This window comes from Aotus nancymaae, unplaced genomic scaffold (genome assembly GCF_030222135.1).
Source record: "Aotus nancymaae isolate 86718 unplaced genomic scaffold, 86718_ANA_hifiasm-v0.15.2.pri h1tg000053l, whole genome shotgun sequence".
NCBI lineage: Eukaryota > Metazoa > Chordata > Mammalia > Primates > Aotidae > Aotus > Aotus nancymaae.
This window is the reverse complement of record NW_026988467.1, coordinates 31,441,956-31,563,851: the sequence shown is the minus strand read 5'-3', so window position 1 is coordinate 31,563,851 and position 121,896 is coordinate 31,441,956. Positions and strand designations below refer to the sequence as shown.

Sequence of the window (121,896 nt, the reverse complement as noted above, 5' to 3'; positions counted from 1 at the left end):
TCCCTGACTGTCTACTCTGTTACTTGAATCTGTATGTCTATCTCTTTGTAAATACCACAATTTCTTCTTCTTCCTCTTCCTCTTCTTCTTCTTTTATTTTTCTTGAGACAGAGTCTCACTCTGTTGCCCAGGCTGGAGTGCAACGGTATGATCTTGGCTCACTGCAACCTCCGTCTCCTAGGTTCAAGCAATTCTTGTGTCTCAGCCTCCTGAGTAGCTGGGACTACAGGTGTCCGCTACCATACCTGGATAGTTTTTGCATTGTTAGTAGAGATGGGGTTTTGCCATGTTTGCCAGGCTGGTCTCAAACTCCTGGCCTCAAATGATCCTCTCATCTTGGTCTCTCAAAGTGCTGGGATTACAGGCATGAGTCACCACACCTGGCCAACACAATTTCTTGATTACAGTAGTTATATAGTAAGTCTTAAAAATTTTACGCTGAGTACTGTGGTTCATGCCTGTAATCCCAACACTTTGGGAGGCCATGGAGGGAGGATCAGTTGAGGCCATGAGTTCAAGACTAGCCTGAGGAAAATAGCGAGACCCTGTCTCTACATTTAAAAGAATGTTTTTTATTTTTCCAAAGGTTATTGGGGTACAGGTAGTGTTTGGTTACATAAGTTCTATAGTGATGATTTGTGAGATTTTGGTGCACTCATCACCTGAGTAGTATACACTGCACCCTATTTATAGTCTTTTATCCCTCGCCCCTACTTTCAATCTCCCCCCCAGGTCCCCTCTACAAAATTAAAAAGAAAAATTAGCTAGGCATGGTGGTGCACGCCTATAGTTCCAGCTACTTGGAAGGCTGCGGCAGAAGGATCACTTGAGCACACAAGTTAGAGGTTGCAGTGAGCTGTGATCACACCACTGCACTTCAGCCTGGGCAACAGAAGGAGACCTTGAGTTTTAGTTTTACTTCAATCAGAATATTTAGGCCGGGCATGGTGGCTCACACCTGTAATCCCAGAACTTCGGGAAGCCAATGTAGACAGATCACTTGAGGTCAGGAGTTCAAGACCAACTTGGTCAACATGGTGAAACCTCATCTCTACTAAAAATACAAAATTTAGCTAGGCATGGTGGCACATGCCTGTAATCCCGGCTACTTTGGAGGCTGAGGCAGGAGAATCGCTTGAACCCGGGAGGCAGAGGTTGCAGCAAGCTGAGATTGCACCATTACATTCCAGCCTGGGTGACAGAGTGAGACCCTGTTTATAAATAAATACATACAGATATTTAAAGACTTTGATTTGTTTCAAAATTTTTTTGGCTATTTTAGTTCCCTTGCTTTTCCATAAAATTTTAGAATCAGCTTGTCTATATTTACAAAAGTACTGCTGAGATTTTTTTGAGGCAGGGTCTTGCTATGTTGCCCAGGCTGGCCTTGAACCCCTGGGCTCCAGCGATCTTCCTACCTTAGCTTCTTCAGTAGTTGGAACTACAGGGGCAACAGGTGCAATTACTACCTTTGCTGAGATTTGGACTGTGTGAAATCTATAGATCAATTTGGGAAGAATCTGTGTCTTTTTTACATTAAGTCTTTTAATCATGAACACCTATAGTAAAAGCCTGAATGCTTTTCCCCTAATGTCAACAAGCCAAGATTGTCTACTCTCACTACTTCAATTCAACATTGTACTGCAAATCCTAGCCAAGATAAAAAGCATACAGGTTGGAAAGAAATAAATACAACTTTTCTTTTTCTTTTTTTTTTTTGAGATGGAGTCTTGCTCTGTTGCTCAGGCTGGAGTGCAGTGGTGCGGTCTTGGCTCACTGCAACCATTTATTTAAATCTTTTTTTTATATTGGAATAATATATTTTATTAAGGATAATTTTCTTTAATATTTTCTTTTTTTTAAAATTTATTTATTTAACTTTAAGTGCATACTATATCTGGCATTTCTCCCCATGTTATCTCTCCCCACCCTCCCCTCCCTCCCCTCCCCCTGCTGTCTCTTCCCTACCCCTCCCAGCTGCCCCCAGTGTGTGATGCTCCTCTCCCTGAGTCCATGTTTTTAATTTCTTTCATTATTGTTTTCAGCATACAACACAGAACACGTTTTATTAGATTTATATCTAAGTATTTCCTATTTTGAGACATTGTAAATCCTATTTAAAAATTTTTATTTTTGGCCAGGCACAGTGGCTCACACCTGTAATCCCAGCACTTTGGGAGGCCGGGGCAGGTGGATCACCTGAGGTCAGGAGTTCCATACCAGCATGGCCAACGTAGTGAAACCACATCTCTTCTAAAATACAAAAACTAGCCAGGCATGGTGGCAGGTGCCTGTAATCCCAGCTACTTGGGAGGCTGAGGCAGGAGAATTGCTTGAACCCAGGAGGCGGAGGTTGCAGTGAGCTAAGATTGGGCCACTGCACTCCAGCCTGGGTGACAAGAGAGATACTCCATCTCAAAAATTAAAAAAAAAAAAAAAAAAAAAAGAAATTCTAATTGTTCATTGCTAGTATATAAAAATACAATTGGTTTTTGTGTGTTGACCTTGCAACCTTACTAAAGACATTTATTAGTTGTAGGAGTTTTTTTAATAGATTCCTTGGGATTATGTGTATATAAAATCATGTTATGTGGGAGTCTCTTGGAGCCTGTTCTGGCTTGGGAGGCTGCTTGATTTGAAAACAAAAAACAAAAAAAGGAAAGAAAAGTTGTGGCCAGGTGTGGTGGCTCACGCCTGTAATCCCAGCACTTTGGGAGGCCCAGGTGGGTGGATCACAAGATCAGGAATTCAAGACCAGCCTGGCCAACATGGTGAAACCCCATTTCTACTAAAAATGCAAAAAATTGGTCGGGCGTGGTGACAGGTGCCTGTAATCACAGCTACTTGGGAGGCTGAGGCAGGAGAATTGCTTGAACCCGGGAGGTGGAGGTTGCGGTGAGCTGAGACTGTGCCACTGCACTCCAGCCTGGGCAACAGAGCGAGACTCCATCTCAAAAAAAAAAAAAAGAAAAAGAAAAATTGTATTTTTTCTTTCCAATTTGTATACCTTTTATCTTGGCTAGGACTTGCAGTACAATGTTGAAGTGGTGAGAGTAGACAATCTTGGCATATTGACATTAGGGAAAAAGCATTCAGCCTTTTGCCACTAGGAATCATGTTAGCTACAGGTTTTTGCAGATGCCCATTATCAGGCTGAGGAGGTTCTTCTCTATTCTACTATTCTGAGAGTTATTTTTCTTTTTTAAAATTATGAACGGGGGCCAGGCGCAGTGGCTCACGCCTGTAATCCCAGCACTTTGGGAGGCCGAGGCGGGTGGATCACGAGGTCAAGAGATCGAGACCATCCTGGTCAACATGGTGAAACCCGTCTCTACTAAAAATACAAAAGATTAGCTGGGCATGGTGGCGCATGCCTGTAATCCCAGCTACTCAGGAGGCTGAGGCAGGAAAATTGCCTGAACCCAGGAGGCGGAGGTTGCGGTGAGCCGAGATCGCACCATTGCACTCCAGCCTGGGTAACAAGAGCGAAACTCCATCTCAAAAAAATAAAAATAAATAAAATAAAATAAAACTATGAACGGACATTGAATTTTGTCAAATACCTTTTTTTCGGTATATAAACTATTTATTAACATACAAGACCCACAGACTTATTTCTTTGTGGACATACCCACAGCGCGGCCATGGTGGCCAGTGGTCTTGGTGTGCTGGCCTTTGACACGAAGGCCCCAGAAGTGGTGCAGCCCTCCATGGGCCTGAATCTTCTTCAGTCTCTCCAAGTCTTCATGGAGCTTGTTGTTCAGACCATTGGCTAGGACCTGGCTATATTTCCCATCCTTTACATCCTTCTGTCTGTCCAAGAACCAGTCTGGGATCTTGTACTGGCGTGGATTCTGCATAATGGTGATCACACGTTCTACTTCATCCTCAGTGAGTTCTCCCACCTTCTTGGTGAGGTCAGTGTCTGCTTTCCTCAACACCACATGAGCGTATCTTCAGCCCACACCCTTAATGGCAGTGATGGCAAAGGCTATTTTCTGTCGCCCATCGATGTTGGTGTTGCGTACTCACAAAATATGCTGGAACTTTTCAGGGATCACTAGAGACACGGCAGCAGCACAAGTGGTGGTGTGTAGGCCTCCTGTGGAAGAGACTGTCAAATACCTTTCTGCATCAACTGTGGAAATGGATATGATCATGTGGTTTGTCTTTAGATTATTAATATGTGATTATACTGATTGATTTTCAAATACTGAACCAGGTCAGGCACGGTGGCTCACACCTATAATCCTGAGGCTGATGTGGGAGGACGGTTTGAGCACAGGAGTTCAAAGGTGCAGTGAGCTAGCTATGATCGCACCACTTCACTCCAGTCTGGGTGACAGAGTGAGATCCTCTCTCTTTAAAAAAAAAAAATTAAGGCCGGGTGTGGTGGCTCATGCCTGTAATCCTAGCACTTTGGGAGGCTGAGGTGGGTGGATCACCTGAGGTCAGAAGTTCAAGACCAGCCTGGCCATCAGGGTGAAATCCCAACTTAAAGAAAAAAAAATTTTTTTAATTAAAAAAAAAATTAAAAAACATATGTGTGTGTGTGTGTGTACACACACACACATTTATATATAAATATATAATGAAATGAAATGAAAATATATTATTTAATATAATTATTTTATAAATTATATAAAATTATATAAAACCAGACTTCCTGGAGGAAACCCCATTTGGTGTTTTTTTGAGACAGAGTCTCGGTGTGTTGCCAGGCGCCAGGCTGGGGTGCAGTGGCGCGATCTCGGCTCACTGCAAACTCCTCCTCCTGGGTTCAAGCGATTCTCCTGCCTCAGCATCCCGAGTAGCTGGGACTACAGACGCGTGCCACCATGCCCAGCTAATTTTTGTATTTTTTAGTAGAGACGGGGTTTCAATATGGTCTCAATCTCTTGACCTCGTGATCCGCCCGCCTCAGCTTCCCAAAGTGCTGGGATTACAGGCGTGAGCCACCGCGCCTGGCCTAGGTGTATTATTCTCTTTATATATTCTCTTTAATAATATTTTAAAGATTTACTAATATTATATTATTAGTAAATCTTATATTTTTGTTGAGGATTTGTGTGTTTATATTGATGAAAGACATTAACTTGTAGTTTCCATCTTTGCCTTGCTTCAGAATCAGGTTAATTCTGGCTATATAAAATGAGATGAGAACGGTTTCCTTTTCTTCTATCTTCTGGAGGCTACTGTAAAGATTTAGTGTCATTTTTTTTCTTTAAATGCTTGGTAAGATTTACCAGTGAAATCATCTGGGCCTGGAAATCTCTATTTTAGAAAATTTTAAACTATAAATTCAATTTATTTAACTTGTATAGGACAGGTTATTTAGTTTATCTTGAATGGGTTTTGCTAGTTTTTGTTTTCTGAGCTCTTGGTCCATTTCACCTAAATTATTGATTTTTTTTTGTTTATTGTGAATATATATATATATATATATATTTTTTTTTTTTTTTGAGACAGAGTTTCGCTCTTGTTACCCAGGCTGGAGTGCAATGGTGCAATTTCGGCTCACTGCAACCTCCATCTCCTGGGTTCAAGCAATTCTCCTGCCTAGCTGGGACTACAGGCGTGCGCCACCATGCCCTGCTAATTTTTGTATTTTTAGTAGATATGGGGTTTCACCATGTTGACCAGGATGGTCTCGATCTCTTGACCTCGTGATGCACCCGTCTCGGCCTCCCAAAGTGCTGGGATTTTAGGCGTAAGCCACCATGCCCGGTGTGAATATATATTTTATTTAGTCATTTTGTTTACAATTGAAACTCTGGGAATTCAAAATTAACATCCTTGACCATGAGCTTTTTATAGACACCAAAAAAGTTTCAACCTTTTGTTTCACATTGTCCTGCTGTGCTTTGTCCAGATGAACCTTTATGAGCTGCCTGCCATCCAGTTTCACGTGGATTCTCCTGCCCACAGTTGTGCTTGGGAAGACCAAGTCCTCAGGGATTACATTTGTGCACAGCTGTCAGAGTACGGCTCCTGCGACGCTTTTGCTTATCTTTTGTATGGCTTTTTCAAGTTGCCTTAGGCAGAATTCTCCTCTGAGTGATAAAGACAATGTGCTTTCCACTGAACATTTTCTCCAATTCCCATACTAGCCAGACTTGGATTTTTCTGGAAATATTTCAGTTGAGGTACAGGAACAAAGATTACGATAGCTTTCCGACCGCCATCAACTTTAATTTCCTTGGCTGCTGTAATATTCAGCTCCCTGAGCTGGGCCCTGAGGTCTGAGTTCATCTCCAGCTCCAGAAGAGCCTGGGAGATGCCAGACTCGAATTCGTCTGGCTTCTGGCCATTGGGCTTCACAGTCTTGGCGCTTGAACTTAACATGGGTTTCTCCTTGCTGAGCTCCAGCTTAGGAAGAGCAATTATTGAATTTTTATGTGTAGAGTTGTTTTTGGTATTTTTGTCCTTTTAATGTTTGTATGCCCTGTAGCAATATCCCTGCTTACATTCCTGATATTAATAAGTTGTGGCCACTCTAATTTTTCTTCATCAGTCTTGCTAGAGGTTTATTCATCTTATTAATCTTTACAAAGAATCAAGTTTTGGTTTTATCAATTTTCCCTATTTCAATTTCATTGATTTCTGCTCTTTATTTCCTTCCTTCTGCTTGCTTTGGGTTTATTTTCCTTTTCTTTTTCTAATTTCTTAAAATGTAAGCTTAGATTATTCATTTAAGATCATTCTTCTTTTCTAATATGACTTAATGCTGTAAATTTCCCTTTAAATATAGTTGATTCTTGGCCAACCACCCTGCACAGTCGAAAATCCATGTGTAACTTTTGAATCCCACAAAAACTTAATTACTAACAGCCTGCCGTTGACCAGAAGCCTTAACAATAACATAAATGCCAATTAACTATATTTTGTATATGTATCGTGTACTGTATTCTTACAATAAAGTACGCTAGAGAAAAGAAGACGCTATTAAGAAAATAAAAAGGAAGGGAAAAGATATTATTCATTATGCATAAGTGGATCATAAAGGTCATTTTTTTTTTTTTGGTGCCAAAAGCCAGGAATGAACCAGTCATAAATGTCTTCGTCCTCATCGTCTTCAGGCAGAGCAGGCTGAGGAGGAGGAGGAAGGCAAGGGGATGATCTAGCTATCTCAAGGGTAGCAGGAGGAAAAAAACCCACTTATAAAAGTGGATCCATGGGTGCAAAGGTCAGGGACAAGATGGTGCCGCCGGTGCAGGTCTCTCCGCTCATCAAGCTCGGCCGCTACTCCATCTTGTTCCTCGGCATGGCCTACGGAGCCACGAGCTACAGTTACCTAAAACCTCAGGCAGAAGAGGAAAGGAGGATAACGGCAGAGGAGAAGCAGCAGGATGAACTGAAACGGATTGCCAAATAATTGGCAGAAGCCCAAGAGGACAGCATATTGAAGTGAGTGACCCTCCCAGCCTCTCTTTGGAGTAGCAGCGGATGAATAAAGCTTCCTGTGTTGTGCGAGTAAAAAAAAAAAAGTGGATCCATAAAGTTCAAACTATGTTGTTGACGGGTCAACTGTACTGCTTTAGTTGTATCTCACAAATTCCAATAAATTGTATTTTTTTGTTCTATTAAAATATTCTAATTTTACTTGAGTTTTCATTTATCCGTGGTCAGTGTGTTGTTTAGAAGTTTTAGAAATACGTTGTTTAATTTCCATGTTTGGAGATTTCCTGTTATCTTTCTGTTATCAATTTCTAATTTAATTTCTTTACTACCAGAGAAAATGTTTATTATCTTAATGATTTTAAATTTGTTATGGTTTATTTTATAACCCAGGGTATTGTCTATTTCAGTAAATGTTCCTCATGTACTTGAAAGAATGTGTGTTCTACGGTTGTTGGGAGGAGTGTCCTATAAATGTAAATTAGATCCAATTGTTTGATGGTGTTATTCAATTTTTCTATTTCCTTTCTCATTTTCTGTCTACTATTTCTATCAACTACTTTGAGAGGAGTGTTGAAGTTTCCAACTATAATTGTGGATTTGTCTATTTCTCCTTTCAGTTGTTTTTTCTTTTTGAGACAGTAACTTGCCGTGTTGCCCAGGATGGTCTTGAACTCCTGGGCTCAAGCAATCCTCCTGCCTCAGCCTCCCAAAGTGCTGGGATTACAGGCTCCAGTCACCGTGCCCAGCCAGTTCTGTCCCTTTTCCCTTCATATTTTTGAAGTTCAGTTAGTTGTTAGGTGCATATATATTTAGGATTATTATGTCTTCTTGGTAAATTGACCCTTTTATTATTATGTAAGGCCCCCTTTTATCTCTGGTAATTTTCTTTGCTCTGAAATTCTACTTTGTTTGGTATTAATATAATTACTCCTGTTATAGTTTGGTTAATGTTTGCATGGTATATCTTTTTTGTTTGTTTCTGTTTGAGATGGAGTCTTGCTCTGTTGCCCAGGCTGGAGTGCGGTGGCACGATCTCGGCTCACTGGAACCTCCACCTCCCGGGTTCAAGCGATTCTCCTGCCTCAGCCTCCCTAGCAGCTGGGATTACAGGCGTGTGCCACCATGCCCTGCTAATTTTTGTATTTTTAGTAGAGACAGGGTTTCACCATGTTGGCCAGGCTGGTCTCAAACTCCTGACCTTGTGATCCACCTGCCTCGGCCTCTCAAAGTGCTGGGATTACAGGTGTAAACCACTGTACCTGTCTGGTATATCTTTTTCATCCTTTTACTTTGAACTTTTGTATAACATTTTATTTGAAGCCTGTTTCTTGTAGGCAGTATATAGTTGGGTGATTTTTTTTGTTCTTCTAGGAAGTTTGTTTTGAGGTATTTGGCATACAAAAAGCCATAAAGAACGTCATGCACAGCTTGCCAGGAGCAAAACAAAAACAAAAACAAAAACAAAAAAACATGTTACAGTGAACATCCACGCACACACTGCCCAACTGGAGAAATAAACGTGCCCAGTGGATTAAAGCTCCTGGTGCACCCTCCCTGCCTGCCTCCTCTGAGTTAAGCATGATCCTGAATGTGATGTTTCTTGTGTTAGTCTAGTCTTTTTTTGTTTTTAAAGAAAAATCTTTCTGCCAATGGGGATAATGGCTCCATGTGGCTGAGATAAGACTACTTAAGAATCTGGAGAAACAACCTCAGTCTGATGTCGGTTTTATTGAGTAAAGGAAAAGGGAATTGAGCCGCATGATACAGAGGTTCCAGTTGATCAGAGTGCACAGACACCTTTCCCGTCTGTGTGATGGGAATGGCACCAGCACAGGAGGCAAACGGAGGCCCCTGCTGTGAGGATGAGGTTCCCACGCCCATGCATATGAACAGCTCCTGGTCAGTCCCAAGAGGCAAGGGCAGAGGGCACAGCGGCTCTCACAGAGCTACTTTACAAATAAACTGTGTCTTCCTTAGAAGTCGCTTACAACACTTTTTAAAAAAAAATCTGAACAGAAAATAGGGCAAAGGGCCATGTGGGCATGTCATGAGGCACATGGAATGTCCTGGTCTGTGGAATCGTGCAGGGTGACAGAAGCAGCATGATTAGGCATTGTTTGATGAGGATGACACACTGCCACCATGGCCTGTCCAATTGGTGTGGAAAAACTGCCCTGGTTTGGCCAAGAGTTCATAGGTGTGAGCCCTGAATTAATTCTGCTGAGCCTGAATGAGGTTGGCTGGAAGCATCTCGTGTCTGTACCTGTCAAAGAAGGAGAGGGCAGTGGTAAAATAGGGTATGGAAATGCCAGCCTGGACCCCAGTGCTGACTGCTGGCCGCCAGGAGTCCTGGCAGTTTTCAACAGCTGCCTTAAAGAAGTCATCCAGTAGGAGGTTCTGGAGTTCCTGGTTTCGATCAAATACATCCTTTATCTTCCCTAGGAATACACTTCTGATGATGCAGCCCCCTCTCCACATCAGGGTGATGCCACCAGAATTGAGGGTCCAGTCAAACTTGATGGCTGCCTGCCTTAGCAGCATAAAGCCTTGAGCATAAGAGATGATCTCAGAAGCATAGAGGGCCTTCCAAATGTCCTCCAGGAATGCTTTCTTATCATCATCAAACTGGAACTTTTGGGGACCTTTCAGCTTTTTGCTAGCTTGAATTCTGTCATTCTTCAGAGATGATAAGCACCGAGCAAAGACAGCTTCTCCAATGAGGGTGACAGGTATGCCATACTCCAGGGCGGAGATGGCAGTCCACTTCCCCGTGCCTTTCTGCCCCACACTGTCCCTGATCTTTGGCAGCAGATGTCTGCTATACGCATCTTGGAACTTGAGAATATTGGCTGCGATTTCAATCAGGAATAAGTCTAGCTCTGTCTTGTTCCAATCCTCAAAGGCCTGCACCATCTTGTCCTGTGCCATGCCCAGCACGTCTTTCATCAGGTGGGATGCCTTGCAGATCGGCTGCATGTCCCCATACTCTATCCTGCTGTGCACCATCTTCATGAAGTAGCCTGCTCCCTCATCTCCCACCCAGTCACATCAGGGTTCTCCAGTTCCTACTTTTGCAGCAATGCCTTGGAAGATGGTCTTGATGTGGGGCCATGCTTCTTTGTTCCCTCCTGGCATGAGTGATGGACCATACCAGGCCCCTTCCTCTCTGCCACTGACTCCGCTCCCCACAAATAAAATTCCCCTGGCCTTGAGGTCTCGGCACTGTCTTGTGGTGTCCCTATATTCAGAATTTCCTCCATCAATGATGATGTCACCAGTGTCCAACAATGGTACCAGTTTTTTGATGAAATCAACTGCTTGCCCAGCCTTCACCAGGAGGATGATCCACTGGGGTGTCTTCAGCTCGGAGACCATCTCCTTCAGGGACTGAGCACCTACCACTTTGGTTCCCTTTGCCTCACTGGCCAAGAAATCATCAACTTTGGAGATGGTCCTATTAAAAGCACAGACCACAAAGTCATGGTCATTCATGTTCAGAATTAAGTTCTGGCCCATGACGGCCAATCCAATCAGGGCAATGTCAGCTTGGGCCATGGTGGCAGACAGAGCAGAAGAACCCAAGAGTGGTGAGGCATGGAGGGCAAGTCTAGTTAGGTGATTTAAAAAATTTCATTATGGCCAGGTGCGGTGGCTCACGCCTGTAATCCCAGCACTTTGGGAGGCCGAGGCGGGTGGATCACGAGGTCAAGAGATCGAGACCATCCTGGTCAACATGATGAAACCCCGTCTCTACTAAAAATACAAAAAATTAGCTGGGCATGGTGGCGCGTGCCTGTAATCCCAGCTACTCAGGAGGCTGAGGCAGGAGAATTGCCTGAACCCAGGAGGTGGAGGTTGCGGTGAGCCGAGATCACACCATTGCACGCCAGCCTGGGTAACAAGAGCGAAACTCTGTCTCAAAAAAAAAAAAAAAAAATTTCATTATGATAGGCTGGGCGCTGTGGCTAATGCCTGTAATCCCAGTGCTTTGGGAGGCTGAGGTAGGCAGATCACCTGAGGTGGGAGTTTGAGACCAGCCTGGCCAACACGGCGAAACCTCATTTCTACTAAAAATACATAAATTAGTAGGGTATGGTGGCTTACACCTGTAGTCCCAGCTACCTGGGAGGCTGAGGCAGGAGAATTGCTTGAACTCGTGAGGCGGAGGTTGTAGTGAGCTGAGATCGTGCCATTGCACTCTAGCTTGGACAATAGAGGGAGACTCTGTCTTTAAAAAATTAAATAAATAAATAAGTAAATAATTCCATTACGATACTTTCTTTCACTTACTTGGTATTCGTAGATCAGTAAAATTTAATGTAATTATTGATATGGTCAGATTTAGATGTACAATTTATTTGTGCTCTATTCCCTTTCCTTGCCTTTTTTTTTTTTTTTGCTAATTGAACATTTGTAGGTATTTCATTCTAATTGATCCATTGTTTCTCCTTCCTTCCTTCTTTTCTTCCTTCCTTTTTCTCTCTTTTTTCTTTTCTTTTCTCTTTTCTTTTCTTTCTCTCACTGTGTTGCCCAGGCTGGTCTGAAACTCCTGGGTTCAAGCAATCCTTCTGCTTCAGCCTCCCCAATATCTTGGATTATATGAATACATGGGTGCACCATCGTGCCTGGCTTATCTATTATGTTTTTTCACATATCTGTGTATCATTTTTTTTAGTGTTTGTTCTGGGGATTACAATAAACATATTTACTTTTTGTAGTCCACTTAAGAACCAGTATTTTACCACTTTTGGGGGAGTACAGAAATGTTATCACTATGTAAGTTCCTTTATCTACTTCCCCATCCTTTATGTTATAGTTATCTTATATAGTAGAATTGCAAGCCGCATCAGACAGTGTTATAATTTTTGTTATAATTTTGTGTGTGTAGATATACAAACACACACACATATATATACACAGACACACACATACACATATACTTTTACATATGTATTTTTGTGTGTGTATATATATATACTTTTACATATATATATAAACTAAAAAGAGGAATGTTTACCCAGATATTTACCATTTCTGTTCTTCTTCCTTATTCTTGACATTCCAGGTTCCCTTCATTGGAGGAATTCCATTATCCTCTGATAACTTTTTATAATCCAATTAAGAATCAATATTTTACCACTTTAGAGGAATCTGACATCCTCTAATAATGGATTTTCATTATCCTCTGATAATGTCCTTATTTTACTTCCATTTTTGAAGGATATTTTCACTGGATAAATAGTCTATGTCCTAATAGTTTAGGGGCAAAAAATCTCAGCAAGCAAGGTGTTGATACCATCTAATGACTACCACTTACCTAATCACAATACCTGGGAGATGGAGTATTCGGATTCACCAGTCTAGATCATATAATGACTTTTTTTTTTTTGATATGGAGTTTTGCTCTTATTGCCCAGGTTGGAGTGCAATGGTGCGATCTCGGCTTATGACAACCTCTGCCTCCCGGGTTCAAGCAATTCCTGCCTCAGCCTCCCAAGTAGCTGGGATTACAGGCATGCACCACCACACCAGGCTAATTTTCTATTTTTAGTAGACACAGGGTTTCTCCATGTTGGTCAGGCTGGTCTCGAACTCCTTACCTCAGGTGATCTGCCCACCTTGGCCTCCCGAAGTTCTGGGATTACAGGCGTGAGCCACTGTGCCAGGCCATAATGACACTTTTGATCCCTACCTTGTATCTCCTTGATCTAGCCATTTGTGAAGTCCAACTTTTTTTTTTTTTTTTTTTTGAGATGGAGTTTCACTCTGTCACCCAGTCTGGAGTGCAGGGCGTGATCTCAGCTCACTGCAACCTCTGCCTTCTGAGTTCAAGTGATTCTCCTGCCTCATCCTGCCAAGTAGCTGGGACTACAGGTGCACACCACCATGCCCAGCTAATTTTTGTATTTTTAGTAGGGACGGGGTTTCACCATGTTGGCCAGGCTGGTCTCAAACTCCTTACCTCAGGTAATCTGTCCACCTTGGCATCCCAAAGTGCTGGGATTACAGGCATAAGCCACTGTGCCCAACTGAGTCCAATTTTTGAAATTCCAAATTCTGTGAGCCAATAGATTTTCTCTTGTACTTAACCTACTTTCACTTAGTTTTCTGTCATTTGAAGCTAGATATCCTAACAGTCATGTGCTGTATAATGACATTTTTGTCAAGGACAGATCACATATACAATGGTGGTCCCATAAGATTTTAATATTGTATTTTTACTGTAACTTTTCTATGTTTAGATATGCAAAAACTTACCATTGTGTTAGAATTGTCATAATATTAATTATAATATCATGCTGTATAGGTTTGTAGAATACAAGGAATAGTCTATACCATATAGCCTAGGTGTGTAGTAGGCTATACCATCTAAGTTTATGTAAGCACCCTCTAAGATGTTCATGCAATAACAAAATCACCTAACAACACATTTCTCAGAACATATTTCCATCATTAAGCCATGCCTGACTGTGTATGCATATATATGTATGTGTATATATATTCATGAGTGGTGATTCCTGATAACAAGCATGCTTTAGTTTGTAGATTAATAGAGTTTGTTTCACTAAGCAAGATAAAGTAGTTGACCCTATAAGACATGTAGGGTCCTGTTTCCAATAAATGAATAGTTCTTGCAAGTAAAAAATATCAATGAGAGATAAGTCCTAGCACTTTTGTGTAACACCTTAAAACAGGAGAACTAGAGGAGTGAGTATACATCCCTGCTTTTGATGATAGGAGTGACCAGGAAAAAATGCTATAAAAAAGATAGAATCCTGGTTCCAGGTAAGGACTTCCATTGCGTATAAACTGCTTGTTCATGAGGCAGGGTAAGTTTTGGGGTTTTGTTGTTATTGTTGTTTATTTTATTTTGTTTTTTGTTTTTTTTGAGACGGAGTCTTGCTCTGTCACCCAGGCTGGAGTGCAGTGGTGTGATATCGGTTCAATGCAACCTCCGCCTCCTGGGTTCAAGTGATTCTCCTGCCTCAGTCTCCCAAGTTGCTGGGATTACAGGCACATGCCACCATACCTGGCTGATTTTTGTATTTTTTTGTTGAGGGAATGGAGTCTCGCTCTGTCTCCTAGGCTGGAGTGCAGCAGCATGATCTCCGCTCACTGCAACTTCCTCCTCCTGGGTTCAAGCGATTCTCCTACCTCAGCCTCCAGATTAGCTGGGATTATAGGCTCGCACCACCACACCCAGCTAATTTTTGTATTTTTAGTAGAGATGGGGTTTTGCCATGTTGACCAGGCTGGTCTTGAACTCCTGACCTCAGGTGATCCGCCTGCCTCGTCCCCGCAAAGTGCTGGGATTACAGGTGTGAGCCACCACGCCCAGCCTAATTTTTGTAGTTTTAGTAGAGACAAGGTTTCAACCATGTTGGCCAGGCTGGTCTTGAACTCCTGACCTCAAGTGATCCTCTCACCTAGGTCTCCCAAAGTGCTGGGATTACAGGTGTGAGCCACTGTGCCTGACCATAAGTTTTGAAATTTGAACTTTTGTTGTTTGCTGTGTACCGTTCCTCCCTTAGATCCTTGTCTTAGGGGTTTTGGTAGGACCACAAGCAGAAGCTGTTGGAAGTCAAGAGCTGGTCCTAAATTTTGCAAACATTTCAGCTGACTGAAAACATTATGAAAGTATCCAAGGAATTGCTTCTCGGCCTTTTGGCTAAGATCAAGTGTATTATCCAAGGAGGGACGGAGGTGTGTGGGGTGTGTGTGTGTGTGTGTGTGTGTGTGTGTTTGTGTGTGTTGGCTGAGGAGATAGGCAAGTGCTTTTAAGAAAACTAAGGGAGAAAATATTTCAGAAGGGTAGGAGAAGGGGTAAGTTCTATTGGTTGTGCTATTTGAGGGTACCTGTGCCATGTTCTTTACCAGCATGGTGAGGAGAGGGTTGAACCCTGAGCACAAGGAGTCCTGTCCTTGATGAAGACGCTGATGCCCCAGGCCATTGGCCCTGATAAGAACTTGCAGGCTGGAGCAATGGCCATCTTTGATGTAACCAGGCTAGAGTCTAGACTATTGAATCAATGGCTACAGAGCCTCCAGGATGCTTTGGTGGTGAGACTCACTGTGGGACCTGTACATAACTCTAGTGGTAGTCTTCTTAGGAACTCCAATAACAACTGAGGTTAAATTTTCTGCCAGTATACCAGCACAAGGTCTCATATTTTAATTTTAATATGAGCAAAGCAAGAAATATGTTCATTCTCCCATACCTGAGTATGCCCCCAAATTTATATTTTACTTTAGAATGAAGCATAGGAACCCAACTTGGTTCCTTGAATTATCTCTTTTGAATAACTATCTGAAGAAGAGGTCAAGTAGCAGCCAAACCATAATCCAAGAAGAGTCCTCAGGATCTCATGCATCATCAGTGACATTCATACCCTTAAGAGAACACACAGACATTAAGACTCTTTTGAGGCCAGGAACAGTGGCTCACGCCTGTAATCCCAGAACTTTGGGAGGCCGAGTTGGGAGGATCACTTGAGGTCAGGAGTTTGAGACCATCCTGGGCAACATGGCAAAGACTCATCTTTACTAAAAATACAAAAATTAGCTGGGCCTGGTGGCAAGCGCTTGTAGCCCCAGTTACTCCCGGCTATTCAGGAGGCTGAGGCAGGAGAATTGCTTGAACCCGGGAGGCGGAGGTTGCAGTGAGCAGAGATAGAATCATCGCACTCCAGCCTGGGTGACAGAGTGAGACTCCATCTAAGAAAAACAAAAAAAAAAAAAAAAAAAAAAGGGAAAGAGTATACTCTTTTGAGTTCACAACTAGTAAAGAACTAATGGAAGTTAAGACTACCATTTTATCCTTTGTAGTCTATATCCACAAAAACAGGCTTCATTTATTTTTTAAGAGCCTAGTGCTTAAAATTGCTTCATTTGATTATCCCATGTGGATGGTGCATCTGTTTAGCATGCTTGATTGCCAGTAATATATCATTCAATGTTAATAGATTTAAACAGTAAAGGGAATACACTGACCCATAAAATTGAAAAGCAGAAAAAGAGGACAAGCTCCAAACTTGGCTGAACCTGAGCTGGGCTGCATTTTTCTGTAATTCTCTCAGCTCTGCCCTCTTGGATTGTCTTTATTCTCAAGTTGGCTTCTTTGTGGTAGTAAGGTGGTTACCATGCAATATATATCTCCTCATTCACAACCAGGAAGAAGGAGGTTATTTCTTTCCACAACAGTTTGACTAGCTGGCCTATCTGGGGTCTTGTGCTGCTTCTGAATCAATTAAGTGTGATAAGGAGGTTGAGACACTATTATTGAATTGACTAATCAGGTCCCACCAATCAGGTCCCAACAGTGGACTTGTGAAGTCCCATTCAAAACACATGGCTGTCACAGAGTGAGGAGTGTTAGAAAGGAGGATTGTACAAGTAGCATAATTTCAAATACATTTTATTTATTTTGTTTTTTGTTTTTTGAGATGGAGTCTCGCTCTGTCACCAGGCTCACTTCAACCTCCATCTCCTAGGTTCAAGAGATTCTCCTGCCTCAGCCTCCTGAGTAGCTGGATTGCAGGCACACCCCACCATGCCCAGCTAATTTTTGTATTTTTAGTAGAGATGAGATTTCTCCATGTTGGCCAGGTCAATCTCAAACTTCTGACCTCAGTTAATCCACCCACCTTAGCCTCCCAAAGTGTCAAATACATTTTAAAAAACAATTCATGAAAGAAGATGGGAAGGGGGGCAGGCATAGTGGCTCACATCTGTAATCTCAGCATGTTGGGAGCCAAGGTGGGTGGATTACCTGAGGTCAGGAGTTCGAGACCAGCCTGGCCAACATGGTGAAACCCTGTCTTTACTAAAAATATAAAAATTAGCCAGGCATGGTGGCACGTGCCTGTAATCCCAGCTATTTGGGAGGCTGAGGCAGGAGAATCTCTTGAACCTGGGAGGCAGAGGTTGCAGTGAGCTGAGATCGCACCACTGTACTCCAGCCTGGGCAACAGAGTGAGATCCGTCTTAAAAAACAAAACAAACAAAACAAACTAACAAAAACAAACAAACAAAAAAAAAGAAATAAGATGGAGGGAAATATATTAAATCTAAAATGTCTTTGAGACAATGAAACTGAGGGTGGATTTCTCTCTTCTTATGTTTTAGCTTACAAATCTATATATCTATACCTATATAGCTATAGATAGATATCCCTGACCATAATAATGTACCACTTTTATAATGGAAAAAAACCACCCCACACATTTATTGAGGGGAAAAAAACAAAAGCTGGAGAATAATGCAAAACAGAGATATGAGATTTCACCAGATAGCACACAGCTAATTGCCAGTAAGTGGAACAATCTGCAATAGAGAGAGGAAGAATGAGTCATAATTCAGCCTATCTCCTTGAAGAGCCCTTCTCTCTCTTCAAGGCTCTTTATGCTAAAGAAAAAATTAAAAAGTACTGTAATTATGTGTAACATCCCGTCTCAAGACAGGTATTTGAAATATGTTTTGAGTTTTATTTGTTGGTTAACAAACAAACCCAAATGAAACTTTCCATGTAGGTCATGCTCTGTACCTCTGCCTGACATACACTTTCTGTTTTATGTTTTGTTTTTTTTTTTTTGAGACAGAGTTTTGCTCTTGTTGCCCAGGCTGGAGTACAATGGTGTGATCTTGACTTACTGTAACCTCCGCCTCCTGGGTTCAAGCGATTTTTCTCCTGCCTCAGCCTCCCAAGTAGCTGGGATTACAGGCATGTGCCACCATGCCCTGCTAATTCTGTAATTTTAGTAGAGACGGGTTTCTCCATGTTGGTCAGCTGGTCTCGAACTCCTGACGTCAGGTGATTCACCAACTTTGGCCTTCCAAAGTGCTGGGATTACAGGCGTGAGCCACCGTGCCTGGCCACACTTTCTGTTTTTAAAAGCGTGTGTTTGTCTCTAATGGCCTCTGTCCCGTAGTACTCAGACACATTTCTGGGAATGTAGTTGTCACTCAATAAATGTTTGTTTAATGAGTGGATGGGTGAATCTATCCTTTTTGCCTCAGGATGTCTTTATTTCTCTCTCTCATTGTCACTGTCTCTGAGCTATGCATTCAAATGACCAAGTGCTGAATACATTCATCTTGAAACTGCCTTGTTTTTCCAGTGGTTATCAAATCTTGTGGGGACACAGCATTTTGACCCTATTCCCCAATGTTTCCATCATGACCTCCAAAGAAGGCTTGGGGTCACTTAATCTGGTGTGAGCCACTTGCTAACATCCGAAATAAAAACTTTCTCTCTTTTTTTTTTTTTTCTTTTTAGACGGATTTTCGCTCTTGTTACCCAGGCTGGAGTGCAATGGCGCGATCTCGGCTCACCGCAACCTGCGCCTCCTGGGTTCAGGCAATTCTCCTGCCTCAGCCTCCTGAGTAGCTGGGATTACAGGCACGTGCCACCATGCCCAGCTAATTTTTTGTATTTTTAGTAGAGACGGGGTTTCACCATGTTGACCAGGATGGTCTCGATCTCTTGACCTCGTGATCCACCCGCCTCGGCCTCCCAAAGTTCTGGGATTACAGGCGTGAGCCACAGCGCCCGGTCCACCCATTTTTTTTTTTTTTTGAGACAGAGTCTCGCTCCATCACCAGGCTGGAGTGCAGTGGCGTGATCTTGGCTCACTGCAACCTCTGCCTTCCAGGTTCAAGCAATTCTCCTACCTCAGCCTTCCAAGTAGCTGGGACTACAGGCGCCTGCCACCACGTCCAGCTAATTTTTTTTTTTTTTTTTTTTTAGTAGAGACGGGGTTTCACCATGTTAGCCGGGATGGTCTCGATCTCTTGACCTTGTGATCTGCCCGCCTCGGCCTCCCAAAGTGCTGGGATTACAGGCATGAGCCACCATGCCCGGCCAAAAAACTTTCCCACTTTTAAGACTGAGAGTCAATCCGTGGAGTATTCTTTTCCTGTTAGTCCATCTTCCCATTTTAAAGATTGACATACAGCTATATGTAAATCTGGCTCCATCATTTACTAGCTGAACAACCTTAGGCATTAACCTGACCGAACCTCAGTTTCCTCCTGTGTGAAATGGTGAGAGTCATACTTTCTTTTTTGGGGTTGCTGAGAAGATCAAATGGAATAATATATGGAAAGCATATCTGCCCTATGATGAAAAAATGTCAGTAATTACTATTATTTAACATACATCTGTTGAGTGTTGTCTCTGTTCTAGATAGTGGGGATTTTTAAATCCCTGCTGCTATACTAGATGGTGGGGATTTCTTTAAAAAAGCACCAAGATGGATATATTTCATGCCTTCATGGAGCTGGTTCAGAGGGGTATTTGGACATGTAAATAGGTATTGCCAACATGAGACTATGACAGTAGAAGCACAGGATGTCAGGAAGCCCATTCAAGGACCACTTATTCTGAGTTTGGAGGTTAAGGAAGGCTTCCAGAAGAAAGTTACATAAAAAGTGATACAAGAAGGCTGAGCAGGACTTAGCCAAGTGAAGAGAAGGAGTAGGAGCAGCATGTTCAAAGGCTCAGAAGCCAGAAAGAGCTTGAAGTATTTGAGGAATTAAATTCAGCATATTGAAACCTATCATGCAAGGTGGAAGTAGTTGCAAGAATTGAGGCTGGGCCAGGTGTGGTGGCTCATACCTGTAATCCCAGCACTTTGGGAAGCCGAGGTGGGAGGATCATTTGAGGTCAGGAGTTAAGAGATCAGCCTGAGCAATATAGTGAAACCCCAAAATATCTCTACCAAAAATACAAAAATTAGCCAGGTGTGATGGCACATGCCTGTAATATCAGCTACCTGGGAGGCTGAGACATAAGAATCACTTGAACCCAGGAGGTGGAGGTTGCAGTGAGCCGAGATAGCACCACTATACTCCAGCCTGGGCGACAGAGCAAGACTCTGTCTAAAAAAAAAAGAATTGAGGCTGGAGGTAGATGGGGCCACAGCATGCTGAAACTTATAAGTCACATTAGAAAGTAGGAAGAGTAGTGGGAAGACTAAGAGAGCTCTAACCGAGAAAGTGACTTGATCAGATTTGCATTTTAGAAAGACTGCTCTGGCTGTTGCTATTAGGGGTTAGGGTGGGGAGGGCAGAAAAACTGCTGGTACAGAGAACACTTCTGAAGATGAGTTCAGAGACTGTTGTCTAAATCAGAGATGATGATGGCCTGAACATAGAGGGTAGAAGTGGGGATGGAGAAATACAGATGGATCAAAGAGACATTGCACAGAAAGAGTCACTGTGGATGAATGTGGAGCTGAGGAGGTTTTCTATCATGATCAGAAAACTTGGTGGATGGCAGTATTATTCCACGAGATAGGAAACAAGGAGGAGGAACAATTGAAGGGGTAGGGCCTTGGGGCAAATAATAGGTTCAATTTTAGATCTATTGAGATGAGGTGCTGTGGAATACTCAAAGAGAAATATTTAATAGGCAGTTGGAGAAATAATTCAGAAGAAATGCCAGGGAAGGAGTTATAGCTTTGTGAGTCATCCCATAGCATTGATTACAGCCACAGAAGGGCACCCCTATTATGGGCACAGTGAGGTGAAAAGAGGGCCAAAGAGAGAAATCTTGAGGAACACTGATGTATAAAAAAAATTAGTATAGATATGGAAACACAAAAAGAGATTACGAAGAAATAGCCAAGGGACATGAGGAAAACTTGGAGAATATGGTATCACAAAGCCAAGCGAGGAGGGAGATTAAAAAAGGGTAAGGTCAATCCAGGTGCAGTAGCTCACACCTGTAATCCCAGCACTTTGGGAAGCTGAGGTGGGTGGATTACTTGAGGTCAGAAGTTAGAGACCAGTCTGGCCAACATGGTAGAACCCTGTCTCAAAAAAAAAAAAAGGAAGAAGAAAAAATAAGCTGACTGAGAGACCACAATGTTAGAAGTATCCATGAGAATGGTGAAATTATTTGCTTGGAGAGGAAACAGGAAGCAGCAACATTTTTGAATGAGTGTTGGAGAACAATGAGAAGATGAGTAGAAGCCAAGTAATAAGGAGAGGTGGAGTCTGATAAAGCCTGAGAGAATAACCTTTAATTTTTTTGAGACGAGGTCTTGCTCTGTCTTGTAGTTCAGTGGCATGAACCTGGCTCACTGTAGCCTCAACCTCCTGGGATCAAGCAATCCTCTCACCTCAGCCTCCTGAGTAGCTGGGACTCCAGGTTTGTGCGACCATGCTTGGCCAATTTTTTTATTTTTTGTAGAGATGGGATCTCACCATGTTGCCCAGGCTGGTCTCGAACCCTAGGCTCAAACAATTTTCCCACCTCAGCCTCCCAAAGTGCTGGGATTACAGGCATGAGCTGCTGCACCTGACAGAATAAACTTTAAATGAACATGAATTTTTGCATAAGGGCAACTATGGGGAGCAGAGAGGACATAGATTCAACTTCAGAGAATAAGCAGGTGGTATAGGAGACTGAGTATCTTCCACTTGAGAGAGATGCAGGTAAAGTAGTTATCATTAGAAATAAACACAGTCAAGGGACCACAGAAGAGCATGTCTAAATGAAAAAAGAACAGGAACTGGATGCATACAGTATTGGGGTCCACATTCTATGTCTATTGCTTATAACCTACAGAACCTGGGGAAGCTGCTTACTATCTCTAAGCCTGTGTCCTAATTTGCCTGTAATCAGCATTTCTCTGGCTCTCTGCCTGCTAATGTGGATCTTTGGATATCTAGAATAAACTGACGAGGCCAGGTGTGGTGGCTCAAACCTGTAATCTTAGCACTTTGGGAGGCCAAGGTGGGAGGATCACTTGATTCCAGGAGTTGGAGATCAGCCTTAACCACACAGAGAGACCCTGTATCTACAAGTAATTTAAGAATCAGCCAGGTGTGGTGGTGTGCACCTGTGGTCTTAGCTACTTGGGAGGCTGAGGCAGAAGGATCACCTGAGCCCAAGAATTTGAGACTGCAGTGAGCTGTGACTGCACCACTGCACTCCAGCTTGGGGAAAGAGTGAGACTCAGTCTCTAAATAAATAAATCAAAAGTGAAGAGATGATCTCTTCCAAATTTGGTGTCACACTCTAGGTAATGTTAATACCTGTCAGAAGTTTTAGGAAAACTTCTATTTCAAATTTTGATTCTTGCTTTTTCTTGCCTTCTCTCCTCATTCTTCTTCTGTTTTCTTCCTTTCTGTAGATCTAGATGTGACTCCATTTGAGCTGAGGCTAAATTAGATCCAAGTGACAGACACTGTATTCTATTCATTCTCCTCTCCTCTGTCCCTGTGTCTCTGTTACTGACCAGGTTTAACTTGCCACCTTATTTTTTTCCCTCTGTTAGGGAAGCAGGAGCCTAGGAAATCATAGTAATGCCATTTTAAGGTCAGCTCCATCTTGAGAGTAACAAGGCACATTCCTTGCTGGTCACAACCCATAGTCATAAAATATTTGCAACTGGGGAAATAGCCTAAAGATACCTTCAAGGACACACTTTTACAACAATGAAAAGTCCAGATGTCCCTATATTAATCACAGCAATATGTTTTCAAGATAATTATAGTTATGCTTTGATGTATTCACACACGCTAAAATGTCAAGGATAGCTTTCTTTAAATCAATAGAATAATAAACTTTGTCATGCTGTCAGCCCACCCACATGTAGGCACAGCTTGCTTTAGTCTTTACATAGACAAGACCCCTATATAAGAAAAACTTAAAGATGATGCGTTCCTCCACTTGCTTTCTGAGAACACTTCACTCTGCAATGGAGTAGCTTTCAATAAACACACTTTTCACTGCACTCTGCAACTCATCTTGAATTCCTTCCTGTTTGAGATCTAAGAACCTCTCGGGGTCTAGATCAGATTCCTTTTCCCATAACACCTTCACATCAGTTTTCTCCCGGAAATCCCTCAGCAAACAGATTTCTTGGCTGTTCTAACAGTTAGTTAGGGCTTGGGGATATGTCTAAATCCTAGCCATGGGGACATGGCTAATCTGGTTTCTTTTCATTGTGAAAAATGCTTCTCATTAGAACTGATGTGAGGTTTTCATGACATTTGGTTATAAACATCTAGTCAATTACATAGTATTTTATAATGTACTATGTCTGGTTCATAAAAGGTACATAGTGGCCGGGTGCAGTGGCTCAGGCCTGTAATCCCAGCACTTTGGGAGGCCGAGGTGGGTGGATCATCAGGTCAGGAGATGGAGACCATCCTGGCTAACACAGTGAAACTCCGTCTCTACTAAAAATACATAAAATTAGCCGGGTGTGGTGGCGCGCACCTGTAGTTCCAGCTACTCGCGAGACTGAGGCAGGACAATCGCTTGAACTCAGGAAGCGGAGGTTGCAGTGAGCTGAGATTGCACCACTGCACTCTAGCCTGGACGACAGAGTGAGACTCTGTCTCAAAAAAAAAAAAAAAAAAGTACATAGAAAGGTTGTTTCTCTCTTTTCCTAACCATCTCAGGCTGGGTTAACTCCTCCTCCCTCTGTGCTTTTAGAGCATCCCTGCTGTAATATTCAGCATAGACTAATTATCCGTTTGGCCGTCTTGTCAGAAATTATATGTGCCAGAGTATCCCAGATTCTTTCAACCAACCCCTCATTCCAGTTCCCTTAAGTGATAAACTTCCTGACTCATCACTTCTTCCTAAGGAGTGGTAAAAGCAAGTTATCTACTTGGTGCCTTGTGACTCAGTATTTTTGATGGATTTTTTTTTTTCATGTCCAAGGGGCTTTTGTGCACGAACATGAATACTAACAGCTATTTTATTGTTTAATACCCAATTTACTAAAGTCATATTTCTAATACACGAAACATTGAAACCTTTTTTCCTTTACTATTAAACATGTAATAAATGTAATTTAATTCTCTTAAACAATTTAAACTGCAATTACAAAATTATTAGGTCTGATACATTTGAATATTTCAAATGCCTTAAACATTAGTAAAGCATGCACAAATGCAAAGATTATAAAATGACTACACATTTTTAAGTCAATGCCATAGGTTAAATATTCCTGCATTATTTTTGCACTGTTTTTATACCTATATTTACTTTGATATCTTCTTAAAGTTCCAGTAATATTATTTTGGTTATTTTCTGGGATTTCAGAAATCTTACCAAATCTAATAGAAAAATAAATATAATTTTATACTAGTTGAGATTACAGAATCTGTGATAATAACTAATTTTTTCATGGTTGGCTATGAGACATAGCTTTGCTGTCCAAGGTAATTTAGACTGGGCTGGGTGCAGTGGCTCACCATGTAATCTAAGGCGGGAAGATCTGTTGAGGTCAGGAGTTTGAGAACAGGCTGGGCAACATAGTGAGACCCCTGTCTCTAAAAAAAAAAATAGCTTAGCTGGGCATAGTGGCATCCACCTGCACTACTAGCTACCCGGGAGGCAGAGGTGGGAGGACCAACTGAGCCCAGGAGTTTGAGGTTACAGTGAGCTATATAGCCTGGGTGACAGAGGGAGATCCTACCTCTTAAAAAAAAGATAATTAAAAAGATAATATTTTTTTGGAGATGCAGTCTCGCTCTGTTGCCCAGACTGGAGTGCAGTGGTGTGATCTTGGCTCACTGCAACCTCCGCCTCCCAAGTTCAAGTTATTCTCCTGCCTGTCTCCCAAGTAGCTGGGACCACAGGCGTGCGCAACCACGCCCGACTAATTTTTGTATTTTTAGTAGAGACAGGGTTTCACCATTTTGGCCAGGCTGATCTTGAACTCCTGACCTCAAGTGATCCACCCGCCTCAGCCTCCCAAAGTGCTGGGATTATAGGCGTGAGTCACTGCACCTGGCCTAAAAAGATAATTTTAAAAATTAAAGATAATCTTTTTTTTTTTGAGACAGAGTCTCACTGCCATCTCCCAGGCTGCAGTGCAGTGGCACAATTACAGCTCACTACAGGCTTGAACTTCCAAGAGATCCTCCCAACTTAGTCTCCTGAGTAGCTGGGACTACAGGTGTGTGCTACCATGCCCAGCTAATGTTTTTGTATTTTTTGTAGAGACAGAGTTTTACCATGTTGCCCAGGCTGGTCTCAAATTCCTAGGCTCCCAAAGTAGTCTGCCGCCTCAGACTTCTGAGCTCCAGTGGTTCTTCAGTTTCAGCCTCTAGAGTAGTTGGGACTAGGGGAACATGCCACCACATTCAGCTAAGTTTTTTTGTATATTGTTTTGTTTTAAGAGACAGGGTCTTGCTCGGTCACCCAGGCTGGAGTGCAGTGGCATGATCCTGGCTCACCATAGCCTCAGACTCCCGGGTTCAAGTGATCCTCCCACTTCAGCCTCCTGAGTATCTGGGACCACAGGCACAAACCAATGACTAATTTTTAGATTTTTTTTTAAGAGATGGGGTCTACTTTTTTAGAGATGAGGTCTATTTTTTTTTAGAGATGGGGTCTCTCTTCAGTAATGTTTTGTTACTCAGTCACACTTTTCTTATGTGTGGTTTTACATGGTTTTATTGGCCATTAATGCTTTCCCATACATTGACAAATATTATCCTCTTCTGTTAATTATTTGCTCTTCTGAAAGTGTGGGAGGCCCTGAGAACTCAGGGAGGGCTGTTGCCCCTCAGTAGAACTCTCTGGACACCTATATTTAAAAAAATTCTTGCATCTGAATCATAAACTACTACAGTTGGAAAAACTCTTAGAAACTTTCTCTTTTTTTTTTGAGCTACAGTTTCACTCTGTTGCCCAGGCTGGAGTGCAGTGATGCCATCTGGACTCACTGCAACCTCCAGCTTCTGAGATCAAGCAATTCTCGTGACTCAGCCTCCCGAGTAGCTGGAATTACAGGTGTGCGTCACCACGCCCAACTAATTTTTGTATTTTTAGTAGAAACGGGGTTTCACCATGTTGGCCAGGCTGGTCTTGAACTCCTGGCTTGAGTGATTCGCCCGCCTTGGCCTCCCAAAGTGCGAGATTATACCACACCTGGCCGGAAACTTCGTTTTTTTTTTTAAATATATGCAGATTATAGATGTACTGAATATTTTTCATTTTGAGCTGTCTAGCTGTCTAGCATTTATATCTCCACCTATCTCTAAACACCCTAATCTCCCTTTTAGGGACATTCTCCATAATGAGTGAGAGCAATTCTTCTGCCTTCCCTCTTAACTGCTGCCTGTCACAGTGGAAGTAAAGAGGAACAGATCCCTCCTATATTTCTTTCCTGATACAACTAGTAGGTTAGCATGTGACCTAAACTTGTCCAATCAGATGATCCTTCTCAGAACTTTGAACCTTGTTCATGTAATATTGTGACAGAGACCGTCAAATGTTCAGCAAACCCTATTTCCTTATCTTCTTGGGCATACAGATGGACTACTTTTTTTTTTTTTTTAAGTTAGCTGTGGCCTTGTGTCCTGAGTTCTGGACAATAGAATGTAGATAGACGCCAGATGCAGTGGCTTGTGCCTGTAATCCCAACTACTCAGGAGGCTGTGGTGGAAGGACTGCTTGAGCCCAAGAATGCTAGACCAGCCTGGGCAACATGGTGAGACACCATCTCTAAAAAATATTTAAAAATTAGCCATTGGTTTGTGCCTGTGGTCCTAGATACACAGGAGGCTAAAGTGGGAGGATCACTTGAACCCAGGAATCTGAGGCTGTGGTGAGCCAGGATCATGCCACTGCCCTCCAGCCTGGGTGACCGAGCAAGACCCTGTCTCTTAAAACAAAACAATATACAACAAAACTTTGCTGAATGTGGTGGCACGTTCCTGTAGTTCCAGCTACTCCAGAGGCTAAGGTTGAAGAACCACAGGATCTCAGGAGTCTGAGGCAGCAGTGAGCTATGATGGCACCCCTGCACTCTAGCCGGGGTGATAAAGTGAGGCCCTGTCTCTTAAAAAAAAAAAGCCCTGACCTGTTAAAATCTCCCACATTTGATCTTTGCCCTCTCTTTTCCCAACCATTGACTGAATGGAGAGGATGCCACATACAGAGAAACCTGTACCCATAAGATAGAGGGAGTCTGGGTCCCTGAGACACTGCCTGGAGGAGAGCTTCCAAGAAAGCCACTAGAGCAGATGCACCCATGTTGGACTGTTGTGTGAGACAGAAATAAACTTCCGTTGTGTGAAACCTCTGTGATTTGGAAGGTTATTCTACCATTTATTCTTACCCAGATTAAAAGACAGGATGTTTGGCATAAGGTTTATTTTAGCATTAGCAGTGATGTGGATCAAGCTCTCCTTGCTGACAGATCTTGGGGGTCTCTGGTTCTGTCTATTGTCTAAACCTTTTATTTTAGTTTCTCCTTATTTGACAACCCATCAGTATCCTTGTCACACATTTCCCCTTTTTGGCTTAAAATAACCACACCTGGTTCTGTTGCTATAACCAAGAATTTAGATTTATTTATGAGATAAGAATTTGAGGCCTTAAATGGCAAGTGATTTGCCCAAGGGCACAACTGGTTAAGTGGTAGATTTAGGATTACAAACCTGTCCTGGTATCTCCTGCTTCAGTGTACTTTCTACTGTACTACTGGGAGTTCAAAGGGAGCCCAATAATTAACACTCCTCTTCCCCACTCACTTCCAAACCAACTGAGAAATAAGAGTCAATAGAAATGGCAAATAAAAGGTAGTATCACCTTCATTACTAGAAAAAGCTAGGCTGGAGGGTAGAGCCTCCTTACATGACAGGTCTGCCCCTGTGAGATTTAAGGCAGAAAAGAGCAAAGAACAACTAATGTTCCCTGTTGACAACTTGCTTCTAAGTAGAAAGAAACGGGGAAGAGGCTGGACTGCACACAATGTTTCTCCTTCCAAACTTTCCATTTAGAGAAGTTGCTACCTCAACTGACTAAGAATGAGAGGGTGTACAGACATCAGGACCAGAATGCTAATAATTGACCCTTTACATAAAGATGGGAAATAAGGCTGGGTGCGGTGGTTCATGCCTGTAATCCCAGCACTTTGGGAGGAGGAGGTGGGCGGATCATGAGGTCAAGAGTTCCAGATGAGCCCAGTCAACATAGTGAAATCCCCATCTCTACTAAAAATACAAAAAAATTAGCTGGGCATGGTGGTGCATGCTTGTAGTCCCAGCTACTTGGGAGGCTGATGCAGGAGGATAGCTTGAACCTGGGAGACAGGGCTTGCAGTGAGCCGAGATCGTGCCACTGCACTCCAGCCTGGGTGACACAGTGAGACTCTGTCTCAAAAAAAAAAAAAATTAGAAATAAGATGTGTATATCTCTATATCTATCTATCATCTATCTATCTATCTTGATTGACAGACAATGTTTTGGCTGCTAGAAATACTTTATTTTTGGTGACACATGATTGGGTTAAACATTGAAACAAAATCCCCTAATAGTCTTCCTATCACATTTAAATGTTGTTAACAGTTTAGTAGTGTGTGTCCTTCTTTTGAACATGCTGAAGTTGAGTTGCTGTGAGGATTAAAAGATTAATCTGTGTGAAGCACCCAGTGTGATGCCTGGTACAGTAGGAACTTGCTTGCTTCCTTCTTTTCTTCCTTCCTAGTGTCCCAGAGACTTTTCTAGTCTAAGAATCCATGACTAGTGTTGGACTAGGCTGTTGTGACCATAGAGTCCAAGGTGTGCCCTGGCTTCTGAGGGTGCTGACAGACTTAGGCCTGCCAGGACTGCCAGAGAACAGTAGTTAGGAGCTCAAGGTTATGGCAGGTGTCCACTGGGCAGGAGCTGTTCATCCCAGCCAGGTCCATGGCCTTTCCTACCCTCCGTTCCAGGTGGGTCCAGAGCTTGGGACTGCCTGCTGGGTTAGCACACTGTCCCATAAGCTATCTGGGTGAGCTAGGACAGGAGCTTCAAGCACCAGGGCTGGTCTGGGCCTCTCTCATAGGACAGTCAGGCATAGGGCTGGGCCCTATGAGGCCCCACAAAGGCTGGCTGGTTGGCTGACTGCTGGGTTCATGTGGTGCCACCTCCCATCCTTCAGCTCAGTCTGAAACTCTGCCTGACCTTGCCTCAGCCTCAGGGATATCCAAGCCCCTCCTTTGTGGATTTCTGGACTTAGCAGGAGAAAAGAGATTTGGGAGCTGAGGGCACAGCAGGAGAGGAGGTGCGAGGAGGCAGCACAGATTGGGAGCTCCTTCTTTTTTTTTTTTTTTTTTTTTTTTGAGACGGAGTTTCGCTCTTGTTACCCAGGCTGGAGTGCAATGGCGCGATCTCAGCTCACCGCAACCTCCGCCTCCTGGGTTCAGGCAATTCTCCTACCTCAGCCTCCTGAGTAGCTGGGATTACAGGCACGTGCCACCATGCCCAGCTAATTTTTTGTATTTTTAGTAGAGACGGGGTTTCACCATGTTAACCAGGATGGTCTCGATCTCTTGACCTCATGATCCACCGCCTCGGCCTCCCAAAGTGCTGGGATTACAGGCGTGAGCCACTGCGCCCGGCAACTGGGAGCTCCTTCTGCCTGCCTTAGTGCAGCGGTCTTCCTTCCTCCAGGAATTTTTCCTGAAAGCCACCTCTCTTTCCCCTAGGCCAAGTTAATCAATCCCTCCTCTATTCCTGTTAATAGTCTTTTCCCCCATGTTTGTCTCTCTACTAGGGTGTGAACTTTAAAGGCCAACATTTATTTCATTCATCTATATGTATCCAGTGCTCAGCACCAGCTCTGGCTCAACAATACTCAATGACTTGAGACTCAATGATCTAGAAAAGGAAGGGTGGCACCCTAGAGCTGAATTACGTAAGTAAGGGTGAGGGCAAGAGAGAGAGAAAGGAAATACCTTTTTGTGGCTGGGCCAGGTTTTATCATCAGGACCTCCCTGACAGCTAAGTTGTTCTCTGCAAGGAAGAAGTTAACTTCCTGTATTGAAAACTGTGCTAAGGGCTGGGCACGATGGCTCACGCCTGTAATCCCAGCACTTTGGGAGGCCGAGGCGGGTGGATCACGAGGTCAAGAGATCGAGACCATCCTGGTCAACATGGTGAAACCCCATCTCTACTAAAAATACAAAAAATTAGCTGGGCATGGTGGCGCGTGCCTGTAATCCCAGCTACTCAGGAGGTTGAGGCAGGAGAATTGCCTGAACCCAGGAGGCGGAGGTTGCGGTGAGCCAAGATCGCGCCATTGCACCACTCCAGCCTGGGTAACAAGAGAGAAACTCCGTCTCGAAAAAAAAAAAAAGAAAACTGTGCAAAGAGAGGCTGGAGACTCCTTTAAGAATGCTGCAGTGGGGATTCAAGCACTACACAAGCCCCAGATCATGTAACCACCAAGGTGCACTGCAACTCTGAAATCTAAGAGTTTGGAAGAATATAGGACTGGTACCAGAGATGCAAAGACTCAGATTACGTATCTGTCTTGTTGAGGTTAAGGCTGCCCAGAGGACACTCAAGATAATGTCACAGGCTAATCAGCCTCTATTCCTTCTATCCCTTGCATGCAAATACATATTCACAACAATTTAAATAACAAAAAACTGGCTGGGTATAGCGGCTCATGCCTGTAATTCCAGTACTTTGGGAGGCCAAAGGTGAGAGGTGAGAGGATTGCTTGAGGCCAGGAGTTCAAGACCAGCCTGGGCAACATAGTAAGACTCTAAAGTCTCTAAAGTCTTTAAGTCTCTAGAAAAATAAAAAATCACATAAAACTTACATAATCACCCACCTGTATATACATGTTGCAATAATTTTTTTGGCGCTGTCAAATGGTCTTTTTTTTTTTTTTTTTTTTTTGAGATTGAGTCTTGCTCTGTATCCCAGGCTGGAGTGCAATGGCGTGATCTCTGCTCACTGCAACCTCCGCCTCCTGGGTTTAAGTGATTCTCCTGCCTCAGCCTCCTGAGTAGCTGGGATTACAGGTGTGTGCCGCCATGCCCAGCTGATTTTTTTTGTATTTTTAGTAGAGACGGGATTTCACCATGTTGGCCAGGCTGGTCTCAAACTCCTGACCTTGTGATCTGCCCACCTGGGCCTCCCAAAGTACTGGGATTATAGGCATGAGCCACCGCACCTGGCCCAAATGATCTTTCATTGAAATTTTTTTTTGTACATTTTAACTAGTGGAACATTCTCCTGCACCATTGTGGATGTCATCTATGATGTCCTGAGGGTGGCTGACAATCAATATTGCAACCCACAGACTGGGCAATCCCAAGATCTCTTTAATGGTTCTGTCCAAAGAGTGGTGCCACACCTGTTGGGCAATGTTGATTATCTCATCAAAAGTGACATTTCCACTGTGTTTAATATTTTTCTGTTTCTTTCTATGTCTTGGAGGTTCCTTGAGGGCTTAGAAGATCAGTGTTACTGGTGGCAGGTATCCAAGTTACCCCAGCAGCAAATCCATACAGGTCTGTAGCAACTTCAGTCCTTGCCTCCTTAGAAGAAAGAATTCAACTGAGGGGCATAAGGCAGAAGGAGAGACCGAGGCAAGTTTCAGAGCAGGAGTGAAACTTTATTAAAAAGCTTTAGGACAGTAAGGAAAGGAAGAAAAGAAAAGGAAGAAAGTACAACTTGGAATAGGGCGAATGAGTGACTTGAGAAATCAAGCGTGCAGCTTGACCTCTTGACTTGGGGTTTTATACATTGGCATACTTCTGGAATCTTGCCTTATTGCTCCCCAACCATGATATTGTACTGGGAAGCTGCTGATCAATTTCAGGGGTTTCTACCTACTAGGAGGCTGCCTTTCCCTGGCGCTGGCTGTGACCAATTATCACTTTAGAGAAACAGTTAACAACTGCCTGACCATCACCTGCTGGTCCCCCAGCACTCTGGGTGTGTGTGGGAGCCCTCTCCTGCTCTGCTCATACCAGACTAGCTACCTACTATAACGTCAGAACAGAGGCAAAAGGTCCCACTTCAACCTGGGTCTGTCTGTTCTGAAGGGTCAATGTCACTGTAATCCTCAAACCCTTCTAGTCACCCATTAGCTTGGTGATGTTATTGCCAACCTTTTTTGAAGATGGATCCAGGGGCTTGATCTTGGGGGCCAAGGCAGACATGGCACTGACTTCCCCACTGGTGTACCTCAGGTTTGCAACATTAATCTTGTTGGGGTTGAACTTAGGCAGTACGGTGGAGGTGGCTGGTGTCAGATGTACCTGGATGTGAGATGACGGAAGAAAGTTGCACCTTGGCCTCCTCTGACCTGAAAACCAAAAGGCTTAAATGTCGTCACAGACAAACATGTTAAAACCTATACTCAACACTAAACAAACACTCACTTGTCTAAATTGATACACACCCCTTCACCCTAACTAAAACTTCATCCATTGCCCCCAGACCCAGAGAGCCATGGAGTTCCTTCCCCTTGGGATTGGCTAGGTAGCCCTGAGAGAGGAACAAGAGAAGGCCTGGCCTGCCTGTGATGGATAGGATTAATCTTCTAAGACGAAGAAACAAAATAATTAAATTCTTAATCACCCCTAAGCCAGCAAGGCTAATATAGCTGAGGGAGGGAGGGGGCTCTGAGGCCCAGACCAATATCCTAGAAATTGAGAGGGACTTGGGAAGTGAGGCACAGAGAGAAGCTTTTAGGCCAAAAGGAAAACCAGTAGGCAGACAGGCAGGAAGGCAGACACACCTCACCAGTGCCACAGAATCTTGCTTTCCAAGAGGAAATGGAGAAGCCTTGGAAAGAAAGCCTCCCATCATCCACTAAAACAGGGTGTTAGGAGAATCTGGGCCCTTTTCAACCCTCCCCAGAGTCCTTCCTGCCCCTCCATGGGATGTATCCTGGGAGTGTGTAGGAATAGTGTACAGGACTCATAAACTACCTGGAACCTTGAATTTCATCAGGCATAGGATCAACATTCCTCCTGGGATCCACAACTTTCAGTAATGACAGGCCTATTTTCTGGTTTGGCACAATGGCAGGAGATGATGTCTTCCACACAGATTCCTTGGCTCCCTTCAGAAAGTAAAATCAGCTGGGTGTGATGGCTTACACCTATAATCCTAGCACTTTAGGAGACTGAAACAAAAGGATTGTTTGAGCCCAGGAGTTCAAGACCAGCCTGGGTAGCATAGTGAGACCCTATGAAACAGAAAAATTAGCTGGATATGGTGGCATATGCCTGTAGTCCCAGATATTTGGAGGAGTGAGGTGGGAGGATCATTTGAGCCAGGAATGTTGAGCATGCAGTGAGCTGTGATAGCGCCACTGTACCCCAGCTTGAGTGAAGGAGTGGGACTTTGTTTCAAAAAAAAAAAAAAGGAAGTAAAATAACAATAGTGACAAGTATTTGAAAGTAGAATTGACAAGATCCAAATTCTGATTTAAAATGTCTTCCTGGATGGGTGCGGTGGCTCATGCCTGTAATCCCAGCATTTTGGGAGGCCAAGGCAGGTGGATCACCTGAGGTCAGGAGTTTGAGGCCAGCCTGCAAAACAGGGTAAAACCCCATCTCTACTAAAAATACAAAGATTAGGCAGACATGGTGGCATGTGTCTATAGTACCTGCTACTCAGGAGACTGAGGCAAGAGAATCACTTGAACCCAGGAAGTGGAGGCTGCAGTGAGCTGAGATCATGCCACTGCACTCCAGCCTGGACGACAAAGCAAAACTTGATCTAAAAAAACAAAACAAAACAAAAACAAAATGTCTTCCTTCTGAAACCTGACTAAAATGACATTAAAGGAATTAAAAAAAAAAAAAAATATATATATATATATATAAGAGCAAGAAGAATGGGAAAGGAGATACCAAAGAAAGAAAGAGTTCAACACATTTTTGAAGACTGAAAACTTACACAAGGTGAAAACTACTTGGTACCTGCAGAGATGGGGTATCCTTAGAAGGAAGTCAATCCATTCCATAGAACTCCAGAAAGGCTCAAGGTGCAGAGGCATTAGGCATCTCAGAGGATGAGTGGTGACACTGGGATGAAAACAAAGGAATTGGTAGAAACTCTAAATGTGGAACAGCTAGATCCCTCAGTAATCTCCCCAGCATCCATTACAGCCAGACAACAACCCATGCCAGACTCCTTCATTTTGGAGAAACAACCAGAGAAACTTCATGTTTGGGGATATCTGGCATGATGGAGAGTAGAGATAGTGAGTAGGGATGAAAATAGGGGGACTAGGGAATGAAAAGAGTGAAAGTCTACAGAGCGATAGGGATTTCAGCCCTCTTCCCCCATGTTGTTCTCAGATCCGTGGTCATAAGGCAAGAACTTGAAGGATTTTTTTTTTTTTTTTTTTTTTTTTTGTGTGTGTGTGTGTGCTTTCATCCAGGCTCACAAGCAACATTGAAAGATTCTTCTCTGGAGAAACTGAATGACTCTAGAGAAAAGCCATTTAGATGGGTCATTTGGAGATCCCTCAATGATAAAGCCAGTGGCGCTCACTTCTCCATGTGCTTTACTAAAAAATGAATAAAGCAGCAAGGATCATACATATTTGAGGAAACTTTAAAGGTGAAAGAGAGACTAAAACTATTAATAAGAAGCAGGAAAAAGAAACCTGGAGTAAGCAAGGAGAATATACGAAACAGAAAATTATTTAAGAAAATTACTTAAAAAGCTCACCAACATTAATTAATATACCTAAAGAATTAAGATAAGTTTTATGTATAAAACAAGAAGCGCCAGGCGCGGTGGCTCACGCTTGTAATCCCAGCACTTTGGGAGGCCGAGGCGGGTGGATCACGAGGTCAAGAGATAGAGACCATCCTGGTCAACATGGTGAAACCCTGTCTCTACTAAAAATACAAAAAATTAGCTGGGCATGGTGGCGTGTGCCTGTAATCCCAGCTACTCAGGAGGTTGAGGCAGGAGAATTGCCTGAACCCAGGAGACGGAGGTTGCGGTGAGCCGAGATCGCGCCATTGCACTCCAGCCTGGGTATCAAGAACGAAATTCCGTCTCAAAAAATAAAAATAAAAATAAATTAAACAAGAAGCAATGCTATGAAAAATAAAACAGAATAAGGGAGTAAGAAAGAGCTCTTGGAAATTAAAAATACAGTAGCTGACATTAGAAATTTAATAGAATAGGCTGGGTGCAGTGGCTCACACTTGTAATCCTAGCACTTTAGGAGGCCAAGGAGGGGGGATTGCTTGAGCCCAGGAGTTTGAGACCATCCTGGGCAACATGATGAAACCCTGTCTCTATTAAAAATACAAAAAAATTAGTTGGGCATGGTAGCATGTGCCTGTAGTCCCCTCTACTTGGGAGGCTAAGATGGAAGGATTGCTTGAGCCTGGGAAATTAAGGCTGCAGTGAGCTGAGATTGCACCACTGTACTCTAGCCTGGGCAGTGGGAGTGAAATCTTGTCTCAAAAAAAAGGAAAAAAGAAAGAAAGAAAAGAGAAATTTAATAAAAGTGTTGAGAAATCACTGGGAAAGTAGAACAAAAAGACACACTATGGCAGCAGAGTCTTCTCTTCTAGAGGACAGAAGTGAGGAATGCTGAATTAAGAAAAAAAAATCCTGACCAAAACCACAGTTAGCTTCTTTGCAGAAAGGGACAAGCTGATCCTAAAATTCGTGTGGAAATGCATGGGACCCAGAATAGCGAAAGTCATCTTGAATAAAAAGAACAAAGTTAGAAGACTCACATTTTCTTATTTCAAAACTTTCTACAAAACTACTGTAATCAAGACAACATGGTACTGGCATAAAGAAAGACAGATAGACAAATAGGATAGAATTGAGAGTCTATAAATAAACCCTCACATTTACAGTCAATTCATTTTTACAAGGATGCCAAGACAATTCAGTTAGGGAAAGAGCTTTTTCAACAAGTGGTGATGGTACAACTGGATATCCATATGCAAAAGAATGGGCCAAGCGTGGTGGCTCATGCCTGTAATCCCAGCACTCTGGGAAGCCAAGGTGGGCGGATCACCTGAGGTCAGGAGTTTGAGACCAGCTTGATCAATATGGAGAAACCCTGTCTCTACTAAAAATACAAAATTAGCCAGGAATGGTGGTGCATGCCTGTATTCCCAGCTACTAGGGAGGCTGAGGCAGGAAAATTGCTTGAACCTGGGAGGCAGAAGTTGTGGTGAGCCGAGATTGCACCATTGCGCTCCAGCCTGGGCAAGAAGAGCAAAACTTTGTCTCAAAGAAAACAAAAGAAACAAACAAAAAAACCAAACCCCTACCTCACATCATACAGAAAACTAAATCAAAATGGATCACAGGCTTAACTGTAAGAGATAAAACTATACAAATCTTAGAAGAAAATAGAGGCATAAATCTCTATAATCTTGGATTGGAAAGTGGTTTCTTAGATATTACACCAAAATCACAATCAGCAAAAGAAAAAGTAGATAAATTGCGCATCATTAGAATTAAAGACTTTTGTGCTTTTTTTTTTTTTGAGATAAAAGTCTCATTCTGTCACCCAGGCTGGAGTGCAGTGGTGCCATCTCGGCTCACTGCAATCTCCAGTTCTCAGGTTCAAGTGATTCTCCTGCCTCAGCCTCCCAAGTAGCTGGTATTACAGACGTGTGCCACCAGGCCCGAATAATTTTTGTATTTTTAGTAGAGACAGGGTTTTGCCAGGTTGGTCAGGCTGGTCTTGAACTCCTAACCTCAGGTGATCCACCTGCCTTGGCCTCCCAAAGTGCTGGAAATACAGGCATGAGCCACTCTGCACCTGGCCAACTTTTGTGCTTTAAAGGACACCATTAACAAAGTGAAAAGAAAACCTAAAGAATGGAATAAAAGTTTTGCAAATTCTTTATCTGATAAGGGACTTGTATACAGAATATATAAAGAATTCTTATATCTCAGCTGGGCATGGCGGCTCATACCTGTAATCTCAGCACTTTGGGAGGTCAAGGTGGGAGGATCACTTGAGGTCAGGAGTTTGTGACCAGCCTGGCCAACATGATGAAACCCCATCTCCATGAAAAATACAGAAATTAGCTGGGCTTGTAGTGCATGCCTGTAATCCCAGCTACTTGGGAGGCTGAGGCACCAGAATGGCTTGAACCTGGGAGGCGGAAGTTGCATTTAGCCGAGATGGCACCTCTGCACTCTAGCCTGGGCGACAGAGTGAGACTCAAAAAAAAAAAAAAAAAAAAAAAAAAAAGAACTCTAACAGCTCAATAATAGAAGGACAAATAAACCAATAAAAAATGGGCAAAGAATATGAATAGAAGTTTCTCCAAAGAACATACACAGTTGGGCAAAGAGCACATGAAAAGATGCTCAACATCATTAGTCACAGAGAAATGCAAATTGAAACCACAGAGAGAGAGAGCTACCTCTCTGTGCCAAGATAGCTATAATAAAAAATAGAGATGATAGCAAATGTTTTTGAGGGCAAAGAGAAAATGGAACTCTCATACACTGCTAGAGGGAATGTCAAATGGGTACATTCACCTTGGAAAACAGTATGGCAGTTTCTCAAATGGTTGAACATAGAGTTACCATATAACCCCGCAATGTCACTCATACGTATGTAGCTAAGAGAAATGAAAACATGTCCACACAAAAGCTTGTACATGACAGTTCATAGCAGCATTTTTCATAAAAGCCAGAAGGTAGACACAACCCAAATGCCCATCAATTGGTGAATGGATAAATAAAATGTGGTATATCCATACAACTGATAAATAAAATATGGTAATCCATCCATATTATTTGGCAATAAAAAGAGGCTGGGTACCTGTAATCCCAGCACTTTGGGAGGCTGAGGCGGGTGGATCACTGGAAGTCAGGAGTTCTAGACCAGCCTAGCCACCATGGTGAAACCGCATCTCTACTAAAAATAGAAAAATTAGCTGGGCACAGTGGTATGCCCTGTAATCTTAGCTACTTGAGAGGCTGAGGCAGGAGAATTGCTTGAACCTGGGAGGCGGAGGTTGCAGTGAGCCAAGATTGCACCACTGCACTCCAGCCTGGGTGGCAGAGCAAGACTCCATTTCAAAAACAAAACAAAACAAAACAAAACAAAACAGAAAAAAAAAAAACCCAAAATGGAATACTAATACTTCTACAACATGGATGAATCTTGAAAACATGATGCTAAGTGAGAAAAGCTAGTCACAAAGGAGCACATATTGTATGATTTCACTCATACAAAATGTTCGGAACAAACAAATCCATATAGACAGAAAGTAGATTGGTAGTTGCCTAGGGGTCAGTGGGAAATGGGGAGTGACTGCTAATTTTTTTTTTTTTTTTTAAGCAATGAAAATGTTCTAATATCAATTATGGTAATAGTTGCACAATTCTGTGAATATAAAAAAGCTATTGAATTGTACCCTTTAAATGGGTGAATTGTATGGCATGTGAAATGTATCTCAATAAAGCTGTTATAAGTTTATTTTTTAAAGAAGAAACCCATTCCATTTATAGGACATGCTCAATTTAGAGGCAAGTAAAGCACCAGAGGACCAGAAGGGGAAGTCCCAGAGAAAGCCTCCTGAGACCCTTTCTGGCCAGCAGAGTTACAAAAAAGAAGTTCTATTCCTAGAGGTCAGATAACAGGGGCAATCTGGTGGTTTCTGAGTCACATAAGGACAATTTAATCCCACAAAGGAATTCTGGGACCCATGGGGGAAATCGTCTTCCTCCTCCTAGAACCAGAGAAAAAGGAAATGCCAAGGGCAGAGAAGCCCAGCAGACAAATGCGTCAAGGACTGATGTCAAGGAAGAAAAATGAAAGTGACCTCACTTCTGAGGCCTGTGGAGCAACAGCTGGAGGTGAGGGTGAGAATCAAGGCCAGAGCAGGTCCAGTCTGAGTATGCAGGGCCAGTGTGTGCAGATGTGTGCAGAGCTGAGGAGCTGGGTCAGGTCTGGCCATGGGTGGGAGACCTATGATCAAGGCTGAGAGAGAGTGAGTGAGTGAGGATATCTCTATGGTCTCTGGGAATCAGCAGTTTCTGGATTAGACTCTGAACCAGTTCTGGCCCCACAGAATTAGGGCATGACCAGAGTGTTTGTGGGTGGGGGCAGTGATTGGATATTGCTCTCTCTGCTGGAGAGAGGGAGAGCCTAAGGCAGTCAGATGGCAGCTATTGAGAAAGTGTAGCAAGAAAGTTTTTCTCAGGTCTGATACCAGCATGTGGTCAAGGCCCAACCAGGACTTCAGTCCATGTAATTCCATGGATGCCTTTGTCCTTATTCTGGGTTGAGGAAGGGACTCTGCATCAAATCTCTGAAGGTTGAAATGAGCCTAGAGTGGAGGCATGCTGAGAATATTGACTTAACTCTTTCCTGTGTGGGCTCACATTCCTGGGACAGTTCATATTCACTGTCTGAGTCTTCTCCAGATGCCTCTGGGTACAGCCCTCGCACTGACCTGTTTTTCTGTCCTGAACCCAGAAGTTTGGTGTTGGAGCTGGTTTTGCCACGATGCAAAGCTGGACACTTTTGCCTCTATTTTCAGGTTCCTGTCTGGTCTTGCTATGGGTCATGTGACTTCATGTTGGCACCATTGTTCCCCCAGTTTTCCCCTAAGTCCACCCCCTCATCTGGTTGACAGAAGACTATTTATCTTCCCAATTTAAAATTTATCATTACTAGCCTGGGAGAGATCATGAAACCCCATCTCTACAAAAGTTTTTTTAAAAAATTAGCTGGGCATGGTAGGGCATCCTTATAGTCCCAGCTGCTCAGGAGGCTGGAAGATCACTTGAGCTCAGGAGCTTAAGGATTCAGTGAGCTATGACTGCACCACTGTACTCCAGCCTGGGTGACAGAGCGAGATCCTGTCTCAATAACATAACAAACATAACATAACATAACATAACATAACATAACATAACATAACATAACATGACATGTAGCACTCATAGAAGGAATCCAAAGTTCATTTCCTCAGAAGTAGGCATTATGGAGGGCTAGTAATGTCCTATATCTTGGTCTGGTTAATAGTTAAAACACTGTATTTGCTTTGTAATAATTCACAGAGCTGGCCAGGTGTGGCGGCTCACACCTGTAATCCCAGCACTTTGGGAGGCCGAGGCAGATGGATCGCTTGAGCTCAGAAGTTCAAGACTAGCGTGAGCAACATAGTGAGACCCTGTTTCTACAAAAATACAAAAATTAGCTGAGCATGGTGGTGCATGCCTGTAGTCCCAGCTACTCAGGAGGCTGAGGCAGGAGGATCACTTGAGCCTGGGAGGCAGAGGTTGCAGTGAGCTGAGATTGTGCCACTGCACTCCAGCCTGGGTGACAGAGCCAGACTTTGTCTCAATTATAATAATAACAATTATAATAATTCATGGAGTTTTACACATATAATTTGTACTTTTCTGATATCTATGGATCTGCCATACCAACAACCTGTGAACTTCTATGTAAGAGAGAAATAAATTTCCACCTTGTTTAAGCCACATATGCAGACTCAAGGTGGTGCTCCCAAATTGCCAGAAAAGGGGTGATGCAAAGTACATATTAACAAAACCTTTTCCTTGATTCTTAACATCATAAACAGAAACTTCACTAGAAAGTAGGAAAAGTTTAAACCTAAATTTACAGATCCACAGTCTCTTACTTAACAATCCTGAAATTTGAAAGGCACTAAAAAGGAAAGTTTTTCGTAATTCAGTTGGTGGCATAATACGACTAGATCTGGACCCTGATAGCAGCAAAGCCTGATCAGAACTGATGTGAGGCTACTTTTAGTTTTTATTTACTCTATTTAGGAGAAATAATCACTAAGTTTTGCTGAAAAAAAAAATAACATATTGGGTTATGAAGTGCTTTTAAAAAGTTGCTGGAGGCTAAGTGTGGTGGCTCACACCTGTAATCCCAGCACTTTGGGAGGCTGAGGTGGGTGGCTCATTTGAGGTCAGGAGTTCGAAACCAGCCTGACCAACTTGGTGAAACCCCGTCTCTACTAAAAATACAAAAAATTAGCTGGGTGTAGTGGTGGGCACCTGTAATCCCAGCTACTCTGGAGGCTGAGGCAGGAGAATCGCTTGATCCTGGGAGGTGGAGGTTGCAGTGAGCAGAGACCGTGCCATTGCACTCCAGCTTGGGCGACAGAGCAATACTTCATCTCAAAAAAAAAAAAAAGGTTGCTGGAAAGTGATAGGCAGTTCTCCAGTTCCTGAGCATAGTGCAGGGTGGGTGAATGGTAACTGGAGAAAATCCTAACTGAAACAAAAAAAAGAAAAAAGGCTTATATAATTCCAGGCATGACAAAGAACATTTTACTTACAAAGGAAAGAGAATTAGACTAGATTTGCATTTCTCTTCTACGGTACTATGATACAAACTAAAATCCAAGAACCTTATACATAGCTATCATTCTTGGGCAAATTGATGACAGTTTTGGAAATACTGTACAAGATGTTAGGGAGATTGCTAATCTTCTAGTAAAATTCAATCTTCTCCTTTCCTGTGGAATTAGAATTGTAGCCTCAAACATGACGTTCTATTTCCCAGCCCCCACTGTAGTTAGACATGGCTACATGGACTAAGCTGTCTCCAATAGAATGTGATCTGCCTCTAATAGAATAGATTATGTACCATTTCTGAGCCCAGTGACTTAAGACCAGTGTGTGCCTTCTTCACACTCTCAGGAAGATGTGCCTGTGACTCAGTTTCAATGACGGAGAAACGAGATGGGGGAATACTATGTCCATAAATGACTGTGTAGCAGCATAACTGCAAATGTCCTAAATCAATGCTCAGAAATGCAACATGAGAGAAAGATAAACTTCAGTATTACTTGAGCTACTGCATTTTGGGATTTCTTTGTTATAGAAATTTAGTCTCTAATAATTAGGGATTCAGGCAGTGTATCATCCATAACTTTATCTGAGAAAAGTAATTGAAAAAGTACTCTTAACTAGTTTTCAAGGTAGGAGAAAATAAAAATAAAGAGTAATAATAATACAGTTAAATCTAAATAGAACATAACATTGTAACTGGGAATTTTTCATAGAAGGACAAAGAAAACATCCTTGAAACTGTACATGCATCCTGAGAGGAAATCGTTATTAACATCAGACTAAATGTTGCTAATGATTTTAGTGTGTCAGTTATCTATTGTTATATAGCAAAGTACTCCAAAACTGTGACTTAAGACGATAATTTGTTATTTCTCATGATTCTGTGATTGGCTGGGCTCAACGTGGAAGTTCTTCTGTTCCACTTCATGTTGACTGGGGTCATTTCTGTGGCTGCATTCCGCTAGGAACTTGGCTGGAACATCCAAACTGGCTTCATCCACGTGCCTGGGACATTGGCAGGGACATTCTGGGATTTCTCTTTCTCTCTCCATGAAGTCTCTCCAACAGGTTGGCCAGATCTATTTATGTGGTGGTAGAACTTGCTAGTCCTCTTAAAGCCTACACCCATATGTGTCACAGGGTCACTTCCCTTGCAATTGACTGGTTAAGGTAAGTAACAGTACAGCCAGATTCAAGTGGTGGGAAACTAATTCTACTTCTTCTTCTTTTTTTTTTTTTTTTGGAGACAGGCTCTCACTTTGTCACCCAGGATGGAATGTAGTGTGTGATCTCGGTTCACGGCAACCTCCATCTCCTGGAGCTCAAGCAGTCCTCCGACCTCAGCTTCCCAGCCTCCTGAGTAGCTTGGACCACAGGCACATGCTACTATGCCCAGCTAATTTTTGTATTTTTTGTAGAGATGAGATATCTTGCCCAGGCTAGTCTTGAACTCCTGAGCTCAAGCAATCCACCTGCCTCAGCTTCCAAAGTGCTAGGATTATAGGTGTGAGCCACCATGCCTGGCCTTCTCACTTCTTTTAAAAATTATTTTTATTTTTAATTTTTGTGGGTACATAGCAAGTGTATATATTTATGGGATACATGAGATGTTTTGAGACAGGCATGCAATGTGTAGTAATCGTATCATGGAAAATGGGGTATCTATCACTTCAAGCATTTATCCTTTGTGTTACAAACAATCCAATTATACTCTTTCAATTATTGTAAAATGTACAATTTAGTTATTATTGACTATAGTCATCCTATTGTGTTACCAAATGCTAGGTCTTATTCAGTCTTTCTAACTACTTTTTTAGTACCCATTAACCATCCCTACCTCCCCACCCAACTATCCTTCCCAGCGTCTGGTAACTGTTACTCTCCATCTCCAATAATTCAATTGTTTTCATTTTTTAGATCTCACAAATAAGTGAGAACATGTGATGTTTTTCTTTCAGTGCCTGGCTTATTTCTTTTTCCTTTTCTTTTTTTTTTTGAGATGGGGTTTCACCATGTTGGTCAGACTGGTCTAGAACTCCTGACCTCAGGTAATCCACCTGCCTCAGCCTCCCAAAGTGCTGGGATTACAGGTGTGAGCCACCACGCCCAGCGGCTTATTTCATTTACCATAATAACCTCCAGTTCCATCCATGTTGCTGCAAATGACAGATTTCATTCTTTTTTATGACTGAATAGTACTCCATTGTGTACAAATATCACATTTTCCTTATTCATTCGTCTGTTGATGGGTGCTTAAGTTGCTTCCAAATCTCGACTATTGTAAACAGTGCTGCAGCAAACATGGAGTGCAGTGGGATTGCTACATCATATGGTGGCTCTAGTTTTTGTTTTCTGATGAACCTCCAAACTGTCCTCCACAGTGGCTGTACTTATTTACATTCCCACCAATAGTGTACGAGGGTTCCCTTTTCTCCATGTTCTAGCCAGCATGTTATTGCCTGTCTTTTGGATACAAACCATTTTAACTGGGGTGAGATGATATCTCACTGTAGTTTTTATTTGTATTTCTCTGATGATCAATGATATTAATCTTTTCACCTTTTCATGTAACTATTTGCCGTATGTATGCCTTCTTTTGAGAAATGTCTATTCAAATATTTTGCCTTCTTTTTTGTTGTTGAGATAAAGTATGGTCCTGTTGCCCAAACTGGATGGCAGTGGCACGACCTCAGCTCACTGCAACCTCTGACTCCTAGGCTCAAGCCATCTTCTCACCTGTCTCCCAAGTAGCTGGGATCACAGGTGAGTGCCACCACACCTGGCTAATTTGTGTAGCTTTTGTAGAGATGAGGTTTTGTCATGTTGCCTATGCTGATCTTGAACTCTTGGGTTCAAGTGATCCTTCTGTCTTGGCCTCCCAAAGTGCTGGGATCAACAGTGTGAGCCACTGTGGTCTTTTTTGCCCATTTTTTGGATCTAATCATTAGATATTTTTTTCTATCGAGTGATTTGAGTTCCTTAGATATTTTAGTTTTTAATCCTTGTCAGGTGGGTAGTTTGTAGATATTTTCTCCCACTCTGTGGGTTGTCTCCTTAACTTTGTTGATTGCTTCCTTTGCTGTGCAGAAGCTTTTTAACTTGTTGTGATATCATTTGTCCATTTTTGCTTTGTTTGCCTGTGTTTGTGGGGTATTCAAGAAATTTTTGCACAGACCAACGTCTTGGAGATTTCCCCCAATGTTTTCTCATAGTGATTTCATAGCTTGAGGTCTTAGATTTAAGTCTTCAATCCATTTTGATTGATTTTTTTTTGAGGCAGGGTTTTGCTCTGTTACCCAGCCTGGAGTCCAGTGGCATGATCATGGCTCAGGCAATCCTCCTGCTTCAACCTCCCAAGTAGCTAGGACAACAGCCACACCACCATACCTGGCTAAATTTAAAAATTATTTGTAGAGCCAGGGTCTCCGTATGTTGTGCAGATTGGTCTTGAACTCCTGGGCTCAAGTGATCTTCCTGCTCTGGCCTCCTAAAGTGCTGGGATTATGATTTCTGTATATGGTGAGAGAAGGGGGTCAAGTTTCATTCTTCAGCATTTGGATGTCCAGTTTTCCCAGCACCATTTATTGAAGTGACTGTCTTTTTCCTAGTGTATGTTCTTGGCCCCTTTTTGGAAAATAAGATCACTGTAGGTGTGTGGATTTGTTTCTGGTTTCTCTGTTCTGTTCCATTGATTTATGTGTTTGTTTTTATGTCAATATCATGCTGTTTTGATTACTATAGCTCTGTAGTATAATTTGAAGTCAGGTAATGTGATTCCTCCAGTTTTGTTATTTTTTGCTTAAGACAGCTTTGGCTATTCTGGGTCATTTGTAGTTCTATGTAAAAAAATTATATATATATATATATATTTATTTATTTATTTTGAGACAGAGTCTTGCTCTGTTGCCTAGGCTTGGAGTGCATTGGCTTACTGCAACTTCCGCCTCCTGGGTTCAAGCAGTTTTTGTGCCTAAGCCTCTGAGGAGCTGGGACTACAGGCATGTACCACTATACCCAGCTAATTTTTTTTTTTTCTTTTTGAGATGGAGTTTCGCTCTTGTTACCCAGGCTGGAGTGCAATGGCGCAATCTCGGCTCACCGCAACCTCCGCCTCCCGGGTTCAGGCAATTCTCCTGCCTCAGCCTCCTGAGTAGCTGGGATTACAGGCACGTGCCACCATGCCCAGCTAATTTTTTGTATTTTTAGTAGAGAAAGGGTTTCATCATGTTGACCAGGATGGTCTCAATCTCTTGACCTTGTGATCCACCTGCCTCAGCCTCCCAAAGTGCTGGGATTACAGGCGTGTGTGTGTTTTTAGTAGAGACGGAGTTTCATCACGTTGGTCAGGCTGACCAACATGACTTCAAGCAATCCTCCTGCCTTGGCCTCCCAAAGTGCTGGGATTACTGGTGGGAACCATTATGCCTGGCCGTTTCTATATAAATTTTAGGATTGTTTTTTCTATTTCTGTGAAGAATGTCATTGGCATTTTGGTAGAAATTGCACTGAATCTGTAGATTGCTTTGGGTAGTATGAACATTTTAACAATATTGATTCTTCCAATCTATGAACGTGGAGTATCTTACCATTTTTTAGTGTCCTCTTCAATTTCTTTCATCTGCATTTTTTTTTTTAAGACAGAGTCTTGCTCTTTCGTCAGGCGCCAGGCACCAGGCTGGAGTGCAATGGCGCGATCTCGGCTCACTGCAACCTCCGCCTCCCAGGTTCAAGCAATTCTCCTGCCTCAGTCTCCCAAGTAGCTGGGACTACAGGTATGCGTCACTACGCCCAGCTAATTTTTGTATTTTAGTAGAGACAGGGTTTCACTATGTTGGCCAGGATGGTCTCGATCTCTTGACCCTGTGATTCGCCTGCGTCGGCCTCCCAAAGTGCTGGGATTACAGGTGTGAGCCACTGAGCCTGGCTCATCTGTATTTTATAGTTTTCATTACAGAGATCTTTCACTTCTTTGGTTAATTCCTAGGTATTTAATTTGTGGTTATTGTTAATGGGATTATCTTTTTAAATTTCTTTTTCAGATTATTCACTGCTGGCCTACAGAAATCCTGATTTTTGTATGTCTGTTTTGTATTCTGCAACTTTACTGAATTTGTCAGTTTTTTTCTTTTCTTTTTTTTTTTTTTTGAGATAGGGTCACTCTGTCACCCAGGGTGGAGTGCAGTGGCATGATCTTGGCTGACTGCAACCTCCACCTCCCAGGCCCAAACAATCCTCCCGCCGCAGCCTCCCAAGTAGCTGGGACCACAAGTGCACACCACCACACCTGGCTAATTTTTTGTCTTTTTGATAGAGATGGGGTTTCACCCTGTTGCCCAGGCTGGTCTTGAACTCCTGAGCTCAAGGAATCTGCCCACCTCAGCTTCCCAAAGTGCTGGGACTACAGGTGAGTCACTGTGCTTGGCAATTTATCACTTTTTTTTTTTTTTGAGATAGTCTTGCTTTGTTGCGTAGGCTGGAGTGCAGTGGTGCGATCTCGGCTTACTGCAACCTCTGCCTCCTGTGTTCAAGCGATTCTCCTGACTCGGCTTCCCGAGTAGCTGAGATTACAGATGTGTGCCACCATGCCTAGCTAATTTTTGTATTTTTAGTAAAGATGGGGTTTCGCCATGTTGGCCAGGCTGGTTTCGAACTCCTGGTCTCAGGTGATCCATCTGCCTTGGCGTCCCAAAGTGCTGGGATTACAGGTGTGAGCCACCATGCCCAGTGGAATTTATCACTTCTAATAATTTTTTGGTGGACTCTTTAGGTTTTTCCAAATATAAGATCCTATCATCTGCAAGTAAAGATAATTTGACTTCTTCCTTTCCAATTTGGATACCCTTTATTTTATTTTTTGAGACGGAGTCTCACTCTGTCACCCAGGCTGGAGTGCAGTGGCATGATCTCGGCTCATTGCAACCTCCACCTCACGGGTTCAAGCAATTCTCCTGCTTCAGCCTCCCGAGTAGCTGGGACTATAGATGCATGCCACCATGCCAAGCTAATTTTTGTATTTTTAGCAGAGATGGAGTTTCTCCATGTTGGCCAGGCCTCAAACTCCTTACTTCAGATCCACCCACCTTGGCCTTCCAAAATGCTGGGATTACAGGTATGAGCCACTGTGCCCCACAATACCCTTTATTTCTTTCTCTCGTCTGACTGCTGTAGCTAGGACTTCCATTACTATGGTGAGTAACAGTGGTGAAAGTGGGCATCCTTCTCATGTTCCAGATCTTAGAGAAAAGTCTTTCAGTTTTTCTCCATTCAGTATGATACTAGCTGTGGGTTTGTTGGATATGGCTTTTATTATGTTCAGGTATGTTCCTTCTATACTGTTTTTAAAGGGTTTTCATTATGAAGGATGTTGAATTTTATCAAACGTTTTTTCAGCATCAATTGAAATGATTATATGGTTTTTGTCCTTCATTCTGTTGATATATCACAATGATTGGTTTGTATATGTTGAAGCATCCTTGCATCCCAGAGATAAATCCCACTTGGTCAGAGTGAATGATCTTTTTAATGTATGGTTGAATTCTTTTTGCCAGTATTTTGTTGAGGATTTTTGCATCAATATTCATCAGAGATATTGACCTGTAGTTAATTCCACCTCTTGATGGGAGAAGCATCATGCACATGCAAAGATGGGATTATTGCCAGCATCTTTGGAAACAATCTTTCTTTCTCTCTTTCTCTTCTCTTCTTTTCTTTCATCTCACTCTGTATTGGCACAATCATAGCTCACTGCGGCCTTGACTCACTGCAGCCTCAACCTCCTGGGCTTAAAGGATCCTCCTGCCTCCGTTTGCTGAGTAGCTGTGACCACAGGCACATGCCCATGCCCAGTTAAATTTTGTATTTTTTGTAACCTTCTGCATGGAAGTCTCCTAAGGCAGATTCAGAAGGTCATTAAGTATGTCTTCTAGGTTCTAAGTTATCACAGATGACAGTGCTGCCAAACATTTTGCCAATGCATCACACTGGTTGTTCTTTCCCCAGGCTTCAACAACAGTTTCCTCACTGCTCTTCTAACCTCCACTTACAGCCTCCTTGTTGTCTTTCCAGGCTCTACCTGCTGCCTGGTCCCAACATCAATGCCATGTTTTATATTTCAGTTATGGCAGTATCTCATTTCTAGATTTCAATTATCTAAAACAGTTATCTATAAAGGGGTGCTTTGTTATACAACAACAGATGCTGCAATCATCTAGCAATCTGGAGGATATAAGATGGCTTCACTCGTATGTTATGGGGTCTTGTTGCTGGCCATGGGGTTACTCTCTCTGTGTGATTTCTCATCAGTCAGCAGTGATCTCATTTAACCTTGGTATGGTGGTAGGAGTGTTCTATGATAATGAAAGCAGAAGCTCCAAGGACAATTGAGGCCTATGCTTAAGAACTCATATGGTATCACTTCTATAATATTTTGTCAGTCAAAATAATTCACAAGCCTAGTCAAGAAACAAGAGGTAGTGAAACAGACTCTGTATTAGTAAGGTTCTCCAGAGAAACAGAATAGGATATGAAGATTTATTATTATGAAGAATTGGTTCTCATAATTAGGGAGGCAAAGAAGTCCCACAATCTGCTGTCTGCAAGCTGGAGACCCAGGGAAGCCAGTGGTGGAATTCAGTACGAGTCTAAAGGTCTGAGAACCAGGGGAGTTGATGGTATAAATCCTAGTACAAGGGCAGGAGAAGATGAGAGGGTATGTTTTAGCTTAAACAGTGAGGTAGGAAAAAAAAAAGAGAGAGAGAGGGCAGATTCTTCCTTTCTCCACCTTTTGTTCTATTCTGGCCTTCAATGGATTGGATAATGCCTTTCTATATTGGGAGGACATTACATTTTACTGAATCTACAGATTCAACTTGACACATTAACTATCACAGACTCTCTCTCTCTCTCTCTCTCTCTCTTTTAAATCCAACCATCTGCACACTAAAGACTCCTTTCCTTGATGGGAAAAGTTGTAACAACTTTATGGCCATATTTAGCTTCCCACAGGTAACTACAAACATCTTAAAGTAAATATAATATTCAATAATTTTATGTTGAAAGCAACATAAAAAGAACAAGATACAGATGCCCAATATCACCATTTCCATTCAACCCATTACTAGAGGTTTAGCCACTGCAATAGGCAAGAAAAAGAAATAAAAGTTATATAATTAGAAAGAAAGAAATAAAATGGTCATTATTCTCTACATAGCTGGAAACAGAAAGAAAAATGGCTAGACTATTAGAATTAATTAGTTTAATTAATAATTTAGCAAGGGCGCTAGCTTCAAGACCAACATACAAAAATATACTGCATTTCTATTTTTACATTGAAAACAATTAGAAAATAAAAATTTACATTTAAAATGACATGAAATATTAAATGCCTAGAATAAATCTAACAAAGATGTGTGCAATCTCTACACTTAAAAACTATAAAGCATTATTAAGAGAAATTACAGACACAGAAATTACAAATAAATGGAGAAATATATCATTTTCATGGATTGAAAGAGTCAACCCTACAGAATGCTATTATTAGTCTCTTAAGGCTGCTTTAATAAAGTACCACAAACTTTTTTTTTTTTTAAACAACAGAATTTATTATCTCACCATTCTTGGGGCTAGAAGTCTAAAATTAAAGATCAGTAGGGTCATGCTTTCTCTGAAACCTTATGGGAGAATCTTTCCTTGCCTCTCCTAGCTTTTAGTGTTATCAACAATCCTTAGCATTCCTTGGCTTGCAAATGCATACTTCAATTTCTGCTTCCATTGTCGCATGGTGTTCTCCTCCCATGTGTATGTCTCCATATCTTCTCCTCTCTTAAGGAAACCAGTCATAATGAGTTAAGCGCCCACCTTACTTTGATATGGCCTCATCTTAACTAATTACATCTGCAACAAGCCTATGTGACTAAATAAGGTCCCATTCTGAGGGTTAGGGCTTCAACATACCTTTTTAGGCAACACAGTTCAACACAATGAATAACAAATACCAATTCTCCAAAACAGGCATACCACTTCAGTATAATACTAAAGAAAATCCCAATGGATTCTAAAATTTATAAGGAAAGTTTTGTCACAACTGACAAGCTGATTAAAAAATTTACATCAAGATGCAAAGGACCAAGGAAAGTCAATCTTGAAGGACATAAGAGGAAGGAGGACTTTTTCTATCATATGCTAAGATTTATTATAAAGCTATTACAGAAATTAAGACAGCATGGTATTTCCACAAGGAGAAACAAAAGGAATAGGTGACATAGTCCTGAAACAAACCTACATATATACAGACAACTTATACATTTATACATGACAAAGGTGTCAATGCAGAACAGTGGGGAAAAGGACAGTCTTTTAAAAAAATAGTGCTTAATCCATTTAAAATTCACAGGGAAAGGCTGAAATCTGACTTACCTAACACTATGTACATAACCCAACTTCAGGTGGATTACAGAACTAAATGTGAAAGACTAGTAACATTTCCAGAAATTTTCTTCATTTGGTAGGAAAATATTTCTTACTTAAGAGTGTACAATAAGCACTAAGCACAAAGGTTTTTTTTTTTTTTTTTGACGGAGTCCAGCCTGTCTCCCAGGCTGGAGTGCAGTGGTGCGACCTTGGCTCACTGCAACCTCGACCTGCCGGTTCAAGTGATTCTCCTGCCTCAGCCTCCCGAGCAGCTGGGTCTATAGGCACATACCACCATGCCCAGCTAATTTTTTTTTTTTTTTTCTAAGGCAGAGTCTTGCTCTGTCACCCAGGCTGCAGTGCAGTGGTACCATCTCGGCTCACTGCAACCTCCGCCTCCCGGGTTCAAGTGATTTTCCTGCCTCAGCCTCCCGAGTAGCTGGGATTACAGATGCCCACCACACTCGGCTAATTTTTGTACTTTCAGTAGAAACAGTGTTTCACCATGTTGGCCAGGCTGGTCTCGAACTCCTTCCTGGCCTCAAGGATTTTGCCTGCCTCAGCCTCCCAAAGTGCTGCGATTACAGGCATGAGCCACTGCACCTGGCCATAAAGGTCTTTTTTTTTTTTTTTTGAGACGGAGTTTCGCTCTTGTTACCCAGACTGGAGTGCAATGGCGTGATCTCGGCTCACCGCAACCTCCGCCTCCTGGGTTCAGGCAATTCTCCTGCCTCAGCCTCCTGAGTAGCTGGGACTACAGGCATGCGCCACCATGCCCAGCTAATTTTTTGTATTTTTAGTAGAGACAGGGTTTCAACATGTTGACCAGGATGGTCTCGATCTCCTGACCTTGTGATCCACCCGCCTCGGCCTCCCAAAGTGCTGGGATTACAGGCGTGAGCCACCGTGCCCGGCCATAAAGGTCTTTTTTAAAAAAAATTTTAATAGATAATGAGACGGGTTTTCACCATGTTGGCCAGGATGGTCTCAATCTCTTGATCTTGTGATCCGCCCGCCTCGGCCTCCCGAAGTGCTGGGATTACAGGCGTGAGCCATAGCGCCTGGCCCACAAAGGTCTTTTAAATTCATCAAAAGATACCAATAATAGAGTGAAAAGGCAAGCTACTGAATGGGAGAAGATATTCGCAAGATATACAGTAGTCCTCCCTTATCCATGGGGGATATGTTCCAAGATGTTCCACAGATGCCTGAAACCTCCAGTAGTATTGAACCCTATATATTCTATATATTTTTCCTATATATACATACCTATGATAAAGTTTAATTTGTAAATTAGGCACAGAAAGAGACTAACAACTAATAATAGAACAATTATAACCACATAGTTTAATAAAGTTCTTTAAAACTTATGAATTATTTGTTACTGGAATTTTCCATTTAATATTTTCAGAATGTGGTTGACTGTGGGTAACTAAACTTCAGAAAGCAAAACCATGTCATCAAACTGAAACTACCTTGTTATCTGAAGTTCTGAGAAGTCAGGAAAAACAACAGTCTAATTTCCCCTGAGTGCCAGTTTCAATTAAGATAATAATGAAATTCCTTCTGCTTTAATCCTTACCAAAAAAAGGTAAACTGAAGTTACCCGATGTTAACCAATCAGTTATTTCTTTACTGTTTTGTTTCCTGGTTCTGCTTTACAAGGAAAATAACTTATTTATTTATTTTTTGGAAAGTTACTTTGAAATGGACCAATCTGTTTTTTGTTCGTTTCTGCTTTCTCCAGCCCTTCTCTGTTTATAAAACCGACCTCTTCTGCTCAGATCATTGGAACACTTGTTCTATTTTACAGAATGAAGTGTTGCCAGATTCTAGAATCACAAATAAAGCTAATTGAGATCTTTAAATTAAATTTGTTGTAATTTTGTCCTTTACCACCACCAATGACAAGAATGTTCACAGTGACATTATTCCTAATAGGCACAAACTGGAAACAACTCAAATAAATAGGAGATGATTAATATTGTACCATATTCATAAAATGGAATACTATACGGCAATCAAAATGAATGAACAGTCACAAATCATAGATCTATCTGTGAAACAACGCTGAATTAAAAAAATAACAAATCTTCATTTTGGGCAAGTTAATCTTTTCATTTATATCTCAGAGATTAAAAAATTATACCTTTTAGGGTTATTGTGAGGATTAAGTGGGATGAGGCATGTGAAGTGCTCAGCAAGCCAAGTAATATTTATTACCATGCTCTCTCAGTAGGCCACCGTTCAGGAAATGGGCACTAAAGAATGCTACAAATTAGCTGAGTGTGATGGTGGCGCCTGTAAGAAGCTGAGGCAGGACAATCACTTGAACCCGGGAGGTGGAGGTTGCAGTGAGCCGAGACTGCACCACTGCACCCCAGCCTCGGCAACAGAGTGAGACTCTTCTCACACACACATACACACACACACACACACACACACACACAAATACTACAGAACACTTACAGCGCCTTCTAACGCCACTGACAATCTTCCTTAAACCCCTTTCTCCATCTATTCACAATTGAGCCTCGGTCTCTTTAAGAAGTAAATCAAAACTAAGGAAAGAGGAATGCTGGGAAGTTCTCCTCTGCTCAGGTCCGGAGCTCGACGGGAAGAGGGCGGAGATCAGGGCTGCGCATGCGCGGCTGTCCGGCTGTTGCGTTGTGATGGATCAGGCAGAATTCCAGAAGAGAAAATGATCTTTGTCTAGGCGCAGAGGGCTTGGTTCCTATTACCAAATTCCCTGTTCGGTGCTCCTCCGGTAGCAGGGAGGCGCCAAAAGGTGAGTGCGGCCGCACTGGTAGTGGGCGGGACGGCGGGGCGGAGGCCGCGCCACGTGACGACGCGTTGCGGCGGGGGCGGTGCCAGGTGGGCTACGCGGCTGGGGTGGCTGCGGTTTCGCTTTTGGTACGCGTTCACACGCACTGGCTAGTCCTCTGCGGTCTGTCGGAGACTACGTTGCCTTGTTAGTCCTTAGTGATGGGAGTGGGAATCCTTAGTGGGAAGGAGAATTTCTGAACGCGTGCGGTTCTTAGAGGAGGAATGCGCGCCCATAGATAGTTGTGACTGTGGCGAGTGCGCAAAAGTTCTCATCTCGTCTTGGGAACAGGCTTTTCAACCAGTTGTCCATTTCCGTCCTTGACTATTCGGATAAAGACAACTTTGAAGAGCTTTTTGTTTTAGGTTTAATTTGCCCCGTTTAGTTATTTGACTCTTAGGGGAAGGGAATTTACTGAATGGCCAGTTGAGTTTCTTTTCCACAGGAGAGCGATTGTGAAGCGGCGCTCAGAGGGGCTTGATGCCCCCCACCTCCCACACGGAGACCTTGAAAGAGGCAGGTGATTCACTTTCAGTAAGGGCGTGCCTGTTGTTCCCCTGCAATGGATGGCATCTTGAGCTCAGATGTAGCATTAGGCCAAGAAATTGGGCCCTTAGGGAGGCTTCCAGTCAAGGTTGAGGTATAGGTCAGGGCAGGGAGGTTGTTGTGCCCCACTTTGAGAAATAAAAGCTGACGTGGACCTCTAAGTACTGATTCTCATGGGGTCAGAAACTATTTCTTGAGTCCATTCTTCTCAGAGTTTGGTCACTTCCTCCCACATCTTGATCTGCTGCTGGTCTAATTCCCTTCAATTACGTTCAACACAGGAAAGGCCAGTGTGTGTGTCTTTAAAGATATTAGAAAAGTGGGAGATGTTGCTGGAAAACTGTTTTCTTATGTAGCTACTGAAGGAGCAGAAAGCAGGAAGATAGAAAAAAGTTAGTCATGGCCCCAGAAGTTGTTTTTCAAATGCTGAGCTGTGAAACCTCGTGCACTCAACACGACGTTTTTCATATAGATAAGCTTGAAATAAAAATAGAAAGAATAAACCTGAGTATGTATTTTAGGTGTCCAGCTATTCATTGCCAAGAAGAAATCTATTCGTTTGAACCTGAGGAACTCCTTCAGGTAAAAAGTTAGAATGAAAGAACCTTTGGATGGTGAATGTGGCAAAGCAGTGGTACCACAGCAGGAGCTTCTGGACAAAATTAAAGAAGAACCAGATAATGCTCAAGTAAGCATTTCATCTTGATTTAAATTTTTTTTTTTTTTTAAATCCTCCTTTTTAAGATCTGGTGAACTGAAAAATTTTAGTTAGTCAGTTTCTGGTTTGTAAGTTAAAATAACCCAAACTGAGACAGGCTCTTGCTCTGTTGCACAGGCTGTAGTGCAGTGGTGCAATCTCCTCCATCTCCTCGGGTCACTGCAGCCTTCACCTCCTAGGCTCAAGTGATCCTCCCGCCTCAGCCTCCTGTGTACTTGGGACCACAGGCACACACCACCACACTTAGCTACTTTTTTGTATTTTTGGTAGAGACGGGGTCTCACCATGTTTCTCAGACTGCTCTTGAACTCCTGAGCTCAAGCAGTCCACCCACCTTGGCCTCCCAAAGTTCTGGGATTACAGGCGTGAGCCACCATGCCTGGCTGGTTTTCTGCTCTTTGAATGAAAGATATAACTACGTGATTTTTTTTTTTTTTTTTGGAAGGAAAGTAATATGTTTACCATTTTTCCCTACTTGTCACTTAAAAAAAATTCTCTTGAATCTGGTAGTACTTTCCTTTATTCTGTTAAGAATCTGTGGTCTATGCTAGGCTCTGGGGATCCAGGATTGAGCAAAGCCAGCTTAGTCCCTTTCCTCATAGAACTTACATGTTAGTAGAGGAGGCAGAGATTACACAAGTATTGGTCAAATAATATATATAATTACAAACTATGACAAATGCTCTGGAAGAAAAGCCTAAAATAGGAAATCTGACCTAGTTTTGGTTGTGGTCTGGGGCCTGGGGATGGCTAGGGAAAGCCTCTCTAAGGGAAGGATGTGTAAGCTGAATTATGAAGAATGAATTGATTAGGCAAAGGGCATAGAGAAGAGTATTTCAGACAGAGGAAATTGTGAATAGGAAAGCCCTGAGTTGGAAAGATGCGTGGTTCTTTTCAAGACCTGTAGGACCAGTGAGCCTGGAACAGAAAAGGTATGAAAATGGTGATGATGATAGTGATCAAAACAACAACAATAAAAATAGATGGCATTAGTATATCAGTATGTAGTATATATTATATCATAATCATATGTGACGTTATTAACTTAATACTTATATGTGCTTAAGAGTGTGCCAAGCACCATTCTCAACACCATGTTGTTATCCCCATTTCACAGATGAGGAAACTAAAACTTAAAAAAGCCAAATAGTTTGCCACAGATCACAGTTAGTAAATAACAAAGACTGGATTCAGATCCAGGTGGTCAGACCCCAGAACCTGTGCTATGCTGCTTCTCTATGATAAGACTGTATATATAGTTTGAGGCTGGATTATGCAGGACCTGGCAGATGTTGTTATAAATTTTGGTTTTTATCCTAAGAGCAGTTGATAGCCATTGTAGGGTTTTGTTGTTGTTGTTGTTTTGAGACAGAATCTTGCTCTGTCACCCAGGCTGGAGTGCAATGGCATGATCTCAGCTCACTGCAATCTCTGCCTCCCGGGTTCAAGCAATTCTCCTGCCTCAGCCTCCCTAGTAGCTGGGGTTACAGGCGCGTACCACCAGGCCTGGCTAATTTTTGTATTTTTAGTAGAGATGGGGTGTCACCCTGTTGGTCAGGCTGCTGCTGTTGAGCTCCTGACCTCGTGATCCGCCCGCCTCGGCCCCCCAGAGTGCTGGCCATGTGCCTTTTTTTTTTGGAGATGAAGTTTTGCTGCGATGGTGTGATCTCGGTGGCTTAATGGTGTGATCTCGGTGGTGTAACCTCCACCTCCCAGGTTCAAGCGATTCTTCTGTCTCAGCCTCTCCAGTAGCTGGGATTATAGGTGCTCACCACCACGTTCGGCTAATTTTTTGTATTTTTGGTAGAGACGGGGTCTCGCCATGTTGGCCAGATTGGTCTCAAACTCCTGACCTCAAGTGATCCACTCACCTTGGCTTCTCAAAGTGCTGGGATTATAGGTGTTAGCCGCTGTGCCCAGCCACAGGCAGTATCATTTCAAGACAGGGATGTCAGGTTTTGTTTCACTTATGAACTCTATGCCTTCCTACAGTGCTGAGCTGAGGAGTTCTGAGGTAGTTTCTATAAGATGTGGAGTAGGGGATGGTGGCATCCATGCCACTTGTTCCTCCAGGTGGTAAATTCTTACTCTTTCTCTGCCTAAAGTAACCATTTCTTTGCCAGAGTTTGTGGATTCTAGCTTTTAAATATTTTTTATATCTGACCCTTCATATTCTTCTGTTATTTCATTATTTTTCTCTGTCTTTTTTTTGAGACAGGGTCTCACTTTGTTGCCCATACTGGAGTGCGCTGGTGTGATTATGGCCACTGCACTCTAAGCAATCCTCCCACCCCAGCCTCCCAGGTAGCTGACCACAAACATGCTCCACCACATGGAGATAGTTTTTGTATAGATGGAGTCTCCCTATGTTGCCCAGGCTGGTCCTGAACTCCCAGCCTCAAGTGATCCTCCCGCCTTGGCCTCCCAAGGTGCTGGGATTATAGGCATCATTGCACTTAAATGTTTCATTATTTCTCATTTGGACTTCTGTAATAGTTTCCTAGCTATTCTTCCTTCAGTCACATATCCCATCAAAACACTGTACAGTGATGCCATTGTACTGTGTAGATCTAGTGATATTTCTCTTTTTAAAGACCCTGTTTCCTCCTGTGTGATGAAGCAGGGATCTTTCAGTGTAACATCCAAACTATACATGTTTAGACCTTTGTTTTCTCCTCAGTGTCATCATTCATTGTTCCCACCTTTTCTAATCTATACTCCTGCCAACTATTTGCAGTTCACTCAACATTATCTTCTAAAACTCTGTTGCATTTTATTTCCTTGCCTTTGCAAATGCCATTTCTTATGCCGGTGGAAGAAGAAATAAGCTAGATAGGCTGGCAAAGTTTTGTGCTCTTTTAAGATGAAGTTTGTCTGTCACTCACAAGTAGCATGAACTATCTCTCTCCTTTTTTTTTTCTGAGATGGAGTCTCGCTCTGTTCCCCAGGCTGGAGTGCAGTAATGTGATTTCAGCTCACTGCAACCTCTGTCTCCCAGATTCAAGCTGCTCTCCTGGGTAGCTGGGATTACAGGTGTGCACCACCACGCCTGGCTAATTTTTGTATTTTTATTAGAAATGGGGTTTCACCATGTTGGCCAGGCTGGTCTCGAACTTCTGACTGCAAGTGATCCACCTGCCTCAGCCTCCCAAAGTGCTGGGATTACAGGTGTGAGCCACTGTGCCTGGCCTGTGCCACTTTTTATACAAATACAAAATCAAGGCTAGGGGCGGTGGCATACACCTGTAATCCCAGCACTTTGGGAGGCCAAAGTGGGCTTCAAGTGAGCCAGGTATAGTGGCTCATGCCACTAATCCCAGCACTTTGGGAGGCTGAGGCAGACGGCTCATCTGAGATCAGGAGTTCGAGATCAGCCTGGCCAACATGGTGAAACCCCATCTCTACTAAAAATATAAAAAAATTTGTCAGGCATGGTGATGCATGCCAGTGATCTCAGCTATTTGGGAGGCTGAGGCAGGAGAATCACTTGAACCCAGGAGGCGGAGGTTGCAGTGAGCAGAGATTGCTCCACTACACTCCAGCCTGGACAACAGAGTGAGATTCCGTTTTTTTTAAAAAAAAAAAAAAAAAAAAAAATATATATATATATATATATATAATCACAGTCTTATGTTAGTGTTTTAAAATTGTGTGAAGTACATTGGGAGCATAGGGGAAGGAGCTCTAAATCTATCTGGGAAGGAGAGGAAGGCTTCACAGAGCAGGTAGCAAATTGAATTATAACAATTAAGAGTTTTAGACAGAGAAAATATCATGAGAAATAGCAGAGAAAATAGCCAAGTCATGGAGGGGTGAGAGAATGTGGTGTGTTTAGAATTGAATATCAATAATAAAGTGGGAAAAGAGAATAGATTTAAAAATGTTTAAGCAGGATTGATCAAATTTGGAGATTGTATATGAGGTGTGAAGGTCAAAGAGCAGTTTAAGAATACTTACAGGTTTTGGGGTTTATGGTGATACCATTTACTGAGGTGTGAGAACAGATTTTTGAGGAAGTAATAGGGCAGTTTGGGGTCTGTTGTGTTTAAAGGGCTTGTGGGACATTCAATTGGTAATTACACAAGGAGGCATTTGTACATATAAATCTGGGATTTAGAGATTGGAAAGTTGCCTACATGGAGATGTAAGGCTCCCAGATTAAAAATAGGATGCCAGGTTAAATTTGACTATCAAATAAACAATGGTAATTTTTACTGTAAGTATGTTGCATGTAATACTTGAAACACACTTATTCTAAAATAGCATTATTTCAGCTATAGCTAAAAAGAAGGTTTCCTTTTCCTGTAAGATAGTAGGACAGTTTGCTGAGCAATTTGTAGGTAAGGTGGAGGGGTTGAGGGATGTTGAGGGAGTTCTTAGTTACTTCTTTTTACTTGGTGAAATTGAAACATCAAAGAGCAGGAAAGATGTGGGGTTGGGACTTGTGAGCTATGAAGGTGTAGAAGAGTTGTGAGGTAAAAGAAACGAGTCAGGGAAATATAACAGGAATATTAGAAAAATTTTAGAAATTGAATTGATAAGGTAAAGTAATTTTTATTGAATCTTAAACACTCATTTTGGTAATTTGAAGATGTATATAATACTTTTAACTTCCTCTTCTTTTTGCAAATGTCAGTAAATATTGTTATTTAAGTATAGAGTAATGTTTAAGAACATGCACTTTGGATTGAATAGACTTAGATTCATCCATTTAGCAAGTATTTATCAAATTACACAATTAGGAAACTAATAAAAAGGATAAGAGCTAACATTTTGGCTGGGTGCTGTGGCTCATGCCTGTAATCTCAGCACTTTGGGAGGCCAAGGTGGGCGGATCACAAGGTTAGGAGTTCAAGACCGGCCTGACCAACATGGAGAAACCCCATCTCTACTAAAAATGCGAAATTAGCAGGGCATGGTGGCGCATGCCTATAATCCCAGCTACTCGGGAGGCTGAGGCAGGAGAATTGCTTGAACCTGGGAGGCGGAGGTTGTGGTGAGCCAAGATCACCTGCTTGCCCTCCAGCCTGCTTGCCCTCCAGCCTGAGCAACAAGAGCGAAACTCCGTCTCAAAAAAAAAAAAAAAGAACTAGCATTTTGTGTATGTATCGTGCTTGCTTTTGACTAACTGTAAAATGTCATGCTATAAGTCATTTGCCCCCTCCCTTCCCATTGGCCCTGTGGGTTAGGTAATATATCTTTACTTTACAGATAAAGAAATTGAAACTAAGAAACATTAAATAGCTTGTTTAGGAGACAAGATCATATCTGTTTCTGTCTGCTGTTAGAACCCATAGTCTTTTCTTTTATGTTGACTGTGTTGGGCGATTGGTTATACAGAGGTGAAAAAAACAGATATGGTCCCTGTCTGTAATGGATGTGATCTTTTCAGTCTAATGTGTATGTAGGAGGAAGGGTAAATGTTAGGCATTAATCAAATTATCCAAATAAGTAATTAAATGATTTGTTATGATAAGTGCTGTGAGAGAAAGGAGATGGGAGAGACTCCTACAACAGGGGAACTTAATTTCAATTGGGCCAGAGTTTGAATTCACTGTAGTAATTGCTTTGTATTTTCACATCTATGAGGGTGATATCATGGGTTTTAGAAGAGAGAGACTGGCTGGGCACAGTGGCTCATGCCTGTACTCCCAGCACTTTGGGAGGCTGAGGTGGGTGGATTACTTGAGGTCAGGAGTTTAAGACCAGCCTGATTAACGTGGTGAAACCCCATCTCTACTAAAAATACAAAAATTAGCTGAGCATGGTGGCGGGTTCCTGTAATCCCAGCTATCCAGGAGGCTGAGGATCACTTGAACCCAGGAGGTGGCGGTTGCAGCGAGCCAAGATGGCGCCATTCCACTCCAGCCTGGGCAACAGAGCGAGACTCCATCTCAAAAAAAAAAAAAAAAAAAAGAACAGAGAGTCTGGGTTTGAGTCCCATCTGTGCACAGTCTCTTTGTGACCTTGGGCAAGTTGCTGAACATCTCTTAGCTTTACTTTACTCATCTATAAAGAAGGTATATCTTATAGACAGCACCTCTTTGGGTGCTTATAATAAATATCATGGGAAGTGGTGAATTAATGCAATGGTTCCTAGTTTTTGGCATTTAATAGTCTAAAGAAATTTCTAAAGTAACTTTGGAACTAACATAGCTACTCATTTATTTTGCTACGTGTAGGGAGATTAAAAATACAACTGCCATTTATTACCATCATTGATTCAGAAAAGTAAGACTATTTTTTAAAACTTTCTGTTTTGAAATATGTAAGGATATTTTAACATCAAAAAAAAGGATGGTTGTAATTTCAGAATAAAGGACCATTCAAGATAGGCATTTACATTTTTAAAAATGTTTCATGATTACATTTTGTTTTAAAACATTTTGAAGAATGTAAGAATAAATAGGATTTTGTCTGTGATGATTTTATGTATAACGAGCAGATTGCATTGACACTCTTGTTATCTTTTCTGCCATTAGCAGAAAAGACAGCTTGTAAGTCTGTTGGCTAAAATGATTGAGATACAAACTCTAAATCATTCCGATTTAATTTTTCTTTTCTTTTTTTTTTTCTTTTGAGACGGAGGCTCCTTCTGTTGCCCAGGCTGGAGTGCAGTGGCACGATTTAGGCTCACTGTAGCCGCCTCCTCCTGGGTTCAGGTGATTCTCCTGCCTCAGCCTCCTGGGTGGCTAGCTGGGATTATAGGTGTGAGCCACTGTGCCCAGCCAGATTTAATTTCATTTATTGCTTTTTTTGCTAGGTGTGGTGGCTCACGCCCATAATCTCAGCACTTTGGGAGGCCAAGGTGGGCAGATCACCTGGGGTCAGGAGTTTGGGAGCAGCCTGGCCAATATGGTGAAACCCCATCTCAACTAAAAAAACACAAAAATTTGCTGGGTGTAGTGGCGCATGCCTATAGTCTTAGCTACTTGCGAGGCTGAGGCAGGAGAATTGCTTGAACCCGGGTGGTAGAGGTTGCAGTGGGCCAAGATGGCGCCACTGCACTCCAGCCTGGGTGGCAGAACAAGACTCTGTCTCAAAAAAAAAAAAACAAACATTTTATTTATTGCCCCCTTTTAAATGCACTACCTAAAAAATAGGTAGTGCTTAGCATTTGGAATAACTATATATTACTCCCATATATCAAAATTACATTTGAAAAGTAGATAAAACTATTGTAAAAGATTCTCTAATTCTGAAACATTGTCATTGTAAAGATTAAATCTAGTCTAATAATTTGTAAATTTTGACTTTTGAGGTGTTTGTGAAGGTGTTTATGATCAGAATGTTTAAGAGATGAATGGGATAGAATCGTTTTTTTTTTTTGCTTGAATTTCTGGTTTACTTGCATACACTATATTCATTGTTCTTTTTTTCTTTTCTTTTTTTTCTAAAGGAGTATGGATGTGCCCAACAGCCAAAAACTCAAGAAAGTGAATTGAAAATTAGTGCTGTGTTTTCAGTTAGTGACAGACCTCTTGGTAAGAAATGGAACTGTATAAGTTAATTACAATTAGTATTTGCTTATTCTGACTAGTAAAATTGAGGGAAAGCATCTTTTCATGTATGTCTTTCTCTTCCTTTAGAGCTGTTTGTTTTTCAGACTGTGAATAGTTGGTTTGCAGCAGTATTTAAAAATATAAAATAGAATAGGATTATATCAGAATGATATGTGTAGTAAGGAAATATACTGTTTCATAAAACTTCTGTTTCAGTGATTAAATTGTACATACATCCCCACATTTACAAATGTATATGTGTGAGAACTGGGTTATAATGCTAAATGTATTTCCTACTTTGGATCATGGTAAAAAAAAATTGAAACCTCTGTTTTGGGGTGCTTATTGCCTCATTAACACTGAATTTCAAGATAGGAAATTTGTCCTAAAAAAGAGAGACTGGGCTGGGTGTGGTGGCCAACACCTGTAATCTCAGCAAATTGAGAGGCTGAGGCAGGAGGATAGCTTGAGCTCAGGAGTTTGAGACCAGCCTGGGCAACACAGCGAGACCTTATCTCTACTAAAAATTTTTAAAAAGGCCAGGCGAGGTGGCTTACGCCTATAATTCCAGCACATTGGGAGGCTGGGGCAGGTGGATCACTTGAGGTCAGGAGTTCGAGACCAGGCTGACCAACATGTTGAAACCCTGTCTCTACTGAAAATGCAAAAATTAGCCAGGTGTGGTGTCACATGCCTGTAATCACAGCTCCTCAGGAGGCTGAGGCTGGAGAATTGCCTGAACCTGGGAGGTAGAGATTGCAGTGAACCGAGATTGCACCATTGCACTCCAGCCTAGGCAATGAGAGCAAAACTCCATCTTGAAAAAAAAAAATTAGCTGAGTATGGTGGCATGTGTCTGTAGTCCCAGCTACTCAGGAGGCTGAGGTGAGAGTAATGGTTAATTGTGGGAGTTTGAGGCTGCAGCGAACTATGATTGCACCACAGTGAGACCCTGTCTCAAAAAAGGAAAGAGGAGGGAGGTGGTGGGGGGCGGGGAGAGAGAGAGAGAGAGAGAGAGAGACACTGTATATGCATTAGTATTGATACTAAAACTTTAGACACTGTATATGCATTACTATTGATACTAAAACTTTTTTTTTTTATTTTGTTTTGATAGCCCAACAGTTGAACCCAGGCTCTCAGCTTTCTTTTGCATCATCTGGTCCAAGTGTATTGCTTCCTTCAGTTCCAGCCGTTGCTGTTAAGGTTTTTTGTTCTGGTTGTAAAAGAATGCTTTATAAGGGGCAAACTGCATATCATAAGACAGGATCTACTCAGCTCTTCTGCTCCACAAGATGCATCACCAGACATTCTTCGCTTGCCTGCCTGCCACCTCCTCCCAAGAAAACCTGTACAAATTGCTCGAAGTAAAAAATTCTTGACATCCCTTTTTACTTTACTTTTTTTTTTTACTGTGTATATAGTTTAGTTCAAACATGCTGTTGATACTTTACAGCTCTTTATCATGTGTCTGCAGAAAGTAATGGAAGAATTTGCAAATTTTAAAGTTTTACAACATTAAATAAGTGACTTGGTGTTAGAATATTGCCTAAACCAGTTTTCTATCACTTTAAATTTTACTATGGAAATAAGTAACAAATGACTTGTGGGAATCGCAGGACTATCCTGGAATTGTAGACAACAACCATTTAAATTTATATAACAGTTTTCTTGCAAGTTATTTGGTATAGCATAAAATAGTATCATTCTTTTAATAGTATATGAAAGCTATTTAATTCTTTAAAAAGTAAAAACTCTACATGGTCACAAAAATGTGTTTATTTCTAATGTCCTTGTGGGGTCATTGTTGCTTTAAAATAATGCTTAGATGCAGAGAGAGGAAAAAACAGCGACAAAGTTACATAAATCTTTCTCTGCCTTAGTACATTTGAAGGATTTGACATGTTGCCCATTTCTGTGGTAGTGTAATTCGAGGAATACAGTGTGTTGTTAGTAGTCCCTATAGGCAAAAAACAGTAAGAGCTTGGTTTTAAATTGTGGCTCTATGATTTATCTCTGTGACTTTAGGCTAGATATTTAACTTTCTAAGCCTCCATTTCTCATCAGAAAATAATAGTTGCTTCCTAGGATTTCAATGAGACAGTGTTAGCACATGGCCTAGCACATAGCAAGTACTTAACAAATAGAATCCTGTTATTAGTAATAAAAATTCTATTGTGTATTACTATTTATAATTAACATAAATATGTTAAATATATGTACATACAATGCATATTAATATGTATACTTAACATATCACTTGTAGGCCCCTATTTTGCCTTTGGCCATGTTTATCTGCTTTGTGTCTTCACCTAAACTATCTAAAAGTAGATCCTGCCATTTGGAAATTTCCAACTAAAGAAGAGAGAGGATTTTTTTTTTCTCTGTTGCCCAGGCTGGAGTGCAGTGGCATGGTCACAGCTCACTGCAGCCTTGAACTCTCCAGGCTCAGATGATCCTCCCACCTCAGCCTTTCCAGTAGCTGGAACCACAGGCGCACACCACCATACCCAGCTAATTTTTGTATTTTTTTGTAGAGATGGTTTTGCTATGTTGCCCAGGGTGATCTCGAACTCCTGGGCTCCAGCAATTAGCCTGCCTCATCCTCCCAAAGTGCTGGGACTTTTGGCATGAGCCACCACACCTGGCTAGGAGAGAGGAATTTTAAATAGTTATATACCGTAAATCAGTTTTGTTGCAAAATGCCCTTCTAATTAACACTTTTATGTCATGTTCACGAAACTAATCTGAAAGAGTAAACTTCGTTTTCTATTTTTAGATATTGTTTCAACATACCAAATATCAAAATAAAATTAAAAATTAAATAATTTTAAAGAACATGACTTATACATCCAAATGCCTCTTATTTTCTTAAAAGTAGTCACCCTCATCAGTGACTTTTTAGCATAGTGCTGCTCTTACTCAAAATTTTTTTTGGTCTCTTGATTTGGCATTGCCTTCAGAGCTTATGAAACATTCCTTTAGACTAGGTTAGGAGACAGATTCTTATCTTTTCAGCATGCATTTGATTTTATGAATTGCCAAAGACTGCTTAATACCTTAATTGGGTCAATTTAGTAGCTAAATCGAGTCATACTATTAAAACATGAGATTTATAAAATTAAAAGTTAAAAAATAGTTCTAAGGGTTCATAAAACTTAAAACAATTTGAAAAATGTTTTGAGCTATGTTATTGTTGGGAGAGGTGTGGTTTTTCTAAGATAAATGTTATGGTATAACACTCATTTGCATGCATAAGGTTTAGAGTACATTTCTAATGTATGTGCACAGATTTTCATTATAAAGTTATTCTCTTTGATTTATCCATTTTTACTTACTATTTTTTCTTTTACTTATGCCACTGGCAGACTCACCTTATTAAGTGAAACTCTTTATTGCTGTGTTTTCGGTAGAAAAATCACTTTCAAAATTAATACTTCATCTGTATATAAGCATATTCTTTTGGTTTCCAAGATTTGCTGTCATATTTTTACAGTTCAGTTTTACATAATAATTTTTATTGTTGTTATTTTCTCATGGTTTAGCATCTAATACACCTTTATAATAAAAGTGCAGGATCGGAGGCAGGATAGTGGAATAATTAATTCCATAGACTACATCAGACTGCCTGGATTTGTATTTCAGCTTTACTGCCTGGTAGCAATATGACTTTGACAAGCTATTTAACCTCTGATTCAGTTTCCTCATCTCTAAAGAGGCAGTTACAATAATACTTAACCTCATAGTGGTTTGGGAATTTTTTTTTTTTTTTTTTTTGAGACAGGGTCTCACTCTGTCACCTAGGCTGGAATGCAGTGGCATGATCCCAGCTCACTGCAACCTCTACCTCTCCAGCTCAAGCAATCCTCCCAACTCAGCATCCTGAGTAGCTGAGACCACAGGCATGAGTCAGCATGCCCGGCTAATTAAAAATTTTTTTTTTTTAGTGATAGGGTCTTGCTCTGTTGCCCAGGCTGGAGTGCAGTGACGTGATCACTGCTCACTGGAGCCTTGAACTCCCTGGGCTCAAGCCATCCTTCTGCCTTGACCTCCCAAAGTGCTAGGATTATGGGGGTAAGCCACTGCACTCTGTCATTTTTGTGGTATTTAAATTGGGTAATTTGAGTAAAGAGAATAATGCTTGGCACATAGTAATTACTTAACACACTTATTGTAGTTTATATTATTGCCATTATTATTTACTTTGTGGCCTGCACTAGTGTTTATAATTAGTTGTTATGCTTGTCAGAAGAATGGCAGTACTTAGCCTCTGTTTTACCAGGGTATTGCTATTTGTGCTTATTGCAATAATTAGCTCTTACAAATTGGCTCTAGGAATCTCACAGAACCAGCTATTTTTATTCTTCCTGTCTGATTCTTGTCTCCATCTGTCCTCTGATACAAAGCCTTAACAGCCCTTTTGTCATGTATTTCTTTGATCTTTTCAGTTATAGCTAAATATTATATATCATGCTTATTTTTTGTATTCTGGTAGCTCATCTGTTTCTCAAAGTCTTGTGCTTATAATTTTAAAAAATTTATTATCTCAGCTAGACATGGTGGCTCATACCTGTAATCTCAACACTTTGGGAGGCCAAAACAGGCGGATCACGAGGTCAGGGGTTTGAGACCAGCCTGGCCAATATGGCGAAACCCTGTCTCTGCTAAAAATACAAAAATTAGCCAGCTACTTGGGTGGGAGTAGTCCCAGCTACTTGTGTTGGAGGCTGAGGCAGGAGAATCACTTGAACCTGGGAGGTGGAGGTTGCAGTGAGCCGAGATCACGCCACTGCACTCCAGCCTGGGCAACAGAGCGAGATTCTGTCTCAAAAAAAAAAATTCATTTTTTGTCTCATTTCTGTTCTACTCTGGGCAACCTCTGGCTAGTAAGAGAACCAGTGTCTTGTGGTCTGGAGTTGTGGAATGGCCACTCACTGGTCCCACTGGCTACAGCAGATGAAACTTGGTTGGGGCTGAAAGCCTTCCTATTTTTGTCTTCAGCATCTGGCTGGCAATATTTTAAATATAATTTGCTCTTGGCAAATTTATGAACTAGGTATTATAAACCCCATTTTATACATAAGGAAATTGAGATAGTAATTACATTATTCATTGTCACTCACCTAATAAATAACAGAACTCATCATCAAATCCAGGTTTGCAGATGCCTTATCCTTTTTCTACCATGCAATAGCTGCCCTTAGTAAATGTTGTTTCAGCTCACAAAGAGGAGGAAGTTACAGTTGTGAAGAGTACATTTCATTTTAACCTTTGTTATTTATTTTTAGAGACATTTTAAATCCTAAGGATGTGATCACAACCCGCTTTGAGAATTCCTCTCTCAGCAAAGATTTCTGCAGCCAATCATGCTTGTCTTCTTATGAGCTAAAGAAGAAACCTGTTGTGACCATATATACCAATAGCACTTCAACTAAGTGCAGTATGTGTCAGAAGAATGCTGATGTAAGTTACATTTTACTTTTATTGGGATTCTGCTCAAAGAGTTTTTTTTTTTAAAACTTGCTCTGCTTATTTTCTGTATTTATGTGTGTGTTGTGTTTATTTCCTAGATTCGGTTTGAAGTTAAATATCAAAATGTAATACATGGTCTTTGTAGTGATGCCTGTTTTTCAAAATTTCACTCTACCAACAACCTCACCATGAACTGTTGTGAGAACTGTGGGAGCTATTGCTATAGTAGCTCTGGTCCTTGCCAGTCCCAGAAGGTTTTTAGTTCAACAAGTGTCACGGCATACAAGCAGGTATGAATATCTATCTGTTGCATGTAGTTAGGCTTACTCCTGATTTGACTCCACAGGAATGAACTACAAAATGAGAGTGAGCTCCTCCCATTAGTCCATCCTGATGCGTGATTTCCCTTCCAGAAAATGCGATAGATTCTGATGGTATGAGGGATGATTATGGTGGTAAGTTGATATAGGTAAAATAGTTCCCTTTTTAAAAGGCTCCCTTCATAGCTAAGAATTCACAAATGTGATTTCTTTTTTTTTTTTAATTGAGATGGGGTTTTGCTATGTTGCCCAGGCCAGTCTTGAACTCCTGAGCTCAAGCTATCCACCCGCCTCAGCCTCCTAAAGTGCTGGGATTACAGACGTGAGCTACAACTCCTAGCCTCATAAATGTAGTTTCATGATTTTCTGTGGGCATGAAATATTTTGTGATGTATTGATAGCAAGAAAACCATATTATAAATAAACCTTAAGCAAGAGTTAAGATGATAAAATCAGTGAATCTAAACAATGCTTGTCTTTTTCATTTTAAAATATGTTTGGGAATGAACTGGAATTATTTGGTCAACACTGTCTCATGAGAATACTTTAAGTAATTTTATTTATTGTAATAAATAATGGATTGAGCTGGTTACTAAATATATCACTTTTTGTCAATTTAATTATTACCAAATGATTTGTGGTTTTAAAGAAGTTAGTTGTTTTTCTTAAATATATAAAGATGTATCATGTAAATGATAAACATTTTTTTTCAGTTAGCAAGTTTGATTTGTTACTTCCTCTGAGCAGTTGGAAACGGACATATGGACATTCATCATTGAAAAGAATCTCTTTTTTTAAGAATTGCCATTTTTGGCAGTCTAGTTACTACTTTCACAGGAAAAGAATCCATGTTATTTTACATATGATCCCAAAATCAGTTACATTTCTAATTTTGTTACTAGTATTATACTCTGTCTTTTTACTAGGAAGATTATATAGTGAAACCTCACATTTTATATTTTTCTACTATTTCCTTTCATATTGAGAGATTTAGTTTGTCACTGACAGCATAGTGTAGTGGTTAGGAGCCTGAACTTTGGAGCCTGATGAGATGAGTTTAATTTCCTACTTCTTCTGATCATCTGTTAATTAAAGTTAATTTAAACCTTTTGTTAATGTAATTTTTGAAAGCACCTCACTCTGTCATTGAAAGGATTCTGTGATACACTATGTATAAATTGCTTAGCCTGGGGCCTGGTTCATGGTAAGCATTCAATAAGTTATAATATTGGTTATGTAAATGGTAGCTATTTTTGTTATTTCTTAAAACATGAATAAACTTATAAGCAGATTTTTATTATGAAACTCAGCTTGAAAAATAGGTAGTTCTATATGATCTCTATTTATATACATTAAGTATCATTTCTATCTCCTGCTGAAGAGTCTCACAAATTAAGAAACCTTAAAGGTGGTAACTCTCCTAGATTGGTGTACATGACTATAAGGAAAATGGCCCTTTGGTTCATGGATTAGCTGGCCTTCTCTGGTTATTGGTGATGTAAAAGTATGTAATGACTACCTAATTCATTACTTGTGTTTGAATTAGTGTGTTTTGTTTGCTAAGATACCTATCTGAGTAGTTACTAATTTTCTTCCATTTCTATTTTTTTATTGTGTGCAAGAACTTATTTTCCCACTTCCCAATAGTGTGCTCATGGGAGCACAAATATTTGTGACAAGTATTTGCTCATATGAGCACGTCATGCTCAAATATTTCAGCCAAGGACTGTGGTTGTAGGAAGCTTTTCTTTTTACTTTTTTGAATAATATGTAAATACATATGCTTGTACTAGGTTTCTAATGTTATTTTATTTTAATAGAATTCAGCCCAAACTCCTCCATATGCCCTGGGAAAGTCATTGAGGCCCTCAGCTGAAATGATTGAGACTACGAATGAGTCAGGAAAAACAGAGCTTTTCTGCTCTATTAATTGCTTATCTGCTTACAGAGTTAAGACTGTTACTTCTTCAGGTAATGTTTAAATTTGATAAATTTATAGATTTAATAACTATTGAAGGAAAATGTAACTGCTTTTCTTTGATTTTGTTACAAGCTAAATTTATCTATTTATTTAAATAAAGACCCAAGATTGACTTTTAAATAACTTTTATGTGAAAATACTTTTTCACTGATTTTCTTGGTTGCAATTTATATAGTATTTTATAGTTTTATGTGTGAAAAGAAAGAAAAAAATACTTAGAATTTCCAAGTTAGTTTTTCTATAAGTGGGACTTAATTGAGGTTAGTTGTAGTTAGATTTCAGATTTTTGTAAAGTTTCTTGATTTTTTTTTTGGGTATATTATTATTTAATTTTTCATTCTCGCAGTGCATTTTTGGATTGTTTATTCATTTGTATAACTTAGTCATTGGTTTTTATTTTTTGTCACCAAGGTGTCCAGGTTTCGTGTCATAGTTGTAAAACCTCAGCAATCCCTCAGTATCACCTAGCCATGTCCAATGGAGCTATATACAGCTTCTGCAGCTCCAGTTGTGTGGTCGCTTTCCAGGTATGATCTAAGGTAGCACATCATGCAGTGGTTCTCTTAGGCATTGATCTGTGGCAGTGTTAACTGCTAATGGCTCATTCTTATGAAAGTTTATGTTTGAATTGAAAAGAAAAAAATTCATTTCAACCAGGGTCCCAAGCAGGTCATTTCTACAAAATATCTGAACCTTGATATTGGGTCTCAGCAATTTTTTCTTTATTTGGAATCCTTGCCTAAATGGTCGTTCCCTCCCACTTTCTTTCTCCCTTGGGTCTCTCCTCTTCAAAAAGATAGAAGCTAGGATTATGGTTTGCGTAGGTGGTATGGTGAAGAACAGTAGCCTGTTGGGATTCACATACCCCTTCCTCTCATCCTGGGTCAGATACCTAGTGACTCCTGGCATGGAATTGTAAGCATCCACTCGTCCCATTTTCTCCGCCCTCTCTGCAATACACACACAAGAGTAGAGTTTAGTAATCCCCGGGGTAGGAACATGTCTGACCCGGTATCCTTGGCAGCAGGGAGAAAGAGACTGCTGCTGGTGGCTATTGTGTCTTAATAGCCATCAGAAGCTTGTTGATGATGGGAGTGCAGGTGGGTGGGGAGGGGGGGTTGGGAGGAAGGAGAGGCCTGCTTTAATTTATTAGAGGAAGTATGCCATTTAAACTCTTTCTGTGAGATAGAAAATTAAAAAAAAATGTTGGTGGGGGACTTAATTTATTAAAATGAGGAAATGAAAAGTACCAAGTTATCTTATTTCTCAGTTGATAAAATCTTTACCTTATTTGTTTTAATTCAGAATGTATTTAACAAGCCAAAAGGAACAAACTCTTCAACAGTGCCCCTGTCTCAGGGCCAAGTGGTTGTAAACCCACCCTCCTCCAGGTCAGCAGTGTCAACAGGAGGAGGTAACACCTCTGCCGTTTCCCTTAGCGCCATCAGTTTCTCTGCTACAGCTGGCCTCCAGCCTCTCAGGCCTCTCGCTGAACAATCCCAGCAAGTTGCTTTAACCCATACAGTTGTTAAACTCAAGTGTCAGCAGTGTAACCATCTGTTTGCCACAAAACCAGAACTTCTTTTCTACAAGGTAAAGAGAGATCATGAAAAGGATTGAATATGAACTTATCCAATAGAAACACTTTTGTCTTTTTAATTTTGATCACTCAATTTGCTTTGACATGAAAAGGACTTCTTAAAGCAACTGTTCAGTTAACTCTTAATGACTGTTGTTTCTCTGCAGGGTAAAATGTTTCTGTTTTGTGGCAAGAATTGCTCTGATGAATACAAGAAGAAAAATAAAGTTGTGGCAATGTGTGACTACTGTAAACTGCAGAAAATTGTAAAGGAGACTGTGCGATTCTCAGGGGTTGATAAGCCATTCTGTAGTGAAGGTAAAGACAAAGTTGTTTTATCCACAGAGCATGTGGTTGTTATAATTCATGATGACTTAGGCAATTAAGCCACGATTCGTTTTCGCATTCTTTTTGTCTTAGAAGATGAAATTAGAAGTATTTTGGAGGCTGGGCACAGTGGCTTATGCCTGTAATCCCAGCACTTTGGGAGGCTGAGGTGGATGGATCACTTGAGGTCAGGAGTTCAAGACCAGTCTGACCAACATAGTGAAATCCTGTCTCTACTAAAAAACCCCATTTCTATACAAAATTAGCTGGGCAGGGTGGCACATGCCTGTAATCCCAGCTATTCGGTGGCTGAGGCTGGAGAATTGCTTGAACCTGGGAGGCAGAGGTTGCAGTGAGCCGAGATCACACCGTTGCATTCCAGCCTGAGCGACAAGAGCGAAACTCTGTCTCAAAAAAAAAAAAGGTTTTTTGAGTTGTGTTTATAGTTGATTCACTTTAAAGTTAATATTTTTATTCATTATTTTTATTTATGTATTTATTTATTGAGACAGGGTCTTGCCCTGTTGCTCAGGCTGGAGCATGGTGGCATGATCTTGGCTCACTGCAGCCTCCACCTCCCAGTTGAAGTGATCCTCCCACTTCAGCTTCCCAAGTAGCTGAAGCTACAGGAGCGTGCCACCATGCCTGGGTAATTTTTGTATTTTTTGTAGAGATGGGGTTTTGCCATGTTGTCCAGGCTGGTCTTGAACTCTTGAGCTCAGGTGATCCCCCACCTCAGCCTCCCAAAATGCTTGGATTATAGGCATGAGCGACTGCACCTGGCTGAAAGTTCGTCTTTTAAAGTGTGATAAAAAACTGTAAACATGATTAGATCAGTGGTATTAATAAAGAAGTCTCTTCATAAGTTTAGCTATGACATCAGAGATCTTTTTGTTCTTGCACTCATTTGTAAAGAGGAACTTAAAACAGTTGCTGCTTCTCGGCTTAAAAAACCTTTATACCGGCCGGGCACGATGACTCACGCCTGTAATCCCAGCACTTTGGGAGGCCGAGGCGGGAGGATCACCTGAGGTCAGGAGTTCGAGACTAGCCTGACCAACATGGAGAAACCCCTGCTCTACTAAAAATAAAAAACTAGCCAGGCATGGTGGCACATGCCTGTAATCCCAGCTACATGGGAGGCTGAGGCAAGAGAATCACTTGAACCTGGAAGGTGGAGGTTGCGGTGAGCCGAGATCACGCTGTTGCATTCCAGACTGGGCAATGAGCGAAACTCCATCTAAAAAAAAAAACTCTTATACCTCTGAATGTTTCTGAACATAAATGGCCTAATATTTAGAGTATATTTAAAAGGTGGTATAAGTTTGGTTTGTGAATATAGAGACTGTCCTGTAATCTACAGGTAAATAATTACATAAGTATTTAGAAATTAACTGAAAGTTTTATATCTAAGACCACAGAAACTTATTTTATCTCCTCCAAGTTAATGTAAATTTGATCTTTCTTCCTTTCATCCCTCTGATCTTCAGTTTGCAAATTCCTCTCTGCCCGTGACTTTGGGGAACGATGGGGAAACTACTGTAAGATGTGCAGCTATTGTTCACAGACATCCCCGAATTTGGTAGAAAATCGATTGGAGGGCAAGTTAGAAGAGTTTTGTTGTGAAGATTGTATGTCCAAATTTACAGTTCTGTTTTATCAGGTAAATGTGATGATACACTTTTTTTGGCTTCCTGAAATTAGTGTAAACTGTTTTCTATTTAAAATATGTTCAGATAATGTGAAGAAAAATTTGGTGTTTAGAGCTGGATAAAATAAGTTATGGGCTATAATAGAAAAATTCAGTTGAATATAAACATGAAGTCTTTGGGATAAAAGGAGTATAGGATTTCTGCAGACTTTGTTGTTGATTGGATAAGTTCCTTTTATTTTTAACTTCTTTTTTTTTTTTTTTTGAAATGGAGTTTCGCTCTTGTTACCCAGGCTGGAGTGCAATGGCGCGATCTTGGCTCACCGCAACCTCCGCCTCCTGGGTTCAGGCAATTCTCCTGCCTCAGCCTCCTGAGTAGCTGGGATTACAGGCATGCGCCACCATGCCCAGCTAATTTTTTGTATTTTTAGTAGAGATGGGGTTTCACCATGTTGACCAGGATGGTCTCGATCTCTTGACCTTGTGATCCACCCGCCTCGGCCTCCCAAAGTGCTGGGATTATAGGCGTGAGCCACCGCGCCCGGCTATTTTTAACTTCTTATAAGGCACATTGTCCTTATTCAACCTCTTTCAGGTTAGAATTTCACATAGTATTTCCTGAAGTGGCTCTCTCATTCAGGCTACTCTGAGGAAGTTGAAGTCAGACCTTGTCTCACTTCATATGCTGAAGGACAATAACTGGCAATCATTACGACCTCCTTTTAAAAAAAATTAACTTTTTGAAAGGCTAACTGGTAGCTATAGTTAATTGAACCACTAATACATGTCTTGTGCTCCACAAGTGTTATTTCATTTAATCCTTACTATAGCCCCAGGAGGTAAGTATATTATTGCCATTTTATAAATAAGGAAAAGGAGAGAGGTCCAGGGATGTCAAGTAATATGCTCTTGAGGAAGCTGGTAGGTGACAGCAAGACAGCATCTATAACTCTGGTGAAATCACTGTGTACTTGTCTACTTCACCCCCAAAATAGAATTTTATTGTCAGGGGAGGGTAATATATTTTTCATGATTGTATAATTAGGACCAGTCACAGTGTTTAAGACAAAGGATGTCTAATTAAATATTTGCTGAATGAATAAAAATCTTGACTCCAAAGCCCTTATTGTATCAACTGCTGTAAGCTGCTTCTTAATTTTTTAAAAGTTGAACCTATGGCCGGGCGCGGTGGCTCAAGCCTGTAATCCCAGCACTTTGGGAGGCTGAGGTGGGTGGATCACGAGGTCAAGCGATCGAGACCATCCTGGTCAACGTGGTGTAAACCCCGTCTCTACTAATACAAAAAATTAGCTGGGCACCATGGCGCGTGCCTGTAATCCCAGCTACTCGGGAGGCTGAGGCAGGAGAATTGCCTGAACCCAGGAGGCGGAGGTTGCGGTGAGCCGAGATTGCGCCATTGCACTCCAGCCTGGGTAACAAGAGCGAAACTCCGTCTCAAAAAAAAAAAAAAGTTAAACCTATATTTTTTTTTAACTTTTTTCTTCATTGTGTATCTTTTCTTCCCACCCCTCCCCACGCCGCCCTCTCCAGACAGAATCTTGCTCTGTTGCCCAGGTTGGGGCAGAGTTGTAGCCTCCGCCTCCTGGGTTCAAGCGATTCTCCTGCCTCAGCCTGTGGGTAACTGGGACTAGAGGCGTGCACCACCATGCCTGGTTATGAACCTGTCTTTAGATTCCTTTATCGGTAATTTTGAAAACAGAAGAGCAATTTTCTTTTTTTTGAGACAGTCTTGCTCTGTTGTCCAGGCTGGAGTACAGTGGCACGATCTCAGCTCACTGCCACGATCTCAGCTCGCTGCAACCTCTGCCTTCCAGATTCAAGTGATTCTCCTGCCTCAGCCTCCTGATTAGCTGGAATTACAGGCATGCACCATCACCCCTGGCTAATTTTTGTATTTTTGGTAGAGACAGGTTTCACCATGCTGGTTAGACTGGTCTCAAACTCCTGACCTAGTGATTTGCCCGCCTTGGCCTCCCAAAGGGTTGGGATTACAGGCCACAATTTTTATATTATCTTGATTTAGGGCATCTATATGAAACAAATAATTAAATATATATTTTAAAAATCAGTATTTTAAGGTAAGAACTTTACATTTTGTAGTATCAACTGACTCATGTATCTTGTTTTTATAGTGCCTCTTTTCATGATTGTTATCTTTTCGTTATTTTATAGTTTTAAGACTATCTTGTCTAACGTTTCTTTCTCAGATGGCCAAGTGTGATGGTTGTAAACGACAGGGTAAACTAAGTGAGTCCATAAAGTGGCGAGGCAACATCAAACATTTCTGTAACCTATTTTGTGTTTTGGAGTTTTGTCATCAGCAAATTATGAATGACTCTCTTCCACAAAATAAAGGTAAAATTAAACTTAGCTGACGGGATCTTTATGTCAGTTGTAGGATACTGTCAGCACACACAGTTGTAAATAATATAATAAAAACAAAATTTCACTGGCTTCAAATAGCCTGAATTTTCTTAAATTTTTCTTTAAGAAGTCTTTAAGATTTCTTCTTGAGAGAAAATTAATTCTAGTGCTTTTTGCTCTGATAGTGAAGCACACCAAAAGACAAATAATGTATATGCACTAATTTTTATAGTAAAGTTAGATTTGATTGAGTTTGATTGAATGTGTCTGTACATAACTTTAACTAGGGATATATACTATTTAGCTAATAAAGTAGAAATAAAAATAGAAAATCAGGGCAAACAAAGGGAGATTTAGTTAATATAGTTGCTGCGACTGGTGTAAAATTTGATTCAGAGTTTGCTTATAGGCAAGGAGAAAAGAACAACACATTAATTATCTCAGAAAATATAAAATAGACCAGTTCTTCATGGGTAGCAAAGTTTATCCTGGCTAAGAATAAAATAATTTTGCAAGTAGGACGGCTAATGTGGTCAGATTATCCAGGTGAGTAGATAGATCCATGGTGTATTCATAAAGTAGCGCTCCTAAATATTTCTTTCTTAGTATTAGATTAAAAACATTTGGTAGCCGGGCGTGGTAACTCACACCTGTAATCCCAGCACTTTGGGAGGCTGAGACGGGCAAATTACTTCAGGCCAGGAGTTCGAGACCAGCCTGGTAAACATAGTGAAACCCCATCTCTACTAAAAATACAAAAATTAGTCAGATGTGGTGGTGCATGCCTGTAATCTTAGCTACTCAGGAGGCTGAGGCATGAGAATTACTAGAACCTGGGAGACGGAGGTTGCAGTGAGCTGAGATCACGCCATGGCACTACAGCCTGGGTGACAGACTGATATTCTCTCTCTCAGAGAAAAAAAAACAGTTGGCATTATGTTCTCTGATTAAAGCCTGTGGTGCTACCTACTTGACAGAGCTTTGGCTCCTTGCAGGCTGGCCATTGCCTACCTTTGCAGTCTTATTAATGTTTACCTTAATCATAAATGCCTTGTGCTAATCTTTTGTGTTAGTCCTCCATTCCCCGGAACCAGTCAGGTTGGTGGTAGAATATTCATTTTATGTGTTGAGAAAACCACTGTTACAGGGTTGGACAGCTCCCTCATTAATTTATTTATAAAAACTTTCAGGTTAAGTTTTTATCTGATGCACACTTAGGTCTAGAAGTTCTAATAGTCACTAATAAAACAGCCCAGTGAATCCTGAAGCTAATACCTGTTTTTTTGTTTTGAGACTAAGTTTTGCTCTGTTGCCCAGGTTGGTCTTGAACTCCTGGGCTCAAGGGATCCTCCTGCCTCAGCCTCCCAAGTAGCTGGATTACAGGCTGGTGCCACTGTATCCAACACCTGTATTTTTACCTGATAAATGTCATTTGAAGTTTATAATTTTATAGAATGGGACTCTGTTTAAATCCTAATGAACACTAATCTGAACAGAATCTAACATTATACAGAATCAGATATTTGCATTGCTTCTTGAACACCTAGTTGTTAAACAGGGTTTTGTGAGTATATGTAAGTGTGAGTGTGTGTGAGAGAGAGACCCTTTTGCTTATTCCAGGTCTTAACTTTTTGTTTTAATCAGTAAATATTTCTAAGGCGAAAACTGCTGTGATGGAGCTCCCTTCTGCAAGGACAAATACAACACCAGTTATAACCAGTGTGGTGTCATTGGCACAAATACCTGCTGCCTCATCTACAGGAAACAGTGTTTTAAAAGGTGTGACTTGATATAATGGCATTTGGCTGAGCCATAGAAGTGAGTGTTGTCTAGCCTAAGTTGTTCTTTTTTTTGAGATGGAGTTTTGCTGTTATTGCCCAGGCTGGAGTGCAATGGCGAGATCTCAGCTCACTGCAACCACTGCCTCCTGGGTTCAAGCGATTCTCCTGCCTCAGCCTCCTGAGTACCTGGATTACAGGTGCCTGGTACCACACCCAGCTAATTTTGGTATTTTTAGTAGAGATGGGGTTTCACTATGTTGGCCAGTCTGATCTCAAACTCCTGACCTCAGGTGATCCATCTGCTTCAGCCTCCCAAAGTGCTGGGACTACAGGTGTGGTCCACTGCACCTGGCCAGTAGTTCTTATTAGTAATATCTTTCCTTACTTGATGTAGGGGAACATCCCTCCCCCAGCCCCCAACAGGGAAGTAGGTAGCAAGCAAGGTGGTGTGGGTGGGAAAGGAAGTGTTTTTGTTTTTTTCAATTTTTAATTTTTTTCTTTTCTTTTTTGAGACGGAGTCTCACTCTGTCGCCCAGGCTGGAATGCAGTGGCGCAATCTCGGCTCACTGCAACCTCTGCCTTCTGGGTTTAGGTGATTCTCCTGCCTCAGCTTCTTAAGTAGCTGGGTTTACAGGTGCCTGCCACCACACTTAGCTGATTTCATATTTTTGGTAGAGACGGGGTTTCACCATGTTGGCCAGGCTGGTCTAGAGCTCCTGGCCTCAAGTGATCCTCCTGCCTTGGCCTCCCAAAGTGCTGGTATTATAGGCCACCACGCCTGTCTAATATTTTTTCTTTTAATCAGGCAGCCTCTCAAGCCAGAGTAGGCTCAGAAACACTCCCCTGGAAGTGGTATTTTTTTTAAGAGCCCAGAGGATTTAAATATCCTACTCCTTTACTGCCAGAAATTCTAATACAGTTGGATTGGGTTGGGGCCCAGGAATCCTTACCTTTACTAAGCACCCTGGGTGATACTGGTGCAGAGTTTCCTTGTACCATTTTTCTGAGAAATTCTGGTTTAGTCTCTAGCTTAGCTTTTAATTGGAGGAAAGTAACTTCTTGGTTTCGTTTCCATGTTTACTTCTGTATATTCTAAGAATAATAATGTTTATTTTAATGTACAACAGGTGCAGTTACCAAAGAGGCAGCAAAGATCATTGAAGATGTGAGTTTGATTGTTAATACTTTTCTTGATAATGCCACTTGGGCTTATTTTCACTTTGGATATAACATTCTAATATCTGACTACTTTTCTGTTTGCTGGAAGAGCATCCTAGTCATCAATCTGGATCTTGAGCACAAGTGACAGTATAGTGACTAGCATAAGCTTTTGACCATATTTCAGCAGAAATTACTATTTTTGAAGATGATGTAAATGTGGATTGCTATTCATAGTGGCAAGCTTAGTCTTTAAAAAAGTGTAGTAATGTGCGCTTTTGTTTTGAATCTTACAGTTTAATCTTAGGTCATTAGTAAGAATGCATTCCTGTTTTATTATTTGTATTTGGGTTCTTTAATTTATTTAAATTTTTGTTAATTCCACCTGGTTGGAAATAACAAGACTATATTATTTTTCTCTTTTACTGTATTCAAGTATTTTCCTTTTAGAAGTTTCGAAAGTTCAGTATAGTCCTGTTTTATGCAACTTTGAATTATGTGAGCTGAAAATAGTGCAAAGTAAAAATATATTTAGACTTCCAGCTTATGTCTCAAATTTGAAATATTGTGAGACTTCTCAAAATTAAAAGAAATGTTCAAGAAATGCATAATTTCAAGTCTGGCAGGCTGATTGCAAATTATGGCATTGTTGCCCTGTATCAGCATCACTTCAGCAGGAAAACAAAATTCCCGTCATCCTTCATCAGTGTCACATGATACTCTGTCAGGTCTTGGTTAATGTTTTTGGTGACTGTTATGTTATGTGTTTTATTTTTTTCTTTTGAGACAGGTTCTTGCTCTGTTGCCCAGACTGGAGTGCAGTGGCATGATCATAGCTCACTGCAACTTCTGGGCTCAAGTGATCCCTTACCTCAACTCCTGAGGAGCTAGGACCACAGGTGTCTACCACCATGCCTAGCTTATTTTGTTTTTTTCTTTTGTTGAGACAGGGTCTTGGTCTTGTGATATTGCCCAGGCTAGTCTCAAACTCCTGGTCTCAAGTGATCCTTCTGCCTCAGCCTCCCAAGCTGTTGTGTTTACAGGCGTGAGCTGATGGCACCCAGCTTGTGCTGCTGTCTTAACATTTGCTCTTGATATAATTAAAACTTTTTCATATTGTAGAACACTGTCATTTAAGTGTTATATTAAGTGGTGGTGCTAGTGCTTAAAAATGTCCCCCAAATTTAATAACTTTAGCACAAAAGTTAGATGTGGTATAAGGAGGCCAGGCACGGTGGCTTGTTCCTGTAATCCCAGCACTTTGGGAGGCCGAGGCGGGTGGATCATGAGGTTAGCATTCAAGACCAACCTGGCCAAATTGGGGAAACCCTGTGTCTATTAAAAATGCAAAAAAAAAAAAAAAAAAAAATTAGTTGGGCCCAGTGGCAGGCGCCTGTAATCCCAGCTACTCAGGAGGCTGAGGCAGAGAATCACTTGAACCCGGGGGATGGAGTTTGCAGTGAGCCGAGATGGAGCCACTGCATTCCAGCCTGGGGGACAGAGTGACAGAGACTCTGTCTCAAAAAAAAGAAAAAAAATCTATGAAGATGTTCAAACCACTTCTGTGTTATCTCATGCTGTTAATTTAGGAGAGTGTACCCTGCAGAATATTTGCAGTAGTGCTCAAAAAATCAAAAGCAGTATTAAAGCAGGTATGCCACTTAGTTCACAAAAATTATAACCAGGTAATGATAATGGAATAAATGGAAAAAAAATCCTCAAAATACAAGTTGCAAGATCAATGCTGCCATTATGCACCCCTGAGGGCAATCTATCATTTGTGCTAAAGTGTGAGTATTTTGATTTTGATTTGAAAAGAGGTGACAGTGGGACAAAAGATTTACTACAAGTCATGGCTGGCTCTCTGATTTTAAAGCCCACCAAAGTTTTAGGAATATAAAAATGAGCTGGCAAGCTGTATCTGCTAACTCCAAAGCTATCATTTCAGCTTTACCGTAATTTAAAGAGGCTTTAACTTGGAAGACAACATAACACCTGCTAATAAGGAATTGTGAAAGTAGAACAGAAGGTAGATTTGCACAGAGTTCATGAAGGGGATACTGAATATTTGCTTGGGTTGTCCCCCATGGATTAATAAAGGAAGTCTTGCTAGAATTAGAAAAACAAAGGCAGCTGGAAGAGGGTCCTAGCAATCAATCCAGGCCTTGGGCACAACTTACAGTAAAGCGACTGCCATAGGCTTTTGACCATATTTCAGCAGCACTATTTTTGAAGGTGATCTAAATGTGGATTGCTGTTCGTGGTGGCAAGGCTAAAGATGAAAAATGTGTCTACATATTAAGAAATCCTCAGTGAAAAAAAAAATGAAGGAAAAAACTCTCAAACTACATTAGATTCATTCTTTAGTAAAAGTCTTCCACAGAATCAGACCAGCCTTCATTGTAATCTGGAGAGATAGCTTGTCCTAATTTAGTGTCTCTTAACTCTCTCATTATTTGTGTTATTGGAAGGTGATCATAATTTCTCCTTAATTATTTTCAAGCAGTATACCACATTAGATAATGAACTGTCATTAAGTTAACTTGGTATTTACTTGTATATTATGTATTGTGCATTAAATTATATTTTTAAATTACATAATAAATCACTGTGTTGTACATTAGTAATTATTAACCACACAATTCTATAATCAAGGTATTAATGTATTATTACATATTAATAAGCATTAACATGTATTCATAAACACATTCTATATTAGTTATAGATTTATATACTCTGAGAATGCATCTTTCCTCTACATGTATGAGATAATTAGTCTTGAATTATATTAGTTTTGAATTATTTAGTCTTTTAGGAAAATATACCTCCTATTTCATGTAGCTGCCCTATATATGTTTTCCCTATGTGGAGTATTTCTATAATTCACCAGTTATTTAAACTGTGTTACAGAATAGTTCTGATTAATATTTTTACTTTAGTCTATAAAAAGTATATTAATAAATAATGCAACACTCTTACGATATGAAAAAAAAAAAAACCTGACAGTTTTAGAATCTTTTCTTGGTTTCTCTGAGGACTTTGTTGTGAATCTCCCTCAAGTTACTGAAATGGTTTTAAATTTTTGGGAAAGGTGAAAAATACAGAAAAGTACAAAGAAGAAAATCTGTAAAACTCAGCAAACTTTTTCTATAAAAGTCTAGATAGTAAATATTTTAGACTTTGCAGGCTTTATGGTTCTAACTGTAGACTCTATCTCCTCCGTTATTGTAGTGCAGAAGCCGCCATAGATAATACATTAAAGAGTGAGCGTGGCTGTGTTCCAGTAAATTTTTTTTTTTGAGATGGAGTCTCACTCTGTCGCCCAGGCTGGAGTGCAGTGGTGCGATCTTGGCTCACTGAAACCTCTGCCTCAGCCTTCCCAGTAGCTGGGATTATAGACGCCCACCACAATGCCCAGTTAATTTTTGTATTTTTAGCAGAGACGAGGTTTCACCATCTTGGCCAAGCTGGTCTTGAACTCCTGACCTCATGATCTACCTGCCTCAGCCTCCCAAAGTGCTGGGATAACAGGTGTGAGCCACCGCACCTGGCCTCCAATAAAATTTTTATTTACAAAAACAGATGGTGGGCTGGACATGGTACACAGGCCATAGTTTGCCAACCACCACTCTATGATATTCCCATCATCCAGAATTAACCATTGTTAGATTTGGTTTATTTGCTCAGTTTCTTCCCCTACCTTTTTCTTCTTTTTTAAAAAATTAATCACTACTACCAGTTAGTCTCCCTTTTACATCCCTGGAAGCAACTACTATTATGAGTTTAGTGTGTTCTTTTATACCATCTTGTAATCTTTCATAGGTATAGATCCATGGAAAATATTTAATATTGTTTTAAAAAAAAATCTATCCATGTTGATACTGAGTAGGTTTGGTACATTCCTGTTGATTATAGTAATGTTTTACCTATAGGTACCACTTTTTATTTATCCGTTGTCCTATTGATGAACATTAGATTGTTTCCAGGTTTTCGCTATTAAAAATCTCTGTGGCTGGTCACAGTGGCTCACATCTGTAATCTCAGCACTTTGGGAGGCCAAGATGGGCAGATCTCTTGAGCTTAGGCATTTGAGACTAGCCTGGACAACATAGCAAAACCCCATGTCTACTGAAAATACAAAAAATTAGCTATGTGTGGTGGCAAGTGCCTCTAGTCCCAGCTATTTGGGAAGCTAAGATGGGAGAATCACCTGAATCTGGGAGTTCAGGGCTGTAGTGAGCCTTGATTGCACCACTGCACTTTGGCCTGGGTGACAGAGTGAGACCCTGTCTCAAAAAAGAAAAAGAAAAAAAAAGTCTTTGGGGCTCTGTGTGGTGGCTCACACCTGTAATTCCAGTGCTTTGGGAGGCCAAGGATCACTTGAGCCCTGGAGTTTGAGACCAGCCTCGGCAACATGATAAAACCTCATCTCTATTAAAAAATACCAAAAAATTAGTTGGGTATAGTGGCACACGCCTGTAGTCCCAGCTACTTGAGAGGCTGAGGTGGGAGGGTTGCTTGAGTCTAGGAGGTAGGTCAATGCTGCAGTGAGCTGAGATCACACCACTGCACTCCAGCCTGGGTGACAGGGTGAGACCTTGTCTCAAAATAAATGAGTAAATAAAAATGACTGCTACAGTGAATATCCTTGTATATGTCTCCTTCTGTGTGTGTAGATGTGTAGAAATGGGAGAGTAGAATTGTTGGGTCAAAGAGCATTTTCATTTGTAGGGCTGTTCCAATTTTTATTCCTACCAAAACAGTTATGATTGTACCCATATATTACAGCCTTACCATCATTTAATGTTATCATATTTAAAATTTTTTGGCCAATCTGTTTGGTGGTATCTTATTGTTGTCTTATTTTGTGTGCCACCAATTACCAGTAGATTTGCTTATATTTCTGTTTTTGGTCATTTGAATTTTCTTTTCCTTGAATTTCCTGTTTTTAATTTTTCCTCATTTTTGTGTTGAATTACCTTTTTCTTATTGATTTTTAGGTGTCCTCTGCATATTCTGGATTTTCCCCCTTTTCTACTCATCATTTTCATCAACACAAAAATATGCAGTCCTATATCTTATCTGAGAATAATCCTTTTTTAACACCGTGGCCCTCCAGCAACTATCCCTTTTCTCTGCTCTTTATGGAAAAACTCCTCTAAAGGTAGTCTGTTCTTGCCGCCTCTGCCTCCTTATCTGTTATCTCTCCTTAGGTCATTGTAGTCAGGCTTCTGTCTGCATCACTGCATTGAAACTGGTCTTGTCCATGTTGCTATCGGTCTTTATTTTGCCAAATCCGGTAGTCAATTTACTGTATTTAACACAGTCACTCTTTCCTCCTTTCTTGAAATACCTTCTTCACGCAGATTCCATGACATCATACTTGGTCCTTTTCTCAGTCTGCATTATTTCTAGTGAACTCATACCGTCCTGTGGTTTTATCGATTGATTGATTGAGACAGGGTCTCGAGTGCAGTGGTGTGATCTCAGCTCACTGCAACCTCTACCCTCCAGGATTGAGAGATCCTCCCACCTCAGCCTCCTGATAGTTGGGACTACAGTGGCATGCCACCATGCTTGGCTGTTTGTACATTATTAGTAGAGATGAGATCTTGCTATGTTGCCCACGCTGGTCTCAGACTTCTGGTCTCAAGCCGTCCTCCCACCTCAGGTTCCCAAAGTGCTAGGATTACAGGGTGTGAACCATTTTGCTTGGCTCAGTCCTGTGGTTTTAAATACCCTCTAGATAGTGGTTGATTCCTTCTAGATTTATTTAGATTTATTTCTCTTACCCTGACCTTTGAGCTCCAGATTCATCAATCCAGCTGCCGACTTGACATTTACACTTAGATGATTAACAGCCATCTCAAATAATATGTCGAAAACAGAATCCTTTTATCCCCCTGAGACTTCTCTCCAGTGATCCCTACTTCTTACCACCCCGATTACCACCTTCTTAGTCTGAGCATCATCATTCTTTTGGATTATTGCAGTGACCTACCTGTCATCCTGCTTCCATTTTCGTCCTTTGCAGTTTTTTCTCTACACTGTTGCCAGAATGATCTTTTAAAAACCCAAATCAGATCATGTCATTCCTCTGCTCAAAAACCTTCAACGAAATTCTGAAAAGAATAAAGAAGGTGAAGAGCTAGTTTCCACATATTGAAATTATAGGAAAACTATAGATATTATAAAGCCACATAGTTAAAACAGTTGGTACTGGTGCATGAATAGACAGACAACCCAGTAGACAAGAAATTCAGAAATAGGCGCCCCCCCTCAAAAAAAAAAAAAAATATATATATATATATATATATTTTTTAGGTGGCATCTCTGTTGCCCAGGCTGGAGTGCAATGGCATGATCTTGGCTCACTGAAACCTCTGCCTCTCGGATTAAAGCAGTTCTCTGCCTCAGCTTCCCGAGTAGCTGGGATTATAGGTGCGCACCACCATGCCTGGCTAATTTTTGTATTTTTAGTAGAGATGGGGTTTCACCATCTTGGCCAGGCTGGTCTTGAACTCCTGACCTCGTGATCCACCCTCCTTGGCCTTCCAAAGTTGGGATTACAGGTGTGAGCCACTGCGCCCGGCCCAAACATATATTTAATATATGGGAATTTTGTAATGATAAAGGTATCATTTCACATCAGTAGGAAAAATATGGATTATTTAATAAATAATGCTGTTACAAGTAACTAGATACATGGAAGAAAATATAGATTTGTACCTCACAGTTTAGACCAAAATAAAGTTCAGATGGAGAAAAGACTTAAGAAATTATAAGTATATACTCAGAAAAACATAGGAAAAAAATTTTAACAGTGTAGAAGTCTTTCTAAATATGTCATGAAACCCAGAAGCCATAAAAGAATCAATAGGGCAATTCAACCATATTTCAAAATCAAAAGACAAGTGACAAAATGAAAAGGTTACATACAATTCCTGTTACAAAAATCTAGTTGTTTTAATATGTAAAGAGCTTCTATGGGACAGGCGAGGTGGCTCACGCTTGTAATCTCAACATTTTGGGAGGCCGATGTGGGCAGATCACTTGAGGCCAGGAATTTAAGACCAGCCTGGCCAACATGGTGAAACCCTATCTCTACTAAAAATTTAAAAATTAGCCGGCTGTGGTGGCACATGCCTGTAATCCCAACTACTTAGGTGACTAAAGCACAAGTAATTGCTTGATCCCGAGAGGTGGAAGTTGCAGTGAACTGAGATCACGCCACTGCACTCCAGTCTGGGTAACAGAGCAAGACTCTGTCTCAAGAAACAAACCAAAAATCCCCAAGAAGCTTCTATGAATCAATTTAAATACCAGTAGGAAAATGGGCAAAAGTAACATATGCAAAAACATTCAACTTCAAAATTATAGAAATTCTGGTTAGAACTACAGTTTAACCAGATTGGCAAAGAAAAATGATGGAAAACACTGCTAAGGTATTCTTACTGCCAATAGTTAGAATAGTGTAAATTGATAAAACTGCTACAGAGGGCAAACCTGTTAAAATTTTAAATACCATTTACCCGGGAACTCCAGTTTTAGGAATTTATTTTTCAGATACATTTTATACATTTATGAAATGAAGCATGTACAAGGATTTTAATCATAGCAACATTGCTTGTAGTAGCAGAAGCTTGAAAACAACCTAATTATTTCACCAGTGGTCAGGCCATGGTGTATTTCACTCTGAATTATTGTGAATTAGAAAAAAATAGCTCTACATGGGCAGGGTCTGAAATGTACCCTTTTGAATTTCACACCTACTTGTATGGCCTGGCAAGTGGAATTGCTGCACAGGCATGCACAGTGGCCTTGTTGAGGCTATAGCTAAAACTGGGCAAGGTATATGTCTATAACAATGGAATGTTACACAGTTATTAAAAAGAATGTGGCAGCTTAGTATGTACAGAAAAGAGCAGTCTCAAATATCATAAGTGAAAAAACACAATTGTGTAACATGGTGCCATTTGTGTTACACATATACACACACTCTCTCTCTCTCTCTTTCTCTCTCTCTCTTACATATGTATAGAATATCCCCTGGAAGACAACTAATAAATGGGTAATAGTGATTGCCATATCTACATATGTATGTATATAGGGTTTGGTATATATACACATATATATGTACACACACACAGTTTACATATATATATATATATCTACATATGTATATAGGGTTCGGTGTGATCCTTGGTTTCAGGCAACCACTGGGGGTCTTGGAACATATCCCTGGCAGATAAGGGGGAACAACCGTATAAGAAACTGGGAACTGTCTTGTGTTCTAGGTTCAGTCTGGGTAGATGGCAGTCATTCATGTATATATTACTTTGCTTGCAGAAACCACAATTACTTTTGCACTCATCCGATACTTCATACATTTTGAATTTTGTACTGAGTTCATGTATTGCTTTTGTTTAAAGTAAATTTAAGTATAACCTCCAATGGCTTCCCATCACATTTAAAATACAATCCTAATTTAGTTTTTAACTGAGACCTTACAGATCCTGTACAATCTGCCTAACTCTCCAAATGTATCATTCTCCCCTTGCTTACTGTCTTTCAGCCTTGTTCTTATTGATGTTCCTAAAGCATGCCAAGCTTTCTCGCACTCAGGGTTTTCCCACCTATAGTCTCCCTGCCTGGACTCTTCTGACCTTAGGCCGTTGCATGGCTTACTCTTTTGAATAATTCAAAAGGTCTCTGCTCAGATGTTTACTTCAGAATTACCCTCCTCCATGCCATCACTCTCCATTCCCATACGCTGCTTTATTTTCTTCATTGCACTTATCACTACCTGGAATTATATATTACTTGTTTTACTTGTTTATGTTTTGTGTCTTCCTCTAGAATGTAAGGCTCTTAAGAGCAGAACTTTGTCTTGTTTTCTGCTGTATCCTCAAGGCTTAGAACAATGCTTGGCTTGTAGTAAACATTCAGTTAATAAATATTGAGTGACCACATGTTTTAAGTATATTCCTCCACTCTGTTGTTTGTCCTGTAACTTGGTTTGATAAATACCTTTGTTTACAGAAATTTTTTTAGATTAAAAAAATCTATTTTTAAAAGCTTTATTATGATAGGCAGAATAGTAGCCTCCCAAAGATGTCCATATCCTTGTTTGCAGAATCTGTGAATATGTTACATTACATGGCAAAGGGGAATTAGGGTAGCTAATGATTAGGTTACTAATCAGTTAACCTTAAAATAGGGAGATTATCCTGGATCATCTGTGCAGTTTTAAATTTTGAGGTAGTCAAATGTATCAATCTTTCCTACTTTGTTTTACTCTTTTGTGTTTTACTTAAGAATACTTTGTGATCTGGTTATTTGAAAGTTCTCTAGCGACTTTAGTTTTGGGTTCTTTTTTTTTTGCTTCAATCTTTAATTGATACGGAATATATTTTTGTGTATGGTCTGAGGTTGGATCTAATTTTTCTGAGTAGCCAATTGTCCTAATCAGCAAGATTAACAATTGTTTTCATTGATCATACTTATTTTTAAACTATATATATTTTATAGTTTATAGATATATTTTTAAATGTTTTTAAAAATCAATAAACTAATACTGATGGGAGAAGTAGGAATCTGTGTGTGTTTTTCAAGGTGACTTTTTTATTGCAACCACTCTTTCAGAGGAATTATATTTCTCTTGATATATATCAACTTTCAATTGATAGAAATTATAGTCAGTGATAAGGTACTAAAAAAAATCTTTCTTTGGTTTCTGAATTTGCTTTTAACTAGGAAAGTACACAGGCAGATGCTATGAAACTTCCATCTTCCCAATCTTCCCAGCCTTCCAGGCTTTTAAAGAACAAAGGCGTATTATGCAAGCCCGTCACACAGACCAAGGCCACTTCTTGCAAACCACATACACAGCACAAGGAATGTCAGACAGGTATGTATCCTTGTGAATTCCCATGTACAAAGTTTATTTTCTGGCTTGTTTTTGTTTTTTAAGAAAGAAAAAGAAGATAATTGACACGGTCTTAAATGTGAAAACATTCCTTTTCTTGGATCACATACTTTGAATACTTGCTTTTATAATTATTATTACTGATAACCAGGTGTTATAACAAGCTATTATAATTACTAACATACAGTTTTAGTTAGCATTACTGACTTAACCTGTTTTTTTTTAAACACTGCAAATTCAGTTATCAGTTGCTAACAGTACAACTAGTTTATCTGAGGTGTTGGTGACGATGAAAATTGAGCTTATACTTGAAAAAAGTTGTAAAGTATTGCCCCAGTCTATATTAACTACTTTTAATCCCACTATCCTTAGATTTTTAGTTACTTAAATAGTCTACGGTACCTAAAGCATTTTTTGATTCTTTTTTTTGAGATGGAGTTTCACTCTTGTTGCCCAGGCTGCAGTGCAATGGTGTGATCTTGGCTCTCTGTAACCTCTGCCTCCTAGATTCAAGTGATTCTCCTGTCTCAGCCTCACGAGCAGCTGGGATTACAGGCGCCTGCCACCACACCCAACTAATTTTTGTGTTTTTCGTAGAGATGGGGTTTCATCATGTTGGCTAGGCTGGTTTTGAACTCCTGACCTCAGGTGTTCAACGGCTGGCCTTGGTCTCCCAAAGTACTAGGATTACAGGTGTGAGCCACTGCGCTTGGCCTGCTTTTTGTTTTTAATAATAATTTTATATCATAGAGTATGTTATATTTAAAAGGTTAGTTTGTCAACAAGTAGTAAGTTTTGTTTTGGTAGAAATCAAGGAGAATCCCGTTTTCCTTCCTCAGGAAATTTATTTTATATTCCTATTAAAACAATATGTTCTTTGTACCTGAATTTACATTATATACACATTCACGCATGGAGAGTACTAAAAGATCTGTGGGCGTGTGCGCGCGCTTATGTTTTGAGTTGTAGATTGAATATTGAATTGTTGGCCAGGTGCGGTGGCTCACACCTGTAATCCCAGCACTTTAGGAGGCCAAGGTGGGAGGATCACCTGACATCAGAGGTTTGAGACCAACCTGACTAACATGGCGAAACCCCATCTCTACTGAAAATACAAAATTAGCCAGTCATGGTGACATGCGTCTTTAATCCCAGCTACTTGGGAGGCTGAGGCAGGAGAATCGGTTGAACCTGGGAGGCAGAGGTTTCGGTGAGCCAAGATTGCACCATTGCACTCCAGCCTGGGCAAAAAGAGTGAAACTTTGTCTCAAAAAAAAAAAAACAAGAATAAATTTTGAATTGTTTTCTAACAATTGAAACTACTTTTTCATTTGATGTTGCAGTGGAAACATTTATTCCACGTCAGTATAGATTTAAATATACATTGATATTTTTTTTTTTCCAATTTTAATTTTTTTGTATTTATTTTATCTTATTTTATTCAGGGGGTACATCTGTAGATATGTTACCTGGGTGTGAGATTCTTAACATAGATTTCAGTGTATATAATATAACCAATACCCTAAGATTGGAAATTTAGATATTTATATTATAAGCAATGTTGAGTTAAGCTGTGTTAATGGATCTTTGTCCACTTGTCTAATTACGTCCTTAGGATAAGTTCTAATCAGTTGAATTACTGATTCAAAGGCTGTCACTGATTCTTAAGGCTTTTGATACCTGTTGCCTAAATTGCCCTCCTGAAAAGTTACATCAATGTATGCTCCAACCAGCAGTGTTCAGGAGGATCCATTTCTCTACAACCTCACTGATGCTAAATACCAAAACTCAGAAAAGTTGAATATACAGTACAGTCAGTACAGTCAACACTAGTGTACTCTTCATCCAGATTAATGAAATGTTAATTTTTTGCAGTATTTATTTTCTTTTTTTTTTTCTGGATTGTTTGAAGGTAAAACATTAGTTTTTTGTCTCTTTTTCTTCCTTTTCTTTTCTTTTTTTTTTCCTTGAGACAGAGTTTCTCTATTGTCTCCCAGGCTGGAGTGCAATGACATGATCTCGGCTCATTGCAACCTCTGCCTCAAAGGTTCAAGCGATTCTCCTGCCTCAGCCTCTCAAGTAGCTGGGATATTACAGGCATGTACCACCACGCCTGGCTAATTTTGTATTTTTAGTAGAGATGGGGTTTCACTATGTTGTCCAGGCTAGTCTTGAACTCTTGATCTCAGGTGATCTGCCCGCCTCAGCCTCCCAAAGAGTTGGGATTACAGGCATCAGCCACTGTGCCTGGCCTTTTTTTTCATTTTCTTTAAAAAAAAATTTGGCACTAGTATCACTAACCAATAAAAAATTTTATTTATTTATTTATTTATTTTTGAGACAGTCTCGAGTGCAGTGGCGTGATCATGGCTACCTGCGGCCTCGACCTCCTGGGCCTCAGGCGATTCTCCTGCCTTAGCTACCCAAGTAGCTGGGACTACAGGTGTGTGCCACTGCACCTGGCCAATTTTTGTTTTTCCTTTGTAGAGATGGAGTTTCGCCATGTTGCCCAGGCTGGTCTCTAACTCCTGGGCTCAAGTGATCTACCCACCTTGGTGTACCAAAGTGCTGGGATTTTAGGTGTGGGCCACCCTGCTCAGCCAAAAGGTTTATTCTTAATTTGATGTGTACTGTGGTCTTCAGCCCTAATTTCAATAACCTGTTGGGTGCTTGGGACTACTTGTACATGTACCACATCCTATAGTTTTATTACATCCAGTGATCAAGCTTTGGGCAAAGGAGAAATTCAGTTTTCAGTGGCATCATTGGAAGTATTGTGGTTTCTGCTTAAACTTTTATCAATGCATTCTTCTGATAAATAAAAATAGTAACAAAATATGAATTTTAAATGTGTTAGGAGATAAAGAACATTGCTTATTTGTTCTTGAAAATAACTGATTCAAATATTTCATTCAGATTTACCTATGCCTAATGAAAAAAAAGATGCAGAACTTGATTCTCCACCTTCAAAGAAAAAAAGATTAGGTTTTTTGCAGACATATGATACAGACTATTTAAAAGTTGGTTTTATTATCTGTCCTGGATCAAAAGAAAGTTCACCAAGGCCACAGTGTGTCATTTGTGGAGAGATCTTACCCAGTGAAAACATGAAGCCAGCAAATCTTTCTCATCATTTGAAGACAAAACATTCAGAATTAGAAAACAAACCAGTAGATTTTTTTGAACAAAAATCTCTAGAAATGGAATGTCAAAATAGTTCTTTTAAAAAGTATTTACTAGTTGAAAAGTCACTTGTGAAAGCTTCTTATTTAATTGCTTTCCAAACTGCTGCAAGCAAGAAGCCATTCTCCATTGCCGAAGAATTAATTAAACCGTATTTAGTAGAAATGTGTTCAGAAGTTTTGGGTTCAAGTGCTGGAGACAAAATGAAAACAATTCCACTTTCTAATATTACAATTCAACACAGGATTGATGAACTATCTGCAGATATTGAAGACCAGCTGATTCAGAAGGTCAGAGAGTCGAAGTGGTTTGCCCTTCAGATAGATGAGTCATCAGAAATCTCAAATATCACACTTCTTTTGTGCTATATTCGTTTCATTGATTATGATTGTCATGATGTAAAAGAAGAATTATTATTTTGCATTGAAATGACTACTCAAATAACTGGTTGTGAAATATTTGAACTAATAAATAAATATATTGATAGTAAATCTCTGAATTGGAAACATTGTGTTGGTCTCTGCACCGATGGGGCTGCAAGCATGACTGGCAGGTATTCTGGTTTAAAAACAAAAATTCAAGAAGTTGCCATGAATACAGCGGCATTTACACATTGTTTTATTCACCGTGAACATTTAGCCGCAGAAAAGTTGTCTCCATGTTTACATAAAATTCTTTTGCAGTCAGCACAAATTTTAACTTTTATAAAGAGCAATGCATTGAATTCACGTATGTTAACAATTTTGTGTGAAGAGATGGGGTCTGAGCACGTGAGTTTACCGCTTCATGCTGAAGTACGTTGGATATCAAGAGGGAGAATGTTAAAAAGATTATTTGAATTACGACATGAGATTGAAATATTCTTAAGTCAAAAGCATTCAGATTTGGCCAAGTATTTTCATGATGAGGAATGGGTTGCAAAGCTGGCCTACTTATCAGATATATTTTCACTTATAAATGAGTTAAATTTAAGTCTCCAAGGAACTTTGACTACTTTCTTCAATTTGTGTAATAAAATTGATGTATTTAAGAGAAAGTTAAAAATGTGGTTGAACTGCACACAAGAGAATGATTATGACATGTTCCCTTCATTTTCTGAATTCTCAAATTCATCAGACTTAAATATGACAGAGATCACAAGGATTATTTTTGAGCACCTGGAAGGACTTTCTCAAGTGTTCAGTGACTGTTTTCCACCAGAACAAGACTTACGTTCAGGAAATTTGTGGATAATTAACCCTTTTATGAATCACCAAAATAATAATCTCACCGACTTCGAAGAAGAAAAGCTAACACAGCTATCTTCAGATTTAGGATTGCAATCAGTATTTAAATCAGTGTCTGTAACTCAGTTTTGGATAAATGCAAAGGCAAGATACCCAGAACTCCATGAAAAGGCAATGAAATTTTTATTACCCTTTTCAACTGTTTATTTATGTGATGCTGCCTTTTCAGCTTTGACTGAGTCAAAACAAAGAAATCTGTCGGTTTCTGGCCCTGCCCTAAGACTTGCAGTCACATCTTTGATTCCAAGGATAGAAAAATTAGTGAAAGAGAATGAGTAGCAACATGCACATTGCTTATCAGTGAAGTCAATAATTTTGTGTTAAGTTTTGTATAAGTATCCTAAAAGATAATTTCCTAATGTGGATTTGTGTTTTTGGTGATTAAATGTTTTAATAATTTTTCCTTTTTTTGTTGAGGAATTTAATAATTACGATTTTATAAATAATTATGTATAATTATAATCTAGGATAGAAAATGTGGTTATTTCATTAATAAATTTGGTTTAGTGACAAAGACTGCAGGTAATGAGAGGCCCAGTTTATAATGTAACAGCACAACCTGCATGTTGGAAACAGCTTGGCCTTGAGAAGCAAGTGGAACATTTCAGTCTTTCAGCCAACCAGCTACTTACCCCAGCAAGGCTGTGAGTAGATGGAAAAGATAGATCTTTTTTTTTTTTTTTTGAGACAGAGTTTCGCTCTTGTTGCCCAGGCTGGAGTGCAATGGTGAGATCTCAGCTCACTGCAACCTCTGCCTGGTACAAGCGATATCTGGTTCAAGCGATTCTCTTGCCTCAGCCTCCCAAGTAACTGGGGTTACAGGTGTGTGCCACCACACTCAGCTATTATATTTTTTTAGTAGAGACGGAGTTTCACCATGTTGGTGAGGTCGAACTCCTGACCTCAAGTGATCCACCTGCCTCGGTCTTCCAAAGTGCTGGGATTACAAGTGTGAGCCACTATGCCTGGCCAGAAAAAATAGATCTAAGCAGCTTGGGTAACAAGAAAAGGAAGCAGCAGGGAGGGTTGAGACCCTTGCTTGGGGCCTCTCTGGCCCACTATACCAGGGCTTAGCAAACTTTTTAAATATAAAGAGCGAGATAGTAAATATTTTCATCTTTGCAGTCCATACTGTCACAACTACTCAGTTCTGCAGATGCAGTGCAAAAGCAGCCATAGACAATATGCAGATGAGTGTAGCTGTGTTTAAATAAAACTTATTTGTGAACACTGAAATACGAATTTCATATAATTTTGATGTCACGCAAGCTTCTTTAAAAAATGTTTTTATCATAAAAAGTGTAAACAAACCTTATTAGCTTGGGGGAAGGGGAGATGCATAGGAAAAAATCAGATAGCTGGCCAAATTTGGCCCATGGTTTGCCCATCCCAGCTGTAGAGAGATTTCCAGGTAAGAGCAGATGGGCCAGGAGTGGCTTTGTAGGGCTTCGTTCAGTGAAAGCCTCTCTATCCATGGCTGCAAGTACCTGAATTTTCAAACACCTTTCACATTTCAATCTCAGCTGAGAGAAATTAGAGGGAAAAGATATCTCAGGCAAAGACAGAAAAGAAACTTATTTAACTACTGGTTATTGATTTATTGCTTATAACTTTATAAATTAATTTACAAATAACTTTCTGAGCTCTTAGTGTGTAGGCACTGTCCTAGGCCTGTTAATACAAACTCTGGAGAACCGAGTTATCCCCATATACAGAGGCAGATACTGAAGACCGTTGGGGTGGGGTGACAGCTCAGATCCCACAGCTAGCGTGGCACAGGCAGGTACGAAGCCCGGAGTCTTTTGATGGTAGCTGAGCTGTACCCAGACACCCACCCGTGTCTGCCCGCACTCCGTATTGGCTGAGAAACACTCCCTGAATCCAAAGGCGCCAGTTTAGTCAGTTACAAGCCAGTGGTCCTCGTGTATCCCCACCTGTGAGATGGGGGCCCCCTGCCCCAGTGCTGGAGACTCGCGACCCCCTGGAGGGCGGGGTACGGGAGCTCTGGCGCGAGTCTTCCGGCTGCCCTTGGGAGGAAGGAAATGAGCCGGCGGCAGGGGCGGGTTTTCGGCGGGACCAACCCTCGGACGGGCGAGCTCGGTGTCCCGCAGGGCGAGCGCGGCCATGGCGCTCCTGCTCTTAGTGCTGCGCTTGCTGCTGGGAGGCTTCTTCGCGCTCGTGGGGGCGGCCAAGCTCTCGGAGCAGATCTCGGCTCCAGTTTCGGAGCGGATGGTGAGCGGCGCGGGCGGGCGGCCGGGGATCGGGCCCGCGGCGGCGTGTGCTCCGCCCCGCCGCTCCCCGCCCTCGGCCCGGCAGGCCGTCTTTGGGCTTCCGAGGCTCAGCTGGAGGAGCTGGGGGAAAGCGCCTGGCTTTCGACTGAGACGCGGGTCCTACCTGGGGAGTTCCTCGAGTTCTCTGGACCTTCCCTAGACGGAAGGGGACAGAACCTCCCCTTCCTGCTGAGCATTGATGGCTCCAGGAAAAAGTCGAGCCTTAGGAGGTTCCCCGGGACCCTGGGGGAGGAAGATGCAGTGGAAAAACGACTGAGCTCCCTCCCTGCTCTCTTCCCCCTTTTCACCGTTTGCCTCAGTTCTTAGGAGGTTCGTGTGGCTGGGGTGTAGTAATCCTGGCTTTGCAGGGAAGGAAGCCCGCCCTGAAGGGCAAGTATATCTGCTAAAGGTTGTACATCTAGTCAGGAAGCGGGACGCAAACTAGACACTCCTAACTCGGAACCCAAGAGTCGTTTTCATGAAGACTGAGAGAGAGGCCCCGAGGTCGTGTTTCAGCCTTCTGTCTAGTTCCAGATTCATGGGAAAGCTTTCGTGTCCTGCTCACCAATCCCCCCAGTCCCTCAAAAGAGCCAGACTTGGAGACCTCTGCTGACCTCCCTCTCCAAGGCCTGGATACATCCTCAGAGACAGACGGCTTGGAGCTGCTGCTCTGCAGAGCTGAGGAAGGGAGGTAGAGTTGAGGAGTGGGAACAGAAAAAAGTAACTCCGAAAGTCAGGATGAAGTTGTCATTTGGCTCAGGGGAGGATCTGCCTTGACAAGAAGAGTCATTTTGAGCCTACCTAACCCTGCCCTTGTGTCTGCCTCGATGGTATCCAGGACCCAGCAAAGGAGATTCAAGGTGGAATCTGTTTAATGAGCCCTTCCACCTCTGCCCCACCTCCAAATATTCCCTGCATATCAACCTTAAGAGAAACCAGGCCAGGCACAAAGGAAAACAAGCCAAGCCCAGCTCCCTCCTCTTGGGATTTGGGGCTGGGTTGTAACCTCTTGACAGGTCTAGTGAGAAAATCAGTCTCTGTACCACTTGGAGCATGGAGCCTGTTTCTTGATTCCGAAGCTCAGCGCTACAGGGCAGCCCTCTCCTCTCCAGGCTGACCTCAGGCCTGGGCCTGACCTGGAGTAGTAGTAGTTCTTTTGTCAGGGGAGTTAAGGGCACAGGCATAGATATGCCGTGGAGCATCTGGGCAGCACATCCCTGATGAGCATGGCTGACAGGCCTTCCTTGCCACCCCTAGAAAGCCCTGTTCGTGCAGTTTGCTGAGGTGTTCCCGCTGAAGGTGTTTGGCTACCAGCCAGATCCCCTGAGCTACCAAACAGCTGTGGGCTTCCTGGAACTGCTGGCTGGGTTGCTGCTGGTCACAGGCCCACCGATGCTGCAAGAGATCAGTAACTTGTTCTTGATTCTGCTCATGATGGGTAAGGGGGCCAACTGGCCTGAGAAAATGGGGTCTTCTGGGGGAGGATGATGGAAAGACCTGGCTGTTCCCCCTTACTGTTGTCACCCTTTTTTTTCCTCTGGAATCAAGAGCATTTTTGCTCTACCACAGTTTCCATGGTCTTCAGACTAGCACAGGTACTTTTTAAACTTAATATGCTAAAACACTATCACATGTTAAGTGTACCTTCTACCTCCTCAATTCTAATGGCTGCATGGTATTCCCTTGCGAAGATGTATTGCAAGCTCAGCACCTCTGCCCCTTCCTCCACATGCCCACTCCTGGGATGAGGGGATGGGGCAGCAGTTGCCATTTGATGTATGTGTCTGGCAGATTGGTGTAGAGAGCAGGGAAGCTGGGAAACCTTGAACAGGAAGGCAGAGAATTTCCCTAGAGAGTCCTCCTCCTAGCAGCTCTGCCCACAGGAACTGCTGATGTACAAAGACAGCTGCTGCTTCAAAGGTCAGATATCTTCAGGCTCTTCTGTATGCTCCGGCATCTGTTAGCATTGCTGCCGCCGCTACCAGGCTTGCTTCCATCTCTGCAGCTCCTCTCATTTTCAGACCTTTCCCATACCTCCAACCAACAGTCCCTGCACTAATCCTTCCCTCCATCTTAATCCTGGTAGATGTAGGATTAAGAAAGGAGAAGGGGCTGGGCTCGGTGGCTCATGCCGGTAATCCCAGTAGTTTGGGAGGCCAAGGTGGGTGGATCCCCTGAGGTCAGGAGTTCGAGACCAGCCTGACCAACATGATGAAACCCTGTCTCTACTAAAAATACAAATATTAGCCTAGTGTGGTGTTGTGTGCCTGTAATTCCAGCTACTCAGGAGGCTGAGCTAGGAGAATTGCTTGAACTCAGGAGGTGGAGGTTTCAGTGAGTCGAGATAGCACCATTGTCCTCCAGCCTGGGTGACAGAGCAAGACTCCATCTCAAAAAAAAAAAAAAAAAAAAAGAATCAGGGAGAATTTGGCTGGGTCATTTCTGTTTCTTTCTTGTCTTCTGAGAGGAGCAACTGTTGACACTGCTACTGTTGTTCAAGAGGCTTAAATTTCCTGGTCCTGCGTTCTCCAGGAGGCCAGAGATGAGTCCAGCTAGTTTTGGGAATGTGCATTGGGAGTGGTAGGGGTGTTTAATAGGAGGGCTTGGGCTGAAGTGGGTCAGCCTAAACTGGAGAGCTCTGACCTCCTGGATCTCCTGGGTTCTTCCAGGAAGCCTTAGGGACCTCACTTTCCATTCCAGGGGCCATCTTCACCTTGGCAGCTCTAAAAGAGTCACTAAGCACCTGCATCCCAGCCATCGTCTGCCTGGTGTTCCTGCTGCTGCTGGATGTCGGCCAGCTCTTAGCCCAAACTAAGAAGGTGGTCAGACCCACTAGGAAGAAGACTCTAAGAACATTCAAGGAATCCTTGAAGTAGAGCATCTCTGCCTCTTTATACCATGCAGCTGTCACAGCAGGAACATGGTAGAACACAGAGTCTATCATCTTGTTACCAGTATAATATCCAGGGTCAGCCAGTGTTGAAAGAGACATCTTATCTACCTGGCCCTGCTTTCTCTTTTTAGCTTTACTACTCTTTTGTGAGGAATACATGTTATACATACTAACATTCCTCATGTCATATGAAAATACAAAATAAGCAAAAAAGAAATTTAAATCAACCAAAATTCTGATGCCCCTAATAACCACTTTTAATGCTTTGGTGTAACTATACCTCTGAACTTTTTTCTGTGCCTTTAAACAGATATATATATATATTTTTTAAATGAAAATGAAACCATATATCCTACTTTATTCCCTCCTTTTAAAACCTAATATACTATAAGACCATTTCATGTCTCTTTTGCCTCATTGTTAATGGCTGCATAGTACTTCATTGTAAGGATGTACTATACTGTATTTACTCAACCCCCCACCATGAGGAACATTTAGGTTATTCTCAGTTTTTTGCTATCATAAGCCTCACAGTAAATCGCCTTTGCATACTTATTTTCTTCCCCTAGAAATGAAGGTGCTGGTTAAAAAAAATGTAGGTTTTTTGAACCTACTTGCATATTTTTAAGGGTTTTAATACATATTTAAGATGTACAGGTTCTATATGGCAGAGCATAAGTACTTGCTTCTGCCTGTGCCCTTTGAGCCACATTAGAGATTCCCTCCCACTCCTTTTTTTCTCTGACACATTAGATTTGCAGAACTATCAGGCAGGCATTGAGTCATTTTATAGGACCTGAAATCAAGCTCTGGTGGTGACCTGTGGCACCCAGTCCAGTGCTCCTTGACACCTACGTGAAAGTGGGGGATAGGCAACTCCATGAAATGCGAATGGTACAGCAGGGCCCGAAGCCTGGGAGGAATCCCAGAGGTCCCTGGGGGTAGGAAGGGTGCATATGTGTGACAGTTCTTGGGGAAAAGGTGGACAGTACGTTAGGGCACCTGCCATTATGCCACCATCATTGTCTTAGCTTGGCAGGGCTGTGGGCTTTTGGGAAATGATGTACCTCCCATAAGGCAACATAGTGAGAAACAGCTCACTTATTTATGCAAATATTCTAGCTATCAGCCTACAAATTGCTTTGAGGGTGTGAACAATGGCTTTTGGGAGGCCACAGGAGTGAAAGAAGTCTCTGTTACTCTATTTCATGTTCACTACAAAATGCTAATTCCCATTCTGACTAGTGTGAACCTCAGGCAAGGTGACACTTGCAGTTGGATTTTTTTCTTCTCCTGTCTGAAAGCACAGTGGTGCAGTCTGCCTATAGTAAGGATAAATTACACATAAATAAATGGTAGTGTCAAAGCAATAAGGAAACCTTTTCTCTCATGTAAGAGGTCCAGAGATACCCGCTTCAGTGTCAGTGTTGTTTAATTTGACTGCCTAATGATGGCATCAAGAATCAACATTCTTTCAACTTTCTGCTCTGCTGCTTTCAGTGTATTAGCTGTTGCCCACAGAGTTGTGAAATAGCTGCAGCAGCTCCAGACAGCATTTGCTATGATGCTGAAAGGTGAAAAGAGAGGAAGGGTGCCTTAGAAGACCCTAGATTTGCCCACAGATCTCACTGGCCAGAATTATGTCCCATTTCCATTCCTAGACTAATCACTGGTAGGAGAATGGAATTCCCATGATGGACTTAGACTAAGATTTACCGGCCAGGTGCGGTGGCTCACACCTGTAATCCCAGCACTTTGGTAGGCCAAGGTGGGCGGATCACCTGAGGTCAGGAGACCAGCCTGACCAACACGGAGAAACCCATCTCTACTAAAAATACAGAATTAGCTGGGTGTGGTGGCACATGCCTGTAATTCCAGCTACTTGGGAGGCTGAAGCAGGAGAATCACTTGAATCCGGGAGGTGGAGGTTGTGGTGAGACGAGATCGTACCATTACACTCCAGCCTGGACAACAAAAGGAAAATTACATCTCAAAAAAAAAAAAATTTTACCCACACTGGCCAGCAAGGAAGAAGAGGGCGTAGACAATGGTTTCTGTCACTTACTAGCTTATTTGCAATATTGCTTATTGATACTATTAAATATTGATTTGTTTTATAGATGAGAAAATGGATTTGGAAAGCTTAAGTGCTTGTATATCAGACCTGGAACTAGACCTAAGGCCTAATTGATTCCAGAACCCAAACTTTTCACTGCACCAGCTGCCAAAGCTGAAAATGGACAGGCACGGCACCCCTGCTCTGTTCAACTGGAGGGTAGAGGGGATGACCTGTCTGGTGTGATGAAATCTGCCCTGCTTTTCAGCATTTTCCCTCTGCTTGGAATTTGTTTTTTTTTTTTTTTTTGAGATGGGGTTTTGCCATGTTGGCCAGGCTGGTCTTGAACTCCTGAGCTCAGGTGATCCCCCTGCATCTGCCTCCCAAAGTGCTGGGATTACAGGCATTAGCCACCGTGCCCGGCCTTGCCTGAAAGTTTTGAAGCCCCTAGGATCCTGGCCTTATACTTTCTCCACCCTTGGACAGACTTTGAATAAAACCTCTTGCAGCTAGCATTAGATTGAGGGTGGCTGTTTACCAAGTCTGGGCCTGTAGGCTGATAAGCAGCTACAGGGCCCCCCAAGCTTGGCTGTAGGACTGCCCAGCAGCTGCAGGAAAGTCAGAGTGCTAGAGGAGTAGGCTGGCCAGCTGGTGTGTACAAGCAGTTGGGATTGACAACAGCAGGATGATCTTGAGCCCAAGCAGTGCCTCCTTAGCAGCCCAAGGAGAAGCCAGACCTCAGGAAATGTGCCCCCCAAACTACAGCCTAAATCTAGGTCAGCTCAGCACAATGACATTCAGCTGCCTGCCCTTCCTAATATGTTTTTATCTCCCTCCCTGTGCTGAAGGCTCTCCTGTCCTCCAATGACACTCCCTTCCCTTGGGGCCCTGGCTGCACCCCCACAAACCCAGCTCATAGCTGCCACAGGTGGGCTCCAGCCCTTCCAGCTGTTGAGCCCATTCTTCATGTCGTTTCCTGGGATTAGCTGGCTGATGAGAGGGTCTGGGATATGTGGGTGGGAGGGAATTCTGCCCTGTCTCAGATCCTTAAAGTCAGGACCCCAGAGAGAGCTCCAGCAGCCATTATAGCAAGAAGTAAGAAAGGAACAGTCTGGGCCAGGCACAGTGACTCTGTAATCCTGTAATCATGGCACATTGGGAGGCCGAGGCGGGTGGATCACGAGGTCAGGAGTCCCAGACCAGTGTGGGCAACATAGTGAAACCCTGTTTCTTTTTCTTTTTTTTTTTTTTTAGACGGAGTTTCGCTCTTGTTACCCAGGCTGGAGTGCAATGGCGCAATCTTGGCTCACCGCAACCTCCGCCTCCTGGGTTCAGGCAATTCTCCTGCCTCAGCCTCCTGAATAGCTGGGATTACAGGCATGCGCCACCATGCCCAGCTAATTTTTTGTATTTTTAGTAGAGACGGGGTTTCACTATGTTGACCAGGATGGTCTCGATCTCTTGACCCCGTGATCCACCCGCCTCGGCCTCCCAAAGTGCTGGGATTACAGGCGTGAGCCACAGCGCCCGGCCCACCCTGTTTCTACTCTACTAAAAATACAAAAATTAGCCAGTCATGGTGGTGCATGCCTGTAGTCCCAGCTACTCGGGATACCGAGGCAGGAGAATTGCTTGAACCCGGGAGGCGGAGGTTGTGGTGAGCTGAGATCGTGCCACTGCACTCCAGCCTGCGCGACAGCCTGTCTTAAAAAAAAAAAAAGGAACAATCTGGTAGGATGGCAGGGGATGGGTCAGGGTGGGGCTACAGCCGTGAAGAACAGAATAGAGGAAGTGGGGAAAGGAAATACAGTTACCCAGGGTCTCAGAAAGGATTGGAATCCTTTCTTGCCTGCCTGCTCAAAGGCAAAAATCCAAATTTTGGAAGAACTGAGTTTTAGGATCTCCTAAGGGTGTGTAAGTGTGTCACAAATAGTATCAGGACATTGGTTTGTGCACTTACCTCCCTTGGGGAGAGGGTAGGAATATGCCCAGATGTTTTTGTGTTGTTTTGTGTGCCTGGGGTGTTTGTGTCTCTGACACTGTGTGTGTGCCTGTGTGAGTGTACACATTTATCTATGTGCTGCCTAGAAGGGAAGGGAGCTAACAGTAATGAAGTATCTCCCCAGTGACAGCCACAGGGCTCAGTTTTACTTATGTTTTCTCATAATCCTCCCAACAATCCTGTGAGGTAGGTATTTTAATCTCCATTTTACTGCAGCAAAGACAGGCTCAGTGAAGCTGAGTAATTTGCTCAAGGTCACATGGCAAATAGATGTGTGTATCTAGAATCTGCCTGATTGCTGGGCCTGTGCAGTTTTTGCTTTTCTGTTCAAAGTTTTGAGTCTGACCCAGGACTTCTTTGTGGTCAAAAAGTGACGGGCAGGAAACAGGCTGGGAAGGCTTGAGGGTGGCAAAACCTTTTCAGCCCACCCAAGGGTGCTTCAGGCAAGCGTGAGGCAGCTCTCTAGGAAAGAACAAAGGCATGTCCGAGGTCACCGTGCACAGGCCTGTCCTGTGGGTCACTGCATCACAAGCCCATTCCTCCATCCATGCTTCTCATCTGGGTGGCACAGGGACGGGGGGTTGGGGCTTTTTCTGGAAAGGACTCTCCTTCATATTCCAGCCTGTTTCTCCAGAACTCCCTGTAGGCTCAGCCCTATGTGGGCTGACTGCACAGGGCTGTGCCCCAACGTGTACAAACCATACTCCATCTGTGAGGGGCACCTCTACCCTCTCAGTCACCAAGGCTGGAAATTTCCAAGCTATCTAGGACTCCTGCCTCTTTCTCACTTCCCACAGCTTGTCACCAAAAACTCTGAAGTCTATCCCCTCCTCTCAGCAGCTAGCTGCTGGCCAGGTTCGGTCCTCATTCCCTCTCACATAGACTCTGCCTCTAGTGTCCCCTCCCAGCAAGTGATGAAGAAGTGGGGACTGGGGTGGGAGAAGACAGAATGGGGGCTGCCCTTGTGGCTAGCCTCCGCAGTAGTCTTTATTTTGCTACTTCAAGGTCAGAGATGAACAGCAGTGCTGGGGGACCTGGGTGTTGGCGACTGCAGCTCCTGTGATGATCCTGCTCGCTTCTTCATGGTACTGGCGGCCTATGCCTTGGCGCTGGGCCTGGGGCTGCAAGCCATGTGGCTGCCCCGGCAGGTGCCTGGGCCAGGCCCTGCGTCTCTACCTGCTCAACCTGGCCCTGGCCAACGTGCTCTTCACGCTCACGCTGCTGCCGTGGCTCACCTACTACCTGGGCCTGGCCCACTGGCCCTTCCCAGAGGCTGCCTGCCGCCCGACTGGGACAGCGTACCACGTGTCCACCTACCTGGCAGTGGCCTTCTTCACTGCTGCCTTCTTGCTGGTGCTCACGGCCTACGTGAGCCTGGTGCCGACTCTCTAGGCGCCGTCGGGCCTGGGCCCTGCTCCTGCCGGTCCGCTATGCAGCGCGGCCAAGACCATGGTCCTGGGGCTCCCGTTGGTCTTCGCCCTCTGTCTGGCGCCCTACCACCTGCTGCTGGCACCCCGGGTGGCCGGGCGGGGCAGCGGCGGAGACCGATGTCACGCCACCTCCACCCTCGACGTCCTGCACACCCTCAGCCTGGCGCTGCTGAGCCTCAACAGCTGCCTGGACCCGTTCATCTGCTGCTTTTTTGTGCGCCGCTTCCGCCAGGACTGCTGGGCACTGAGCTGCTGCCCTGGGAGAGGGGTGCCCACGGTGCATGGGGCCTCCTTGGCCTCCTCCTAGAGACTCTTCTTTGGCCTCCCTGCCTGTCTCATCCCCCTGCTACCCTTCCAGTGGCATCCAGGGTGGAGAAAGCTCTTTGGAAAGACCTAGATTCTGATCCTCACGCGTACTACCATATACTACCCCTGTAGCTGTGAACCTCCAGGCTCATCTGGAGGGCATAGAACATTCTTTGTAACCCGAATGTTCCCTGGAAGTTGCCAGCCTTTGGATACAAATAATATACCATTGTGTTTTTTTTAAACCTCTTGAGATAAAACCCAAAGTCCTTATCATGGTCTACAAGGCCCTGTCTGATTTGGCTCCCCCTTCTCTCTAGCCCTTATCCCACCACCCCTGCTTCCCTGCAGGGAGTCATCTTCTCAGGCCCAGGAACATGCCAGTCTCCTACTCTTCACGGCCTTTGCACCAGACTTGGCCAGGAACCATCTCTGTTCCTCTCTTTCACTAGGTTAGTTCTTCTTCACCCTCGCTTCCTCTAAAATAACTCTTTATAGGGAAGCCTTTCTTGGCTGGCAACACACACACGCACGCGCGCACACGCACACACACACACCCTGCACCCGCATGCACAGGGCTGAATCAGATCGGATTGCTCTTTTGTAGCTCTTTTCATAATTGTAATCAAGCAATTAATTGGGTTATGTGTTGCTGTCTTCTTTCTCTCTTGCCAGAATGTATTCATGTTGATCCATAAGAAATTATCATTTTTTGTAAGTCCCCAAAAGTTGAATATTGGCAATTTTATTTCCATCCAATTCAGCTTAATAAATTCTGTGTTTACCTTGCTCACTGCTGTATCTCCTGTGGTTGGTACTGTGCCTTGCATATAATAAGAGCTCAGTGTATCAGATGAGTGAGTGAAACCTGAATATCATTAATTTAAATTGCTTAAGTACTCACTCAGACATTCCAGTCTCTGATAGCTTTTCCTCAAGTGTTTCTGAGATTCTCCAAGCTTGTCTTACCCGCCCCCTACTATGCATTCCTTGCCCAGTCCCGATGACTGCCTCCTTCTGCTGTTGCTGGATGCCTGCAGTTCTGCCATCACCTCCACTGTACCAAGACTTGGTGATAACTAAGCTGGAGATCCAGCCTAATGGATCCAGTCCCTGCTGCCTCCAGACTCTTTCACAAGTGCCAGTCTGCCAGGGGCTCCAGCTACCCGTGCTTCCGCTTCTGTGCTTTGACAACTCCACAGTCTGCTTCTAATGGGAAAGGGGACCACTCTCCTCATCCACATTATTGGGCCCCACAGCAAGACTGCCTGGGTCTCAAGGAAATCAAGCTTAATGATTGAGAGCAAACGCTCAGTTCATTTGGCCGTGTCAGCCAGTCGGGAAGGGTCCATCAGTCAGCCACCATGTCTTATCTGCCTTTAGGTCCTATGGCTGAGTTTGGCTTCTAAGGATACATTTGGTAAATTCCTTTTTTTCTTGATGAATTACCTCTTACTCGTCCCTTATTTTTTCTTTAACTTTTTTCTTTTCCATTTAAAAAGTAACATAGCTTCATAAAAGTAAATTCAAAGCAGTAGAGAAAAATGTAAGATAGGAAGTACTAGCCTGGGCAACACAGCAAAACTCTGCCTCTACAAAAAATACAAAAATTAGTGGGGCATGGTCCTAGCTACTCGGGAGACTCAAGTGGAAGGCTTGCTTGAGCCTAGGAGGTCAAGGCTGCAGTGAGCCATGATGGTGCCACTGCACTCCAGCCTTAGAGACGGAGGAGACCCTGTCTCAAGAAACAAATAAATAGAAAGTAAAAGTCCCCTAGTGATAGCTGCTATTCACAGCTTCTCATGTGTGTTCTTTCCAGATGTTTTCTATTCCACTGCAAGCCCATATGTCATCAGTTTTCTTTAAAAACTTACAAATGGGATAGTATTGCGAGGTTCTTCTGCAATTTACTTTTCTCATTTTATCTTTTTTTTTAAAAAAAAGAAAGAGAAAAAGGAAGAAAGAAAGAAAAAAAGAATGAAAGAGAGAAAGAAAGAGGAAGAGAAAGAGGGAGAGAGAATGAGAATCTTGCTCTATTGCCCAGGCTAGAATGCAGTCTAAAAATAGGTATTAAAAACCTCTTTTATGCCAATGATTGTGCTTAACAATGGAGACAGGAAGGAATAAGGGAGGAAAATAACAAACAAGCAGCCAACCAATATTTCATTTAAACCTGTGAAATGCTATGCAGTTGTGAGGAGTGATTGACTTCCAATTATGTGGTCACTTTTAGAATAGGTGTGATGTGATACTGAGAAGAATGTATGTTTTGTGGATTTGGGGTGGAGAGTTCTGTAAATGTTTATTAAGTTTACTTGTTCCAGGTCTGAGTACAAGTCCTGGATATCCTTGTTAATTTTCTATCTCGTTGATCTGTCTATTATTGACGATGTGGTGTTAAAGTCTCCCACTATTATTGTGTGGGAGTCTAAGTCTCTTTGTAAGTCATTAAGAACTTGCCTTATGTATCTGGGTGCTCCTGTATTGGGTGCATATATATTTAGGATCGTTAGCTCTTCTTGTTGCATTGATCCTTTACCATCATGTAATGTCCTTCTTTGTTTCTTTTGGTCTTTGTTGCTTTAAAGTCTATTTTATCAGAGACAAGAATTGCAACTCCTGCTTTTTTTTTTTTTTCTCTCCATTTGGTTGGTAAATCTTCCTCCATCTCTTTGTTTTGAGTCTTTGTGTATCCTTGCATGTGAGATGGGTCTGGATGCAGCATACCGATGGGTTTTGGCTTTTTATCCAATTTGCCTGTCTATGTCTTTTGATTGGGGCATTTAGTCCATTTAAATTTAGGATTAATATTGATATATGTGAGTTTAATACTGCCATTTAATGCTAGCTGGCTGTTTTGCCCATTAATTGATGTAGATTCTTCATTATGGTGATGCTCTTTACTTTTTGGTATGTTTTTGGAATGGCTGGTACTGGTTGTTCCTTTCTATGTGTAGTGCTTCTTTCAGAAGCTCTTGTAAAGCAGGCTTGGTGGTGATGAAATCTCTGAGTACTTGCTTGTTCACAAAAAAAAATTATTTTTCCTTCACTTATGAAGTTTAGTTTGGCTGGATATGAAATTCTGGGTTGAAAATTCTTTTCTTTAAGGATGTTGAATATTGGCCCCCACTCTCTTCTGGCTTGTAGGGTTTCTGCTGAGAGATCTGCTGTGAGTCTGATAGGCTTCCCTTTGTGGGTAACCTGACCTTTCTCTCTGGCTGCCCTTAGTATTTTCTCCTTCATTTCAACCCTGGTGAATCTAACGATTATGTGCCTTGGGGTTGCTCTTCTTAAGGAATATCTTTGTGGTGTTCTCTGTATTACCTGGAGTTGAGTATTGTCCTGTCTTGCTAGGTTGGGAAAATTTTCCTGGATAATATCCTGAAGAATATTTTTCCAGCTTGGATTCATTCTCTTCATCACATTCAGGTACACCTATCAAACGTAGATTAGGTCTTTTCACATAGTCCCATATTTCTTGGAGACTTTGCTCATTCTTTTTTACCTTTTTTTCTCTAATCTTGTCTTCTCATTTTATTTCATTGAGTTGGTCTTCGACCTCTGATATCCTTTCTTCTGTTTGATCAATTCGACTGTTAAAACTTGTGCATACTTCACGAAGTTCTCGTATTGTGTTTTTCAGCTCCATTAATTCACTTATATTCCTCTCTAAATTGTCTATTCTCCTTAGCATTTCGTCAAACCTTTTTTCAAGGTTCTTAGTTTCTTTGCATTGGGTTAGAACATGTTCTTTTAGCTCACAGAAGTTTCTTATTATCCACCTTCTGAAGGCTGATTCTGTCAATTCATCACACTCGTTCTCCATCAGGCCTTGTTCCCTTGCTGTTGAGGAGCTGCGATCCCCTGTAGGAGGAAAGACATTCTGATTTCAGGTGTTTTCAGCCTTTTTGCGCTGGTTTCTTCCAATCTTTATGGATTTGTCCACCTGTCGTCTTTGTAATTGCTGACTTTCAGATTGGGTCTCTGAGTGGACATCCAGCTTGTTGGTGATGAAGTGTTTTCTGTTTCTTAGTTTTCCTTCAGTGGACGCCCCTCCCCTACAGAGCTGGACCCTCCCGGGTTCAGCTGTGCTTGCTGTGAAACTCTCAATCCTCAGGGTTTCCAATTGCTGTTTTTTTGTGGGGGTGGGACCAGCTGAGCCTGATCATCTGGCTCCCTGTCTCAGAGACTTTTTTTTTTTTAGTTGAATGGTTAATTATCTCCCAGGTGTTCCAGTCGCCTGTTGAAAGGGCGCTGGAATCTGTGTAATTTCCCTTGCAGCAACCCACTACGCCGGCTGAAACAGCAGCGTTGAGATTCGTGACACTTTTTTGCCTGGGAATCTCCTGGTCTGGCTCCCTGTTTCAGTCCTCTTTTCAATCAGCTGAATGGGTGACTCTGCCTTCCCGGAACTCCAAATGCCATCTAAAAGGTCACCCAGTCCCGTATACTCCACACTGAGAACCGCCGCACTGGAGCACCGGCAAAACAGCCGCGCTGGCCAAAAGAGTCGTGCTGGTGACCCGTGGGGCTCCTCCGCTAGGAATCTCCTGGTCCGTGGGCAACAAAAGTTCATCTGGGAGTGTGGCGTCTGCTCACTCTCTGCGCTTTCACTGGGAGCTGCAATCCCAAGCTGCTGCTAGTCGGCCATCTTGGATCTCTCTCCTCTCATTTTATCTTATACATTGTTCCATATTAGCACATAGAGATCAATCTCATTTTTTCTTTTCGTTTTTCTTTCTTTCTTTCTTTCTTTTTTTTTTGAGACAGAGTTTTGCTCTTGTTGCCCAGGCTGGAGTGCAATGGCGTGATCTCGGCTCACTGCAACCTCTGCCTCCCAGGTTCAAGCAATTCTCCTGCCTCAGCCTCCCGAGTAGCTGGGATTACAGGCATGTGCCACCATGCCTGGCTAATTTTGTATTTTTAGTAGAGTCGGGGTTTCTCCATGTTGGTCAGGCTGGTCTTGAACTCCCGACCTCAGGTGATCTGCCTGCCTCTGCCTCCCAAAGTGCTGGGATTACAGGCATGAGCCACCACACCCGGCCCTATCTCATTTTTTCAGTAGATACAGAATATTTATTTTACTCAATTGGTCGCCTACCGACGAGCATTTGTTTCCATTATTTTACTTTATAAACAATGCATCAGTGAATGTTCTTGTTCACAAACGTTTGCATACTTGTAAATCTGTAGAATAAATTCCTGGCAATGAAACTGCTGTCATAGAGTATGTGTGTGCAAATGTTTAATGACAGCAAATTGCCTTCAAGAATGCTGCACCAGGCCAGGCATGGTGGCTCACACCTGTAATCCCAGCACTTTGGGAGGCTGAGGCGGTTGGATCATGAGGTCAGGAGTTTGAGACCAGCCTGGCCAAGATGGTGAAATCCCATCTCTACTAAAAATACAAAAAATTAGCCAGGCACAGTGGCAGGCACCTGTAATCCCAGCTACTCAAGAGGCTGGGGTAGCTTGAACCTGTGGGGCAGAGGTTGCAGTGAACTGAGATTGCACCACTGTTCTCTAGCCTGGGTGACAGAGCAAGAGGCCATTTCAAAAAAACAAAAACAAAAAACGCTACACCAATTATATGCTGATCAAAAGCGTGTCATGGGCTGGGTGCAGTGGGTCATGCCTGTAATCCCAGCACTTTGGGAGGATGAGGCAGATGGATCATGAGGTCAGGAGATCAAGACCATCCTGGCCAACATGGCGAAACCCCATCTCTACTAAAAAAAAAAAAAAAAAAAAAAAAAAAATGGTCCCTCACCAGCACTGCGCATTATCACCTGCCCCTTCTTGGGTCTGGACTTCTACTGGTGCCCTAGTTCCTCTAGATGTATATGAATATATCAGCATTCTAACTGTGAGCATGGTTAATTTGTTTCTTTTTCTTAGAAGACTTCTCAGTCTCCTCCATAGTTATTTGAAACCTGACAGGGTCAATCTAAGATCTCATACTAGCCAAATCTTCACTGTCTTGCTTGTTGATGGGATTAAATGAAAACCCAAATGCAAACTGGTAGGTCCTTAATAATTAATTCCCTCCCCTTCCTTGGGAATTGGGCTGTCTCATGCCATGCAGCGCTGACCAGCATCTCAGCCCAAGGCTAGGAGGCAGCCTGGCCCCACATCATGAATTCATTTGCTGTGGTGGAATGAGTCGCTCAGCCCCAGGGGCCATGCAAAGTTGGGTCTTTGAGAAATAACCTGGCATACATCCACACTAGAGCCAGCTGAATCTCCTGAGGCAGAATTTGATTCTGCCTAAATAAAAAATAATTCCCTTTGGCCACATCCATCCCTGCAGTCTTGTACTATCATGCTTTTGATGTGACTTTTCCCCTAGTAAAGCAGTCAGTTTCCTTTGGGAAATGTCTAACTTAGTCTTTTGTGTCTGACCTGGGGAAAAAGAGCCTGAGAGTTGATTGCTTCTGGGAGGTCAGAGACGATGGAAAGAAGCCTCTGTCTAGAGTGACAGTGTGTGGGGATCCCCTTCTCCCTCTGCATCGACTCAGGGAAGGAGGAACCTTGGGTGAGGACCCAAAGGTGAAGAACCTAAGGGATGAGAGAACAGACTGCCTTTCGCTAGCAGTCCTTTTGGGCTCTCAGTCTTTATACTCATTTCAAACCTTCAAGAATTTGACCTATGATCCTCCCTCAGTCTAGAAAGCAAGAGAATGGAGTCCAGGTTGGTCAGTTTGGTTGGAGAAGAGAGCTTCTTTCCTCTAGGAAAAAAAGAAAAGAGCTTGATTAGGTAGATGCTGGACACCCACTTTCTCCAAGGGTTCAGGGAAAACTCCTCTGCAGCTATTCTCAGTAGCTACCAATTAGTCTGCCCCAGACCCCCCGCCACAGTCTTGCAGGGCCAGAAATACCCTATCCCAGCTCCTACCCACCCAGGCCACACCTTATGGCTGTGAAGTGCAGACATGGTCCAGGGAAGCTGCTCCTGGCACACAAAGAACAAAATTCCCTTTCTCTGCTGGACTTTACTCTTTCCCTCAGGTCAATCACAGTCCAGGTCTCTGAACTCAGTCCAACCCAGTTCTTGACCTCGGCCAGGACTGGCCCAGGTCCTTGGCTGTGCAGACACCCACCTGGCCCCTTCCAACAGCCATGCATCCTCTGTGACCCTGCCTGCTCCTGCTGGGGCCCTCACTTCCAGCCCCCGTGCCACCTGCTCCCCAGGCCTCTGTAGGGAGTCCTGTCAGACTCAAGCTTGATCTCTGTCTTTGGGCCTCAAGGCGTTCTCTGCAGCTGATTCTTTGCCTTGACATCTGTCTCCCGCTCCTCTGGTCCTAGGAGGAGGATAGTGTTTACCCACTCTCGGTCCTGCAGATCTCCCTTGGGCTGCAGCTATCCTTTGCTGACCTTGAAACCAACTCCTTGAACTATATTCCAGCTTCAGGGACAGCAGCCTCCTTTCTTTCTTGAACAACCATTCCTAGGCCTCTCCTGTGCCTGCCTTTTCTTGCCTTTGGTGTGGCATGTGCCGATCGCCTAGCCCTAACAGGGAACTGTTGTCATTAAATCAGCCTTCCTCACCCCTCATTCTCAGTGCTCACCAGCCTAGTTCTGAAATGTACTTGTGGTTGGGATGCTGGGCTCATGTTGGCCCCTAGCATCCGTGGCAAGAGGATGAATGGTGGCCCACATACTCTATGTCTATATACTTAAAAGTTATAAATCAAGCTGGAACATTGCTGAATAAAATGCATTTCATCCTTCTGCGTTGACAAATCTACCTTTGTAATGACAAAATAGAAAAATATGTGGGAAGCTGTGGTTTTCAGGACGAAAGTAAGCAAGTTATCAAAGATGACTGCATTCAATTTTACATATTGTGTTTGAGCATTGTGTTTGGGTCATGTATGATACATGATTATCACAGAAAAGAGAAAATATTTGGATTTCATAATATAAATTACTGTCATCCATAATGTGAGTTTTTTTTCATAATTTCTTCAAGCCATATTTATATTCATACAGTATTTCTTAACTATTTCTTTTTCAAAATCTTCAATGATGGTCTATTAATTAAAAGAACAGAAATTTGCTATTGTATAATGACAGTTTGTTGTTAAATTTGTTTAAATCTCTCTTCAATCAATTTATGCCTCCATCTGTAACAGTCAAAAACCAGTCTCTATAACAATTAGTTTTGAGATTATTTGACTGTGAACTTAGTCATTGTCATGCAAACATTTTCCTTTCATTGTTCTAATTGCCTTATATTTAATTGAAATTGCACTTTGGTTGTATATTTCATATGCAGTTTTTTTCCAAACTAGAAAAACCATGTTCTAATACCTACAGAAATATATATATATATATTTTAATTTTAAAAGTAGAGTAGTTAAACTTACTTGTCTGTGTTGCTGTAAAGGAATATCTGAGACTGAGTGATTTATAAAGAAAGAGGTTTATTTGGGTTGCAATTCTGCTGCCTAGAAGGTTCAAGATAGGGCATCTGGTGAAAGCCTCAGGCTGCTTTCACTCATGGCTGCAGGTGAAGGGGAGCTGGCTGCGCAGATATCCCATGGTAAGTGGGGAAGCAAGAGAGAGAAGAAGGGAGGTGCCAGGATCATTGTAACAAGCAGCTCTTGCAGGAGCTAACAGAGGGAGAACTCACTCAGAATTGCAAGGACAGCACCAAGCCATTCATGAGGGATTCCTCCCAGTGGTCCAAACACCTTCCATTAGGCCCCACCTCCAACGTTGGGGATCACATTTCAACCAGAGGCTTAGGTGGCGAACATCCAAACTACAGCATTAGTCAATTGTTTACAAAAGCGTTTACTAACATTTTAAATAGCAAACAGTAGTGCAAATCAACTAACAATAATACATCTCTAAAATTAATGTTTTTCCACCAAAGACCATAATTTGTTATTTGAGAACGTTAGCTGTTTCATTTAACTTTTTCAGTACACCTCATATCTTAAATAACTTCAATTTAATTTATTCAACAGCATTTAGTTGGGATCGCTATAATGTGTCTGAGAGTAGTTCCGAGGTCAAATTTGATGTGTTTCATCCATATGTCCTGCCTTTGGGTATATCCAGAAAATATTGTGTATAATCTGAATTACACCCAAAAATGTCATCAGTATCAGCACAGTTGAAACTATGTCTTCATGGTCAAACAATACTTCTAGAATTTTGGCCGAAATTTTGCCTTGTATACGTTTCTTTGTTAGTCATATCACCATCATGACTGTAGGCTTATCAGCAATCCTTTAAATCATTGCTGACAATTGAAAGCTGGGGTTGTTTGTTTGTTTTCAGATCCTCATTCAAATCAAGCTTGTACTTTGAGAATCTGATTTGTATAGGAGGTAGCACCCTAACACTGCACTCTGGTTGCAATAACCAAATAAAGCCAAATAAATTATAAAAAGCATATATTTAAGATACTGGAGAGCTGTGGAAGCAACAATGACTAGAATTGAAATTTAGACAGGGAGTATACCTTCTGAGTTGAGCTGATGGTCATGGGATGTTTTCTTCCTGGAAATATTTGCTTGTTCTGCATATGAACTGAATATTGGGCTTAATTCGTACACAGGGCTTCTACAATTGCAAGTAGTTAAGAGGGGCTGTTGTGAAAAGCTGGGGTCTCAAAAAACACAGATTGCTGGGCATGGTGGCTCACGCCTGTAATCCCAGCACTTTGGGAGGTCAAGGTGGAAGGATCACTTGAGGTCAGGAGTTCAAGACCAGCCTAGTCAACATGGTGAAACCCGTCTCTGCTAAAAATACAAAAATTAGCCAGACCTAATGGCAATGCCTGTTATCCCAGCTACTTGGGAGGCTGACAGGAGAATCGCTTGAACCTGGGAGGCGGAGGTTGCAGTGAGCTGAGATCGTGCCATTGTACTCCAGCCTGGGAGACAAGAGTGAAACTCCATCTCAACAACAACACAGCTGGTTGTAACCATAGGACATTTTCCAGGTCCTGACACTGAGTGTGGAAGGCTGGGAAGCTAGGTTGAGGGCTTCTAAAAGCCAGAGTGAAATCCCCCCTACCTTGAGATGGTTAGAACACAAAGTCCAACCAGAGGAATGAGGCCTGATACAAAAACATGACCAGCATCCCCCTCAAAAAATTAGCCAGTTTAGGCCGGGCATGGTGGTTCATGCCTGTAATCCCAGCACTTTGGGAGGCCAAGGCGGGCGGATCACCTGAGGTCAGGAGTTTGAGACCAGCCTGGCCAACATGGCGAAACTCCGTCTCTATTAAAAATACAAAACTTAGCCAGGTGTGGTGGTGTGTGCCTGTAATCTCAGCTACCCAGGAGACTGAGGCAGGAGAATTGCTGGAACCCGGGGGCAGAGGCTGCAGTGAGCTAAGATCACATCACTGCAATCCAGCCTGGGTGACAGAGCAAGACTCTGTCTCAAAAATAAATAAATAATTAGCCTGTTTATAGCTGCAAGGGTAAAGAGGAGCTTGGGAAAAAGGCTAAATTGCTAAACTCAGAATCTTCAAAGGGCAGAATGGAATCTCCTATAGATCTAACGGAGACAGAGAGCTACAAGACTTTCAATCAAAAGCCTAGGAAGCCCCTGCATGAAAACAGGAATGCATTGCAGGTGGACTGCATCATCTATCTATCTATCTATCATCTTTTTTTTTTTTTTTAGACACAATCTCATTCTGTTGCAATGGTGTGATCTCAACTCACTGCAACCTCCACCTCCCAGGTTCAAGCAATTCAAGTGATTCTCCTGCCTCAGCCTCCTGATTTGAGACTGCAGGCATGCACCACCACGCCTGGCTAATTTTTGTATTTTTTTATAGAGACTGGTCTTCACCATGTTGGCCAGGCTGGTTTCAAACTCCTGGCCTCAAGAGATCTGCCCACCTCAGCCTCCCAAAGAGCTGGGATTACAAGCGTGAGCCACTGCACCCAGCCACGGACTGCATCATATTAAAACTGCAACCCAGCTCTGCCTCAGTTACTCCTGATTGGATTGAGGTGATCAGTCAGTTCCTCAGTTCCTCATTCTATCTGCCTAGAAGAGGAAAGGTGGAACTTGGTGGGAGATACCATACAGAACCTCTTCAGGTCTCTGCAGCTCTTTTTAAATAAAAAGCCACTAGATATCCAAAGAGGCAGGAAAATATGGCTGACAATCAAGACAACAGAGAAACAACAGAAACAGACCCATAAATGATCCAGATGTTGAAGTAATAAGACAAGGACTGTAAAGTAACTGTAATTAAGTAATTGTAGGCTGGGTCTGGTGGCTCACGCCTATAATTCCAGCACTTTGGGAAGCCAAGGTGGGAGGATCACTTGAGCCCAGGAGTTCAAGACCAGCCTGGGCAATATGGTGAGATCCCTGTCTCTATGAAAAACATTTAAAAAAATTAGTTGTGTGTGGTGGTAGTACACACCTACGGCCCCAGCCACTCAGGTGGTTGAGGTGGGAGGATCACTTGAGCTGTCGTCGCACAACTGCACTCCAGCCTGGGCAAAAGAGAGAGACTATCTCGAAAAAAAAAAAACAAAAAAAAACCCAAACTATAGTTAAATAATTATAATATAATAATAGATAATTTAAGTGATTTTAAAATAGAAGAAAATATTAACAAATGAGTGAAAAAATTGATATATTTTAACAATTAGAATTCATAAAAAGGAATAAAATTATTGATTTGAGAACTATAGCTAAGGTAACATTAGCAAGATGTGGGATTCTTTTATAATAGAATAAATAACTAATAAGCAGAATTTAATATTGTATAGTTTCTCTCAGTCCAAACCCTATAAAGTACAACCAGATAACCTCTTGCTGGAAGCAAATCTATCAAATAAACATTAGTAATTCATGTTACACGGTAAAATTTCACCAGAGATATCTAGGAAGAAGGAATCACTGGCATTTCAACACTGATGGAAACAAAGTAAGAAAAGTCTGCTATCAAATGTTTTATTGGCCTCAGTCATTCAGGAGGATGAGTGGTCCAGGACCTCCTGACATCCTGTAAGCTGCCAGAGCTTTTATCCAGGGGCATTAGAGGAAATTAGAGGAGGGATAGATTACCCTTGAACACTCTAAGAACAGCAGCAGTTTTCAGGGACAAGGGGGAACCATAGGAGAAAACTATCTTTGTAAAAATGTCAGCTGAGAAAAAATTATATATCATTTTGATTTGAAAGAAAATGCAAAGTCTAATACTCTAATTAATTAAAATAATTTTGCTTGGATTGTCAAATTCTGCCTGGAAATTAAGGCGTGATGAAAGTCTGGAATACAGATGGGAAAAAGCATGGGATCTGGAGTTAGAGAGACCTAGGATAAAATCTCAGCTCCATCATTCTCCAGCTAAAGACTCTTAGCAAAATGTTGCCCTTCCACAGGCCCAGTTTTTCCCAGGTGTAAAGGAGGAGGCAGCATCCATAAGGCATTTCATATAGTGCTTGGATATATCAGGTCAATTGATAGTGGTGATAATTCTTACAAATGAGATGCAACTGATATTTGGAGATAAAATGCTCATTATTTTGAAGATATTTTTTAACCTCCAGTTTCATGCTGGAATTTGTGTGTGTGTGTGTCTTGCTGTGTTGCCCAGGCCAGAATGCAGTGGTGTGATCACGGCTTACTGCAGGCTTGACCTCCTGGGCTCAAGCAATCCTCCCACACAGCCTCCCAAGTAAGATTTTATTTTTAACCAGGAAGAAGTTGAATCCCTGAATAGACCAATAACAAGTTTTGAAATTGAGGCAGTAATTAATAGCCTACCAACCAAAGAAAGCCCAGGACCAGATGGATTCACAGCCGAATTCTACCAGAGGTGCAAAGAGAAGCCGGTACCATTCCTTCTGAAACTATTCCAGACAATAGAGAAAGGGACTCCTCTCTAACTCATTTTATGATGCCAGCATCATCCTGATACCAAAACCTGGCAGAGAGACAACAATAAAAAATATTCCTGATGAACATTGATGTGAAAATCCTCGATAAAATACTGGCAAACCGAATCCAGCAGTACATCAAAAAGCTTATCCACCACGATCAAGTCGACTTCATCTGTGGGATGCAAAGCTGGTTCAACATATGCAAATCAATAAATGTAATCCATCACATAAACAGAACCAGTGACAAAACAACACACAATTATCTCAGTAGATGCAGACAAGGCCTTCGATAAAATTCAACACCCCTCATGATAAAAACTCTCAATAAACTAGGTATCGATGGAACTGGAACGTAGCTCAAAATAATGAGTTATTTATGACAAACCCACAGCCAATATCATACTGAATGGGTAAAAGCTGGAAGCATTCCCTTTGAAAACCCGCACAAGATAAGGATGCTATCTCTCACCACTCCTATTTAACATAGTATTGGAAGTTCTGGCCAAGGCAATCAGGCAAAAGAAAGAGATAAAGCGTATTCAAATAGGAAGAGAGGAAGTCAAATTGTCTCTGTTTGCAGACAACATGATTGTATATTTAGAAAACTCCATCGTCTCAGCCCAAAATCTCCTTAAGCTGATAAGCAACTTCAGCAAAGTCTCGATACAAAATAAATGTGCAAAAATCACAAGCATTCCTATACACCAATAATAGAGAGCCAAATCATGAGTGAACTTCCATTCACAATTGCCACAAAAAGAATAAAATATCTAGGAATACAACTTACAAGGGCTGTGAAGGACCTCTTCAAGGAGAACTACAAACCACTGCTCAAGGAAATAAGAGAGGACACAAACAAATGGAAAAACATTCCATGCTCGTGGGTAGGAAGAATCAATATCGTGAAAATGGCCATATTGCCCAAAGTAATTTATAGATTCAATGCTATCCCTATCAAGCTCCCATTGACTTTCTTCACATAATTAGAAAAAACTACTTTAAATTTCATATGGAACAAAAAAGAGTCCATATAGCCAAGACAATGCTAAGCAAAAAGAACAAAGCTGGAGGCATCACACTATCTGACTCCAAACTACACTATAAGACTACAGTAACCAAAACAGCATGGTAATGGTACCAAAATATATAGACCAATGGAGTAGAACAGAGACCTCAGAATTAATGCCACACATCTACAACCATCTGATCTTTGACAAACCTGACAAAAACAAGCAACGGGGAAAGGATTTCCTATTTAATAAGTGGTGTTGGGGAAACTGGCTAGCCATATGTGGAAAACTGAAAATGGACTCCCTCCTTACACCTTATACAAACATTAACTCAAGATGAATTAAAGACGTAAGACCTAAAACCATAAAAATCCTAGAAGAAAACCTAGGCAATACCATTTAGGACATAGGCATAGGCAAAAACCTCATGACTAAAACACAAAAGCAATGGCAACAAAAGCCAAAATTGACAAATGGGATCTAATTAAACTTAAGAGGTTCTGCACAGCAAAAGAAACTATCATCAGAGTGAACGGGCAACCTACAGAATGGGAGAAAATTTTTGCAATCTATCCATCTGACAAAGGGCTAATATCCAGAATCTACAAGGAACTTAAACAAATTTACAAGAAAAATACAGCCCCATCAAAAAGTGGGCAAAGGATATGAACAGACACTTTTCAAAAGAAGACATTTATGCAGCCAACAAACATGAAAAAAAGCTCATCATCACTGGTCATTAGAGAAATGCAAATCAAAACCACAATGAGATACCATCTCATGCCAGTTAGAATGGCGATCATTAAAAAGTCAGGAAACAACAGATGCTGGAGAGGATGTGGAGAAATAGGAACACTTTTGTACTGTTGGTGGGAGTGCAAATTAGTTCAACCATTTTGGAAGACATTGTGGTGATTCCTCAAGGATCTAGAACTAGAAATACCATTTGACTCAGCAATCCCATTACTGGGTATATGCCCAAAGGATTGTAAATCATTCTACTATAAAGACACATGCACATGTATGTTAATTGCAGCACTATTCACAATAGCAAAGACTTGGAACCAACCCAAATGCCCATCAATGATAGACTGGATAAAGAAAATGTGGCACATATACACCACGAAATACTATGCAGCCATAAAAAAGATGAGTTCATGACCTTTGCAGGGACATGGATGAAGCTGGAAACCATCATTCTCAGCAAACTAACACAGGAACAGAAAACCAAACACTGCATATTCTCACTCATAAATGGGAGTTGAACAACAGGATCACATGGACACAGAGAGGGGAACATCACACATCAGGACCTGTTGGTGGATGGGGGTCTAGGGGAGAGATAGCATTAGGAGAAATACCTAATGTAGATGACTGGTTGATGGGTGCAGCAAACCACCATGGCATGTGTATACCTATGTAACAAACCTGCATGTTCTGCACATGTGTCCCAGAACTTAAAGTATAATAAAAATAAATAAATAAATAAATAAATAAAGTGAAGAAACTTCAGGAGGTGATGGGTACATCCATTATCTTGATTGTGGTGATTGGTTCATATGCATGTACGTATATCAAAACTAAACTATACACTTTCAACATGTGTAGTTTTTATATTATAATATTATATATATAAAACATCTCAATAAAGTTGTTTAAGAAAGAAACGAAAAAGATTTTGTTTTTAATTGGGCTGGTTTGAACAGATTTGCTTCTATGGTTCTGTAGAAATACAATACAATATAATTGAATATGAAATGTGGCATCGAAACACTGGTCACATGCTCAGGACACACACTGAAACTATACATCTACTTCTGAATATTGAAGTGGAAATCTGAATATGTGAAAATGTATTTGCATTTATGTATTTTTTTCCAAAGCAAAACAGAGAAGATGGAATGTAACAATGAGCAGAAACTAATTAGCAGCAAAAATGTCAGAAGTGGAGACGTTTGAGATTCTGTGCTATAATTTATCTTCTGCATTGTGAATTTTAACTAAAACAAGAGGCTGTGCTGAAAAAATAGATTCCTCTGGCTAATTCAGGGGAATGACCATTCTGAAAAGCCTGCTGTTATCACAAGGTGGAACATACTTACACAAATGGGAACAGCAGCTTATATTCCCTGCTAAAAGAGATGCTTACAGATTTCCATTGCAAATGGAACAGAGAATGTTGTTTGCCAGAAGGGTCCTCTTCTAATACTACTTCTTGGCAAAGACTGTGGCAATGATTGGTAAGAGTTGGGCTTCCAAACTGAGCCTACAACCCATCTTTTCTAAAGTCTCCAGGTATCACCATTTGTCAAGAAAAGAAACAATAAGACTGAGTTTCTCCTTTATCCTTAAAAAAAAAAAGGACCAAATGGACATCTAGAACTGAAAAATACAAATTGGGAATTCCTTGAATGGATTTCAGAGAGAACTTGATGGAGATAATAAAATTAGCCAACTTGAAGACAGATCATTGGAAAATGTCCAAACAGAATGTAAAGAGAATTAAGAATAAATTTATTTATTTGTTTGTTTATTTTATATTTATTTATTTATTGAGACGGTCTCACTCTGGTCCCCAAGCTGGAGTGCCGTGGTGCAATCACAGTTCACTGCAGCTTTGATCTCCTGGCTCAGGTGATCCTCCCACTTCAGCCTCTTTTTGCAGCTGAGACTATAGGTGAGAGCTACCATGCCCAGCTAATTTTTTTAAACTTTTACTTTAGGTTTGGGGGTACATGTGAAGGTTTGTTATATAGGTAAACTCATGTCACGGGGGTTTGTTGTACAGATTATTTCATCATCCAGGTATTAAGCCTAGTATTCAATATTGGCTAATTTTTTTGGATAGACGAGTTAGGTCATGCTGTTCAGGCTGGTCTCCAACTCCTGGCCTCAAGTGATCTGCCTGCTTCGGCCTCCCAAAGTGCTGGGATTACAGGTGTGAGATACCATGCCAAGCCAAGCATAATTAAAAAAAAAAAAAAAAGGTCATAAAGACATGTGGGATCAATCAAAATGCCAATATGCTTGTAAATGTAGTGCCAGAAGAGAGGAGAGAGGGGGCAGGGGGCATTTTAAAGAAATGAAAGCCAAGAACTTTTCAAAACTGATGAAAGGCATTGCTATGGTTTAATATGTTTTGTCTCCCAAAATGTATGTATTGAAGACCTAGTTCCCAGTGTAACAGAGTTGAGAACTGATGGGACCTTTAAGAGGTGTTTGGGTCATGGAGACTATGCATTAGCAGCTCTCTCAGGACTGGATCCATTACGATGAGAGTGGCTTGTTTTTTGTTTTTGTTTTTGTTTTTGAGATGGAGTCTCACTCTGCTGCCCAGGCTGGACTGCAGTGGTGCGATCTCAGCTCACTACAACCTCTGCCTCTGGAGTAGCTGGCATTATAGGCGTGAGCCACCACACCCAGCTGTTTTGTACTTTTAGTAGAGACAGGGTTTCACCATGTTGGCCAGGCTGGTCTCAAACTCCTGACCTCAAGTAATCTGCCCACCTCAACTTCCCAAAGTGCTGGGATTACAGGCGTG

At 41.7% G+C, this 121,896-nt stretch overlaps 3 protein-coding genes, 1 long non-coding RNA gene and 3 pseudogenes across 8 annotated transcripts; 3 read left to right on the top strand and 4 right to left on the bottom strand.

Moving 5' to 3' along the window:
- Positions 1-3,611: 3,611 nt before the first annotated feature.
- On the bottom strand, positions 3,612-4,160 carry LOC105709301 (small ribosomal subunit protein uS13-like; annotated as a pseudogene).
- Positions 4,161-5,759: 1,599 nt separating this feature from the next.
- On the bottom strand, positions 5,760-6,345 carry LOC135268102 (small ribosomal subunit protein eS7-like; annotated as a pseudogene).
- Positions 6,346-7,183: 838 nt separating this feature from the next.
- On the top strand, positions 7,184-7,375 carry LOC110569531 (ATP synthase subunit e, mitochondrial-like). The gene has a single exon (XM_064363753.1). The coding sequence runs from the start codon at positions 7,199-7,201 to the stop codon at positions 7,373-7,375; it is 177 nt and encodes a 58-aa protein (XP_064219823.1). The 5' UTR covers positions 7,184-7,198.
- A 2,124-nt stretch (positions 7,376-9,499) lies between these two features.
- Positions 9,500-10,956, bottom strand: LOC105708573 (6-phosphogluconate dehydrogenase, decarboxylating-like; annotated as a pseudogene).
- Positions 10,957-31,194: 20,238 nt separating this feature from the next.
- LOC105708591 (uncharacterized) lies at positions 31,195-53,453 on the bottom strand. 2 transcript variants are annotated; one of them, XR_010337769.1, is made up of 5 exons: positions 53,342-53,453; positions 34,093-34,197; positions 33,777-33,889; positions 33,094-33,227; positions 31,195-32,465 (listed from the first exon to the last, which is right to left on the bottom strand). It is a non-coding gene; the product is annotated as an uncharacterized LOC105708591 (long non-coding RNA). The 2 variants fall into 2 exon arrangements; XR_010337768.1 differs by lacking the exon at positions 33,777-33,889 and having other exon boundaries at positions 53,342-53,448.
- Positions 53,454-53,493: 40 nt separating this feature from the next.
- Positions 53,494-93,914, top strand: ZMYM6 (zinc finger MYM-type containing 6). 4 transcript variants are annotated; one of them, XM_021677130.2, is made up of 17 exons: positions 53,494-53,660; positions 54,142-54,212; positions 54,764-54,930; positions 62,360-62,444; positions 63,580-63,829; positions 67,751-67,925; positions 68,033-68,224; positions 70,075-70,225; positions 70,647-70,762; positions 71,541-71,828; positions 71,982-72,132; positions 73,632-73,804; positions 76,021-76,168; positions 77,822-77,956; positions 79,086-79,123; positions 88,873-89,026; positions 91,961-93,914. In XM_021677130.2, exons 3-17 carry the CDS (start codon positions 54,838-54,840, stop codon positions 93,790-93,792), a joined length of 3,981 nt encoding a protein of 1,326 aa, XP_021532805.2. In that variant the 5' UTR covers positions 53,494-53,660; positions 54,142-54,212; positions 54,764-54,837; the 3' UTR covers positions 93,793-93,914. The 4 variants fall into 4 exon arrangements, with proteins under 4 accessions (XP_021532805.2, XP_021532804.2, XP_021532807.2 ...); XM_021677132.2 differs by lacking the exon at positions 53,494-53,660 and adding an exon at positions 53,783-53,843; XM_021677129.2 differs by lacking the exon at positions 54,142-54,212.
- Positions 93,915-95,574: 1,660 nt separating this feature from the next.
- Positions 95,575-99,072, top strand: TMEM35B (transmembrane protein 35B). The gene is made up of 3 exons (XM_012440144.3): positions 95,575-95,745; positions 97,041-97,221; positions 98,484-99,072. The coding sequence occupies exons 1-3, from the start codon at positions 95,638-95,640 to the stop codon at positions 98,657-98,659; spliced, it is 465 nt and encodes a 154-aa protein (XP_012295567.2). The 5' UTR covers positions 95,575-95,637; the 3' UTR covers positions 98,660-99,072.
- The last annotated feature ends 22,824 nt before the right edge of the window (positions 99,073-121,896 follow it).

What these genes read in the sequence shown, in the direction of transcription:
- LOC110569531 (XM_064363753.1), top strand. Translation starts at nt 7,199, where the DNA reads ATGGTGCCGCCGGTGCAGGTCTCTCCGCTCATCAAGCTCGGCCGCTAC.
- TMEM35B (XM_012440144.3), top strand. Translation starts at nt 95,638, where the DNA reads ATGGCGCTCCTGCTCTTAGTGCTGCGCTTGCTGCTGGGAGGCTTCTTC. An exon ending in CTCCAGTTTCGGAGCGGATG is followed by an intron (nt 95,746 to 97,040) that starts GTGAGCGGCGCG and finishes TGCCACCCCTAG; the next exon opens with AAAGCCCTGTTCGTGCAGTT. An exon ending in CTTGATTCTGCTCATGATGG is followed by an intron (nt 97,222 to 98,483) that starts GTAAGGGGGCCA and finishes TTTCCATTCCAG; the next exon opens with GGGCCATCTTCACCTTGGCA.
- ZMYM6 (XM_021677129.2), top strand. Translation starts at nt 54,838, where the DNA reads ATGAAAGAACCTTTGGATGGTGAATGTGGCAAAGCAGTGGTACCACAG. An exon ending in ACCTGTACAAATTGCTCGAA is followed by an intron (nt 63,830 to 67,750) that starts GTAAAAAATTCT and finishes ATTTATTTTTAG; the next exon opens with AGACATTTTAAATCCTAAGG. An exon ending in CTCTCTTCCACAAAATAAAG is followed by an intron (nt 76,169 to 77,821) that starts GTAAAATTAAAC and finishes TGTTTTAATCAG; the next exon opens with TAAATATTTCTAAGGCGAAA.